The following is a 144179-nucleotide window of genomic DNA, read 5'->3' on the forward strand; positions in this document are numbered from 1 at the left end:
GCAGCAGCTACTCGTAAATTTCTAAATAAAATTAGATCCCAATAAAATTACATTAATTGAATATTTATTTACAGTGTGTGTATATAATGAATGCAGTGTGTGTGTGTTTGTGTAGTGTGTGTATATAATGAATGCAGTGTTTGTGTAGTGTGTGTATATAATGAATGCAGAGCGTGTGTGTTTGTGTAGTGTGTGTATATAATGAATGCAGAATGTGTGTGTTTGTGTGAATGCAGTGTGTGTGTATATAATGAATCCAGTGTGTATATAATGCAGTGTGTGTGTGTATAATGCAGAGAGTGTGTGTGTGTATGTATATAATGCAGAGTGTGTGCATTATATACACACACACACTCATACAAACACACACACTCTGCATTATATACACACACTCATACAACCACACTCTCTGCATTATATACACACACACTCTGTGTAATTATTTTTTTTAGCCCCTCCTCCCTGCTTGTTGCCTGGCCAGGGAGGGGGGCTGTAACATTCCCTGGTGGTCCAGTGCAGTGGTCCAGCCGCTGGTGGTCCAGCCGCTCTGTGCAGCTCCCCTGTCAGCTCCGTGCAGCTCACAGTGTAAGTCTCGCGGTCTGCGTGCCGCGTTGCCACGGTAACCCGTGACAACGCTCTGACGGCCGCGGGTCTCGCAAGACTTACACTGGGAGCTGATCAGAGGAGCTGCACGGAGCTGACAGGGGAGCTGCACGGAGCGGCTGTAAAGTTAAGTAACAGCTCGCTCCGGCCCCCCAACAGGACCGCAATGTAAGTTGCCATAATACAGACAGTAACTCGGGTAGAAGTCGAGGGGGGCTTTTTCAGCACAAAAAATGTGCCCAAAAACTCGGCTTATACTCGAGTATATACGGTATATATATATATATTTTAAAATTCTATATTTTTCATTTTGTAAGTCAAATAAACATTACAGAAAGAAGGGGTTAATGCGCTTTTTGCATGTCAAATAATCATTACAAAAAGAAGAGAGGGTTAATGCACATTTCCTGTGACAGGTAAACATTACAGAATGAGGAGGGGGTAATGCACATTAGTCGTGACACGGGTTTACAAATCCCTACTTAATGTTGATATGTTAAAATCTTATATTTGTTTTGCTTTTCCAAAGTAAGTACACAGATTTGGTGCGTGTGCACCGTTACAAGAGGAGAGAGGTAACGAATGGTCATACAAAGTGGGATGAGTAAACAGAAGATAGTTGCATCAAGGTAGCAATGTTTAGTATATTTTGATGCGGTGGCGTGGATTGTGTTTATTTGAGTTGTCAGTGAGCCCCTTTTGTACGGGGGTTGAGGTTGGATGAATGCGAGCTGCCCTGATACCAGGCAGTGCTGGTCGGTTAAGCCGTATTCGGGTGTTGTACACAGAGTATAGCCATTAATGATAACCGGTTTGGTAGCATAGCGTTCCCCTTATGAGGGTTGCAATGGCCGTGTCCGTTCGCCTGGTACAAGAGGTCGTTGCTTGGTGTGCGGTGTAGGGGTATGGTATCTGGTCTTGAATATCTTATTGTGCGTATTTCTTCATGCTGGGGTTGTGCGCAAGTGCACGGCTGGTGGTACTGTGGGTAGTGTATTAATCTGCTATCCTGGTAGTGTGTTGGATGAGGTTCCTTCTGGAAGTGCTCTGTAGGGCTTTGTGGCACGTTGTCACCATGTTCCCAGATGCTTGCGTCTGTCCTATTTATTGATTAGGTAGTGTGCATTCAACCACGGGTAGAGAAGGTCTTGGCAGAGGTCTACCAGTGTTGGAGAGGAGGGGGTGTATGGGAGAGTTGTCTGTTTTGAGGTTGTGACCTGAGGGTGTAGTGTCAAATGTATTTATATTTTCGAAGTCACATTGTGACACTCTACATATGCACCTTATCTGTACAGGGATACTTTTTCTCATGTGCTCATTTATATATGCTATTTACACATATATATTATTAATATAATTATGGCACAAGTAATATTTTATTGAATAGATACTATAATATAGGGGTGTTATTTATGTATATACATTGTGAGTATTTAATCTTCTTCATATATATATATATATATATATATATATATATATATATATACATTTTTATATATATATATTTTTCTTCATTTGTCCAGTTGAGTGCTTGAAGTTTTCATTTAATACTCATGTCTGAGCATAGAGGAAGATGGTAGGGGGCTTTTTCCTGCACAAGCGGAAATGGGTTCCACTAATCTTCAGGCATTGCAAGCAGATCTTGAAGCAAGGAATCTAAGTAGCACATCCTTGGGAACCCTAGGTGGCCCCTTGTCAGTATTTGGGATGCATTACCCCAACTGCAAGCTTAAAGGGACTCTCCAGGGAGGACATTTTACTCACCTCGTTCCAGCGCCGGGAGCCTCGTGAAGCCGCGCCCCCTATTTCGTCAAAATGACGAAATAGGCGGGCGCAAGCAGGGAGCAATCAGACGCTTCCATTTGGAAGCGTCATTGCTCCCTTGTGCGCATGCGCGGCTTCGCCACACATGCGCACATACTTCAGAGTGAAGTAGCGCGGTGTGCGCGGCCGCAAGCTGAGCTGAGTGACAGCTCAGCTCGCGGTCTTTGCCCGGCCCATTCCTCCGCTGACAGGCTGGAGAGACAAGGCGCGCACACAGTGCCTTCTCTCTCCTGAACACGTCAGACTTATTTTAATACGTCTGACGTGTACAGGGCCTTTTTAGGGCCCTGCGTGATAGGAAGTCCCTCTAGTGGCCGTCTGAGTGACGGCCACTGGAGGTATTCCTATCAATCAATGTAAACACTGTATTTTCTCTGAAAATACAGTGTTTACATTAGATTGCCTGCAGGGAGCTATAGATCATACCTGAACAACTACATTAAGCTGTAGTTGTTCAGGTGACTATAGTGTCCCTTTAAGGCATGTTGGCACCAGCATAGCTCCAAGTGGCATATATAGAGGTATTTCCTCTGTCACATACATTTCAGGTACCAATTATATATGCCAATTAGCATCTCCTCATATAATTAATCTATGCAGAATGTTCAGCGCCACCATGCAGAGCATGGAGACGCTGAACGCCTCAGAATTAGGACTAGGAAGCAGCTCTAGTGGCAATCTGAGTGACTGCCTTTTGAGGTTACTAGGCAGTATCTGAAAAGGTAGTGCTTACCTTAAAATACCTACAGGGACAGGAAGTAGACACCAGAACAACTAAACTAAACTGTAGTGGTTCTGGTGACTATAGCATCCCTTTAAACAAGCATTTAAATGTCTTATTAGAAAAATTATAACATTAAAATGAATTAAAAAGTGATTCAGCTGCTTAAACTTACACCTTACATAATTAATCATCCCCACACAGCGAGTTAGGAAGTGTACATCTCGCACTGCAGTGAATTGTAACATGTTACCGCTGTTATTCTGTCTCCGAATGCCGTGTGATCCCTGACTGCTCCCAGCGTGAAAGCAAAACTGTCAGCAAAGTTCAAGTCTGAGGCCAGCATTGCACTTCATACAATTCACATTGAAAGCCAGCCCATGGGCGGCCTCTGAGCTGTCCTCCATTGGCTAGCAGGGGGACTTGCAGTGACGCCGGGGAAGGGGGATGGGAAACAGATGACAGTTGTTGTTTTTGTTGTGATTTGTACGTTTCAGAGTTGAGGAGAATTTCTGCTAATCAGTTTAGTTTCTGAAGGCTGAGAGAAGAAGGACCTCAAAGGCGTCTTCACCAAGCGGACAGCGGCCGAACCTGGGGGATTAAAATACAGGTATGCATTCCACAGTTTTTGCATGAATTGCCTCCCCGATCCTTTTATTTATTTGTATGTCACCTCCAATTCAGAATTATTGTCACCTCCAATTCAGAATTAATGTCACCCCCAAATCAGAATTAATGTCACTTCAAATTCAGAAATAATGTCACTTCCAATTCAGAATTAATGCCATCCTCAGATCAGCATCATTCACAGGAGTGACACCCTAATCTGATTTAAAAAAAAATCATACAACAAACTAGTGCTAGATCCGGACATAAGATAAAAAGACAATCTAGTCAGACATAACTCTGCAACATACATGGTAGAATATACATTAACTTCTAGAAAACACTTTTATTTCCCGTCATCCCCAGTTTCATCCAATCCGTGTAGTATAGCCAACTACTACATCCCTCTGGCTGAGGGAAATCCATCGATAAATTACCGTAGTTATGCTCAGTCCAGGGACTCTGGTTTTGGATGTGATGCTGACAGGAAATTCAGTCATTTGGGGCATTCCTACCAAAATGAGGTGTTTTTAATAATTAGACATATTTATGTACATTATTTTAGCTTGTTCATTTAGCTAAGTTGTTTCACCTAGAATCAAAGCATCCCTGACAAAATAAGACAGCTTCTACCAAAGTTAAATCTACAACATTTGAGCACATATATTTCTTATAAAATAAAACACAGGAAATAAAATGAATATAAACTATTATATTGTTATTTGACTATTAAATATTTAGTAATATGATTTTGATTCCGCGCTAAGCAATTATAACCATATCGTTTTTGTTTGTTTTTTGTAAAATCAGAGGGCTAATTGTTCAATTTTGCTAGGTAGACTTTTTGGTGGTGGTGGTGGTGAGGAGAGTCACATTTTTTTCTGAATTATATCACTAGTACCTCTTTAGTTATAATGAAAGACTCCTGCTGGCTTTCAGCCCAGTATGCAGGCAAATAATCTCAACTAAAATAGCTTTTAATTTAATAGAAAGCCTTCTGTTGTATTCCGTACTAGTAGTTCTTTAATCAACTTTATTTATGGTGATTAACAGAACACTCACACCAGATTTTAATTATATGGAAATAAACACAGATGTGCTAATATATCACTAAATCTTTATACATTATTTACATGGTCCTGTGATGGCAAACCTTGACAATGCAGAGGTTTGCAGAATATTCTTAATGATTGAGGCTTTTGCCCCAAAACATCTGAAGTGCCAAAGACAGCCATCACATTTATTTTCTAAACCTACTTGGCTGAGATTATGCGTGAAGCCTTCACGTAGATATATCATAACTGCCAACTCTGCATCAGTCCCCAATATACAGCTTTATCCCCCCCACCCCCCAGAATTCCAGTACAGTGTTCTATGAATAAACCTCCCTAATCTGATTACTATTGTGCCCTACTTGCTTAGCGTACAACCACTCGCTGATATCTGGCTTATAACGATTGTTTACTGGGGTCAAAAAGAGTTCTGTTCATTCAATGTAGAATTAAGGGCAGTACTTCAGCCTGAGGGGAACGTGACAACTAATCTCACGCAATGTTACAGTAATCAAGTTCAATATTTTGCTCTACGCCCTTACCCCAACATAATTTTAAATGTATGGTTTTTAGAAAACACATTACCTACTTAAAACAGCATCGGTGAATAAATGAATAATAAAACGTAACAGATTTAATGTTCCATGGGTGTACAGGTTATGAAGCTTGGAGTGTTCCTATAATGCATTATATAAATAATGCATTCAACTTGTGCAATAAAGAAAACTAAAACTAAAGAATAAAAATGACCCTAAATATCATAAAACTGCAGAAGCAAGTGCTGCAGCTGGCAGACCCCTCTCTGACCTTGAAGTGGCTCCACCAGTCATGAACCACTCATGGGTTTACGGTTTACTTAACCCATAGCCCCTATTCAGTAATATTTTGGAGATATGTTGTTTATACCCTTGCCACAGTTCCACTCATGAAATTGGATAAGTAGAACTGCTCAATAACGCTGACTGAAGCCAGATGCTTTTCTGTCTGTATCTGTGTGTGTCTGGAAGTTACTGTGAGTTTGGCAAGAGGTATATCTAGTAGGTGTTAAAGGGTGGCGTTTGGGTGGGGTAGGATGTGGCTTTCACCCAAATAGTGTTTTGGGCTTAACACTCAGGTATTTTTTGACCTCAGCAATGCCCCTGAAAGGATCCTTATTGGCTACCAAACACAACCCAGTCCAATACATGCATGTGTCCTCATAGATACGCATTGTTTACCTAATGCACATGCAAGTGCCACACATCCAAAATTCCCCATAGGAATTCAGTACATTCCTATGAGCTGCACTGTCATGTTACTAAGTCTGGAAGAAAGCCACTAGTGGTGTGTTTAATGCTGCAATGTTTCTCCAAAATTGCAATGTTTTACATTACAGGGTTAAAATGACAGGACCACTGCACCTAGACCACTTCATTGATATGAAGTGATCTGGGTGACTTAGTGGTCCTTTAACTAGGGATCGACCGATTATCGGTTTTGCCGATATTATAGGCTGATATTCAGATTTTCTGTACATAGCTGTATCGCCCGACAATGAATGGGTGGGCCAGCGCATCCATAAGGCAGGACCATCGGCCACCTTAGGGCGCACTAGCCGGGGGCACAGCGCTCCCTCCTGCCAGTCACTCTGTGTAGCGTGGCCGAGCGGAGCAGTGCGCAAGCGGTACAGGAACTTATGTCCTGTACCTGGCCGGAATGGAAGGAAGTGTTCACTGAGAGAACACTTCCTGTCAGTCCAGCCGAGTACAGGAGACTGAATCTCCTGTATTGTGGTGCACAGTGCTCTGCTCGGCCACGCTACCAGGAGACACACCGGGGAGCGGGGACCAAGGAGGGGAGCGAGAGGGGCACTATAGACAGAGGGGGGGCAAGATGGGATGGGGGGTGGTAAGGATCACTATGGAACAGGCGGTGGGGGTGGTAAGGATTAATATGGAGGAGGGGGGTGTTAAGGAACACTATGGGATAGGGGATGGAAAGGAATACTATGTAGGGGGTGGTAAGGAACACTATAGGGAAGGGGGTGTAAAAAGGAACACTATCAGGAAGGAAGTGGTGGAAAGGAACACTATGTAAGGGGGTGAGAAGGAACACTATGGGGGAGGGAGGGTGGAAAGGAACACTATGTAAGGGGGGGTGGTAAGGAACACTATGGGACAGGGGAGGGGTGGGGAAAAACACTATGGGACAGGGAAGGAGGGGTGAACACTATGGGACAGGGAAGGGGGGGGGGTGAAGAACACTTTCGGATGGGTGGGCAGAAGAACACTGGGGGGGAGAGAGGAACATTAATTGAGGACACTAAGATGCAGGTGAGGGAAGGGAAAAGGAACACTGGGTAAGGGGAAGTACCACTAAAAAAGAAGGGAGAGGAACACTGCATCCACTAAACAAACACACACACTCAATCCACTACCCACACTGCATCCACTACACAAACAAACACATTGCATCCACTACCCACACTGCATCCACTACACAAACACATTCCGTCCACTACCCACACTGCATCCACTACACAAACAAACACATTGTATCCACTACACACACACACACTGCATCCACTATCCACACTGCATCAACTATACAAACAAACACATTGCATCCACTACACAAAACACACATACTGCATTTACTAATCAAATACTCTCACTGCATCCACTACACACACATATAAATATTCTTGAAAACATGAAAAAAATCTGACTGGCATGTATATTTTGTGCATTTACCACTTAATAAAAAAAAAGATTTGCAAAAAAAAAAAAACGTTAAATGTACAGAATATCGGCTATCTTCTAAATGGCAACAATTAATCACTGACATTGCAGGAGTATGATCCATACACCATGTGGCGAACATAACCTAGCTTTTGGAGGGGCCTGCTTGCCAGCCTCCTGCCAAAAGACTATGGGCCAGGTCAGCAACTGTAGAGACCCATATTTTATTCCCCCTGGTTCGGCACTTTCCATAGAACCGCTAGCTCACTGGCGGCCGTTCGCATGGACCAAAACCGCGAATAAACTTCAGGGGGACTTAGCTGCGAATGCCCTTGAACTATTTTCGGCTTGAAAACTTTGCGGTTCTCGGTCGGTCCCCAGCAGAACCGATCTGGGTGATTTTTGGATATGTTGTTCACCCAGATCGGGGCTATCAGGATGTAACTTTTGTGTTTTTTTTTTTAAATATGTTTTAAAGGTATTTTGGGGGTTTTATAAAAATGTGTGTTTTTGTGTCTGGAGATAATTGAGTTAATACAGTACTTGACTCAATTATCTCCCAGGTACAGAAAAAGGGATTGACCTAGTTTGTATAGGAGTGTCCTGGATCTGAGAGCCAATGTGATTGTGTTTTTGTTTCTACTGTGGTTTACTTTCAGGTCCAGGTACTCTCAGGTCCAGCGGGTAGTGCCCCTTGCATGAGGACTGTCATAAAAGGCCAAGTGTGGTCCCATTAACCCCTTAAAGTCAGTTCACTTAACCCTCAATACGCAGCCTCGTCTCATGATTGTAGGGAACAGCTATACCAGCTATACCTGCTTCGGATTGCTATACTGGCTATAATCACTAGCTCTTGTAAGAGCTACACAGCTATACCTGCTAGACTCTTTGGAGTAAGAGAGGTCCACTGGAAGCTGGATCCTGGGCTTAGGTCCAGGGTGGGTGGAGGACAGCGAGACCCCAGCCAAGCTACAGCGGCTAAGGGGCTACAGTGCTTATGGTGTCCGGTGCAGTGCTTATAGTAATCCAGGTTACTAGGAAGCAGCGATTGGCGGAGGCACCCAGTCGGGTTGACAGGCGGTCCGTCACACACCAAAACTACTTAATTAAGCTAAATTGTTTTGGTGTTTAAAGTTTAAGGTATCCCTTCAAGATTTTTCAATCCACTTTTTTAAAAAAATCCTTATTCTTTTCCTGTTTCAAGCATTCTCACTCTGGGTAACAAAAAGAAGATCCAGTGCCGCTACAGATTGCCATAGGCAATGTCATATGGCAAAACAAAAGACACTGTTTAGATCGAAACATTTTGTATTGCACAAAATCAACAGCAGGACTCCACTAACTGCACTTGCACCTCTGCTACTTAGTAACCCAACTGGCCCAAGAGGTGATGTGGCACTCTGCCCCGGAAGCAAAGAAGCTGATAGATTTGGAATTCCTTATGATGAGTGCAGATTTACCTAAGTTCTGTATGTGGGTTCCAAAGGAACACAGAGCACTTTTATGTACTGAATGTCCGGCAAAAATGAACTCACTGTGGGTCTGAAATGCCAACAACAACACATTTTTATTGGCCTCTTCCCCATCCCAATGACTGCATTGTTGAGAAATTGGGCCTTCCTGTCCTTCCTAAAGGCGAGGGATTTTCCGGTCATAGAGAACGTAGTGGTTCAAAGAATTATCTAGTTATGTATGGATGTCTCGGTGGTACCCTTTTGAGAACTCCAGAACCGCTCTTCCCTAACCCCAGCAGATTATTACAGATATATACACATAAGAGACTTTGCTAATCAAAGTGTCTTATTTGTATATATCTGAAATATATAAATCACAAGACTTTGCCAATTCTTTGAAAGACTGTGCTTCGGAGAAACAAACCAAAGAGATCTAATTATTATATGCACGCCTAAATTCAAACTCTTCAGATTGGTGGTGATATGGGAAGCAAATAAGAAAACATCTGTCTGTGTCACATCATAGAAAAGCATGTTCAGCTAGTACAATACTTCTGCTAATCTATTTCATATGAAGAAAGCAGAGGCACATGTGGTGGTTCTATCTAAAGGTAGACACATTCTGGGAGGGTGTTAGGGATCTGTTATTTATTATTATTTTGGGCATTTATATAGCGCCAACATATTCCGCAGCGCTTTACAATATTATAAGAGGGAGATATTTAACAATAAATGAGACAATTCTAAAGTGTTACAGGATGAGTAGGTTGAGGATGACTCTTCTCAAACAAGCTTACAGTCTAGGAGTGGATTATAAAACACAATAGGACAGGGATGGGAGTGAAGCAGAACTGGAGGAGTATAGAGTGCTGCCCTTTAGGAGAGAGCAAGAGACAGGTATGTGAGATTACTCTGGGAGGTCATAAGGTTTCCTGAAGAGATGGGTTTGGAGGCACTTCTTAAACGATTGAGAGTCTGATGGTTGTAAGCAGGCTGTTCCAAACAAAAGGAGCCGCCTGTTACACTTGTTTTTACAAATATTTGGTAGAAGAGCTGACCTGGACCCTTGTGTATTCCAACTTTCCAAGCCACTGGAGACTATGACTACAGCTGAACAAAATTTTTCAAATAACAGCTGCCAGAAGGGCCTTAGCTCAATCTTAAATTCAGAAATACCGCCCATGGATGCAATAATACAAAAAATCAAAGATAACTTTAATGGATAAGCTATCCGTCTAGGTCAAGGATACCTTTTCCACATTTAATAACTGGACCCCATAGGAAAACATACAGGGGCAATAAAGCATGTGCATTCATTTGCGTGCAATCCAAGCATGCAAATATCTGTTTGGGCTCACAAGTACTCAGTTGTACTACACAGTACAGAGTTGAGAAGTGCTCTGGGCAATTGCTGCCTCTTGAGTTTAGCTCCACTGAGCTAACCAAACCAGGAAGTAACAGGACTTGTTGTGTAATTGACAGCTAAGAGAGTGTAACCAGATTAATTTATAAAAGTGTCAATTTCTATTGAATGAAAAAAAGAGGACACACTCTTCACACAAAAAAACACTTTAGCAAGTTTAGGGGTATGAGGTGTACCTTTAATGCTTTGGGAGCAGTTTTAGTTCAGGGCAAAAGTATATACTTGATCTATATGTTTATGTAATTCTTATCTGTCTTTTCTATTTTTCTTCTCATTTGTCGATATATGTGCATCATATATTGTATTATCTGTATGTCATATAAGTTATTGACTATGTGTATTTGCATTTTCTGTTTTCCTTTTCCTGCATCTTTTCCGTTGTAAGATATTTTTTACATGTTTTTTATTTTATTTTTTAAAAAAATGTTATTTACTTGAAGCTTAAAAAAAAAAAAGTTACAATAATACTTACAATTTGTCCAAAAGGTTATTTCCCTTTATTTATTGATCCAGAGAAAAGCAAAAAACCTTGTACATACTTTTAGCAATATGTCGCAAGCAAAAAATTCCTTTCCTATTTTAAAATGAGTGGCTATATTTCTAGTCCCTGGACTTTGTATGTAAAATGAAGAAAATCATGTAACAAACAAATACAAATCCTGACCCCCATGCTAAGGCACTCTGCAACCCGGGTACATTAACCTGTTCCCTGTCCATCACACTTCTTAAATATCCCTAAGCATGTCCTGCTTCTCCCTAAACTGTTTAAACTCTGTGGTTTTTAGACATATTCTGTGTTCTGTGGTTTTGAGCACCATTAGTGCAAACATTTATAGGAAGCAATGCTTTGGAAATGACTTTCCCTAGGAGTGCTAGGTTTAATCTCTGAAACAGTTGTGCTCAAAGGTTTGCATACCCTGGCAGAAAAATGTTGTCATTGATTTAGAAAATATGACTGATCATGCAAATAAATGTATTTTATTGAAGGATAGTGATCATATGAAGCCATTTATTATCACATAGTTGTTTGGCTCCTTTTTAAATCATAATGATAACAGAAATCACCCAAATTGCCCTGATCAAAATGTTATATACCCTTAAATATTTGGCCTTTAACACACAGGTTAAAATGGCAATAACAGGGGGTGTCTGACTTCCGGTGAGAGCGGTCGCATGGCTTAGGAGCTCCGCCAACACCCCGACCTAAAAGCGACTTTATTCACAGCATTCGGCAATAAAACTCACCTTACCTGCATCGGAGAGTGCACAGGTACACTATGCCCTCGTCTAAACAATTAAAGCTCTCTGAAACGGCCAAGCTGAAGAGATCAGAACGCCGCAAAGAAATTCAAGATGGCGACGATGTGCCTAACCCAGGGGTAGTCAACCTTTTTCTACCTACCGCCCACTAATGCATCTTTTTGGTTGAAAAAATTTCCTTACCGCCCACCAGTTTTCGCGCAAATGCGGAATATTTTTAAGAAAGGATGGTGTTTTTAAAAAAAAATAAATGTAAGTACATTTATCTTTTTATTTCTACTTAATGCAGGTTTATAAGGTTTTTAACTTTATAACGTTTAATGAGAAAACAATAAATTAAATTGAAATTACCTTTACCAGTGATTAATGAGATCCTTGAGGTTGATGCTGCGAGACTAAATATTTGATATCTGGTTCGATTTTCGTAAGGAACAAACGAAGGTCTCTTTCAGTGATATTCAGACGACTTCTCTGTTTGCGCATAATCTGATTTCTCATTTGTGCGTCAGCTCATCTCCTCTCCCTCCTCAATTCCCCTCCCCACCTTTTTTTCCCCTTTTTTAACCGTCCTTATAGCAATGCCCAGTAGGAAGGCTGAGCTAGGTAGCCCACTTACTATAGTCCACTATAACAGACAGGCACACATACAAGACACACACACACAAGACACGCGCACACAAGACACGCGCACACAAGACACGCGCACACAAGACACGCACACACAAGACACGCGCACACAGGACACGCGCACACAGGACACGCGCACACAGGACACACACACAGGACACACACACACAGGACACACACACAGGACACACACACAGGACACACACACAAAGACACAGACAGGCACACATACACACAAGACATATACATACAGACAGGCACACATACAAACAGACATGCACACACACATGCAGACACACACATAAGACATGCATAGACACACACATACAATGACACATACATACAAAGACAAGACATACATACAGACACACACACACACATATATATATATATACAGACAGACACATACACACACACAAGACACACATACAGACACACATACGACATACATACAGACACACATACATACACACACAAAGACACAGACAGGCACACATACACACAAGACACATACATACAAACAGACAGGCACACATACAAACAGACACACACAGACATGCACACACACATAGACACACACACATGCAGACACACAAGACACACATACAATGACATATACATACAAAGACAAGACACACATACACATATACACAGACAGACAGACACACACACAAGACATACCTACAAAGACACACACACACACTATATTTAAGTCACCCTCCTGTTTCCTACCTTTAAGGTGCAGGAGGGTGACTTTCCCTGGGGTCCAGTGGTGGCTCAGGTGGATGGGAGTCAGAGTTCCCACTCTGACTCCCTGGTGTTCCTCCCGCGCGGCTCTCAGTTTTAGCTGGGAGGAGTGACCGGGGAATCACTTCCTCCCAGCTCTGATGTCATCACAGGGGGCCCGGTCGCGCTGTTAAAGCGCCCAGCGCTGACCGGGCCCCCTTACAATCCGCATCCATCGGGTGGCCCTGACAGCATGGGTCACCCGATGGACACTTTGGAAGGCGGCCCCGGCGGTTTACCGGGCGGGCCGGAGCCGCAAATGGTCACGGCGGTACCCAGTCGCACGGGTACCGCCGGCTCGCACCCGCCCGCCCGATCAACCTGGAAATCCCTACCGCCCACCTGGAATCCTGAAACGCCCACTAGTGGGCGGTAGGGACCAGGTTGACGAACCATGGCCTAACCTGTCGGACGGCCAGTCTGACTATGAATCACACACTACCAAGTACTCAGAGGCCCCGGTCACGGAGCGCAGCCTTCACAAGATGCTGCAGGAACTCCGAGCGACAATAACAGCCGATTTTCATCGTATAAATGGAGAACTACACAGAGAAATCTCCAACATAGGTGAAAGAACTAATAACCTGGAAAACAAAACGGATGAATTATGTGCGGCCCACAATGACATAGCGGACAAACTCCAGATACTTTCAGAAGAAAACGCAATGCTAAAAATCAAAATGGCGGACATAGAAGACAGATCTAGAAGGCAAAATGTCCGCTTTAGAGGCATACCGGATGATGTATCCCACGATGCGTTGCCAGCTTACATTCTTTCTCTATGCAAGTCTCTAGTCCCGAGCCTGCCCGACTCAGCGTGGGCCTACGACCGCATGCATAGGCTACCACGCCCGGCTCGCTTGTCAAATGAAGTCCCAAAGGACGTTATTGTCAAGTTCCACTACTATGCGCATAAAGAAACGCTACTGCAAGCAGCGAGAAAAATCTCAACTAATCTAATCTAATAAAATCTAATTTACAAATGGGGGTATCCCACGAAACTGGTTATATGGCGACAAGGTCGGAACTATGTGGCGAATGATCCGAAAGAAGGTATGAAATTGATTACATCATGGGGCCTATGGACCGGATCACCCAAGGGACCTGATTCCGTAGAAACCGCATCACCTAAGAGAATCCAAGCAGATTGGCAAATGGCTAAATCTCCAGCCAAGGACCCTTGAACTTTCTAGGTTCGAGGTTTGCCTAAGCGATGTTATTTTGTCAGATTGCACATTATGTTTATGTTTTTGCCCTAATTGATCACTAAATTGGAGAGATAGGCCCCGCATTAATGTACGCCACATGGGCCTATGCCCAAGTCACGTGGTGTTCCCTCAGCGATATTTAGCATTAACTTACGCTCTTTCTTTATATAACGATAAAATAGCCTGCACTTCCTTTACTTAGTGTGCAACATCACCATATCCTGGTGCATCATATTGTACCATCCTCAACTATGTAAATTCTGAAAACTGTATCTCAATGTTATTTTGATGCTTTACCGAACCCCTGACAATTCGCTCACCGAGCATATACTACTTGTGTATACGCAATGTGGTACTCTAACATACCCCATGCACTCCCAGTTTACGTTCATACACGAACGTTGTTTACATCCCACTTGGGTGCTCTCTGAGAGCAGGTTTCATGCAAGTTAAGGTTCTTCAGGTTCTACATATGTGGTTATTGTTGGTATTATGCAAAATTAATATTGCAGACCATAGGTCGGGAGGAGCTTCAAAGCCCCTCGTCGTGTCACTCATGGGTATAATAGTTCCTACCCTGAGAATGACTAAGATTGTTAACCTTACTAAGGGTTATGTATGTAAATACTTTCGTTATTGGTGTGGTTTTTTTTTGTTTTTGCCCTCCCCCTCTTGTTCTTCACCTAGATGGTTCCCAGGAAACCCCATTGCAAGAAAGGCGTGTTTACTGCCGTCCCCCCGTGACCACTCGTTCTGCCAACACGGTCTCAATGACACCGAATGATCCAAATCTCTCATGGCTCAAGGTACTCAGAGCTCGCAATACAACTTTCATCAGGATAGCTCACTCCCTAGCCTTATTAATACTCACCCATTATGGCTCCTAAGTCAATGACAATTCTCTCCATAAATGCCAAAGGCCTCAATAGCCCTTATAAGAGAAAGCAATTACTGCAGGAAATGCATAAATCAAAGGCGGCCATTGTATGTGTGCAAGAAAATCACTTTACAAGTAAAAACCCTCCCCAACTTCGTTCCCCGAACTACCACACAGCTTATTTTGCATACTCGCAATCTAAATCTAAAGGAGTTGCAATAATATTCCACACGGATTGGGTGTTCACATTACGCAAACAATATACTGATAAGGAAGGCAGGCTACTTATACTAGTAGGCGAATTAAATGGAATACTGGTGACAGTAGCCTCCCTTTATGCCCCCAATGAGGCACAAATTTCATTTCTAGGCAAAGCACTCAAAAAAATTGCATCCATTAAACAAGGACACTTAATCATGTTTGGTGACTGTAATTGCACCCTAGACCCCTCTTTGGACATCAAACGCACAAACAACAAGGCCCCCATCAAATCCTCCGCACATAATAGCAAACTACTCTCTCAACTCATTCATAAACACGACCTCTATGATACATGGAGGAATTTATTTCCAAAAGCCCAGGATTACACATACTTCTCGCCCGTCCACTTGACCTATACGCGCATTAACATGTGCTTCATCGATAAATCTACACTTCCTCATCTTTTAGATCAAACCATTGGTCTTAGAACATGGTCAGACCATGCTCCAATACTGATCACACTAGAGGTACCATACCCTCCAAGAGGGAGAGGAAAGTGGCGTTTAAATGAGGCCATTCTGGATGACCCCGCAAATAGCCGACAGATTTCCACAACCCTTGATAACTACTTTTCCCTCAACTCTACCGCAGACACATCAGTGGAAACCCAATGGCTTGCACACAAGGCGGTTGTCAGGGGGGAATTCATTAAATTAGGCTCCATTGCCAAAAAACAAATCATTTCCAGAGACGCCACACTCCGTCAAAACCTCCTCACATTGGAAACTTCCAATAAAAAATCTCCATCTAAATCCACCTCCAAACAAATCGCTAAACTGCAAGGAGAAATTCAAAATCTCCAGGCCCAGATGTACACCAAACGCCTACTCAGAACTCGCCAATCATATTACATTCAGGGCAATAAAGCAGGGAAACTATTAGCCAATCAATTAAAAGTTAAATACTTGCAGACAAAAATCCCGTATATTTTCTCCAAAGACAACACCAGAATTTACAACCCTAACGATATTGTGGACGAATTGTCCCATTATTATGAAGATCTATATAATCTGGCCGCCAACAGATGTACACCAAACGCCTACTCAGAACTCGCCAATCATATTACATTCAGGGCAATAAAGCAGGGAAACTATTAGCCAATCAATTAAAAGTTAAATACTTGCAGACAAAAATCCCGTATATTTTCTCCAAAGACAACACCAGAATTTACAACCCTAACGATATTGTGGACGAATTGTCCCATTATTATGAAGATCTATATAATCTGGCCGCCAACAAGAAGGCAAAATGTCCGCTTTAGAGGCATACCGGATGATGTATCCCACGATGCGTTGCCAGCTTACATTCTTTCTCTATGCAAGTCTCTAGTCCCGAGCCTGCCCGACTCAGCGTGGGCCTACGACCGCATGCATAGGCTACCACGCCCGGCTCGCTTGTCAAATGAAGTCCCAAAGGACGTTATTGTCAAGTTCCACTACTATGCGCATAAAGAAACGCTACTGCAAGCAGCGAGAAAAATCTCAACTAATCTAATCTAATAAAATCTAATTTACAAATGGGGGTATCCCACGAAACTGGTTATATGGCGACAAGGTCGGAACTATGTGGCGAATGATCCGAAAGAAGGTATGAAATTGATTACATCATGGGGCCTATGGACCGGATCACCCAAGGGACCTGATTCCGTAGAAACCGCATCACCTAAGAGAATCCAAGCAGATTGGCAAATGGCTAAATCTCCAGCCAAGGACCCTTGAACTTTCTAGGTTCGAGGTTTGCCTAAGCGATGTTATTTTGTCAGATTGCACATTATGTTTATGTTTTTGCCCTAATTGATCACTAAATTGGAGAGATAGGCCCCGCATTAATGTACGCCACATGGGCCTATGCCCAAGTCACGTGGTGTTCCCTCAGCGATATTTAGCATTAACTTACGCTCTTTCTTTATATAACGATAAAATAGCCTGCACTTCCTTTACTTAGTGTGCAACATCACCATATCCTGGTGCATCATATTGTACCATCCTCAACTATGTAAATTCTGAAAACTGTATCTCAATGTTATTTTGATGCTTTACCGAACCCCTGACAATTCGCTCACCGAGCATATACTACTTGTGTATACGCAATGTGGTACTCTAACATACCCCATGCACTCCCAGTTTACGTTCATACACGAACGTTGTTTACATCCCACTTGGGTGCTCTCTGAGAGCAGGTTTCATGCAAGTTAAGGTTCTTCAGGTTCTACATATGTGGTTATTGTTGGTATTATGCAAAATTAATATTGCAGACCATAGGTCGGGAGGAGCTTCAAAGCCCCTCGTCGTGTCACTCATGGGTATAATAGTTCCTACCCTGAGAATGACTAAGATTGTTAACCTTACTAAGGGTTATGTATGTAAATACTTTCGTTATTGGTGTGGTTTTTTTTTGTTTTTGCCCTCCCCCTCTTGTTCTTCACCTAGATGGTTCCCAGGAAACCCCATTGCAAGAAAGGCGTGTTTACTGCCGTCCCCCCGTGACCACTCGTTCTGCCAACACGGTCTCAATGACACCGAATGATCCAAATCTCTCATGGCTCAAGGTACTCAGAGCTCGCAATACAACTTTCATCAGGATAGCTCACTCCCTAGCCTTATTAATACTCACCCATTATGGCTCCTAAGTCAATGACAATTCTCTCCATAAATGCCAAAGGCCTCAATAGCCCTTATAAGAGAAAGCAATTACTGCAGGAAATGCATAAATCAAAGGCGGCCATTGTATGTGTGCAAGAAAATCACTTTACAAGTAAAAACCCTCCCCAACTTCGTTCCCCGAACTACCACACAGCTTATTTTGCATACTCGCAATCTAAATCTAAAGGAGTTGCAATAATATTCCACACGGATTGGGTGTTCACATTACGCAAACAATATACTGATAAGGAAGGCAGGCTACTTATACTAGTAGGCGAATTAAATGGAATACTGGTGACAGTAGCCTCCCTTTATGCCCCCAATGAGGCACAAATTTCATTTCTAGGCAAAGCACTCAAAAAAATTGCATCCATTAAACAAGGACACTTAATCATGTTTGGTGACTGTAATTGCACCCTAGACCCCTCTTTGGACATCAAACGCACAAACAACAAGGCCCCCATCAAATCCTCCGCACATAATAGCAAACTACTCTCTCAACTCATTCATAAACACGACCTCTATGATACATGGAGGAATTTATTTCCAAAAGCCCAGGATTACACATACTTCTCGCCCGTCCACTTGACCTATACGCGCATTGACATGTGCTTCATCGATAAATCTACACTTCCTCATCTTTTAGATCAAACCATTGGTCTTAGAACATGGTCAGACCATGCTCCAATACTGATCACACTAGAGGTACCATACCCTCCAAGAGGGAGAGGAAAGTGGCGTTTAAATGAGGCCATTCTGGATGACCCCGCAAATAGCCGACAGATTTCCACAACCCTTGATAACTACTTTTCCCTCAACTCTACCGCAGACACATCAGTGGAAACCCAATGGCTTGCACACAAGGCGGTTGTCAGGGGGGAATTCATTAAATTAGGCTCCATTGCCAAAAAACAAATCATTTCCAGAGACGCCACACTCCGTCAAAACCTCCTCACATTGGAAACTTCCAATAAAAAATCTCCATCTAAATCCACCTCCAAACAAATCGCTAAACTGCAAGGAGAAATTCAAAATCTCCAGGCCCAGATGTACACCAAACGCCTACTCAGAACTCGCCAATCATATTACATTCAGGGCAATAAAGCAGGGAAACTATTAGCCAATCAATTAAAAGTTAAATACTTGCAGACAAAAATCCCGTATATTTTCTCCAAAGACAACACCAGAATTTACAACCCTAACGATATTGTGGACGAATTGTCCCATTATTATGAAGATCTATATAATCTGGCCGCCAACAAGAACACGCACATGCCGAACTCTCTAGAGATATCACACTACATATCCCAAATTACGTTGCCACAAACTACAGGACCTCAAAACGATCTCCTGGATGCACCATTCACAGAGGAGGAAGTAGCCCAAGCAATACGCTCCCTACCCAAATATAAAGCCCCAGGACCTGATGGTCTCTCCAACTATTATTATATTAAAATGTCATCATTCCTGACACCGCATATCACCAAACTGTTTAATGAAATTAGATTGATAGGCAAATTTCCCAGCGAAATGCTAGAAGCTTACATCATCACCCTGCCTAAACCTAATAAACCACCAACAATTTGTAGCAACCTACGCCCAATTTCCCTACTTAATGCAGATGTCAAATTATACGCTAAACTAATTGCTAACATACTTAAACCCCTATTACATACTCTAATTTCGGAGGAACAAGCAGGGTTTGTTCCTGGGAGACAAGTAGGCGACAATACCAGATATTGTATGGATCTGATTGATTGGGCCAATAAACAAAACGGAAAGGGCGTCTTAATGGCGCTAGACGCAGAAAAGGCGTTTGACCGCCTAAATTGGGAATACATGACCGCAACACTGTCGGCATTCGGCTTTTCACAAGCCTTTCAGACCAGTGTTCTGGCCCTTTACTCCGCACCATCTGCCAAAGTTTTCAATTCTGGCTTCACATCCAGAAGTTTCCAAATATCAAACGGAACAAGACAGGGGTGTCCCTTGTCTCCGTTGATATTCATCCTGTGTCTAGAGCCCTTGATTAACCCCTTAAGGACGCATGACGTGTGTGACACGTCATGATTCCATTTTATTCCAGAAGTTTGGTCCTTAAGGGGTTAAAACAATAAAACTTGACACGAATTTACCTGGACTTGTTACCCCAACAGGAGAGAAAAAATTGGCTCTCTTTGCGGACGATATTGTGCTTTTCCTTGCTAACCCGACTGAATCCATTCCACAGCTTTTAAGTACTCTATCTACTTATGGCTCCATATCATATTACAAAAATAACGTCGGTAAAACCCAAATACTCCCTATAGGCATCAGCAAACAAGTAACACAGGAGCTGAAAGATAAATACTCCTTTGACTGGAAAACTACGGCTCTTTCTTATCTAGGGATAAAACTAACACACTCTAGGTCTCAGACAATAAAAGAAAACCATATAGCGGTCCTCACCAAGATCACTAAACAAATGAACGCGTGGGATAAACTTTACACATCATGGATAGGCAGAATTAATTCAGTAAAGATGATGATTCTTCCCCATATACTCTATCTGTTCAGAACACTGCCCATCGATTTGCCTACTTCTCTTATTACACGATTTCAAGCGGCAATCAATGACCACATTTGGAAAAGAAAACCACCAAGAGTGGCCTTTCGGACACTCTGGCGCCCACTCCGGCAAGGTGGGCTCAGTGTACCAAACATAGCACAATACTACAGGGCAACATTATTGGCGCAAGGCCTCAACCTCCTATTGGGCACGACGAGACCGGTGTGGGTGAAACTTGAATCCGCATGCGGAAACTTAGCCTCCCTCCCAAATACCTTGTGGGCCTCCGCCTCCCCGTCACATTCCTCCATGCTCCCAACAACTCGCTTTTTCTTAAATTCTTGGCAAAAATGGAGCAAATCACTGTGGTCTACAGAGGAGTCACTGTATCTGGCACCTCTATCAGCCCTCTCCAGTATTTCACCCGATCTCCCGACACACAAGTGGATGACACTAGGCATAACTCATGTTCACAAATTATTCGATAGAAATGGGTTACACTCGTTTCCAATACTACAGACGACATACAATTTACCACCAAGGGATATATTTTTGTATATCCGATTGAAAAACGTACTTCATTCCAACTCAATCAAATATATCAACCCGATGGCATTTAGCCAATTAGGGAGGAAATGTTACAATGCAACAATATCCCGACACTCTTGTAAGTTTCTCTCCCTATGTTACTCAGTGCAAAACGACATCAGCAAACTCGCAAAATTGCCTTATATGCTTAAATGGGAAGAAACGTTGGGTATAGCCCCCACTATAGATGAATGGGAACATACTATTTCATGCACTCAAAAATCATCTAATTGTGCCACGCTTTGGGAAGCATATGCCAAAATGCTGATGAGGTGGTATATGGTCCCGAGCAAACTTCACAAAATTTATTCTGACTCCTCCCCATTGTGCTGGAGATGTAATAAAGTGGAAGGATCTCTGGAACATATATTTTGGTACTGCGATGACATACGTGATTTCTGGCGTGACATACAAAGCTCCATTCACTCACTTTGCAAAATTAAGATCCCACTCACGCCCAAAGGTTACTTGATTCATTTCATTGATGACCTGCAGATTTTACCTGCCAGAGATGCGGTAATTAACATACTCTTAGCTGCCAAAATCAGCATAGCAACCCACTGGAAAAGTCCCACCTGTCCTACGGTAATAGAGGTTCTTCGCAGAACTGACACCACGTACCACCATGAAAAAGAATGGGCAAAGCAAGGCCGAATGGCCAAATTCCTAGCCAATTGGCAGAATTGGGAAACATTTAGGGCAACGGTCTTCTAATAACTGTAATTGTATTAATATTATACTGTTATTGGGGTATACACTGGCCTCCACAACCCGTTCCCCTGCTCCCCCCCTTATGTACCACACTCTTCTGTAATCTCGTCCTTTGTTCCTATTCCCTTTACCTACTTATCCTGGTGCATTAAAAATGTTTTGCAACACTTAAGTGGGAATTAACGCTTACTATGGCCTGTTAATGTTTTTATTGTGTTTAGAGCGCAAATTCGCAAGTTGTACTGCGCCTGATTACACGGCATATTAATACCAAACGCCATGGTACCTTTTTTCGGGCGAGTGAATATAGCCGTTACTGTAAACAGCATCTGGAAAACAGCTGCATACACTCATGCACCTTGTAACATAATAAGATGTTGCCTCCTCGCAGACGTCCAAAGTACAGTATCCATGTAGGACAAAGTAGAGGTAATGCGTAGACACTTAACTTCGCTGGTGCTTACTGCGGCATGTGTCGTTGACCATAACATTTACTTCAGGCATTGTAACACCATGGTTGATCCTACTTACCTTGCACATTTTCTTCTTTCGTTATTGTATTATTTTTCCCCTGTATGTATAATTGTTATTATTTGTAAAATCTAATAAAACATATACATTGAAAAAAAAAATGGCAATAACAGGATAATTTCCCACACTTGTGGCTTTCTAAATGGTGTTTGTTTATAAATAGTCAATGAGTTTGTGAGCTCTCACGTGGATGCACTGAGCAGGCTAGATACTGAGCCATGGGAAGCAGAAAAGAACTGTCAAAAGACCTGTGTAGCAAGGTAATGGAACGATGGCGAGACCCCAGCCAAGCTGCGGCGGCTAAGTGGCTACGGTGAATTTGGTGTCCGGTGCGGTGCTTATAGTATGCATTGATTGGCAGAGGTACCCAGTCGGGGTGCCAGGCAGTCCGTCACAAGCGTGTATATCAGAAGCAGGAACCCAAGAAAAATCAACAGGCCCATAACCCTTCCAATCAACCAAGTACTACAAAGAACCACAAGGAAATCTGGAATCAATTATGGAGGAGACTTTGTACTCTTCCCGTCCAGCAATAATCAAAGGAGGAGGAGGGGCAAAAGGGACAGTATACCTATTGCAGATAAGAGGCTTAAGCAAAGAGACATGACATGATTTAGGTATACGCAAGGAGGCAGGAAGTGCAAGAGAATATGAAACAGGATTGATTTTCCGAATAATATGAAAAGGCCCAATAAACCTGGATGCAAACTTCATACTAGGAACCTTGAGTCTGATATTTTGCGAGGAGAGCCATACCCGATCACCCACCTGATAAACAGCGTTGGCACCACTACGCTTATCAGCATGAAATTTGAAACGAGCTTCAGCTGTTTCAAGATCCGTGTGGACCTTAGTCCAAGTCTCACGTATACATGTGAGATGCTCATCCAGAGCAGGAATAGCAGTGTCGCAGAACACCGTAGGAAGAACAGTAGGATGAGCATCGTTGTTGACAAACAATGGACTATGTCCAGATGAGTCATGAGTAGCATTATTCCTGGCAAATTCGGCACAAGGCAGTAAGTCAGACCAGTTTTCCTGAGTGCTATTAATAAAACATCGCAAAAATAGTTCCAACGACTGGTTGGCCCTCTCAGTCGAACCATTAGTTTGACGATGGTATGAAGATGAAAATGATAATTCATTACCCAACTGTTTGTTACATTCTCTCCAAAATCATGTTACAAATTGGGAACCCCTGTCAGACACAATATTTAGTGGAATACCATGTAATCTGGCAATTTCGCGTATAAATATATGAACCAGCTCTTGGGAAGAAGGTAACTTTTTGAGCGGAACAAAGTGGGCCATTGTAGAAAAGCTATCAACCACCATTAGGATGGTGGTATAACCTTTAGAAATCAGGAGTTCCACAATAAAGTCCATAGACAAATGAGACCATGGGACACTGGGTATAGGAAGTGGTTGTAATAACCCACATGTTAGTTTACGGGGAACCTTAGAAAACGCACAAATAGTACAAGCCTCCACATATTCTCTGATGTCTTTTCTAAGCGAAGCCATCAAAATGATCTGGAGACAGCGCATACAGTTTTATTAATACCCAGAGGTCCAGCTGTCACACTATCGTGGAACACTCTTAGCACCTCCTTTCTTTCTAGCAACGGAATGAACAATATATCTTGAGGTTTATCACAAGGTGCCTGAGACTGAGCCGCCATGATAGCACAAAGAGGAGAAGACAAGCAAAGGACAGTAGAAGCAATGATACACTCAGGTGGAACGATAGGGGAGGTCTCTTGTTCTTGTTCTGACTCTATGTCAAATTGCCTAGATAGGGCGTCAGCCTTAACGTTCTTAGGACCTGGTCTGTACGTGATGATAAAGTTAAAGCGTAACACGAACAATGACCATCTAGCTTGTCTAGAAGATAGCCTTTTAGAATCTCCAATGTAAGCCAAGTTTTTCTGATCAGTTATGATCAGGAGAGGATCCTGGGGAACATTCCAAACGATGTCGCCATTCTTTCAGAGCTAGTATAATGGCCAACAATTCTCTGCTACCAATATCGTAATTACGCTTCGCTGGTGACAACTTTCTAGAAAAGAACCCACAAGGATGCAAAGAGGTATACTGACTCTCCCTCTGAGAAAGAACAGCCCCTACCCCTGTCTCAGAGGCGTCTACCTCTAGTATGAAGGGTTTGCTAGTGTCAGCATGTACCAATATGTCGGCAGAGGCGAAGTTCAAAAGCTTCTCTAGACCATAAAGTACAGTTAACTCCGTTACGTGTCATATTGGTGATGGGAGCTATCACAGTAGAGAAACCTTTGATGAATCTCCTATAGTAATTAGCAAACCCAATAAACCTTTTAATGGCTTTTACCCCATTAGGTAATGGCCAGTGTAGAACAACTTCAAGTTTGTGAGGGTCCATCTGAAAACCAGAGGCCGAAATATTATATCCCAAGAACTGTACCTCCTTCTGGTCAAATATGCATTTCTCAAGTTTGCAAAACTTGCTTCACATGCCCATGATGAGTCTGGAGATCGGGGTAATAAATGAGAATATAATTTATATATATGACGCGGCGGACATCCTAGTCCTCCTTTGGACTGCTTATATTTATAAATTTGGTAGTCACAGAGGGACTCCAAGAGGAGCTGTCCATTAAGCTACAAATAATAAAAGTAAAATATACTCATTAAAGTGCCATGAGAGGATATAGACTAGGGAGGAAAAGGGGGGACGGGAGGAAAACGAGAGAAAAGGCAAAAAAGTATATATAAAAAGTGGAATAACAATTTTGTATATAACATAAAAATAAATTATGTATATGGCATATAAAATAAATATATCTAAAATATGTATTAAGCAATATATATGAAAAAAATTTATTATGCAATATATAGATACAAAATACATAAGAATTTTAAATATATATATATATATATATATATATATATATATATATATATATATATTTAAATATAATTATACATGTCAAAGTCTATGTTTAAACTTTCTGGAGAGAGGGTTCCCAATTTGAAAATCCACTTAATTTCAGTTTTGTTCAATAATTTCAAATCTCTAGAGCTTTTCCACTTTTTGAATACCAATAAAACTAAAATCCCCATTGTGAGCTTGATTAAATGAGCTGAAACCGAGTGAGTTAAAATCGTATTTTTTTATATTTCTTATATGCTCATTTATTCATGTTTTTAACCCCTTAAGGACACATGCCATGTGTGACATGTCATGATTCCCTTTTATTCCAGAAGCTTGGTCCTTAAGGGGTTAATGGTCTTGTGGTTCTGCCCACATACTGGAGCCCACATTGGCATTTTAAAAGGTATATAACATGACTTGTATCACATGTGATAAATTATTTGATCTTAAACTCTTTGTTATTGGTTCTGGAGTCAAATTGATCAATTTTCTAGTACTAGCCTTTGTTACTTGGCATGCTTTGAGAATGTGCCAGTGTTTATTTAAAACATTTTTAAGATCCTGACTTTGTGTATTAAAATTAGAGATAAAACTGATTTGCCCATCTGTTATTGGATTTTTGTCTTTCCCTGTATTTTAATAGTTCTTCTCCTGGTTTTACGTCGATTTCTAAAAACTCTTCTTCTACTTCCTCTTTCCCATATCCTTTCTGATAAAACAGTTTCTTTAATTTTCTTGATTGTTCTACAAATGTACCTTCATCTTTGCATTTCTTCCTCAACCTAGTTAATAGACCTTTGGGAATATTCATTAACCAAGGGGAGAAGTGGCAGCTTCTTTTGTCTATGTCACTATTAATATCCATTTAAAAAAAAAAAAAAAAAAAAAGGCCTTCGTTTTAATAATACCAGTATCAATAAAATTTGGGAGATCTAAAAAAATCACCTCCTGGGTACTTATATCCATAGTTAATTTAATGCCCCAGGAGTTGGAGTTTAAGAAAGTTATAAAAAGATCAAGCGAGGCATGGCTACCTTTCCAAACAAAGAATATATCATCAATATATCTTCTATAGAGGACCAAGTTTGCACTCCAGTCATGTCCAGAGTAAAAAAAATGACTCTTCCCAATATGCTATAAATAGGTTAGCATAACTGGGTGCAAACTTGGTCCCCATAGCTGTGCCTCGCCTCTTTAAATAGAAATGTCCCTCAAACCAAAAAAGAATTGTTATGTAAAAAGAGGGAGATGCCTTTAATAATAAAATCCACCTGTTCTTCCTCAAAATCCTTGGACCTGTCCATAAAAAAATCTAACAGCCTCACAGCGAAGGTGGTGTAGAGATTGCTTACATCACAAGTAACTAGAAAGGAGTTTCCACACCATTTAAACCATCTAAAATCTGTAATAAATTAATGGTATCCTTCAAATAGGATCTAGTTTCAACCACCAATGGATGTAATTAAAAAATCTATATATTGTGACAGGGGGTATAAAAGTGAATCCACCCCTACCACAATGGTTCTGCCTGGAGGGCAGGTAGGATTCTTATATAGCTTAGGTAACATATATATCACTGGTATAATGAAGTGATCGTGGTATAAAATATGCATTCATTTTTATTTAAAATACCTTTTGTTTACACCATTAACTCAAAATATACTGAGGTTTTTCCTTTTTTCTCGTTCTGGATTATTTTTTAATTTACAGTAAGTTTTGTGTCAAATAATTGATTAAAAATCTCATTGATATAAAAAGACTTATCCATAAAAAACACCTATCCGACTTTATCGGCGGGTTTGATTATTATGTTTATGTCCTCCCTATGTTTTTTTAGGGCTTTCTCCATTAGATAGATTGTTCCAAAACGTAGATAAAGGTTCAAATTTTTGATGTCGCTAATGCAAGCTTCTTCAAATGTTTTCATGCTTGCAGTCTTTAAATGATATGGGGAAAAAAATCAGACCTTGGTTTAAGTATTAGTGTTAGTATGTTTAAAACTATCTAGTTCACTACTGTGTCTGTCTCTTTTCTCTACATTTAAAAAAGATTTTTAAAGCCACAATGTTTACATATGGCAATTAAGGTCAATGAATGTTTCAAATTTGTTCAGGCCACAAATAGGAGCAAATTTAAAACCTTTCTCTAAAACTCTATGTTGTTCTGAACTTCCAAATTGTTTTTAGATATATTAATTTTTTTTATAGGTTTGACTTTCTCCATTAGTTTTCCCTCATTCTTGTTTGTCTTCCTCTGTTCCCCATTGACTCTCTTCTTCGTTTTAGGGGTGAGCGTGGAGATCTTGACCACAAATCGTGAGATCTCGGACTCCACAAAAAAACTTCTTCTCTCACTGAACGCAAAGGTTCATATCTATTCCTTAAATGTATAGGCCTCTCAGTGGGTATTCTTTTGATGGAAGGTGGGTTGTTCTCTTCTGATTAGAAAATTTGGGTCCTCTATCTGAACAGAGGTGGAGTGGTATTTCTTTTCCTCTGTTTTTCTCTTCTTTTTCCGTCCATCCCTCCCCATTCCTTCCTTCTCAATTTGTACTGAATCTTTTCTCTTTGTAGCCTGATCTTCTCTCTTTTTTATCATTTTTAAAATTCTCTTTTTTATTTTGTTTTCCTGATATTGCCTCTTTTATAGTCATCTATATCTCTTACATATATTTTATACTTTGTTTTTAGAATGTCTTGTTCTAATTTATCAAGTTTTTTGGAGACTATCAAAGATATATCTTCGAAATCTTTGGTTCACACAAAAGGCTCTAATTTCAGCCTTATACTCTTGATTGCTCCATCTATTTTTCCCAAGGAAACTGTTCTCTGCTCTACAATGATCTTCATCATAGTGACAGAGAAGGAATTAATTTCTGTAAAATATTATGGTTGTTTTGATGTTTGCCGATCTCCTATGCAGCCAGGAGATCGGGCTTACGCATTTCCCTTATGTTTGTTTATCATTGCTTAGCAACGTGACGTCATGACGCACAATGGCGGCCAGACCCCAGGAGGACTCTGTAAAAATAATAATAATAGATTTCTGTAAAATAATATGGTCGTTTTGATGTTTGCCGATCTCCTATGCAGCCAGGAGATCGGCTTAAGCATTTCCTTATGTTTGTTTATCATTGCTTAGCAACGTGACGTCATGATGCACGATGGCGGCCAGGCCCCAGGAGGACTCCAATTCTTCACTTTGGGCAGAGGGGGGGTGACTTTGGACTGCTCCACTGTCTATTTTGTATATAAATGTGTGAGTGTCTTGCAAGGGGGGAGGGACATGATGTATTGACAAAGGGATTACCCCGAAACGTTTGTTATTTGTCCTCCAAATAAATGTCAGTAGCACCTTGTTTTGTGCACACAGCAACTACTTGCGCAGCCTCTATTTTTTTCTATTTGTTGAGTGGCTAAGAAGATTCACCTTGAAGATTGCCAGTGTATACTACCTTTTACTCTATCTGAGAGAGAGACATGCCTGAATTTCCAAACATCCCCCTGTGCTGATTATACTGCACTATATTTATTCTTTTTTCCTAGACATTGTTTGACCTAGTGGTTCCTTAATATTATTATACAGGTTGTATATATTTTTATAATATATTTATAATATATTCAGTTTGGTGATTCCCATACGTATTTTGTTTTCCCATTTGGCTCTTGTTTTCCCATTTGGCTTTTTATCAGTTATGCCGAAAGGGCCTGAAGGGCCAGAGGTGGAAAGGCCTCTTCAACACCAGATTTGAAGCCATCTGCCAGGATTTCTGGCATCACATTAATGGCCGCTCTGCAATATCTACTCATCCATCTGCACAGAAGACCCATGCTGCAGAATTAACTTTCCTCTCTTTTTCTGGAGCTATTTCCAAGCTATGAGCTATTTCCAATACACTCATAGAACCTGAGGGCACTTGGAATTGGAAGGTCTATGGACTTGGGGCCAATGGTACCGCGACCTTTGGCTCTGCAATTTAATATACGACAGGCAACAAGAAACCTATCACATCCAGAATTATCAGGCAATGGAGAGAGGGGACAGCAAGCCTGGTGTGGGGTTGGACTTTCTATTATGGCCTAACTGCAGCATAGGGTGATTAAGCCAGATAATACTGAAGGCATCATCTCCGTTAATATAGCAGAGATCTATGCTTATATTTTTGTCAATCTTTCTTTTATTAAGGCACGTGTGAAGGGTACAGAAAAAAGAAAGGGAAATGCAAGAATTTTCACAGAGTAGAGTTAATATAGCGATAACACCGTTAGTTACATTTCCATGTTATCAATGCCTCATTTTTTATATTATTTTGTAAGTCGCTTAACGTAAACTTATCTTTACCGAACATAAAGCAAGAATGGGTAATATATTAGCAGGTATTCATATATTTGCGTTAGCTTGCAACATTAATACGTATGCACATGTATATCTGCTTGCAGTTAGATTTCTATCGCAGTATCTAGTTAGCTCGGCATGTGTAAATTTTAGCAAGTCGGTACTATTAGTGTGGATTCACTCGGATGCATTGCTTGTTCAGGTTAAGTAGTCGAAAAGGTAATGCAGGTCTATATAAGGTATCAGGCCTGCGTCTGGCATGTGGGTTGCAAGTTGGGTAGTGGTGTCAGTGTTAGATCGTAGGTATAGCTATAGACTGGCTGGTCACGTTGTTCGCACTGTGTCTCTGCTGCTTGTCCGTCATTGTCAGCTACTCGTTGTGGCTCGGTTATGTGGGTACTGGGTGCTCGTGTGTGAGTTAGGCGGCACGGTGCCATAGTGGTCATAGGGACAGATAGGCTGAACTGTGTGAGCTGTGCTGGCGTGGCGTGTCCTGTTATATACAGTCTGGGTCAGTGTCTGGCGCGTAAAGCGTATACATGGTCTGGCCCTCCAGTTGGCTGCGTCAGGCTGTTAGCGGAGGATGTAGCAAATCATACCCCCTGGTGGCTAACGCTAGCGTTGCCCGCGCAAACTACCATCCATGAAACAAAACACAATATTTTAGGTTAAGAATAGTAGTCATCGGGTGAGTCCACGTCAGGCATGTCATGCACAGCCCCAAAACTGGTATGGGTGGGAATCTCATCAGTTCAACACACAGCTGTCCTAGAGGGGCATGGCCCAGGTGGGTGTCGTTAAACCATGCGGACCAACCAGTGGGTATACAGTGCCAGTCCATATTTCCGTGTGTCGTCTCTTCCGACCTGGTTTGCAAGGCTCCTGAGTCCACCGATTCCTCCAGCGGGCGCTGATGGCTCCGGATTCTGTGATCTATACGTTGCCGTGGCTTCTCCACCTCCGAGGGCCGCTTGTCTTCGGCCTGAGGCCTTAGTAGGCATTCATGCCCTTTTGCCATTGATCCCATCTCCAGGATCATGGGCCCAGGGTTCCGCCGGATCCAGAACTTCTCCCTTGGGGTATGGCAGGCTGTAGAGGGATTCCTCCAGGTGAGTGCCCAGCTCAGATGAAGAGTGAGCGGGCCTCTCGGCAGTGGTATGCGCGTGTGTGTTGTTTTATGAGCGCCATGCGCCCGGTGAGTCTCCGGGTTCAGGGACCATTGCCTGGTATTGGTCAATTGTAGCACAATGCCCCGTGTGCTAGGCCAAGGAATGGCTGCACTCCTCACTATGCTCAGTGATGCAGGTCTTGCGCACATGGCCGCCGCCATCTTAGCTGTGGGTCTTGGGTCTGCGCGGCGGCATATCAGCGCCTCCGAGTGTGGCTTTATGGCTTGGACCGGGATCACCCCCCCCCCCCCCCGGTCCAGAGGGGGGGGACAGGATCGGGTCCGCAGGTAGTCCACGTGTGTCGGGCTCCGTCGGGCAGGATAGTGTCGTGGCGGCCGTCCGCTTCACTCACCGCCGGGACAGGTCCTGCCTGTTGCAGCGGGCCCCTTCCTCCGAGGGACTGGAACTCCGTGAGCAAGCCTCACCCCAGCTCAGGTAGCCCGGTTGCTTAGTGGGTTGCAGTTTGGGACAGGTAGTTTCTCTCTAAATCTGGAGTTAAGGTTTATATGTGCCTCTGTTTGCAGGAGCCGAGCTGTCCTGCGACCGTTCAGCTTGGCGACCCGGCCCCGCCCCCCTATGCTTATATTGGATGTCTTATGCTATTTGCATTTTTTTCTCATATCTAATACCCAGTGGTATTAGTGCTAATCATATTGTCAGTTAGCATAGCCTGAATTATCTACTGTCCTTTATTAACTCATTACTGACGTATTCATTATCTTGTTTACTAGCCTGATTTTATTTTCTTAAAAATTGTGCAGATACAGCGAATGTCATGGTAATGTTTTCTCATGCCTGTTATTTTGAATGCTTACTCATGCTGTTTTGACATCGTAAGCTTGACTGTATTTAGGTGCACAGCAAAAAAAAATAAAAATAAAAAAATAAATTAAAAAAAAGAAGGCTTAAAGTAAAACCGTTCCTCTTTTTTGCTTTAGTCTAACTTCGTTGCCCTAACAACAGAGCAGAACTTGAAAAAGTGGAACTTGAAACTGAAATTAATCTTTCTCTTGAAATATATTGAATATAAAGGAATACACTGATTTTGAAAATTAACCATTTTTGCAGTGTTGCAGGGTGCATCATCCTGCTGAAAGAAACCACTGCCATCAGGAAACACGATTGCCATGAAGTGGTGCACATGGTCCGCAACAATCTCTAGGTAGGTGGTATGTGTCAAGGTAACATCCTTGTGAATTCCAGGACCAAAGGTTTCCCTACAGAACATTACCCAGAGCATAACACTGCCTATTCTGTACAATGGCGTCGCTAGGGGGCGGGGCCGTAGGGGCCCATGCCCCACCCTACATTATGTTGTGCCCACCCCAATTCAAACGTGGTACTGACCTATGTAAGAAGAGGCGCATCGCGGCGGCAAGCTCCGCCCCTTGTGATAAACCACACCCCACTTTTAAACTCTACCCCCTGCCCGACGAACCTCAGAGCTCCTTGAAGGCTGGCTCGGCTGGAAGGTGAGCAGACACAGGGGAGAGGGGCTACATAAGGGCACAAGAGGGGTTGGGGGTAAAGAGGGCACAGGATGGGAGGGGGCTACATAAGAGCACAGGAGATGAGGGGATTACATAAGGGCACAGGAGGGATGAGGGGCTAAAGAGAGCACAGGAGGGGATGGGGACTAAAGAGGGCACAGGATGGGGAGCACAAACAGATACACAGAGGTGCTGGGGGAAAGGCACACATATGGGCTGGGGGACACAAAGACACGCAGAGGGGGGACAAAGACACACTCAGAGGGGCTAAGGGTAGACAAAGACACACAGAGGGGTTGGGGGGGCACAGACATACAGATGGGCTGTGGGCACAAAAAGGCACACAGAAGGGCTGGTGGGACATAGAGACTGCCATCCCCCCCACACACATATTCACTGTTACCCCCACACACAAATACACTGTTATTCCCCCCCCCTCACTGTCACCCACACACATACACTGTCAGCCCCCCACATACATTGTCACCCCTTACACACACACTGTCACCCCCTAACCACACATTGTCACTCCTTACTCACAAAATGTTACCTCTACACACACACTGTCTTTCCCCTAAACACACACTGTTACACCCCCACATACAATGTCACCCCCCTACACACACACTGTCACCCCCTACACACACGTTGTCACAGCTTACACACACATTTCACTGCCCCCACACACACATACACTGCCCCCCTACACACACTGCTCCACACACACATACACTGCCCTCCATACACACATTGCCCCACACACACATACACATTCACACACTGCCCCCCATACACACATTGCCCACCCATACACACACTGCACCACTCACATACACACAGCCCCCCATACACACACTGCCCCACACACACATACACTGCCCTCCATACACACATTGCCCCACTCACATACACACAGCCCTCCATACACACATTGCCCCACACACACATACACAGCCCCCCATACACACATTGCCCCCCACACACACACACACACTGCCCCCCATACACGCATTGCCCCACACACCCTACACATTCACACACTACACCCCCAACACACACACTGAACCTTTCACACACACTGCACTCCTCACACATTGCACCACTCACACACACCACTGCTCCTATGCCCTACTGCAGCCCCATATCCCAGTAGACCCCGGGTAAGTTGTCAAACTGTTCTTAAACGGTTTGACTATTTACTCTGGGAGAGGGTCCCGGCACTCCTGGCACCATAGCCACTACACAGAGCTGTAGTGGTTATTGTGCATGGATTATTTCTTTAAATAATCTACAAGTGCCCCTCCCGAGATCAGGCTCTGGATGCGCCACTGTCTCAAATACCTCCACTATTCAAGATGGTGGCTGCCTTTTCTCAATGTGTGTGGGGCCTTGGCCTGTCTCAGCAGCTCCCATGCAGTCACTCGCACAGGCACATAGTGGAGGCCTCTGCTTCCGACCAGGGATGACTTGAGGCAGATGCAGACAACTCCACTTAGCAATTTTCAATCGCTTCTGGGCAGCCTTGGAAGTGCGTATGCCAACAACATTGTGTCTGACCGGAGGAGCAAGCTACAGGGATCGAAGTACCCACGCCGGGTATCACATGTGAAAAAACACTTGTACCTGGGTTGAAAGCTACTAGGGTGTTGGCCCCATTGCAACATCCACACAAGCAGAGAGCTACCTGCTGTAAGCAGCAACTGACCATCAGGTTCTTCTGCACTCCCCTGTACAGGAAGGACTTGGACTCTTGGAGTCTCCAAGTCTGTGGATGCTGGCCTATGCCTCTGCTTGGGGCAGTGGTGATACTTTACCTCAAACGCGTTTTACAGCTGCCTTTCGTGGCACACCTGCTGGGTACAACTGCCTCCCAGAATTAAGAATCAGATGGTGCTTTATGTGGTACAGTAAAGGCCTACTGCTTGGTTTATAGTCTTTTACTCAAAGTAGCCTTCATCTCTCTCTAAACTTTTTCTTTATTTTTGACACATTGTCTTATGCTTTTATTTCCCCTTTCTAAAGGCTTAGAGCGTTTTATTATTAAGATACACAAGATACATTAAGATACACAGTTCCAGTGGAAACAAGCGGACAATTAAACGCTGTAGTTATTCCTGTCATTAGTAACTAGTAAAGACATTAGTAACTAATGTCTTTAGTACATCATAATCCTATGTTATGTTTTATCTTCCATACCTCAGCATATACATACATCCTGACTACTCGTGCTTGTTAATAACTCTCATACTGTCAGTTACCATACTTAGACTTTAGCCTGCTATTTCTTTAATGTTCACTGATATAAGCTTTATCCTGTGCTCTCTTATCTATATATCAAAAGTTGTGCTGATATCTCAATTGCCTCATTGTTCTGATTCTGATATGTGTTTTACTGATCTTGCTTCTGCTGTTGGGGCAATAAAACTGTTTATCTGCACACAACAAAAATAAAGAATGTCGAAAAAATACACATATCATATTACACTGTGCCATGATTTATTGAAGAAAAATAAAGCCAAAATGTAGAAGCCATGTGTGAAAAACTAAGTACACTTTATGATTCAATAGCTTCTAGAACCACCTTTGGCAGCAATAAAGTAATAATTTTCTGTATGACTTTATCAGTTTCTCACATAATTGAAGAGGACTTTTGGAACACTATTCTTTACAACATTGCTTCAATTCTTTGAGGTTTGCTGGCATTAGTTTATACACAGCCCTCTTAAAGTTCCGCCATAGCATTTCAATCGGGTCGAGTTCTGAGCTTTGACTGGGCCATTGCATCACTTTGATTCTTTTCTTTTTCAACCATTCTGTTGTAGATTTGTTGTTGGGTTTAGAGTAATTGTCCAGTTGCATGACCAAATTTGGCCAAGCTTTAGCTGTCGGACAGATGACCTCACATTTGACTCTTGAATACTTTTTTTTATACAGATCCTGTGGCTGCAAAACAAGCTCAAATCATCACTCCTCCAACACCGTGTGTGACTGGTGGTGTGAGTTATTTGTGCTGATATGCTCTGTCAAACGTGGCACTGTGCATTGCAGCCTAACATCTCCAGTTTGGTCTCGTCTGTCCAAAAGACATTGTTCCAGAAGCCTTGTGGTTTCTTCAGATACAACTTTGCAAACCTGGGGGGCGGGGCCGGACCGCCAAGCTGACTGGACGCTACATGCATGGGCTCCAGCTCTAGGCTCATGAAAAGGGATCAAAAAGCCGACACAGACCGCTGCAATGCCGGAACCGTCACTACCACTGCATGGAGAGGGTTACCAGCTTCGGTCCGATACCCTGCAGGAGGCACAACACGCACCAGGTGAGCAGAAACAGCCGCCTTCGGCCTGCACACCACTACAGGCCTGACCTCGTGCGTCCACGGTGTGCAGCCGGACACCGCGGAGACTCACTTTGCGGTGAAAGGAGAAGCCGCATAAACCAAGCATCTGGTTGTGGGATGATACCCTGGCTCGGGGCACGGCCCCGCTCCCCCCCAAGGCCCGTGGGGGTTATCCCGGCATCAAGGTGGCGGCCCGCAAAGCGGTGGGAGATCCCACGCTCGGCATATGCCGCCCGCCTATACTAGCAACGGCTGCAAGAAAAAATAGCCGGCTTGCAGATATGGACACTGCCAGGAATGCACCCTAATAAGGAATAAAGGGACACCATTTGATGGAGCACTACAGCTCATACAGAGCCACAATTTGGAAAGCTGCCAATGAGGATCCTACACATTTTGCAACAGCTATTACTATCCCCCCGGAAACCGGTTGAGAGACTTGAGCACCAACAAAGGCACATACCATGTCGGGATACAGCGGACTCCTTGCAGAGGTGGACCCACAGATGCCCACCCTCGGGTGACCGGTGTGCTGGTAAGGAGCCAGCCAGACCCTTTGAACTTGGTGGTGATTCAATGGACTTTGCCCCTGACTCAGTGAGCCCTGTGGGGCCAGGAGACGCGGGCCCTCCGGCGGACCGGTGGCCGGGGGGGCGCGCACTGGTACCAAGTATGAGACCGGAGCCAGACGAGGCATGGATGGCTGGGGTCCAGGGTTGGATCCGGGGAAGTCGGGGAGGTGCAGGGGACGGATGGCAGGTGGATTCTACGTGGATTCACGCAACCGAGTGACCGCGGCGCCACGGATCTACCCACCAGCGGACCAGAGTCTGCCCAGGGTGGAGGCAAAAGAGGGCTCCCCGTCACGGAGGTGCCCGCGGGCCCCAGATGTGGATGGCCCAACCAAACTCGACAACATCTAGGAATCGTTTAGTCGAAAGCTTAGACATTGAGAACAGCCCTGCTCCCGTATTGTTTTAGACCATATTAGCAATTTTTTGTTTATAAGCATATGTTACCCCGCATGTCAGAGTTTTGATAGACTAGGCGATATTAACGCACTTAACCAAAAGTGTTAGTATACTTACTCCCTCTAGTTGCAACTGTGCAGGGTAGTACAGATTGATGTGCATCGAACCTAGCAACAAGGACATGACGATATGTTTTTGAATAACTACCATATGCTTTACATGTTTCACTACTGCCTATTTACCTGCCTAATTACTGCATTGCATGTTACTATGCCTAAGAAACCACACAGACCAACCAACACAAAGCACTTGCACGATCCAGCAAACACAAAACAACTGCATAAACCAGCTAACACAAGGTAACAACCCAAACAGCCAAAGCAATTACACAACTAACGCAAACCAGCTAACACAAAGCGCTTGCACAAACCAGCTCACACAAAGCACTTGCACAAACCAGCACACACAAAGCACTTGCACAAACCAGCACACACAAAGCAATTGCACAAACCAGCTAACAAGATGCGATTGCATAAACGAGCTAACACAAAACACTTGCACAAACTAGCTCACACAATGCAATTACAGGGTTACTACCAGCCTGCTCTTATACTACTATATGTATGAATGTTGATTCTTAACCATTACGCCTCTTTTATTATTGCATGCCTGCACTGTGACTGTCTAAGCGCTGTTACATGACAAACAACTATTACCCATACGCTTAATAATGCGTTAGATGTATGTACCGTAATAGCACTTGCACAATCTCTGCAATTTATGCTGTAATGCTTGTAAGCATGTCCCTGCAAAGTTTGAATACGCCTCTATGTTTTGATCGGATGCGCCTCTGCGCAGGCGATAATCTGCATTTCTCCCTATATGCTGACAATTAAGCCTCTTCGTAGGCGACTGTTCACCTTCTTGAATGTTACTGCTTAAGCCCCTGCGTAGGCAACCACTTGCCTTCATATGAACCAGTTTGCAATCTGCACTTATATTGTGAAACAATACAAATATTCAAAACAACTTTGCAAACCTAAGCTAGGCAACACTTCCAAACAAACCATACTTGTTCAGTTTTTTTCTAATTGTACTGTCATGAACTTTAACATTTGACATGCTAACTGAGGCATGTAGAGTCTGAGATGTAACTCTTGTTTTTTTTGCAATTTCTCTGAGCATTGCATGATCTGCCCTTGGGGTAAATTTGCTGGGATATCCACTTCTGGGAAGATTGGCAAATGTTTTCTTTCTCACTGTAGAATGATGGACTTTATATTGTTTGGAAATTTCCTTATAACCCTTCCCAGTTTGATGGGAAGCAACACTGATTTCTCTTAAGATCATTGCTGATGTCTTTCATCCTTGGCATTGTGTTAACACACCTAAATGCTCCAGACCAGCAAACTGCTAAAACTTCAGCTTTTATAGAGGTGGTAACACTTACTGATGGTACCAAGGGCATTTGATTAGCAGCACCTGTTTGCTACTTAGCTTCTTAATTCCTATGAAAGCAGTAAAGGTGTACTTAGTTTTTCACACATGGCTTCTCCATTTTGGCTTAATTTTTGTTAAATAAATTGTGACACGGTGTAATTTGTCATATAGTGTTGTTCATCTGAGGTTGTATTTACCTATTTTTTTTAAATTCTTTATTTTTGTTGTGCACGTAAATGATACAGGCAGGCCTGAGGTGCCCCAGAAGCATTTCTCAGGCTTTTCCCTCGCGTAACATGCGGGGTAAATGATTAGCCGGCACAGTTTTTATTTTAAACATGCTTAAGTGGTACAACATCGAAGCTACGATTTGAAATGCAAAAACAGCCTGCAAGCAGGAATAGGTTGTGCGTGTGTTAGGTTCACAGTTGAAGAATATCACAGGTGTTGCCATTTTAAAATGCTAGATACAGTTCTCAGCTAGTGCATATATGTCTAAAAAAATTCTTAACAGATTACTCATTCAGACTAAAAGTAAGGTCGCCTATAGCAGTGCTGGTGGTGTTTAAGGTTATGAGTGGATAATCAACTAGTAGAATAGTTTAAATGCCTCAAGAGCGTAACATGAGGAATGATATTTTATACAATGTTCAAAAAACCAATAAGTAAAATACATAGCTACGTAGCAGTCAAACCAGAAGTAAATAAGTAAATAACCAATTGCCCTGTAATTTTAAAAGTGAGTTACTGAGTGGAGGACTCTTGCAGATTATTATTAGCACAGTACAATGACTATATGCTAGTCCAGATAGAGGTAAGGTACACTAGGCAGGTATGTCTGCGTAAATTCGAACTGCTACCTAAGAAATAATAATATCAAAATAACATCAAAGGAACAATAGTTGTAGGTCACCGTTTATCATATATCATAAAGTAGTTGAACAGTTATTAATCAAGATTAAGTGGCAGGAGCCTGGCTTGGCCTCTGGGCAGTGCGGTAGAGCTACCAAGTGTCAGACTTGTGTGCTTGCCGCAAGGCGAGTGTCTGGGCTTTGGGGTGTTGCTATCGGTAGCCCTGTCCCATGGGGTGGGTGAGGCAGCGGCTAGAGTCCAGCACTGTGCACCTGTAGGCATTCACCTTTCAGCCTATTCCCACCGGTACGGTGTTGTCCCCCAGAGCGGCGCTGTGTGGGTGTCAGGATCGGGACAGGGATCCAACACGCAAAGTACAAACAGGACAGGGTACGTATACCGGACCTTAGAATGGCCGGACTAACGTACGGATAGTAAAGAGAATGGTCAGAAACAAGCCGAGGTTGAGGGAACGAGAGGACAGGTGAGCGAGGAACAAGCCGGGTCAAGGATACCAGAGGGAAACAGAGTAAGTCAAACTAGCCGGGTCGGAACCAAGGGAATAACTGAAATCGCCAGAGCACTGTGTGACTAGACAGGCTAGAACCACGACAGGGCAATGAGTGAATGGGAGAAACAGGTTTAAATACCCTGGTTACAGTGAGTATACCCGCCTCCGACGAGTCCTGAGTGGCTTCCAGTCACTTGAGTGACAGATCGGTCCGGACTGACGTCATGACGTCGGGCAGCGTGCGTGACGTCATAAAATGAGACGGATCCCTCGCGGCCGGCGTGAGATTGTCTAGGAGAGCCGCGAGGGATGGAGGAAGCCGACCTGCTGGAGGAGTAAACTACTAAGTCTCTACCTCTTTCGGAGGTAGAGGCTTCAGGTACCCTGATAGTACCCCCCCTCTCAGATACGCCCACCGGGCGGAAGGAACCGAGACGAGACGGAAAGCGTGAGTGAAACGCCCTGCGAAGACGAGGAGCATGAACATCCTCTTGTGGTACCCAACTTCTCTCCTCAGGACCATATCCCTTCCAGTCGACCAAATATTGTACTCTCCCCCGAGAGATACGAGAATCAATGATGGAGTTAACCTCATACTCCTCCTGACCCTCCACCAGAACAGAGCGAGGAGGGGCGATCGTGGAGGAGAATCTGTTACAAACTAGGGGTTTCAACAATGAAACGTGAAAGGAGTTAGGGATGCGTAAGGCAGCTGGGAGAGCTAGACGATACGCCACTGGGTTAATTCGAGTCAAAATCCTGTAAGGGCCAATATATCGAGGAGCGAATTTCATGGAAGGAACTTTAAGCCGAATATTCCTAGTGCTTAATCATACTCTATCGCCTGGAACGAAAATCGGAGCCGCCCTTCTACGTTTATCGGCGTGTTTCTTAACCAGCATAGAATTGTGTAGAAGAATTTGTCGAGTCTGATCCCACAACTTCCTCAAATTGGCAACATGTACATCAACCGACGGTACACCTTGGGAAGGAGAAACCGAGGGAAGAATAGATGGATGAAAGCCATAGTTCATGAAGAAGGGGCTTGAATGAGTAGAGTCACAAACGAGATTGTTGTGCGCAAACTCCGCCCAAGGAATCAAACCGACCCAATCGTCCTGGTGTTCGGAAACAAAACAACGTAGATATTGCTCAATCTTTTGGTTAGTACGTTCAGCAGCTCCGTTAGACTGGGGATGATAGGCAGAAGAGAAATTTAATTTAATACCTAGTTGAGAACAAAAGGATCTCCAAAAACGGGAAACAAATTGGGACCCTCTGTCAGATACGATTTGGGAAGGTATCCCATGTAAGCGAAAAATCTCCCTCGCGAATATCTCTGCCAACTCTTGGGAGGATGGAAGTTTAGGCAAGGGAATGAAGTGGGCCATCCTGGTGAATCTGTCAACCACGGTGAGGATAACAGTCTGTTTTTTAGAGATAGGTAGATCGACAATAAAGTCCATGGCCAAACAAGACCATGGTTTCTCTGGTACCTCTAAGGGATGCAGGAATCCACTTGGGAGCGTATGAGGTTGTTTGGTCTTAGTACACACTTCACACGCAGCGATGAAATCTTTAGTATCTTTACGTAAAGCAGGCAACCAGAAGTCTTTAGAAATCAAAGCATACGTCTTGCGGATACCAGGATGTCCCGCCATCTTGCTGTTATGGAAACATTGCAACAGCTCCAGTTGAAGAGTAGGAGGAACGAAATGTCGACCCTCAGGAGTCTGTTTAGGTGCTAGATGTTGCAGCTTAATGATCTCGGCCAGTAACGGAGAATGAATCCTGAGATTCGTATTAGCAACAATCTTGCATTTAGGAACTATAGAAGAAAGAATCGGTTCAGATACAGTGAAAGGTTCATATTGTCGAGACAAAGCATCGGCCTTAGAGTTCTTAGAGCCAGGTCTGTAAGTAAGTACATAATTGAAATGAGTCAGGAATAAGGACCAACGAGCTTGCCTAGAGGACAAACGCTTAGCCTCCCCAATATAGGACAAGTTCTTGTGGTCCGTCAAAATAGTAACCGGATGTAAGGTGCCCTCCAATAGATGTCTCCACTCTTTCAAGGCTTTAATGACTGCTAACAATTCCCTGTCTCCGATGTCATACCTGCTCTCAGGCCCAGAAAGTTTCTTGGAAAAAAAACCACAAGGATGTAACGGTTTATCCACCCCCAACCTTTGTGAGAGAACGGCACCTACTCCTGTCTCAGAGGCATCGACCTCAAGTAGGAACGGCAAGGATGTATCAGGATGGACTAATATTGGAGCAGAAGCAAAAAGTTCTTTGAGATTTTTGAAAGCAACGAGAGCTTCAGTAGACCAAGTCTTAGTATCAGCCCCTTGTTTGGTCATATTGGTAATAGGTGCAATAATAGAAGAGTAACCCTTAATGAAGCGCCTATAATAATTGGAGAACCCAATAAACCTCTGGATAGCCTTGAGTCCCTTAGGCAATGGCCAATCTAGAATAGACTGGAGTTTGTCAGGATCCATCTTAAAGCCTTCCCCAGAAATCACGTATCCAAGAAAATCTATCTGGGTCTGGTCAAAGCTGCATTTCTCCAATTTGCAGTATAAGCCGTGTTGTAGAAGTTTGTGTAATACCTTTCTGACTTGTCTATGGTGGGTCTCAATCTCTCTAGAGTGTATAAGAATGTCATCCAGGTATACAATAACACAACCCTGTTGAAATTCCCTAAGAACTTTGTTAATTAGATCCTGGAATACTGCCGGTGCGTTACAAAGGCCAAAAGGCATGACCGTGTACTCATAATGCCCGTAGCGGGTATTAAACGCCGTCTTCCACTCGTGACCTTGTTGAATTCTCACCAAGTTATATGCCCCTCTGAGGTCCAACTTGGTGAAAATCTTAGAACCTTTTAGCCGATCAAAGAGCTCGGTAATCAAGGGGATCGGATAGGCATTCCTAATGGTTATTTTATTCAAACCTCGGTAATCAATACATGGTCTGAGTGAGCCATCCTTCTTTTTAACAAAAAAAAATCCAGCCCCGGCGGGAGAAGAGGATCTCCTAATGAATCCCTTGTCTAAATTCTCCTGAATATACTCCTCTAAAACAGAATTCTCTTTAATGGATAGAGGATATACATTACCCCTGGGGGGCATGGTGCCGGGCAAAAGATTAATTTTACAATCAAAGGTCCTGTGTGGGGGTAGTGTATCAGCGTTCTTCTTATCGAACACTGCTTTCAAGTCTATGTACAGAGGAGGTATCTGTCTCCCTGTAGACTGGGTAGAACTATCTGGTGTGTTAATCATAGCCAATGGAGACACCCTGCGACAACCCTGGCCCCATGAGATTATCTCCCCTAATTCCCAATCGATAATAGGGTTATGTCTCTTTAACCATGGGTAGCCCAGGACTATGGGAACAGAAGGAGATGAAATGAGCATAAGTGATAAGTTCTCCTCGTGTAAGATACCAATAGTTAAGTTAATGGGTATAGTCTCACGAGAGATAACAGGCTCAAGTAAAGGTCTACCATCTATGGCCTCAACGGCCAAGGGTGTATCCCTTAACTGGGATGGGATAGTGTGTTTAGTAGCAAAGACTTGGTCGATAAAATTCTCAGCAGCTCCGGAATCTATCAAGGCCATGGTCTTTAGCATTCCCTTCTCCCACGTTAAAGAAATTGGTAGCAGAAGCCTGTGATCTTTATAATTATGCGTAGAGGACAAAATAGAAACACCCAAGGCCTGTCCTCTAGAGAAACTTAGGTGCGGGCGTTTCCCGAGCGAGTAGGACAATTCAGACGCAAATGACCTCTGGCTCCACAATACATACATAAACCCTCCCTTCTCCTGTACTGCCTCTCCTCTTCAGAGAGGCGAGTATTGCCTATCTGCATAGGTTCAGGATACAGTGAGGTATTGGAATCAGGACTTTGAAATGTAGGGGCTAATTTAAAGGCAGGTCTGAAGTTCCTCTCTCTAGTATTCTGTCTCTCTCTTAAACGCTCATCAATACGAGAAATGAACGAAATTAAGTCCTCTAAATTCTCAGGAAGCTCCCTAGTAGCAACCTCATCAAGGATAATATCTGATAGCCCATTCAAAAATACATCTATATAAGCCTGCTCATTCCACTTGACTTCTGCCGCCAGGGACCTGAACTCTAGTGCATAATCCACAAGTGTTCGGTTCTCCTGTCTCAGGCGCAACAGTAATCTGGCTGCATTAACCTTCCTACCAGGAGGGTCAAAAGTTCTTCTAAATGCAGCTACAAAGGCATTATAATTATATACCAATGGGTTATCATTCTCCCATAGTGGGTTGGCCCATCTCAGAGCTTTCTCAATGAGTAGGGTGATAATAAATCCAACTTTCGCCCTATCTGTGGGATAGGAGCGAGGTTGTAGTTCGAAGTGGATACTAATCTGGTTAAAAAAACCACGACACTTCTCCGGTGAACCACCATAACGTACAGGTGGGGTAATATGGGAAGAGGCACCTACAGTGGCTACCTCTAGACCAGAACTTACAGGAGAGATGGAAGTAGTACGGATCTCCTCAGGTGGGTTATTGGCACGAGATAATAGCGCCTGTAGTGCTAGTGCCATCTGGTCCATTCTGTGTTCCATGGCGTCAAACCTGGAATCAGAGGGACCAACCTGACTGTTTGTACCTGCAGGATCCATTGGCCCTGTCGTAATGTCAGGATCGGGACAGGGATCCAACACGCAAAGTACAAACAGGACAGGGTACGTATACCGGACCTTAGAATGGCCGGACTAACGTACGGAGAGTAAAGAGAATGGTCAGAAACAAGCCGAGGTCGAGGGAACGAGAGGTGAGCGAGGAACAAGCCGGGTCAAGGATACCAGAGGGAAACAGAGTAAGTCAAACTAGCCGGGTCGGAACCAAAGGAATAACTGAAATCGCCAGAGCACTGTGTGACTAGACAGGCTAGAACCACGACAGGGCAATGAGTGAATGGGAGAAACAGGTTTAAATACCCTGGTTACAGTGAGTATACCCGCCTCCGACGAGTCCTGAGTGGCTTCCAGTCACTTGAGTGACAGATCGGTCCGGACTGACGTCATGACGTCGGGCAGCGTGCGTGACGTCATAAAATGAGACAGATCCCTCGCGGCCGGCGTGAGAGTGTCTAGGAGAGCCGCGAGGGATGGAGGAAGCCGACCTGCTGGAGGAGTAAACTACTAAGTCTCTACCTCTTTCGGAGGTAGAGGCTTCAGGTACCCTGACAGTGGGTCTTCCTGCCAAGGTGTGAGTTGGCCATTCGGTGGTAGGTTGAGGCCTATGGGTATACTGTTTAGGCCTGCGGGGTGTCGCGGTACGTTCTCCCGTGTGTTCTCTTGGCTCGTCCCTGCTGTTTGGGAGCGTGGATCCGAGCTGCGTTGGGCTCGAGTGTGCGGGTCAGATGGGTTGCTTGTTTGTGGTATTGGCATGGCGGGCGCTCTCTCATATGCGTGAGGGACAGTGTGTGTACCCGGGTGGCATGGGTCTCTGGGCCCCAGTCCGGCTCCGGCCCTGTTCTGCGGCATTACCTTCTGTGTGCAGGCATGGCGTGCCGCTGCGACTCTGGTGTGTCGCTTGGAATCTTGCTGGTTCTGTGTTTTATGCTTGGGTGGAGTGCTGGGGCTTGGGGCCTGCCCGGCTGTCCTGCACCTCTGTGGATAAGAGCGGGTATGTGGGCCCGGGTCATGTGGCTTTGTTGCTCGTATCGACGGCTTTCGGTGTCTGCGTGACCGGGCGGCCGCCTGGAAAGCCTGGGATGGGAGATCGTAGTAGCGTCGGCGGGTTATAGGTCGAAGCCATGTGGCTACCAGTTGAGCTGCTTGCCGATAGGGTACCCCCTTGCTCCGCAGTGTCATGCAGAGGCTCAGGCACAGCCGGTCTAGGGCTTCCAGGGGGTGGGAGGGCATATCGCCGCCCACGTTCTTTGTCTTTCTCCCTTGCTGGGAGGCCATCTTTAGGTATGCCTCACGTGTCCCGTGTGCTTTCGGATTGTGTAGTCTAAGTAGCTCGTTTGTGGTTATGCTGTTCCTGTGAGGCAGGAGACCGGGATATCCCCCACCGGTCTGGAGGGGGGGGGGGGGCGATAGGAAGTCTGCAGCAGTTTCTGGGGGATCTGGTGCCGTAGAGAGTGGCTATTTCTCCACGCTTCCCACTCCAGCAGGCCTCAGTCAGCGTTTACTTAGTGTACCTCCGACAGGCTCCGGATACCCGATACCGGAGTGAACCCCCGACGTGGGTAGTGCTCCCTGGGAGGGTTTTGAGTTTTGTAGCCGTCGTTTATGCCTTGTTTATTGCTTGCCTAGCCGGAGCTCCGTTCCCCTGCGTCCGTGCAGCTTGGCGGTCAGACTCCGCCCCCCGTATTTACCTAATTTTAAGACCTGCTAAGGAACAGATGATGATGTTATTATGTCCTGATATATAAAAACCATAGAATTCAAATAGGCTATACTCTCTTTTTCCCATGTGTATTTATGTATGTATGTAAATAAATATATATATAAACATAGAATGTGATGGCAGATAAGAACCATTCAACCTATCTAGTCTGCCCAATTTTCTAAATACTCTCATTAGACCCTGGCCCTTTATTATAGCTAGGATAGCCTTATGTCCTCTTCCTTTTTATTCTTTTAAATATAGTCTCCTCCTTTACTGTGTTGATTCCCTTTATGTATTTAAATATTTATATCATATGCCCTCTGTCTCGTCTTTTCTCCAAACTATACATGTTAAGATCCTTTCCTTGTAAGTTGTATCTTGTAATCCATGAACCAGTTTAGTAGCCCTTCTCTGAACTGTCTCCAAAGTATCAATAGCCTTCTGGTGTACAATACTCCTAGTGAGGTCTCACCAGTGTCTTGTACAATGGCATGAGCACTTCCCTCTTTTTACTGCCAATACTTCTCCCTATACAACCAAGCATTCTGCTAGCATTTCCTGCTGCTCTATTACATTGTCTGCCTACCTTTAGGCCTTTGAAATAATTACCCCTAAATCCCTTCCCTCAGATGTTGAGGTTAGTACTGTATCAAATATTTTATACTCTGCCCTTGGGTTTGTACGTCCAAGATGCATTATCTTGCACTTATCCACATTAAATGTCAGTTGCCACAGCTCTGACCATTTTTCTAGTTTACCTAAATCATGTTCCATTTGGTTTATTCTTCCTGGAACATCAACCCTGTTACATATCTTCGTATCATCAGCAAAAAGACATACCTTACCATCAAGACTTCCTGCAATATCACTAATAAAAATATTAAAGAGAATGGGTCCAAGTACAGATCCCTGAGGTACCCCACTGGTGACAAGACCATGCTTAGAATATACTCCACTTACTACAACCCTCTGTTGCCTGTCACTCAGCCACTGCCTAACCCATTTAACAATATTGGAATCCAAACTTAAAGGCTGAAGTTTATTGAGAAGCCTTGTATGTGCGACAGTGTCAAAAGCCTTACTGAAATCTAGGTAAGCAATGTCTACTGCACCACCCTGATCTATTATTTTAGTTACCCAATCAAAAAAATCAATAAGATTAGTTTGGCATTACCTCCCTGAAGTAAACCCATGTTGTCTCTGAGCTTGAGATCCATGTGATTTTAGATGTTCATCAATCCTATCCTTTAACATGGTTCCCATTACTTTCCCCACTACTAAAGTAAGGCTTGCTGGCCTATAGTTGCCCGCCTCCTCCCTACTACATTTTCTGTGAATGAGAACATTTGCTAATTTCCAATCTTCTGGGACAACTCCATTAAACAATGATTGGTTAAATAAATCCGTTAATGGTTTTGCTAGTACACCACTAAGCTCTTTTAATAACTTTGGGTGTATTCCATCAGGCCCCATCGACTTATTTGTCTCTACTGTTGACAGTTGTAATATAACCTATTGCTCTGTAAACTCACATGTAACAAATTAATAATTTGTCCTCTTTCCTAACTAATCTCCCTTTCCTTAATTTTTATCTGTAAATACTAAACACAAATATTCATTGAGGTAGTCAGCTGGGCCTTTATCCTCTTCTACAAACCCTCCTTCTTTTGTTTTTAATCTAACTAATCCTTGTTTTACTTTTATTTTCTCTTATATGTCTCTAAACAATGTTGTGTCCCCCTGTTTTACTGACTGTGCTATTTTCCCTTTTGTGTGTGAGTTGGGAGCTCTAATAACTTGCTTAGCTTCTTTCTGCCTATTCTTATAGATCTGTCTATCTTCCTCACTCAGTTTTTTTTATAATTGCTAAATGCTAACTTTTTGTTTTTTACTATTTTGGCCACTTCTGTGGAGCACCACAGTGTTTTCTTAAATGTTTTGCTCTTACTGACAAGACTAATGCAATTTTCTGTTGCCTTCAGTAGTGCAACTTTTAAATAATCCCAGTACTCTTGAACTCCATTTAAACAGATCCAGTCTGATAATGACTCCTTTACACATACTCTAATTTTAGAAAAGTCTGTTTTTTTTAAAGTCTAAAACTTTTGTTTTTGTGTGGTGTGACTCAGTCACTGTTCTTATATTAAACCACACTGACTGATGATCACTGGATCCTAAACGTTCACCTACAGTAATATCTGATATCAAATGGCCCCCTTATAAGTTGGCTTCTCAACGACTTGTTTTAGAGACAATCCCAGTAGGGAGTTTAGAATATGTGTGCTCCTGGCACCAGCAGCTATTTTGGTTTTCCAGTTCACATCAGGAAGATTAAAGTCTCCCATGACAATAACTTCCCCCTTCATTGTCATTTTAGCTATTTCCTCAATTAGTAGATTATCTAACTCTTCTATTTGTACTTGTGGCCTATAAATCACAACTACACGAGTTACTGTGTGATTACCAAATTCTAACGTATCCCAAACAGACTCTATGTTCAACTCAGTAACTTTTATTGGGCTAGATTTTATGCTATCCTTCACATACAGGGCCACCCCTCCCCCTTTCTTGCCTTTTATGTCTTTTCTATACAAAGAGTACTCTGGTATTGCTATGTTCCAGTCATTTTTGTCATTATACCATGTCTCAGTAACAGCGACTAAATCTACATTATCAGTTGCCATCATTTCCACAAGTTCATGGATCTTCTCTTTGGCAGTTGCAGTAATCCATCTGCCATTCCTGGACTTTCTCTTTGGCACTGACTTTGCAACACCTCAGCCTGAATTTGATCACTTTCCCCTTCATTGTCATTTTAGCTATTTCGTCAGTTAGTAGATGATCTAACTCTTCTATTTGTCCTTGTGGCCTATAAATAACACCTACACGATTTACGGTGTGATTACCAAAGTCTAATGTAACCCAAACTGACTGAAAGTTCAACTCACTAACTTTTATTAGGCTAGATTATGCTATCCTTCACATACAGGGCCATCCTCCTATTCTCTTGCCTTCTCTGTATTTTCTATACAAAGAATGCCCTGGTATTGCTATATGCCAGTAATTTTCTCATTATACTATGTCTCAGTAACAGCCACTAAATCTACATTATCAGTTGCCATCATTGCCACAAGGTGATGGATCTTATTCCCTAAACTCTGAGCATTTGTAGACATGATTTTAAGCTTAGCTGAAAACATTTGTTACCTTTTGAGAAGGATACAAACCATCTTTTATGTACAGTTTATTCCCATTCTAAATAGAGCTACCATGATGAAACCAAATCCTTGCTCCCAACACTATTCACCAAGCCACAAGTTAAAGTCCCTAATATGCATCAGCCTGTCATTCTGAGTGTTATGCACAGGCAGAACTTCAGAGAATGACAGTGTGGAAGAAACCTGTCGTATATCATTGGCAAAAACACAAAAAAAAATCTTTACCTCTGAAACCTTATTGCAAGCCAAGTCATTTGTCCCTAGATGGACAAGTACATCCAATTCCCCTTCCTGCTTTTGTTGCTTAACCATATTAAAGATATGTCCCCTGTCTCTACGAGCAGTAGCTCCAGGAAGACATCTCACAAGGCCACTTTTGTCCAGCCCCATACCTCTTATAATATAATCCCCCAACATCAACTGCTTTCTATCCGACCTCACCTTTTTGTCATTACCTGCAGTCTTGCACAGCTTAGACATAGAGGATGGTGGTTCCACAAACTCAGTGACCGCGCCTGTCTCCATAACACCACTACACTCGGTGCCTAAGCCTGTGTCCACAACACCACTACACTCCGTGCCTGAGCCTGTCTACATAACACCATTACACTCTGAAAGTGCTAAAAATTAATTATGTAGAGCCACAGACTGTGCAATATGCCTTTTGTCCACAACTCTAAGTCTACCAGATCCTACAGTAATCCATCTGCCATTCCTAGGCTTTCTCTTTGGCAGTGGCTTTGCAACAGTCCCAGCCTGAGTTTATTTAACAGATAATTTACAAATCTCAGATTTCACAAATGCAATCTCCTGCCGCAATATAGAGAACTGTAGGTTACCTCAGTGCTGTAGCTTGCAAGGGTACAGGAGGAAGTGTTCCGCATGTGCTAGACCCCAGGTAATTTGTCAAATGGTTTGTGAACAGTTTGACTATTCATGCTGGAAGGGGGCCAGGGCACTTCTGGCACCATAATCTCTACAGTAAGCAATAATGGTTATAATGCCTCTAGTACTCCTTTAAATTAAAAATTAGAATTAAAACTCCTAGAGCAGGAGCGTGGCCTGGGTCTGTCAACGGACGGCAGCATAACTCATTAGCTCTCATTCTTCTCTCCTGGAATCAGCCTATCTCTGCTCATTACTACCTTCATTGGATTGGAGAGGAGACTAGAGGGTATTCAGCACCCACAGAGTAATCCATTCTGCTCTCAAACTGGTCCCAAAGCATGTTTATCTGACAACTCTGCTGAGGTTGTGTAGCATGATGCTGTGATCTAAAGTGGCATTATTTTAACCATTCACATTGTCTAAGCATCCACCGGGGGATGTCACACTCCTTCAAATCAGGAAACATTTGACAGTTTTAAGGGCAACAGGACCGTCTGATGTGACTATCAGTCGTTCACTGATAGTCACACACAATCGCTCAGGCACACACAAGCACTCAGAACCACTCAGACACACAGGCTCCCTCACAGACACACATTGACAGACATACACACACTCACTCAGACACACACTGACAGACATACACACATTCACTGACAGACACACACAGAGACAGACACACTGACATATATACACACACAGACTCAATGACAGACACACACTCAAAGACACACACTGACAGATATACACACAGACTCACTGACATACATACACACACACACTGACAGACACACATATACTGACAGACACACACTCACTGACAGAAGCACTCACTGACAGAAACGCACACACACTCACTGACAGGCACACACACACAATGATTTACACACACACACTCACAGACACACACACACACACAAATTCACTCACAGACACATACTGGCAGACACACATTCACTGACAGACACAGACCCTCACTCACAGACACACACTGATAGATCTACATACACAGACTCACTCACAGACATATACACACACACACTCAGACATACACACATGGACAGTCATACACATACACACACACAGACATTTCCCCCCCAACACTCATAGATTATTGTTACATTTTTTAATTTTAATTAAAATCCACCCAGCCTCCCTTCCTTTGGGATAGCTGGGTGGATTTTTAAACTGTGGCCCAGTGGGGCTCCTGGCCTGGCTGCTGGACAGGAAGGTGGGAGGGCGTCCAGGCAGACGGGTGCGCTTAGCTGTCACCGATGGAGCTGTGATCTCCCTGCTCAGCTCCCTCGCACGCTGCAGAGTGATGCCGGGAACCGGAGTGACGTCATATTCCAGCTCCCGGCATCACTGCGGTGTGCGCGAGGGAGCTGAGCAGGGAGAGCTCACAAATCAGCGCTCCCGCACCGCTCGCCTGGGAAATAACTGTCCGTCGCGAAGGGGCCAAAGGTGACCAGACGTCCAGCTCTTGGGCCCCCTTAAAATGAGGCTAACAAGGCATTAGTCTGGGCATTTGGGGGCAGCGATTTTTGCCTCCCCTGGAAAGTGCCGCCCAAGGCAAATGCCTTGTTTGCCTCGCAGTATATACATCGCTGCACACAAGTGTCACAGTAATTTCGGTTTGTTTGGGTACAAAAGTTGCAGACTGCTGGTGCGGACAGCATACAGTTCAACATATGTGGGTCACTTTTAAACCTTAAACTGAACACTGCCAAGTGTGAGGTTGGCATCCAAGTGTGGAAGGAAATAAATTGCAGGATGTCCCAAATTATTTCTTTCCAGCTATTTATTTATTCCAAATAATTTATTTCCAGCTAAATGTTTTTCTGGTACTCTTTTCTAGCTCCACGATCGGCCAAACATTGTAACGTCCTCATACAATGCGTTTCGCACTGCCCTAAGGATTTCTCAAGTGTGTCAATCAGATGTCCAGGGCTGTTATTACAAATCCATCCTCTTTGTAGAGCACTAAATGTCTAAGCAATTTTACAGAAAAGGGTTACATCAGTTTATCACCTATAAACACTTTTGAAATACTTAAAACAGAAGTTACATTATTAAAGGGACACTATAGTCACCAGAACAACTACAGTTTATTGAATTTGTTCTGGTGAGTAGTATCATTAGCTTCAGACTTTTTGCTGTAAACACTGTCTTTTCAGAGAAAATGCAGTGTTTACATTACAGCCTAGTGATAACTGCACTGGCCACTCCTCAGATGGCTGTTAGAGATCCTTCCTGGATCATGGCTGCCTAAAATGCATCCAAACATTCAGTGTCTCCTCCCTCTGCATGCAGACACTGAACTTTCCTCATAGAGATTCATTGATTCAATTCATCTCTATGAGGAGATGCTGATTGGCCAGGGCTGTGTTTGAATCATGCTGGCTCTGCCACTGATCTGCCTCTTTGTCAGTCTCAGACAATCCTATGGGGAAGCATTGTGATTGGATCAGGCTGCCACTTCTGCTGATGTCAGCAGGCAGTGGGCATGTCAAAAGGAAACAGTGACAAAGCCAGCAGCTTCAGGCTTGAATACAAGTAAGATTTACTATATTTAGGGAGGCATGAGGGGACCAAGGTGGCTAGATGGTGGTTTTAACCCTATAGGGTCAGGAATACATGTTTGTGTTCCTGACCATATAGTGCTCCTTTAAGTATACAAAACAAAATCTTCTATTACTACTACTACTACTTTTTACTTATTACTACTTTTGCACAATATATAAGTTTTCACTTTTTTTTTTTTTTTTTTTTTTTAATTCTTTATTTTTGTTGTGCAAAAGGGGTTACAGCAGTGCTTGTATAGCCACAGTAGCTTTCACAAGCGCGGTTTTTCATCGGGTTGAACATAAACATGGCTTGTAGATAATTTGCACATTTTTATAATAAGACAAGCTAGAGTAAGAATACATATAACTTTGATAACCGTTGCAAGTTTCATGTTATACATTAGAGTAACAAATATGAATAAAGACAAAACTGGTAGAATAGTAGATCTTTGTACGCTTGTTATAGATTAAAGCTAAAAACATTAGCAGTGTGAATACATTAACAGTATTAGTAGGCATATAACCGAGTATCTTGGAATTACATGACCTTCTAGGGTGAGTATGCATGGAGCTTCGAGTATCCTAGATGAGTGCGCCTTTGCTTACATTAAAATATGCTGGTCTCATGTCAAGTAGGAAAAGAAAAAATAATGAAGTAGTCAAGCTTGTTACGTTCGTTATAGATATGCTGGGCTAAACTGCTAATATGCTGAGCTAATATGCTGAGCTAACATGCTAATCCTATTATAACAGCTTTAAACATAATAACACGATGGTGACAGACAATATTATGTTCAATAGGAACGCATAGTGCGAGGTGGGTGTCCGGGTTGTGGGTCGTTGCCAGCGGTGATAATGTCCCTTTAAGTGGGCCCCTTCAGCCTATGCCACCTGGTGAACCGACCTCTCCAGCTTGGGGTTGAGCAGGAACCCTGTGCTTACAGGTAGAGTATTAGTGCACCCTAGTGTGTTCAGAGGCATCAGCAGCCGGGGATGAGTCTTGTCCCTGTAGGTGCTAGTCAGCCTTGTCTTCTCCGGTCCTGGTTGTGGCAAGGAGTTGTTTCTTGCCAGGTGTGTACCCGGTGGACGAGTGGCTCTGCCCTTCAGGTCTGTTCCAATGGGGCTGGCTGTGCGGTTGGCGAATGATGTCGGCAGGGGTTTAGTTTGGCGGTGGAGCCCTAGAGGTTGCGGTCTGTTGGGGCCCCCCTTTGTGATGGGCGGTCTGCAAGAGTCTCTCACCTTTTTCTGTGACGCCTGTGCCCGGCTTTTGCGTGGCAGAGTCATGCTGGATGCACCCGGTCTTCGCTTTATCCACCTGGTCTCCGTGTTTTTTTCCCGCTTTCGCGGTGGTTGTGGTGAGTGGTGGTTGTGCTGACGAGGGTGACCCTTCTGAGTGGTTAGGGGTGTGCGTCGGTTCGTTGCCTGTGAGGCAGGCACCCTTACAGGACGTGGGCACCCAGCCTCTATGCGGTCCCAGAAGCGCTGGCAGATTGCGTCGAACTTGGCCTTGAATGCCGCCGCCCAGTCCTCTTCCCTCTGCTGTTGCAGAGGTACCACTCTGTCGGCGGCCATCTTGGCAAGGCAAGGCCTCGTGGTGCTGTCATGGCGGCGTGGCCCGGGTCTGTGTCCCAGAGGTATGTTTCCTATGCTGGAGGACCGGGATGACCCCCACCGGTCCAGGGGGGGGGACAGGGGCCCTTTCGCAGTGAAGCCCTCAGTCTTGGCGGGGGGAGAGCGGGCGTCTCTCCTGCTCCCGCTTGCTGACTAGGCCTCCGATGGTCGTCGGGCATAAAAGTCTTGTTTCGCCGCTTGAAGGGTAACATCCTGTTCCTCTCGGCATTCCCCATCGTTTGCTGGCTCTATCGGCCCGCTTAAGTCACGCTTGAGTCGGGGAAACCGGTTAAACAGCGGAGTCATGCAGGAGCCCACAAGGATGTCGACCGCTCGGCTCTGCGGTCAGGCCCCGCCCCCCATAAGTTTTCACTTTTAAAACTTTATTCAACACCTTTAACTTGTGTTAACATTTTTTTTTTAATGGGATGCTCTATTTAAAAAACAAATCACATTGCAAAATGGTTGCTCCCATTACATGCATCCTAATCAGTACAGACGGCTGTTGTGCATATGAAGCTCAGAGTATCCCTTTAAATATAACAGAGAAGTAAATACATTATGACTGTTTAAAGTTCTGTAGATATTGTTGACATCTGCTCATCAGCCACCGCTATAACCCAGCTCGGCTATGTGATTCCTATTTTTAAGGAAAGCTCAGAAGTGACAGTTCCACTTTCAGGTTGCTGAAGTAAGTACTTTATGTGTGAAGAGTGTTTCCTCTTTTTCATTTTACAAAAAGTGCAGATTTTAATAGAAATTGACACGTTTATAAATTAACTTTGTTACACTCCATGGCTTTCAAACAGACAACTGGCCCTGTTAATTCCTGGTTTGTTTAGATCATTGGAGCTAAACTCAAGAGGCAGCAATTGCTCAGAGCATCTGTCTTGCAAAGACTTCTCACTGAGCTGCATTGGGAAGTCTTTGAATGGACAGCCACAGAAAGTCTGTGCTGAGGGCTTATAAAGGCTAGAGACAGCAGATCAGCAGCTGTTGCAAGCAGTTTTCAAATATGTGAAAAATGCATGACTAAATGCATGCATGCTTTCAATGAGGGCATATGTACTAAACAATTTTTTTATTTGGCAGTTGGGTGTCACTTATAATAATGTAAAGCTATTTTCATTTATTTATGTATAAGTTGATAGCACCTGTTGATAATTTCTGGAAAGATCTCTTTACTTGTTTTAGAGTCTAGTTTAGAACAGTTGGAAATATTAACACAAATATTTATTCGTAATCTGGAAGTACAGCCTGGGAAATATTGTGGGAAATATTATTTTGTATATTATTGTTACATCACAGCACTACTGACCATTGATTCCTTTACAGTATTGAGATGGCAAGCCCTTCCACGTGGTTCCTTATTCTCTCCATGGTCATTACGTGCCACTGCGTTCCCTTGTGGTATGACCGAAAAGGGGTGCTGGCAGAGGAAGATAGTCTGAGAACTGGAGGCAATATTATTCTTGGACCAAGAGAGCTGGAGGCCAACAGAAATTTAATGAAAATAAAAGCAGTAGAACTTAGTGAAGCAAAACGTACTGAAGCATTCCCTCCCAGCATGCACTTCTTCAAGGCTCGGGACCTCATCCAACAGAGCAAAGTTTTCAAAATCTTACGAGAGATGCCTAAAGGTAAGACATACAAATATTGTTTATAATACTTGAAGTGTGTTGCTAAAAGATCAAGGTGAAAGAAATTCAAGCCAGATTAGCCAGGTTGAACATTTCCCATATTTTGGAGGGTTTAAGTTTTTTTGGCAAAGTTTTATTTTTTATTTTTCCAACCACTTGTTGTTAATGAATATTTGTTAATGAGTTGTTAATGAATATTTGTTAATGAGTTGTTAATGAATATTTTGAGAATTTGAGGATGAGGATTGGAGGAAGGCAGATGTGGTTCCTATATTCAAAAAGGGTTCAAAAGGGTTCCTATATTCAAATAGCTTCTGTGGCTGGGAAAATATTTGAAAGGTTATTAAGGGATAATATTCAGGAATTCCTTGAGAAGAACATGGTTATCAGCAAAAATCAGCATGGTTTTATGAAGCACAGATCGTGTCAAACTAACTTGATTGGGTTCTATGAAGAAGTAAGTAGAAGTATTGATCAGGGTGTTGCAGTGGATGTGATCAATTTGGATTTTGCCAAGGCATTTGATACAGTTCCACACAATAGATTAGTGTTAAAACTCAAGGAAATCGGTCTAGATGAAAATGTTTGTTCTTGGGTAGAACATTGGCTTAAAAATAGAGTATAAAGAGATGTCATTAATGGTAAATTTTCAAGCTGGACAGAGGTGGCAAGTGGTGTCCCTCAGGGTTCTGTTCTAGGACCCCTTCTATTTAACATATTTATAAATAATCTTGAAAAAAGTATTGAAAGCCATGTTTCAGTGTTTGCAGATGACACAAAACTCTGTAAATTAATACAATGTGAGCAAGATATTACTTTGCTGCAGAGGGATTTAGGTAGACTGGGGGAATGGGCACTCAAATGGCAGATGAAATTTAATGTTGAAAAATGCAAAGTTATGCACTTCGGCGTAAAGAATGCACAAGCAACGTATACCCTTAATGGAAGCGAATTAGGGATAACAACACACGAAAAGGATGTGGGAATTGTTATAGACAACAAACTATGCAACAATGTGCAATGTCAATCAGCAGTGGCTAAGGCCAGTAAGGTATTGTCATGCATGAAAAAGGGCATTCATTCTCGGGATGAGAATATTATTTTGCCTCTTTATAAATCACTGGTAAGACCACATATTGAATATGTTGTGCAATTTTGAGCACCTGTTCTAAAGAAGGATATTATGGCACTAAAAAATGTACAGAGGCGGGCTACAAAATTAATAAAAGGAATGGAACATATCGGCTATGAAGAAAGGTTAACAATTTTTTTTTGTAAATATTTTTATTGTTTCTCCTTTCATCGTTCAATCATATAAAAGCTGTCAGACTCGCAGGTCTCCTTAACGAATTATAATGCAAGGTAAGTCATCAGGCCCACAGTGTTGTCGGACTCGCAGGTCCCTTTTGTCGGTTTAGTTATATTTCTGATTGGACAAGTATTCGAGTGTAAGATGGTTGAAAGCACCCCCAATACCTGCGTGCTTAGGTGTGCGTGGGGGGCAGGTGGAGTGAAAGTCTCCAGGGCAGTTGGAGCTTAGTCCGTATGTTGCTGTCTTTAGCAAAAGTGAGAGTTAGCTCCTTCTATCCTTGTCTCCCTTAACCCCTTGTTATGTCAGGGCCCAAGGTTTTTTTTTTACTGTAAGAACAATAAGGATGTGGAATTCTCTGCCTGAAGAAGTAGTTTTATCAGAGTCCATACAGATGTTCAAACAGCTACTAGATGCATACTTGCAAAAACAGAATATTCAAGGATATAATCTTTAAATGTAGGGTAATAACTGCTTGATCCAAGAATAAATCTGACTGCCATTCTGTGGGCAAGAAGGATCTTTTTCCTAGCTTGTTGCATAATTGGAAGTGCTTCAAACTGGGTTTTTTTTTGCCTTTTGGATCAACAGCAAAAAACAAATGTGAGGAAGGCTGAACTTGATGGACGCAAGTCTTTTTTTCAGTTATGCAACTATGTAACTATGTAACAAGAATAGCTTGAATTTTTTAAAATTCATTGTTTTGTTCTCAAAACACAAGGACTTGTTTCTATGCTTGTCTGTAAAAAGCTGCCATTAAGAATACAAAATATTCATATCTAGTAAATGTTGGCATATATAACCCCCTAGGGATGTAGACAATTGTCCAATGTTCTCATTAAGTGCCCCGCTATATATTATATATTATTTGATAAAGGACAGAAATAGCTCCTTTTAATATCCTATAAGAATGAATAAAATGGTAAAAATGGTAAAAAAAAAAATAAAAGGGAAAAAAGAGAGAAAAATGATTCAAAATAGATTTTCATATAAGTCCTGATTGTTAAATGCCTCAAATGTCTTAGATTTCAATGCATTTTTGGTAATTGACGTTAACCCTATACCAATTCCCCAACCCTATACCAACCTTACTTATAACCGTATTTTTACACTAACTCTACACCTAGTCAGACCTCACTCCTAAGCCTAACCCTACACTAGTTAACCGAGTATTAACCCTTACCGTACAGAAATACTAATCCTCCACTAACACACACCCTAACCCAAATATTAACCCTAACTTAGAGGGATTCAATCTGTTGACGTTAGTACTGATATCAGCAGAGGTATTCCCTAGCTTACAGAACAAATCGAATTGTCGTTTTGGAGCAATTGCTTTATATTAGGGATGTGCATGGGCAAACTACTAGGGTTAGGGTAGGATTGGGGTTAGGTTCGGGGTAGGGTTAGGTTAGGGGTAGGGTTAGATTCCTGTCATCATTCCGTTAATTTTCTTACCCTCTCTTGTTTTGCCACTTTTTTAGAAATTCAAAGCACTTTGGCAATTCGGTTCAGCACTTCGGCAATTCGGGACTTAGGCAATTCGACATTCTGAAGCATCCAAATGTTCAAATTGCCTAAATTCGGCCGAATTTAAATTCGGACCCAAACGAATTGCAAATGTCTACTTTATATTGAATTGTTCACCTTTTTTTGGATCATCAGAAGGAACATGTGTGAAAGTTAGAACGTGCATGGACTTGAGTCTATTTTCTATCTAGATTACTCTGTAACTTTGAAAACATCTCACGGACTCTGGAAAATATTTAGTCTTTACTTTTTATATTTATTAAATGCAATTGAATGTAATAAAATATCTTTTTTTTTTTTTTTTTTTAACATGAACATACATTCAACTCTATTATAATTGCTTTCACCTGCAGGGGCTGTTTTACATATACATGACTTTGGAGTCCTGAGTGTGGATTGGCTGGTGAAGAATGCCTCCTACCTTCCTAACTGTTACATCTGCTTTACTGATGCCAGTGGAGTGAGGTTTCGGTTCTCTAAGTCAACTCCTTTGGGACCTTTGCCCCTTGGCTGCTCAGATTGGGTTCTTCTTGAAACCTACAGGAAGAAGGTAGAAGATGTTGTAGAATTTGATAACAGGTGAGTGGCATACAACATGATTTTACGGACACACGGGTACTAATCATGCTTTATCTAGGGCAGCAGTGACTTGTTATATATTTTCCGCTTGGTTCCCCATTTAAAGAGCTCATCACCCTTCTAGTGTTGGGAATATTTGCCTACATCATGTCATATATGGCAAACCTTGCTGCAGAAGTTGTTATAGAGAAACCATATAATGACAGCTGCCTTAGAATGCAATTACACTGTTTACTTTGACTGCACATGCACGTAGATGTGCATTGGCATACCAATAGACCAATTACATAGAAGCAGGTCTAACACTGTTTCTGTGCTTTTTATCAGTTCATTGAGGAGAAGCCCTAATATTGTTGGCTGGTTTGTTTATAATTATAAAACATAATATAAAAACTGCAGAGAGGAATTGGTTCAAAATTAAAATATATATTAAACAATCAGTATGTAATAACTTAATAATAATAAATGATAGGAGCTCAACCCATATGCCATCACTACCATGCCCCTCTGTAGACGATCTGACTCTGGACTCTCTGTCTGTGCATCATTTATGGACACAAAGCAATAACGTAATAACAAGCATCATTCCCGCTTTTGCACAGGATCGTCATTGTTTTTCTTGGTCTTTCACAGACATCAGTTGATTGCACGTAGGGAAGAGCTATAAATTCACAGCCCTCCCATCTCTCTGTGTCCAATTGTGGTTATTTCAGAGGAGTCTCACTATTGCTGCTGAAGTTGCTTTGTTCGATAGTGCTGTTGTCTGTTCTCCTGACCAAGCCTAGCTCTTGACATCATTTGCTTTGTGCTTGACCTTGGTTCTGTTACAACATTCTGTCTCTCTGGTATTCTGACTTTTGCCTGTACCCGTTATTCTGGTTTAACCTCCTTGGAGGAACTATTATCATTAAACACAGCCATTCTAAGTACTGGTGATACAATCCCTGTCTCTCCTGCCCTTTCCTTTGCCTTTTGGATTACGACCTTCTAGTTCTCTATAGTTCTCTAGTTACTCTGAGAATAGAATAGCAAATGTAGAAAAAACACTGTCTGAACAATGTGCAATTCAAATAAGAAAACATTTCTTTCCAGCCAGTATTAAGCTACTGTAGAAATTATACTAGAAACAGAACTAACTACGACTTTCTACTACATATAAAAACAAGTCAAAGAAAACAGTTTTATACACAATAACTTTAGTAAACTGTATGGTTATAGTGCTTAAAGTGTTTCTTTATTCAAGCAGTTCCCTGTATAGAAGCAGTAATTGTTAAACTACTAAAATCAAGAACAAAAAGCTTGGATTTTAGAAACAACCAGCTCTATGTCTTAGTTATATCCAGTGTAAAGAAATGTTCCTCACCGATCTGCATTCACAATTTTCTTTAAAAAGTTCTTTTGGCCATCAAAATCACAAGCAGTGATTTAACACTTACTGACTGTGACAAAATGGCTTTTGTCACTGGGTCTGCATGTGACAAACTGCCCTGCCCCCCTATCTCTTGGACGAGCCGGATTGCTAGCCTCTTACCCTGGGATGCTGGCCCGTTAAGTCATGGGGTCTTAAGGCACTTGGGACAGAGCCCTCTGTCTCTGAATCACATCATTCGCCTTACTTGCTTGGATTGTTCATTTCCCCTGTTACACTCGTATGTGGGTTCGTGCAGTTTAACTTCCATTACAGCTGGTGAACTTAAACTTTACTCGACGTTATTGAGAACTGTGTTCGTGGGATCTGAGCACTATTCGCCTATAATATGCGCTCAGATCCAAGCTATCTGGGAGTTCCCTTGCTGAGAGACCATCATAAAAGGGCAGATTTTGGCCATCAATAAACACATTCGTTTTACCCCTTCATGAAGTCTCGACTCATGTTTGGGGAAGTGGGAGCTATAAATCACTACTTCACTCTTTTCAGCTTGGATTTCAGGAGACGCTACAAGGATCAGCGCTGCACGGATAGCAGGATCCTTTACATTGACCATGGCTTGACAAAGTCCCAAGTTGGTGTCGATATGTTGCCTCTCTTGTTTGAGGACTAAATATGCTTCACTAAGAAATGATTATTATTATTATTTTATTATTTATATAGCGCCAGAAAATTCCGTAGCGCTGTACAATGGGATGACTGCAGAGTGCTAAGAGATTTTTTTTTACTTTGAATTCAGTTGAGACTTTTAAACAGAGGACCTCACACATAAACACCTGACTCTAAAATCAGAGTATTTTAGGAGGAAGTCCGTGACACAACAATTTGGAGTATATACTCAAGCTGTTATGTGCCCCATTTGGTGTATATTTTTTACACAAGACACATTGTTGGAGGATGAACAGATGTAAATTTTAATCTATTCAGTTTGATCACTTTGATCCATATGTACTTGTATTTCAGCCTCATCCACAACTTAACACTACTCACGGATACACCAGAGCTGACATACCCAACACAGGATATAATCTGGCGCCGGTTTGAGGAGGCATTTATATCAGCCTCTGGCCTAATCTGCTATGCTCCTGTGTTCAAGGCGTATACATATGAAGGTCTCCGTGAGCTGTATGACGATAACATCCAATATATAGAGATGAGAGCCATGCTTCCCCCGGTCAGTTTCTGTCTGTAAGAATCTTTATCTTTTATTATTTCTAGTAGTTACAATTATTGACTAACTTGAAAGAATCCCCACAGATCTATGAGCTTGATGGGACTATCCACGACCGTTCCTGGATGCTGACCATTTACAGAGATGTGACTAAGCAGTTTATGGAAGCTCATCCAGACTTCCAAGGTTTGAAAATCATCTTCACTGTCCACAGGTAAAATGTGGCTTTGTCTGCATATATAGTCATAGTTCATACAATAGCTTTGTACTTCTATTACGTGATACAAATATTTTGCCACCACTCATAGAATCACAAATGAAAAATCTGATACTTAACTTCTTATGGGGTGTTTGTTTTTTGCAACCTTCCCAGAGACCTATACCCAGAAAACTATAATTGCACTCACAAGATGTAGACAATATGTAGACTTAGGGATGCCTCCCCTGATGGCTTGGGGGGATTTTTTTTATTGAACTTTATTAGTTTTTTTGCACATTTTATTCAAGTGAGATCCATGAGGAAGTGTTAAGTGCCTTCTTGATAATGTGGGTTTTTGTAGCACTGATAACAATATGGGAGTCTTTACATTTCCAGGCATGAGAATGTATCTCGTGTGAAGGATGCCGTGCTTGTTGCCATCAATCTGATGAAGGAATTCCCCGATATCATGATCGGCTTTGATTTGGTAAGTGTTGACCAATAAAACGCTGGCCAGGAAGAGGAAACTACATGTATATTTACACAAGTCACCTATCTGCCTCATTCGTGCATTAAGACAAAAACAATGTAACACAAATCTATGGTATTCTGGAAGGATTGTCAACTTCAGAGAACTGTGTACTCATGTTATATGTAAAACTAACTGCAGCCAAAATAAAGGCAGCAAGGAAGATCAGGTCTCCATACACTAGTGCTGACTGCAGCATCCCAGGTACCCTTGAATGCTTAAGACAAGCAAGCAGTGAGGAAAAACCAGCCTTGAGGAAAAACTCCTCGATGATTGAAATGTTACCCTGTTCATACTATACTTCGATAAGAATTTCAAATTTTGAGGTCAAATAGTCAAATTGAATACAGTGCTGACAATTTTTTCCACATTGGCAATTTTGACTTAAAATGTGAAATTCACTTTGAATTTCCAACAATTCACAGTTTAGTAAATAACCTTGTTGATATTTAACCATTGACACTATACCTGTTTTGGCCAATGCCAACCAGGCTAATGGGTTCGATTCATGTCTCTCCCAATAGCAGATAATTCATCCTATCTCTGATTTGAAAATTGTTGTATTTTTCCAGGTTGGTCAGGAGGATGCTGGGAATTCTCTGTACCAGTTACGAGATGCTCTCAACCTACCAAGTTTGATGGGAGTCAAACTTCCATACTTCTTCCATGCTGGAGAAACCAGTAAGAAATTGCTAAACGTATTATGATTTTTAAGTATGCAAACATTAGTCTATCACTCAATTGTTATTCTTTTTAGTGCAAAGGGCACTAATAACTTTATATAAATGGCCTTCGTGCAAATATCACTATGAGCCATGCTCACATGTATATGTAAATTTTACAGCAGTAAGGAGTCATGTGAATTACAGATTAACGGTAACGAGAGATGCAGCATATCGCAGAACAAATTTAAAGTGGCGCTGACACTGCCACTGGGGGTTCTTGGCCCCCCTGGCAGGTAAAGGTGCCGATGTACAGCATTGAAATCTATGGAGAGTACAGTATTGGCGTCTATGTAGAATCCCACTGGTGACGGCTGGTGTGATTGTCACTTGTAGATGGGGAGAGCTACGCCCAGTGTCTAGAAGTGTCAGGTGTAGGAAAAATACTAAAACAAAGTAGTTTTAGAAGAGGAGTTCAAATTAGTAACCAAAAATGGATCAATGTGAATAAATTAATGGCAACTGTCTGTTGTAGAATACAGATTTTAGCAATTTTCAGTTCACAGACTTAAATTCAGTTGAATGGTTAAATACATTTTCTGTCTTGTTCTCCTGATGTTCATTATAACTGTAGTATATGAAATAGTGGCTCATGTGTCACTCTTTTTTCTGGCAGGCTGGCAAGGGATTGATGTAGACGAGAATGTATTGGACGCGTTGCTGCTAAACACCTCTAGAATAGGCCACGGGTATGCCCTTGTCAAGCATCCAGCGGCCCGTGAAATGTCCCTTAAAATGAACGTACCTCTGGAGATATGTCCTGTGTCCAATCAGGTAATTCAAACTGGCATCTTCTATAAAAAGCCAGTAATTCCCTTCACTCCTCCGCCATTGTCAGCCGGCAGGGAGCTAATGCGCATTCTTGGACTGTATTTGGGGTTTTAGCTGAAGCCGGATGTTCTAATGCAGAGCGTAAGGACGTCCAACTTCAGTTAGGCAACCAGACGTCACCTAACCACTAGGAAGTGCCTCTAGTGGCTGTCTGGTAGTTAACCCTGCAAGATAATTAACGCAGATTCACAATAAATGCAAAAATCACAATTGCAGGGTTAAAAAGACTGTGACAGTGCACAATCAATGAGCTGAAGTGGTCTGGGTGCCTATAGTGTCCCTTTAATTATCACTGCTGTATGAACCGTGCAGTGACAGTTATCTTTTTATCAGATTCTTGTGATTACTTGAGATACATATTAGAAGAAGCAGTAGGGACTTTACATGTGAATATATATTTTTTGTTTTGTTTTTTCAAGTAGTTTTTTTTTTTTTGGTGCATATTTGAAAAGAGTAGTCATGTCCTTTAAATATATATACTGACCTGAAGTTAAATCTCTCATTACCATCTTTTGTTGAACGCAAGTTCTACCCTGTATTGGGTCAATGAGAGCTTTTCGCAGCAAGTAACAGGCCTGATTTTTAGGTTTCCTTGAATTGAACATTTGTCTTTCAGGTACTGCTCCTGGTGAATGACCTCCGGAATCATCCTGCGGCCACACTGCTTGCTGAAGGACATCCAGTGGTGATCAGCTCCGACGATCCATCTATTTTTGGGGCTCAAGGTGTTTCCTATGACTTTTATGAGGTTTTCATGGGAATTGGGGGCATGAAGGCCGATTTGAGGACCCTAAAACAGTTGGTTATGAATTCTATAATGTAAGTGACAATTTTTGCTTTTAGAAATGATCATGGTGCAGGCAGTATTTGTGTGCAACATTACTGCTTGAAAGACAACCTATACAGATAAATTTGTCATTATGTGCTAGGGTGCAGTTACACATACAGCATACATGACTTCGTTAGCCCAGACCTCTGTTCAAGACTCAATAATGTGAGTTAATTACATCCATCAGCTCGCACTGTGTGCTGGTGACGGATGATAACAGCCTCTTCTCTTGCATGCAGCATTGTGAGTGCACTTGCAATGTGACGCCTGTAGAAAGTTTAGTGCCTTATTACAATATTGTTACCCTTCATTCCGTCTCTATCTCCTTATTTGATGTTTAATTTAATCCCATCTGTCCTTTCCCTCCTCAGCAAAAGGGGGAGGAGTGTTGGCTTTAGGGGCGAGATAATCTGTGACTTAGCTCAACGTGAACACCATGCGCATGCAAGGTGTATAATTTATTGGTTAACAAAATGAAAAAGTATGACACGGTGTAATGACAGTAAAGGCAGGGAAACAATCATGGACAACTTTGTATGGCACTAGATTTAAGGTAAGTTTTAGCATTAATGTAAATGATTTTCTAAAACAATATATAAAAATGCAGGGGTGGGGAGGTTGGTCGGGCTATTAGTGCCAATATTGCTGCAATGTGGTAACAATGTTTTGTTACTCTTTTCCTGTACTGTTTTTTTTTTTTTTTTTTTTAATACTCTTTTGGTATAAAAGTCTAAGTTTAGAATATGCAATGTGCATGCATTTATTATGAACCTGAATTGCAATGAGAACTTGAGTGAGCTATAAATATTGGATGATTAAGTAAACTAGGATGTAGCTGTAGACATTTTGTTTTTATTTGTAGATATTGTGTGCACATTGCTGTATAATTTATTGTTTTATTTTTCATAGTCATAGCGTGTATTCTAATTGCATCCTTAGATTTAGAGGTTCATAACTTATGCACAAATTGCCGTGGTTTGTGGACACAGGAAGTAATATATATTTTTTCTGTGTTTAGTTACAGTGCTTTGTCTCAAGAAGGAAAACAGCGAGCTAAAGATGTCTGGCAGAAGAAATGGGACATGTTTATAGAAGATCTGGCCAAGGATAACTTAGATATGTAAATATTAGAGATATGCCTCAGACTCACTTGGACCCTTATTCAGTGTAATGTGAAGCTAACAGAAGAACATGGTTGAAAAAACCCAAAGAAGATAACTTCACAGGATTTTGAATAAAGGTCATGAAGTGAGAGTTATGTGTGACTGGGAAAGTGTGTGAGTGCATGCGTGAAAGTACAGGATGTGCGAAGAGTGAAAAATGAAGAGAAATTGAGAGCAAGGAGAGAATGAAGGAAAGGAAGAACCAATTCAGATAGCAGAAGGTGTGAACGGTGCATTAAGTGGTCTGTTCATTAAAGTATAGTTGTTTTTTCTTTTGAGATGGTACAATCAGTCATCACTGTGCTCTTTAAATTACTCACAGTTACTCATATGAAGTCCCATATATTGGGTACATGATATAGAATAAGCTCCATTATCCTATGTGATGAGATCCTGTGTTATGAGTTACCTGCTCTGCCTCATCCTGCATTTTTTGGGTGCTTAGTAACCCTACCTCTTATGAACTCACCAATGCTAAGGCAGAAATATCATGAGATGTTGATGGGTCTTGAGGACAGGCTTGAAGAATACTACTTTAGTAAATAGATGCCTGATGTAGGAAAGCAGAGTGTTTGAAAAGCAAAGAGAGAACTTGTGGATTGTGAGAGAAAAAGAAAAATTGCCAAAGAAATAAAAGAGAAGAATGTATAAATTAAGCCAAGCATTGAAAAACAAATGATCTGACAATTTTAAATATTATAAGGGCGACTGAATAACATTATATTTCCCAGGACTGACCTTTAGCCCAGAAAAAAAGGATATGAAAAAAGTTGCTCAGAAAGGCCTGAAATTAAACGAGTAACATGAAGTATGTGGAAGATTTGTGTAGGGATACCTGAGATTATGGGAGCAAGTTTTACAAATATTTAAAGAAACACTCTGGGCACCAACACATCTTCATGGTCCACTATTCATTCTTTATTTTCATCCCTGTTCAAATTAATTTAGTTTTTGCTTAAAAAAATGAAAAAAAGGTGTTGCTGTTTCCTGAAGCCTAACTCTGCTCCTTAAGGAACACTATACCGTTAAGAATATAAAGCTGTATTCCTAACACTGTTGTGTCCCTTTGCCTCTGCAACACCTTCCCTGGAAAAGTGTTTTCTTTGTTTGTTTGTTTTTATTTATGAGATGTGCATGTGGAGAAGAACTACAGCCTCAATAAAAGGGCAAAACTTATCAAATGCACTTAAGATGTGTAGGTGCCTGAAGTATGACTGTCAGCTTTATATTACAACTGTTTTCTATTTAAGAGGCAATGCCATAATTACTACTATTTGTGATAACATGATAAGCCATGTGTGGTTTGTTTTAGAAAGTGCAGAGGGACCAAGTACCCATTTTGAAGTGACAGGAAGAAAGTTACATTGTGGGGAGCAATTTATGAGCCATAGGATGATGTATGCTGGATTATTAATGGTCTGTCTCTCCTTTTAAGAACATGACTTCTGATCTATATATAAAAATTGGTGTCTATATATTTAAAATCTACTGAAAAGCATTTAAAGGGACACTATAGTCACCTGAACAACTTTAGCTTAATGAAGCAGTTTTGGTGTATAGAACATGCCCCTGCAGCCTCACTGCTCAATCCTCTGCCATTTAGGAGTTAAATCCCTTTGTTTATGAACCCTACTCACACCTCCCTGCATGTGACTTGCACAGCCTTCCATAAACACTTCCTGTAAAGAGAGCCCTATTTAGACTTTCTCTATTGCAAGTTCTGTTTAATTAAGATGTTCTTATCCCCTGCTATGTTAATAGCTTGCTAGACCCTGCAAGAGCCTCCTGTATGTGATTAAAGCTCAATTTAGAGATTGAGAGACAATTATTTAAGGTAAATTACATCTGTTTGAACGTGAAACCAGTTTTTTTTTCATGCAGGCTCTGTCAATCATAGTCAGGGGAGGTGTGGATAGGGCTGCATAAACACAAACAACGTGATTTAACTCCTAAATGGCAGTGAAATTGCAGGGGAATGATCTATACACTAAAACTGCTTTATTTAGCTAAAGTAATTTAGGTGACTATAGTGTTCCAAACATTTACAATTAATACTAGGCAGAACTATGGGACATGTGGAGCACAGTTAATATTTCTTTATGCTCTTTGGCAAAATAGAGCTAATGTTGGCCTCTGATTGGGTCCTGTGGATGAGTTGGCACTGAGGGGAGTACAAATATTGAACTTTGGCAATTTAGACATAAATATATAATAAAACAATGTAAACCAATCATTAACAAAATATGATTGGTCAGTGTGCCTAACTGAGTGTGAAGTATGTAGCTGTGTTGCGAGTTGAGTGGGTAGGTGTGTGTGAGAGAAGGTTGTGTTTCTTATCTTCAGCCTCCCCACACTTTACATAATTTTGAAGAAAAAAAAGTCCTTCTGTGTACCTTTGGGAAGGCAGGGAGTACTCATTCCTGGTAGACCAGTGGGGCAGTGATCATGGTTTCAGTCCTTGGTGGTCTGGTGCAGCTGTTATACTTCTTCCTTGTGGTGTAGTAGTAGAGCTTCTGGTCTGCACTTTCAGCCAAAGCTGTATTATCCATAAGGTGACTTTGAGAGGTCCCTCCCTGAACTGGCAGGAAGATCAAAAGTGCTCCCTACTTGGCAATGTGCCAGGAGTGGAAAAAGCAAACCGGTTGTTGACCAATGGCCCAAGGTTCCTGGGATCTCTTCTAAAATTGTGTACATCTATGACCACCTTGGCTTGCCTCATAGACAGGCTGACTCTCTGCTGAGTGCCCTGGCAATTACATTACAAGTACTGTCATAGAGTGGTTGTCTACACATTCTCTGAGAGTGAACTTAAGTCCTCAAAGATTATGCTTAGGTGCAGACCTACAAATCCTACATGAGAATACCTTACCAATCTATTTTACAACATTACTGTCAATGGTAAGCTCGTTTGAGTATGGTCCTCTTCAACCTACCATTCCTGTAAGTTTTCTTGTAATTTTCATATTTATGGTTAAATCCCCCCTCTTATAATATTGTAACGTGCTACGGAATCTGATAGCGCTATATAAATGGCAATAATAAAAATTGTGTCCAGTCTATAATAAAGCTCATGCTAGGCTAAAACTTAAAGGAACCCTATAGTCACCAGAACAACTACAGCTTATTGAATTTCTTCTGGTGAGTAGAATCATTACCTTCAGGCTTTTTGCTGTAAACACTGTCTTTTTAGAGAAAATGCAGTGTTTACATTACAGCCTAGTGATAACTTCACTGGCCACTCCTCAGATGGCTGTTAGAGATCCTTCCTGGGTCATGGCTGCCTAAAATGCATCCAAACATTCAGTGTCTTCTCCTTCTGCATGCAGACACTGAACTTTCCTCATAGAAATTCATTGATTCAATTCATCTCTATGAGGAGATGCTGATTGGCCAGGGCTGTGTTTGAATCATGCTGACTCTGCCCCTGATCTGCCTCTTTGTCAGTCTCAGCCAATCCTATAGGGAAGCACTGTGATTGGATCAGGCCACCGCTTCTGATGATGTCAGCAGACAGCTTGTTTTTTTTAGGCAAACAGCATACAGATCTACAGCTTCTGGCTTGAATACAGTAAGATGTTGCTATATTTATGGAGGCTTGAGGGACCCAGGGGGGCTAGATGGTGGTTTTAACACTATAGGGTCAGGAATACATGTTTGTGTTCCTGGCCCTATAGTGATCCTTTAACTATAATTGTAGGTGTTAAACTTATAAAGAAACTGAAACAACTACCTCAGACCAATAGAGAATGAGTGAGAGAAAGATATGAATCTTCCTACCAATTTGCATTGCCAAAACATAGGAAATCTTGCCTTTGCCCACAAGGAGCCATCCCAGCAATATTATTTATTCTGCTTTTTACTTTGACTCCTTAACCCATACAAAGTTTTTGCCACTGATCTTCCTCTTTCAGAAAGTGTCAATGTAATATAGTTTTAAGTGGTTTGTGTAGTCCCCAAGGCCCAGCTTTGTACACCAGAAATATCTAAACCACAAACTAGAATCAAATTGACTTAGGAATTGTAAAAACACCCATTTATTGCTTTGGAATGTTGCTCAGTATGAGACATTGGTGTAACTTATAACATTTTAAACTTACTCCATACAGCTTTTTCCAATGTTTTTTTTTTTTTTTTATGAAGAACTACTATCAACAGATATAAAATGCTCATCTAGGTTTGATTGTAATTACTTTTTGATGAGTTTGCATTTTTTCTGTGTGCAGGTGACATCTAGAAACTTCACCACAATTTACTCTTCTACTGAATCCTCCTCCTAATTTCCATTTGCAACCAAAATGCATTAAACTTGGCTCAATTATGCTCATATTTAATTCATACATTTTAAACTCAAGTTTAAGTTTTGGGAATCGCCTATAATTACTATTTACAATGTTTGAGGCTTCTGTGTTGCACATGTTGTTGAGTCCAAGTTGTTTAATCTGGGAGTGAGGCATCATGCATCACCCCATGAAAAAAGAACAATTCATTATTAACAATCTCTCTCTATATATATATATTTTTTTATTTTTTTTTTTTTTATTTTTTTTTTTTTAAATAAGTTGGCAACCTTTAGCAATCCATATGTTGTTGACTACATTTCTCATAATGCTCTTACAGCCATAATCGTGGCAAAGCATTAAGGGACTTGTCGTCTACAACATAAGGAGTGATGAAGTTTGCTTACCCCTAAACTAGACCCTGTTTAAATCACCAGATTGAGAAGATGCAGGGGCAGAGATAAGTGCTGGTACAGATTTCAACAGCCCTTGCTTTTACAATATGGGTCAAGTAAACATTTGATTCCTTTAAGGCAGGGTTCTCCAAACTCCCTCCAGACGTACAGAACTACAACTCCAATGATTATCTGACTATCTATTTCATTCAAAGAATCATGGGAGTTGTACTTCAGCAACAACGGGAGGACCAGAGATGTGAGAACACCGCTTTAAATGGGCTCTTTTTAAGTCTCTTTTGTGACAGTGGTCATCCTGCTTCTTAGTTAAAAAACCCATGTGTATTGCTTTAAAGGAACACACACCATGCACCATAACTACTACAGCCCATTGTAGTGGTTATACTGCCTGTGTGAGTAGCCAAGCATTTAAGAACTGTTTTACAACTTACCTGAGATATGTTGGAACATGCCACCTCCTTTGCACCTGAAGGCGTTTGCACTGAGCTAAGCATAGTGGTACAGGAAGGTGCTTAATGGCTGAGAGTGTTCAGCTGATGCTCTCAGAGCACTGGAAGACTTAGCTCAGTGGAGCTAACGGAAGGAGCTCCAGCTCCAGAAGAGGCAGTTGGTGGTACCTGGCAGATCCCAGGTAAGTTGTCCAACTGTTCTTAAACAATTTGACTATTTACAATGTGGAGTACCAGGGCACTGCTGGCACCATAAATACTACAGCAGGATGTAGTGGTGTTTGGAGTTTACATTTAAAGATGGACAAAGTTATATTTTCTGATTAAATGCCCAAAGTAAAGCCTAACCTCAGATAGAACGGCGACTTATCAGAATAATACTTGTTTTAAAGAATTCTAATTTCCAACTACTTTGCTGTTTCTCTGGTGTGCAACAACTAAATGTCTCTAGTGTAGGGCCTATGGGTTGGGATTTCAATCTCCTTAGCACTTTACTTCTACTGTTTCTATTTTATAGGGTGATTTTCCAATAGTCCATAACATTTCTGTATATTAGGTAGATTGTGAGCTCTATGGGGCTGGGATAATAAATGCACTTTTTCAATTACATAAAAATGTGACTCCTGTACACTGTATAATTTAATGGAATTAAAAAAATTATTGTGTTGAACCATCATCCTTAAATTTCATTCACAATATAGATTATTTATACCCTAATCTTTTGTTTGCTTTTTTCTTTCTATATTGAATGTACTTGTTTTTACTGCAAATACTGTATTGTCATTATACATTTTCATTTTGATTATTACAAACTTGATCTGTGAGCTTAGAGTGTTTCTGTTGGCTCGAGTGTCCTGTAGATGTCCTAGTGTCATTTCTCAAATCATTTGTGTATGAACTGGCAACTTGCTTGGCTACTATGGCCAATAAAGGACTGTGCTCATTGACTGAGAACATTCAGCGAATGCTCTCAGCCAATGATTGTATCTCTGAATGGCCCTTCTTAGCTCAGCAACAGACTCTCCTACAAAAGAAGACCAGAAGCAGGGTTTGCAGCCACAGTACAGTAAAACATAGTACTAATTAAATTGTAAAGGGACAATGAAAGCACTATAAACATTTAGCTCAATGAATCAGTTACAGTTTAACTGCACTCCATTTAGCGTTAATCCAATGAGATTCCGTGGTCACCCTTAGCCCAGCCCCCATAAGAGGTAAAGAGGTAATGGTCTCTCCTGTGTAGCCAGGATGCACTCATTTACCTTTTCATCTCCCATATTTCCTCACCTTCAATTGACAAAATATTTAAATCAATACAATGTTGATTGTAGATAAAATATGGGAATAAAACTAAACGTAATAAATATAAAGTCTTCATGGTCAAGTATGGTACAATTTTCAGGTCAAAGGTTTCATTTTCAGAATCCATGGGACATTTTAGGTGTGAGTAACGTGCGCACAAGCCAGCTGCACAGAAAGGGGAAGGGTGAGATTCAGTTTTTCAAGCATCATACAGAGACAGCACATTGATGCATACAACTGAACATGTCCAGATTCAAGGGTCTACAGTTCCCCCCGATGGTATCCAAAGGAAGCTGGATGAAGGTCTGTTGAGCAAAACATCACTACTCAAGACACAGGAAAAATTTAAAATGGGAAACGTACAAAATTGTGAAAATGCACCAAACACAATTGCTTAACCCAAATCTAAGTGTCTCCCTGTCAACACCAAGACAAATTATAGAAATGCATATTTAGAATAGTTTGTACAGCATCTCATGTAATAGGTGCTTACTTCTATTTTAGACCTTCGTTATTTTCCCCTTATATGTGAAAAATAAATAATAATACAAAATATAGTTTAACACAAACTACGGTATGTGAATAATAACTAATGAACATAGAGTTCTCACCTACAAACAGTTAGTCTATACTGGGCTCTCAGTGGTAGCACTTCGGGGTATGTTCAGGGTCACCCAACAGCCTCTCTAGGTGTTTTGATAATGGACAGTCTTCAAATCTGGTGATTGTTTTTTGCCATGAGCCACATTAAATATAATAGTGCAAATAATACCAGTGTAAGAAATTATGGCCCTCTTACAAGGATATTCTTTTAGGGAATGAGTGACACAAGTGTATAATAAAATGTATTGTAAATATTGACTTAGGATACTGTTACAGATTTAAAAAGGATACATTACACATTATATCTAGTTCATAATCAAAAGATACATTGATACATTTAAATGAAGATCTTCCCCTTGCGCCTTCATCTTGGCACCTGCTGCTGCTTGCTGCACTGTCCTCTCTAAAAGAGACAAAGAGAGCGTCCAACCTCCTTGGCTGTTGTCCTTTTAAAGACTCATTCTTGCTGTCAGGGCCGGCCTTAGGGGTGTGCGAGCTGTGCGGACGCACAGGGCGCCATGGAGCAGGGGGCGCCGAGCGGCAGCACAGCAGGCCGGGATTTAAAAAAATAAATATATAGATATATATATATATATATTTTTAAATTTACAGCGGGGGCGGAGCTTACCGTGCGCCGGGGGCGGAGCTAAAAGCGCCGGAAAACTGCTGCAGGGGAAGCAGGAAGGAGTCCCTGCTTCCCCACCAAACAGTCACCAGGAGCTGCACTGCCTCCACAATGAACTCCACAGGTAACTGTGTGATTGTCAGGTGAGTGTGACTCTGCCTGTGTGTATTACTGTCTGTGTGTGTTTGTGTATGACTGTCTGCCTCTGTGTGTCTGTGTGTCTGACTGTCTGCCTGTGTGTATTACTGTCTGTGTGTGCGTGTATGACTGTCTGCCTCTGTGTGTATGACTGTCTGCCTCTGTGTGTGTATCTGTGTGTATTACTGTCTGCCTCTGTGTGTGTCTGTGTGTATTACTGTCTGTGTCTGTGTGTGTATGACTGTGTGTCTGTGTGTATGACTGACTGTCTGCCTGTGTGTGTCTGTGTGTGTGTGACTGTCTGCCTTTGTGTGTGGATGTCTTCCTGTGTGTGTGTATGGCCGTCTGACTCTGTGTGTGTGTGTGTGTCACATACAACCAATACACGCATATCACACACTGTTAATACACCCATTACAAATATCACACATAGCATACATATCACACACAGTCATCACACCTACTATCACATACACAAACAACACAAACATTACAGCATACATGGATGACGGGGGGGGGCGCTGTGAAGATTTTTCGCACAGGGCGTCTAAATGCCTAAGGCCGGCCCTGCTTGCTGTCATAAACTACAACTCCCAGAATCCCTTTTCCCTCCCAAAAGTGGTTTATCCCTCCCCATTTTTCCAGAGAGTTCTGTCTTTACTCAGAATTCCAGCTATACTGTAGCGTTCTGAAAGAAATGACAGTTAGGGTTTGTTTCTGGGTAGATTAGACAGGATGGTTTGGGGAAAACACACACTTCCATGGTTACACCTAGATGTTAATTGCTCAGGTCTTCTGATAACATGCATGGAAAACTGGTTGGCAGGAGAACTGTTAGAGGAATGTAAGCTTTTGTTTTAGCTGGGTGTTGTAAAATGCAATTGAAAGCTTTGATTCTTATCACACTGTTATCAAGTAAATGACCCCAACTTGTGAAACCAGTCACATACACAGAATGTTTTATACAATATTGCAATTTTGCATATCCATTTCTTACACTATATACCCAAATAAATATTTAACAGAAAGTTCATACACCACCAAGTGAAAAAATATACTTATTAAACATGTTTAAACTTCCAAATATGCTTAACAGCGATTCCATAATCAGCAGGAATCTAAAATAAATATTACACATAGCGTAATAAAAAAAACCCATACAAGAGCAATAGATAGTAATAATCAAACTCACAAGGATAGAGCACTGAAGAAGACTTTGATATAGTCGAAACGCGTTTGCTGTGTATTGGGACTCTATTGCTGTGCGGTAGTGTATACGGTTAGAGTGTATTCACGGTTACACACTGCTTTATGCTAGTTCTTTTATAGTTGATTTATTTTTTTTATTTTTTCATTTTTGCTGTGCAGAGATTTACAAACAGTCATGTCATGCCACAACAGCAGATGACAAAGACGTAATAATATGTTACTTACTTGTGTTAAGGCATTTAAAGAGAACATGCACAATTTTTAAAATTATAATGACAGGCTAATAAACATGCTATGAAAACATTTCTAGATATGGATTGTGGTAGAGGCTTATGCAAGAATAAAATACATCCAAACAGTAGGTCATAAGCAGTATAGTTAATGATAATTGGTGTATAGTGCAGAGCCTTGTCTCATTTGGTAAGGTAAGTCAACAAAGTAGCTTTCCCATAAGTACGAGGTAAAGACCATGCAGCCTACAGCGCTTGATTAATGCTAACGATGGAGTTAAGTAAAGATATATAAGTAAAGTTAATACATATGCCAACTCCTCTATATAGGCTCCGGAGAACCTGAGAACTGCGAGAAGAGTGGTCAGAGACATGTTTCACCCAGGGGCCCCCCATGCTGAGGCGTTAATACGTTGATTGGGATCAATTGTTGGCAAACAGGAGGTTAACATGAGAGCCTAGCATGAACTTAAATGGACACTATAGTCACCAGAACAACTACAGCTTATTGAATTTGTTCTGGTGAGTAGAATCATTACCTTCAGGCTTTTTGCTGTAAACACTGTCTTTTCAGAGAAATGCAGTGTTTATATTACAGCCTAGTGATAACTTCACTGGCCACGCCTCAGATGGCTGTTAGAGATCCTTCCTGGGTCATGGCTGCCTAAAATGCATCCAAACATTCAGTATCTCCTCCCTCTGCATGCGGACACTGAACTTTCCTCATACAGATTCATTGATTCAATTCATCTCTATGAGGAGATGCTGATTGGCCAGGGCTGTGTTTGAATCATGCTGTCTCTGCCTCCTTGTCAGTCTCAGCCAATCCTATAGGGAAGCATTGTGATTGGATCAGGCCACCACTTCTGATGATGTCAGCAAACAGCTTTTTTTTTCTGATGCAAACAGCTTCAGGCTTGAATACAGTAAGATCTTTTATATTTATAGAAGCATGAGGGGCCATGCGGGGCTTAGATGGTGGTTTTAACTGTGTTCCTGATCCTATAGTGATCCTTTAAAATACATGAAGTGAAACAAAAACTGAAAGAAAACAGAAACAGAAATAAACATTAGCATTGCTCTCTGTTAGAGGTGTACCACATGGTGCCAGCTTCATTCAGCCTATGCCCTCCAGTGGTCTAGTATAGGCCCGCTTCAGTTTGCCTACTTGAGGATGCCATAGCCACAATAATGGCCATTGTGACCTCCAGGTGGCGTAGCAAGAGAGGTTTGATGGGAGCTCCCAGGCATACGTGGTATGTGGACTCTCACATGGGTCTTGCACTGTGGTAGTCAACCCGATATGCCTCTGACGCTTCCATTTCGTCCGCAGGACCGTAGCTAATAGCACAAAGTGTATTCCGGATGGTAAATCCCGGGAAGGCTGCCATCTTGCCTTTGCGCAGGGGCAAGGTTCAGGTGGTGGGTCAGGTCAACCCAGAAATCCTTGTCCAACTGCGAGGGAACAGCAGCTTGCTCTCCACTGTCGGCTAGGCGGCAGCATCTGCCATTTTAGGTGGGAATTTCTCCAGCAGCCAGGAGTCGAGGGTTATCGGTGGCATTAAGGGCCCCCAAAGGTAAGGACCGTTATAACTCCCCGTGGTCCAAAGGGGAGGGCCAGTAGCATGCGGCACCGAGGATCCGACCTGCAGTAATTGGGCAGGATAGCGGGGCTATCTCACCGCCAGAGTAGGCCTCAGCCTTGTGGACCAAGGATCTCCATCCCAGGGATCAGGAGGCAATTGACAAGCTCAGCCTCGGCACCAGCACAGCCTTGCACCACGCTCCGTAGTTTATAGAAGCCCGAGAGATAAATTTGCTGCTTTAGTGCACTGTATTTACAAAAAACTGCAGGAGTCACCTTTTCATGCGAGCACACCGCATGGCGGTCCGGCCGCCTTTTATCAGGGCCAGACTGTGGATACAAATCAGCCCTGGAAAAAAAAAAATCGATGCCAGCCCCATAAGTCATTGCGCCATATATTGTCGCATGTAATATGTAAGGCTATGTCTTGCCACCCCAGATGATTGAGTAATATATATTGCTTTTTCTTTTTTTTAATTAATATTTATTGAAATTTTTTTTTGATAGATTATAAAAAGACAAACAAATCACACAGCCGAGCAAGATGCCACAGACAAAAAAGGCATTTTAACCCGGAAATAACATACAATACCTTACAAACAACAGCTAAGACATAAAGTATCAATTTACAATATTAAATTCAATAATAGCAGAAAATAAGCATAACCACATCTACACAAAAAGATAAAGATGGGCTATAGCTTACAAACAGGACACATACAATTGGTCTTACATAGGATAAAAAAAAAAAAAAGAAGAATCAAATTACCCATAAATAAAGTTATTTTGATATCTACTAAAGGATCTGAGAGATCATAAGAAGCTATCCTAATCTTGCTTTCATCCCAGCGTGGCAGAAATTGACATGCATATTACCCGAATTCCAGCCCGTTATCAGTCTGTAATATCTACAATGAACTTAGAATACAACTCACAAAGTTATTACTCAAGAGTAAGCCCTTCTCCATCTCAAGTTGGTATAATAGTTGTGCTTTAAGTTGGCCTTTATTTGGGATCTCCATATTTTTCCAAAATCTAGCAATTAGGATTTTAGTTGCCATTAAGCAATGGACCATCATTAATTCTAAAATACCTTGTATTTCTAAGCCAAAAAGATGGAGTAGTGCAAAATCCGCTTTGAACTCAGGACGTATACCTCCAATTCTAAAAATAAGATCAAATATGATATTCCATAGAGGTTTAATTCTGGGACAACTCCACCAAATATGGAGTAAAGTCCCTTCAGGATGGAAGCACCGCCAACAATTTGGGGGGTTAGAGATGGATATTTTAGAAAGTCTTACATGGACCAAATACCATCTAAACAAATTTTTTGTGAAAGTCTCAAGGATATTCAGGTTATGTATATGTTTCCTTGTCAACAGAAGTGCTTTACACCAATTATTATAGGGAATGGAGATACCCAAGTCTTCTTCCCATTTAGTTAAAGCATTAGGTATATCCGGGACCCCCGTGAGTTTTATCAAATCTATCACAAGAGAGAATACCTTCTTTACATCTAAGCCTGAAAAAATCTTCCTGAACAGGTTACCCTTATCAACAGCTAAATAAATAATATGGTCTTTAACCCCTTAAGGACCAAACTTCTTGAATAAAATGGAATTATGACGTGTCAGACATGTCATGTGTCCTTAAGGGGTTAAGAAAACTCTTAAGACGTAGATAATTAAATATTTCTTTAAAGGGTAAATCTAACTCCGTCCTAAGAACTTCAAAACTTTTCAAGTGCTGACCAATATAAAGATCTTTTATCTTATAGTTACAATTTTTATACCAATGCCGTAAATTTATCTCTAACATAAACTGTTCTAAAGAGCGTATAGTAAGATTCTCATAAAGTTTTTTCTTAATTTTCAAGATAGTTTTTAAATATGACCATTCTTTGAGTGTTTGAGATAAGGACAGAGCGGAGAGGACTGAGATGTCATGCAGATCTTTATTCTGGCTTACTTCCCTCCACAAAAGGAGCTCCAGATTATCCAGACCAATTCTGGCTGATTCAATTTTGTACCAGGCTTGATTTCTTGAGTCACTTATTTGTAAATGGGAAGCATGAACCAGCATATTGGCCTGATAAATTTGCATAATCAGGGGGTATCCCAATCCACCCTGTTGGGTCTTCCTAGATAAGGTATACGTATTAATTCTAGGACGTTTCCCTTTCCATATATATGATGTAATACTACTTTGGACCATATTCAGCCAGAATCAGGAGATCGAGAAGGGAAGCATTCTAAAAAGGTAGGCCCATTTGGGGATTATATAAGCGTTGATAGTATTTATCCTTCCCCACCAAGAGATCACATGAACTCTCCATTCTTTCAATAAGGCATTGGTCTCTTTTAGTAATTTCAAAAAATTTATTTCTATAGTCCGCGTTATATCCGCGGGAATAATCAACCCCAAATAATTGATCTCTTTGTTCGTCCATTTGAAATCAAAAACGCTTTTTAAAAGCGCTAGATTATCTTTTTTAATATTGAGAGCCATAGCTAGTGTTTTATTCAAATTTAAACTATAATTAGATATCCTGCTATAGTTGTCAAATTCTTGCATTAGATACGGGAGAGAGCTGAGGGGATCAGTAATAGAAATTAAAATACCGTCCGCGTATAAACACAGCTTCCAAACATCCTCCTGAGCTCCCATACCCTTAATCCGTGAGTTAAGTCTGATATTGTTCGCCAGTGGTTCTATAGACAAGACATAAAGTAAGGGGGAGAGGGAACAGCCCTGCCTTGTCCCATTAGAAATACAGAACCACTTTGAACATAAGTCACGGGCTACTATTCGGGCAGTAGGATTCGAATATAAAGCACATACAGCAGTCAAAAAACACCCTTCAAAGCCAAACTGAAAAAGGGTTCTCTTCATGAACTCCCACTGACCCTGTCGAAAGCTTTCTCAGCATCCACCGACAGGGTCAGGAGAGGAGTTCCTTCCTGTCTGGCCCAATCCAATAGGTCGAGCACCCTGCGAGTATTATTGGAAGAATAGCTTCCCGTTATAAACCCTTTCTGATCATCATGAATTAGAGCTGGTAGAACCTTTTTCAGCCGTTCGGCCAATATTGCAGCATAAAGTTTGGCATCTACATTGACCAAAGAAATAGGGCGATAGTTGGTCACATCAGAGGGCATTTTTCCCTGTTTCAAAATTGGAGTGATATGTGCCCTTAGTAACTCAGTAGATGCCGAGCCTTTGGACGCCATTTCGTTAAAGGTATCAGTTAGAAACGGAATTAATTGTTTTCTAAAAATCTTTAAAAAAAGGTTCGTATAGCCATCCGGGCCCGGAGCTTTATTGTTTACAAGTTTATTAATTGCTGCTTGTACTTCACTCTGAGAAATAATTTTATTCAACATTGCCTTCTGATCGTGGGACAATTCCGGTAACTTAGAGTTTTTTAAGTAGATCTCCATCTTAGCTATGTCAGGAGATGTATTCAAATTATATAAGCTCCCATAAAAAGATCTGAATTTTTCAGCAATTTCGTCTGGCTTGTAAATACAATTATTTTCATCTACCAATTTAGAAATCTTTTGATCAGCCACTCTTTTTTTTTTTTTTACTTATTTGATAGTATAGAATCCACTCTATTGTTCTTATAATAGTATTTAATATTGAGCTTATTAATGTTGCTCTCTATCCTAATCTTAATATGAACATTATTTTTTTCTTGACAGTGCTTAATAGATAGAGCTCTCTGATCGGAATAAGATTGTTTGTTGGCTTTAGAAAGATTGTAAAATTCTATATATAGGTCGGACAAAGTATTATTTAAGTTCTTTTTCTGCTGGCTTGCTAGTTTGATCCAATATCCTCTGATGACTGCTTTGCAAGAACACCAAAGACATTCTTTAGAGATCTCGTCAGATGAATTTTCTTTAATAAATAGATCAATTAAGTTATCTATATGATCGATATTAGCTTTATTTTTTAATAGGTAGTCCGCAAGTCTCCATATCGGAGGAGATCTAGTATTGGTCATCACCAGCTCAGCAGTTATCATATCATGATCAGACCAAGTATTTTCAACAATAGAGATTGAGGAGATCGCCTTGACTAAATCTGAATTACCTAAGATCAGATCTATCCTAGCAGCCGAACTATGGGGAATAGACCTATGCGTATAGTTCTTTTCATTCATTGCTTTTTCTAATATGAAATATTGGTCCGTTCAGAGTAAAACGTTTAATTATACAGTAAGCATACTCACATGCAGACACAGACAATCTCACTGACACACACAAGCTCATTGATACACAGCCTCATAGACAAACAATCTCACTGATATACATAAGCTCATTGACATAAAAACACAAGCTCACTCACTAGCAGACATACACACACACACATGCAAACAAGCTCACTCACTAGCAGGCGCGCACACACACACACACACAGCTTAATGTAGTGGTTCTGGTGTCTGTAGCCTGTCCCTGCAAGCTTTTTAATATAAACACTGACTTTTCAGATAAAAGGCAGTGTTTACATTGCTTCCTAGTGACAGCTCTAGTGACAGACACTCAGACAGTCACTAGAGGTGCTTCCTGTGTCAGTGCTGCACAGTGTGCAGCACCTACATTCAGGGCCTCCATGTTCTGGAGGCGCTGAACGTTCCCCATAGAGATGCATTGATTCAATGCATCTCTATGAGGAGATGCTGATTGGTGTAGCATTTTGAAGCCAATGCTATGGCAAAGCATTGGATTGGCTGAGAACATCAAGCTTGATGATCTCAGTCATAGAGGCAGGGCCAGTCGAGGGGAGACCAGCATGGCGTGGGAAAAAGAAAGGTGAGTAAAAACACTATTTTTAAACACAAACAGACACACATACACCATGACAGACACACACACACACACCCCATGACACACACATATACCATGACAGACACACACCACAACACACACACACCATGACAGACACACACATACCATGACACAGGCACACACACCATGATACAGACACCCACACACACCATGACACAGACAGAAACACCATGACACAGTCACAAACACACACACACAATGACACAGACAGGCACACACACCATGACACAGACACGCACAATGACACAGACAGACAGACACACACACACACACACCATGACACAGACAGACACACACACATACACACACCATGACACAGACACACACACACCATGACACAGCCAGACACACACACACCATGACACAGACACACAAACACACCATGACACAGACACACACACATACACTCACACTGACAGACTGACACACACCATGACACAGGCACACACCATGACAGATACACACACCATGACATAGACAGACACACACACACACAATGACACAGACAGACACACACATACACACATCATGACACATACACACACCATGACACAGACATACACACACATACACTCACACTGACAGACAGACACACACCATGACACAGACACACACCATGACATAGACAGACACACACATAGACTCACACAGACAGACACACACCATGACACAGTCACAAACACACACACACTGACGCAGATAGACACGCACACACTATGACACAGACACACACAGTGACACAGACAGCCACACACACACACCATGACACAGACAGACACACACATACACACACCATGACACAGACACACACACACAACATGACACAGACAGACACACACACCATGACACAGACACACACACATACACTCACACTGACAGACTGACACACACCATGACACAGGCACACACCATGACAGATACACACACAATGACACAGAAAGACAGACACACACCCACACAATGACACACACATACACGCACCATGACACAGACAGACACACACATACACTCACACTGACAGACAGACACACACCATGACACAGACACACACACACCATGACACAGGCAGACACACACATACACTCACACAGACAGACACACACCATGACACAGACAGACACACATACACACACCATGACACAGACACACACACCATGACAGACAAACACACACACCATGACACAGACAGACACACACACATACACTCACCCTGACAGACCTGCCAGGGGGTCGTGCAGGGCAGACAGCTGGCTGTGCTGACGGCCGCAGGGGAAGCTGTGCTGGCGGCCGCAGGGGGAGTTGAGCTATGCTGGCGGCCACAGGGGGAGCTGTGTTGTCTCTGGTCTGCTCCCCAGCGCACAGCTTAATGAGACCGGGGCCGGAATATTACGTCATATTCCGGCCCCGGGCTCTTTAACCCCTTAAGGACCAAACTTCTGGAATAAAAGGGGATCATGACGTGTCACACATGTCATGTGTCCTTAAGGGGTTAAGCTGCGCGCGGGGGAGCAGAGCAGAGACAACACAGCTCAACTCCCCCTGCGGCCACCAGCACAGCTCAACTCACCCTGACGCCGCCAGCACAGCCAGCTGTCTGACCGGCCCCAGGTGCTGACGGCACACCAGGAAATTTCCCGGTATCCCGGTGGGCCAGTCCGGCCCTGGTTGCCACAACTCTGACCATTTTTCTAGTTTACCTAAATCATTTGCCATTTGGCTTATCCCTCCTGAAACATCAATCCTGTTACATATCTTAGTATCATCAGCAAAAAGACATACCTTACCATCAAGACCTTCTGCAATATCACTAATAAAAACATTAAAGAGAATGGGTCCAAGTACAGATCCCTGAGGTACCCCACTGGTGACAAGCCCTTGCTTTGAATATACTCCACTTACTACAACCCTCTGTTGCCTGTCACTTAGCCACTGCCTTACCCATTCAACAATATTGGAATCCAAATTTAAAGATTGGAGTTTATTGATGATCCTTCTACAGATGATACTCGAAAAATGTGAATATCGTGCAAAAGTTAATTTTTTTCAATAATGCTACGTAAAAGGGGAAACTAATATATGAGATAGATGCATTACATGCAAAGCAAGATAGTTCAAGCCGTGATTTGTCATAAGTGCGATGATTATGGCTTACAGCTCATGAAAACCCCAAATCCACAATCTCAGTAAATTAGAATGTTACATGCAATCAATAAAACAAGGAGTGTACATAGAACAATATTGGACCTCTGAAAAGTATAAGCATGCATATGGACTCAGTACTTGGTTTGGGCCCCTTTTGCAGCAATTACTGCCTCAATGCGGCGTGGCATGGAAGCTATCAGCCTATGGCACTGCTGAGGTGTTATGGAAGACCAGGATGCTTCAATAGCGGCCTTCAGCTCTTCTGAATTGTTCGGTCTCATGCCTCTCATCTTTCTCTTGGCAATGCCCCATAGATTCTCTATGGGGTTCAGGTCAGGCGAGTTTGCTGGCCAATCAAGCACAGTAATCCCACGGTCATTGAACCAGGCTTTGGTGCTTTTGGCAGTGTGGGCAGGTGCCAAGTCCTGCTGGAAAATGGACTAGGCCTGTTTTTCTTTAGCCAAGGTAAGACGCTTCTGACGTTGTTTGTTGTTCAGGAGTGGCTTGACAAGAGGAATACGACATCTGAAGCCCATGTCCAGGATCCATCTGTGTGTGGTGGCTCTTGATGCACTGACTCCAGCCTCAGTCCACTCCTTGTGAAAGTCCCCAACACTTTTGAATGGCCTTTTTCTGACAATCCTCTCCAGGCTGCGGTCATCCCTGCTGCTTGTGCACCTTTTTCTTCCACACTTATCCCTTCCACATAACTTTCTATTAATGTACTTTGATACAGCACTTTGGGAACATCCAACTTCCATCGCAATTACCTTTTGAGGCTTTCCCTCCTTATGGTTTTCTGCACAACTGTCAGGTCAGCAGTCTTCCCCATGATTGTGTTTCCTTCTGAACCAGACTGAGAGACCATTTAAAGGCTCAGAAACCCTTTGCAGGTGTTATGACTTACTTAGCTGGTTAGAATAGAACACTGTGAGCCTAGAATATTGCACCTTTTCACAATATTCTAATTTACTGAGATTGTGGATTTGGGGTTTTCATGAGCTGTAAGCCATAATAATGGCACTTATGACAAATCATGGCTTGAACGATCTTGCTTTGCATGTAATGCGTCTATCTCATATATTAGTTTCCCCTTTTACGTTGCATTACTGAATATTACGTTTGCACAATATTCAAATTTTTAGAGTATCACCTGTATGCAGGCCCGGACTGGCCATTGGGCACACCGGGCAAATTCCCGGTGGGCTGCGGTGGCCATGGGCTGAGGCCGGCAGGGAGATCACAGCATCTCCCCTGCCGGTCTTTGCAGCACAGATCTCCCTCACCAGCCCACATGCAATATAACTTGCAGCTCCGCCGGGTTCCTCTCGCGAGATTCGGAGCATTGCCATGGCAACGCTCTGGGTCTCGCGAGAGTGAACTCTAGCCTCACAGGCTAGAGTTCACTCACCACTAGGACCACCAGGGATGGATGGCGGCAGCAGCAGCAGGATCCCCCCTCCCAGGCATAAGGTAAGCAGGGAGGGGGGAAATAATCACCCAAGTCACATCAGCCTCACTTGCTCACAGACACCCTGCACCCCTAACACTCACAGCACCCTCACTCACGCAAACACACACACTGCACCCCTGACACTCACAGCACCCTCACTCACACACTCACACACACTGCACCCCTGACACTCACAGCACATACACACACACACTGCACCCCTAACACTCACCGCACCCTCACTCACACACACACACTGCACCCCTGACACTCACAGCACACACACACACAGCACCCCTGACACTCACAACACACACACACACACACACAAACACACACACACACTGCACCCCTGTCACTCACAGCACCCTCACTCACACACACAAACACACACACACTGCACCCCTGTCACTCACAGCACCCTCACTCACACAAACACACACACTGCACCCCTCACACTCACAGCACACACACACACTGCACCCCTAACACTCACAGCACCCTCACTCACACACACATACTGCACCCCTGACACTCACAGCACACACAATCTGCACTACTGACATTCACAGCACACACACATACTGCAGCCCTAACACTCACAGCACCCTCACTCACACACACACACACAGCACCCCTGATACGCACAGCACACACACACTGCACCCCTGACACTCACAGCACCCTCACTAGCACACACATACACACACTGCACCCCTGACACTCACAGCACCCTCACTCACACACACTGCACCTCTGTCACTCACACCACCCTCACACACACACACACACACACACTGCACCCCTGACACACACAGCTTCCTCACACGCACATAGCACCCTCACGCAAACACAGCACCCACTCACACACAGCACACACACACAGCACTCTTACCCACATAGCTCCCTCACGTGAACACAGCACCCATCATTCACACACACACACACACTACATCCCTCACACACACACACACTGCACCTCTCTTGCACACACACACACACACACACAGCACAATATGCTTTCCTAACATTTTTGTCTCCTGGTATCCCAACTATAGAGACACCAGAGACAAATTTCAAGCAAACACAGTGCAAGCATGTTATTGAATTTGCTTGCGCTGTGCAGAACAAATACAGGGTATTTTTCTCATGCCAGAGCTCTTCAGCAGAGCTCTGTGCATGGTCTACCCTGGAAGAGCATTGAACCAACATGCTCACTTTGTGATGGGGCGTGCTTGTCATTGGTGATGACAAAACACACCCTATCTGACCCCGCACTTTTTTTCGTGGGCCGTTGTAATTAAAAAATGCCCAGGACGAATTTTCTTCCCAGTCCGGCCCTGCCTGTATGTGCAATAGTGTCAAAAGCCTTACTGAAATCTAGGTAAGCAATGTCTACTGCACCATCCTGATCTATTATTTTAGTTACCCAATCAAAAAAAATCAATAAGATTAGTTTGGCATGATCTCCCTCAAGTAAACCCATATTGTCTCTGATCTTGACATCCATGTGTTTTTAGATGTTCAACAATCCTATCATTTAACATGGTTTCCATTACTTTCCCCACTACTGAAGTAAGGCTTACTGGCCTATAGTTGCCCGACTCCTCCCTACTACCTTTCTTGTGAATGGGCACAACATTCGCTAACTTCCAATCGTCTGGGACTACTCCTGTTAACAATGATTGGTTAAAAAAAATCTGTTAATGGTTTTGCTAGTACTCCACTAAGCTCGTTTTTAATAACTTTGGGTGTATTCCATCAGGTTTCATTGACTTATGTCTTTAGTTTTGACAGTTGAAATAGAACCTCTTCCTCTGTAAACTCACATGTAACAAATTACTAATTTGTTCTTTTTCCTAACTGAGGCCCCTTTCCTTCATTTTCATCTGTAAATACTGAACAAAAATATTCATTGAGGCAGTCAGCTAGACCGTTATCCTCTTCTACATACCTTCCTTCTTTTGTTTTTAATCTAACTAATCCTTGTTTTACTTTCCTTTTCTCATTTATGTATCTAAAAAATGTTTTGTCTCCTTTTTTTACTGACTGTGCTATTTTCTCTTATGTGTGTGATTTGGAAGCTCTTATAACTTGCTTAGCCTCTTTCTGCCTAATCTTATAGATCAGGGGTAGGCAACCTATGGCACGTGTGCCATGCACGGCACTTGAGGTGTCTTTGCACGGCACTCAAGGCTGCTAGAGCCAAACATGCTCTGGCCTATCAGGAATCCCAGTGAAACTTCAGATATCTGCTAATACGAAAAGGTGGTGAAGGACAATCCTCAATTTATGCATTGCAGCACGTAGATCACTTCATTCTAGCACTTGTGAATGGGAATCCACCTGGAGTAGAGCAATCTGCAGCTGCTGTTGCAGCTCCTGTCCTTGACCTGTACCTGGCCAGCCAGGTCCCCACTGGACCCCAGGGAAGCCACTCACACTGCTAGTTATACACAGAAGTGCAGAATAAGTCTCTCCTCATACAATTAATACTAACCGCCCACACACAAACGCACAATCCGCACAAACGTAACACCACTAACAATCCACATACATGCACACAGCCCCGCATGCAGTCTCTCACATGCAATACCCAAAACAGCCCCACACATACACACACTACCAAACACAATGTGACATATCCATCCACACACACAATTCCACAAGCAGCACCCATACACAGTCCACATAGGTATCACACACTATCACAAACTACTTATGAACATTTACAATATAATAGCTCATATACACACAAATACAACGATACAAAGCAACTGCATTATAAATAACACAAGCAGAATACAGCAACATACACACCTTAATTTAAAAAAAAAATAGGACCGGCACACTAGGGGACATTACAATCCTATTTTGTCACAGTGCTGCTAAAAGGTTGCCTACCCCTGTTATAGATCATTCTGTCTTCCTCACTCTGTTTTTTTTTTTTATAATTACTAAATGCTAACTTTTTGTTTTTAACTATTTTGGCCACATCTGCAGAGTACCACAGTGGTTTCTTGAATTGTTTGCTTTTACTGACAAGCCTAATGCAATTTTCTGTTGCCTTCAGCAGTGCAACTTTTAAATAATCCTATTTCTCTTGGACTCCATTTAAATTGCTCCAGTCTGATAATGACTCCTTTACACATATTCTAATTTTAGAAAAATCTGTTTTTCTAAAGTCTAAAACGTTTGTTTTTGTGTGGTGTGACTCAGTCACTGTTCTTATATTAAACCACACTGACTGATGATCACTGGATCCTAAACTTTCACCTACAGTAATATCTGATACCAAATCTCCATTTGTTAACACTAAATCTAGTATGGCCTCCTTACGAGTTGGCTCCTCAACGACTTGTTTTAGAGACAATCTTAGTAGGGAGTTAAGAATATGTGTGCTCCTGGCACAAGCAGCTATTATGGTTTTCCAATTTGCATCAGGAAGACTAAAGTCACCCATGATGATAACTTCCCCCTTTATTGTCATTTTAGTTATTTCCTCAATTAGTAAATTATTGAACTGTTCTATTTGTACTTGCGGCCTATAAATCACACCTACACAAGTTACTGTGTGATCTCCAAAGTCTAACGTAACCGAAACTGACTCAATGTTCGCCTCACTAACTTTTATTAGGCTTGATTTTATGCTATTCTTCACATACGGGGCCACCCCTCCCCCTTTCTTGCCTTCACTGTCTTTTCTATATAAAGAGTACCCTGGTATTGCTATGTCCTAGTCATTTTTCTCATTATACCATGTCTCAGTAACAGCGACTAAATCTACATTATCAGTTGCCATCATTGCCACAAGTTCATGGATCTTATTCCCTAAACTGCGAGCATTTGTAGACATGACTCTAAGCTTGTAATTTTTAACACACTTGCTGCAGGCACCTTCTGTCCTTGTTTTGGGGGACAATTGGATTGATGTTTTATCACCCTTTTGCCCCCCCCCCTCCCCTCCTAGTTTAAATACATCCTATCAAAACCTCTGAACTGGTCACTGAGAACATTTGTTACCTTTTGAGAAGGATACAAACCATCTTTTATGTACAGTTTATTCCCATTCTAAATAGAGCTACCATGATGAAACCAAATCCTTGCTCCCAACACTATTCACCAAGCCACAAGTTAAAGTCCCTAATATGCATCAGCCTGTCATTCTGAGTGTTATGCACAGGCAGAACTTCAGAGAATGACAGTGTGGAAGCAACCTGCCGTATATCATTGGCAAAAACACTAAAAACTTCCTTTACCTCTGAAACCTCATTGCAAGCCAAGTCATTTGTCCCTAGATGGATAAGTACATCCAATTCCCCTTCCTGCTTTGCTCACTTAACAATATTACAAATACGTCTCCTGTCTCTGTGAGCAGTAGTTCCAGGAAGACATCACAGAAGACCACCATTGTCCATCTCCACACCTCTTATGATAGAATCCCCAACAACAACTGCCTTCTATTAGGCCTCACCATAGTCTCCAAGCCTGTCTCCACAACACCACTACCCTCAGTGTCTGAGCCTGTCTCCACAACACCACTACCCTCGGTGCCTGAGCCTGTCTCCACAACACCACTACCCTCAGTGCCTGAGTCTGTCTCCACAACACCACTACCCTCAGTGCCTGAGCCTGTCTCTACAACACCACTATCCTCAGTACCTGAGCCTGTCTCCATAACACCATTACACTCTGAAAGTGCAGAAAATGGATTATGTAGAGCAATAGACTATGCAATATGCCTTTTATCCACAACTCTAAGTCTACCAGATCCTACAGTAATCCATCTGCCATTCCTAGTACGTCTCTGCGACAGTGGCTTTGCAGCAGTTCCAGCCTGAGTTTGTTTACCAGATAATTTACAAATCTCAGACTTCAAAAATACAATCTCCTGCTGCAATATAGAGAACTGTCTACAGATTAGACAGCATCCAAATCTCCAGTGGAACGTGAAATAAATGCATAACAACTATTACACTGAACTAAGTCTGCCATTTTAATGAGGTGAATAATTTTAATAAAACAAATCTTATTTTATTTACATTTTTTTTGTCCTCCTGAATACCTCAGATTACCTCCAATTTCTCTCCAGAATATCTCCAATCACACACTTAGAAGCAGCACTTAGATGTAACAACCAAGCTATATTAGTCAAACTAATGACAACAACCCTTATATAACTCCTAAAATCATCACCCACTAGGAATGTTTAACACCTGGGTAGGCCTATGCTTATTTGAAAAACCTAGCTAATCAAATGCCTTACCAATTACCAACAGGAAATCAAACCTTGTGTAATCAGTAACCTTTTCCTATAGACAAATCTTATCTGTAACAGTAAAAAAAAAAAACTCTTAGCAAAATCTTAGACAGTTGAAGGTTCTGTAAACTCTCCAGAATATCTCCAATCACACACTTAGAAGCAGGACTTAGATATAGCACTATATGAGGCGGGACACTGGGCTCAGTGTCTCCCCATTCTACCCTATCCCCTTTATTTCCCTTTTAATACAAGCTTGGAGGGCAGTACTCCATCACACAAGTGTATGACAAAATACTGCTCCTAATTTTAATGGGGAAAAACACAGATCTTATAACAGGATTCTCCACACATCCAAAAGGGGTTGTCTTTACATAATACAGTCATCTCCTGTCAATTGCATATTCAAAGAACTTAAAGCACATTTGGCATTAGCTGGTCAAAAGGTGTTACTTGATTACACAAACACTTCCCAATAGTCACAAAGACAAGGTGTTAACAGGATATCCAGTGCGAAGGGGGGAAACAAGAAATCATGATCAAAGGCCAGCTGTTATAATAGAGCATCCTGACATTACTTAATCAATTGTGTCATTAATCCATTTCACTGACCTTAACCCATCCCAGAACAATCAAGGTTTGGAACTGGCTGGCATGCACGATAGAGTCTACATGACTGATAACGTGAGCTTCCACATTCCATAACCCTATTAGCGCCCCCTACTTAGAAAGCAGAAGAATGGAGGTGGAGGGTACAAACCAGACCACACATATCACAAGTAGGGACCATACTTCCAGGGGAAAGGTGGACACGGTACATACACAGGCTCCGGCCTGGATAGGCATGCTATCAGTACTGATTCTGACTATTGTATTGTTATGCTACTGCCACTGAGACCTGCGAGTCTCATTGCTACATGCTTGTTATTTACCATGACGAAAAAATAAAAAACAACAGTTTTCACCATGCCTTACAACTGTACTATCTTTTTTTTTTTTTAAATTCTTTATTTTTGTTGTGCATGTTTAACAATCGCAAGACATTGATGCCACAACAGCATTTTTAGACAACGTTCACATACAAGAGTGTATACTGTTATGTAGCATTTAGAAGGTACGCACATATTTTTTGTATTGTGATAACAAAATCAAGCTGGGTACATGTTGGTGAGCCTTAATGACTTCTTCTATCGTTTGGTTACATTAGCGTAAGGTAGACTGTGGCAGGCATGGATATAACGATAGCTATACAATCAAAAACAGTGCCCGGTAAATTTTCGTGGTATACAGGCTATGGCTTAAGCATTCATCATATGGCAAAAGCCAGTTGTTGCAGACTAGTCAGCTATTCTGAGAATACATTACATTAACTGTGAATGGAATCCTGTGGGAGTAATTTCCACACTAAGCAGTATCAATAAGGGAGATCAGATATTGGTATCCAAATAGCATTATTCAGGCTTAGTCTAGGGAAGAGGCAAGATTGTTACACTGGCCCTAGCTATCCTCATTGCTATGCTCTTACTATGTTAATCTCAGTAGCAGGGGTTAGCAAGGTGTAAGAGGACATAATACATAATACATGACATTCAAGCTTCGGTGTGTGACTTTTAAGGGCTAAATTAGCAAACCAGGTCGTTGAGGAGAGAGTCCAGACCAGTATCAGTCCCACATGTTAGCTTAGCTGATTCCGTCTGGTATGGTGTTCTGCTTGCCAGTAAAATCGCTGTGTATGGTTCTGTCCCTGTGCTTGTCCCAGTTCACAGAGTGCTGCAGGTTCCATCGGTTTTGCAGTGTCACTGAGTTGCTTGGTGTTAGTTCGTGCCTCGGTTAGCGGTGTCTAGGTGTGTGCGGGCATTGAGGGTAGTCGATGGGCGTTGTGGCTGTGGTGTCGGCTCGGGTCAACAGGTTAGCAGGGTTACCGCCGGTGGGCCTCTTCAATCGGTCCTTGTCAGATCCGACCACAGGGACATAGAGTGGGTGAGTGAGTGGAGCTTCTGAGGGCCCCTCCAGCCAGCGCTACCCTCCACCTCCAGCCCCAGCCCGCCCGCCTCGCAGTCGGAAGGCAGGATTGTTTGGGTGATGCTCAGCTAGGTGGTTCCGTCTGCATACAGGCGAGGCCGCTTCAACCATTGTGGGCCGCAGCGCCGCCATTTTAGCGCCCTAGCTCCTAGCGCATAGCTTAGTAAGGTGGTGTGACCCTCCGCTGGGGACCGGGATAACCCCCCCGGTCCATGGGGGGGGAGGCGAGGCCCTCGAGGCGCATCCCAAGGCTGTCACAGGGTGGCCAGGTTCGCAAGCAGGACGGCGGCCGTCCGTCCCGCTCTCCACCCCCGTAGGCCGCAGGCCCCAAAGTCCCATATCGCTCCCTGGGGGCTCTGGAACTCCCGATCTCAGGGACTGCGGTGGCTCCGGCTTCTGCCTGGGTGCTCATGACTGCCTCCGGTCACTCAGATTTCGGTGATGGAAGAGTTTTGTGCCATTGGGGACCAAAGTAGCCAGGAGCCTCTCCGGCCTGCGACCGGTCAGCATGGCGGTCAGGCCCCGCCCCTCCCAACAACTGTACTATCTTGAGCAATGTTTCTCTTGCAGACGCTGCTTGGGCACTGCTAACCTCGCGCGCCTGCCAACCAGCCCGTCCGGTGACCGGCCGCCCAGCAACACCACTGGACCCCAGGGAATCCGCTCAGCTCTCCCAAAGGTAAGGAGGCTGGGGGATAAAATTAAAAAAAAACACGTGTGTGTGTGTGTTAGTGTTAGTGTGTGTGTGTATTAGAGAGTGTGTGTGTGTTAGAGTGTGTGTGTGTGTTAGTGTTAGAGTGTGTGTGTGTTAGTGTTAGTGTGTGTGTGTTAGTGTGTGTGTGTGTTAGTGTGTGTGTTAGAGTGTGTGTGTGTGTTAGAGTGTGTGTGTGTGTTAGAGTGTGTGTTAGTGTGTGTGTTAGTGTTAGAGTGTGTGTGTATTAGTGTTAGTGTGTGTGTGTGTTTCTGTTAGAGTGTGTGTGTGTTAGTGTTAGAGTGTGTCAGTGAGTGTGTTACTGTGTGTGTCTGTTACTGAGTGTGTTAGTTTGTGTGCGTCTGTTAGTGAGTGTGTGTGTATGTGTCTGTCTGTCTGTCAGTGAGTGTGTATGTATGTCTGTCTGTCAGTAAATGTGTGTATCTGTTAGCTAGTGTGTATGCGTCTGTTCGTGAGAGTGTGTGTGTGTGTCTGCTCGCTAGTGTGTATGCGTCTGTTTGTGAGAGTGTGTGTCTTAAGCACTTACCTTTCTCCAGCTTTTCTTTTTTGCCATGTTTTGTTTTATGATTGTGTCCAGGGCTGGCACTTCCATAAGGTGGCACAGGCCTTAGGGCGCAAGATTTGAGTGACTGGCAGGAGGGAAGCACTTCCTCCTACCAGTCACTCAGTGTAGCCAGTACTGTATTTAGCACTGCTGAATGCCTCCCCCAAACACCCACTTAGGTGTCCCTAGTGTTCCCCCTGTCATGGGGGGGTCCAAGGGCTGGCCTGCTGGCCACCTTCTGGACCCCCTATTGTGCATCTGTATTTGCATCCGAGGCGGCGTTTGCTGATGCCGTGGGAGACGGAATTTGACGTCATTCCGGCTCCCGGCATCAGAGCTCCCTCACCACCACAGATGCAAATACAGCTGCATGCCTCACAGCAGTCCCACTGGACCCCCAGCGACAGACCCACGCCAGCTTTCCAGGTAGGCAGTGTAACGGATCACCTGGCACCCCGACTGGGTACCTCTGTTGGAGGATGCTCCTAGCGCTTCTTGAGGGCTCCAAGCACTCCACCAGAGACCATAACCACCGCAGACCCCTCACGAACCGCCGCAGCTTCCAAAAATAGTTCCACAGAATTAGGCTGTGCGGCTGGTCTATCTTCTCCTCTCGCCTGGAGATAATTGGCTTAAGTGGTTGTGAAAACTGTTACAAAAACCACATAAAAATACATAACTCATATAATACAATATTTAACCTATATGTGTAGCGGTACTTACCCTCTCCAGGGGCCGGCCGGGGTCCTCTCTTCTCGCCGCGCGCGGTCCTGCTCCTGCACGAGCCGCGCGCAGCTCAGCCTACGATATGATCAGTCAGGCGGGCAGTGACCGCGAGAAGCGGTCACGTGTCCCGCCCGACACTAAGAGCGCGCCGCGCGTCTCGGGCGCGCTCTTAAAGGGACAGTGGGAGACTAAATTAGAATCAGTCTCCCATTGGCCCCTGTCAGGCCACATTCCCCATACACTCACGTTTTGGGGGCGTGGATATGACAGGGGCCAATCAAAGTGAACCTTAGGGTATTTATACTCACCTATTTCCCTTGCTCCTTGCCCTATCGTGGTTTCTGTCCAGTTTCCCTTTAGTGCTTGTATCGTTCAGTTGGTATTTTGGTGCTTGACCTTGGCCTTGTTCCTGACTCCGCTCTCTCTTTATCCTTGCTTGCTTATCCGCTGTTTTGTCCTCTGTGTACCAGTCCTCGGCTTGTTCTACGTTACGCTGTCTCTCTGTTCCCTTGACCTCGGCTTGTTCTAGACTCTGTCTTGCTTATTCTCGTCAAGTCCGGCCATTCTAAGGTCCGGTAAGACGACCCCTGGTTTCTTGTCTCCTGACTATCTGTACTATTCCTGCGTGTTGGGGTATATTACCGTGACATTACGATAGGGCCATGGACCCCGCAGGTTTAGGTCAACAGATGGCCACTCATGAGGCTAGATTCGCAGAACAGGATCACCGTATGGATCAAATGGCTCAAGCCATCCAGACACTGTTATCCAGATCAGCTCCGGTACCTGTACCTACGCCTCCTGTAAACCCTATACCGGACACAGCTAATATGCCTAATGCTTCTGCACATCTAACCCCGCCACCTAGGTATGGAGGGGACGCTAAGACATGTAGGGGATTCCTTAATCAAGTGGAATTCCACTTTGAAATGTACCCACGTTCATTTCCCACTGATAGATCTAAGGTGGGTTTTCTTATGCACCAGCTTACGGATAAGGCACTAGAATGGGCAAATCCTATTTGGGAGGCTAATGGGCCTATGGTACACGACTTCAATAGCTTCCTCACAGCGTTCCGTAGAACATTTGACACGACTAAAAGGTCAAAAAATGCCGCCAGGGCATTAATGAGAATAAAGCAAGGATCTAAATCTGTAGCCGATTATGCTATTCAGTTCCGTACCCTTGCCTCACAGGTAGATTGGACTAATAATGGGCTTACTACCGCGTTTATGGAAGGTCTGTCTGAAACTATGTTGGATGAGGTAGCAGCTAAGGACCTCCCTGTACCCCTGGAGGACCTGATTGACTATCTTATCGATATAGATAACAGGATCCGTGACAGGTTATATACCAGGTCCAGAAATAGACATTTTGTTCCCTTTAACTCCCCTAGAGCTGAGACTCCCGAGGGATCTAAGGGTTCTGAGGAGGAACCTATGCAGTTAGGGGTTGCTAAACTTACTGACGCTGAAAAGCTTTATAGGAGAAAGGAGGGACTTTGTCTTTATTGTGGTAGGAGGGGTCATATGAGACAAGACTGTCCCGTGCGTCCGGGAAACTATCGCACCTAAGACCGTATAGAGGACTGGCCTTGGGTGTGACATCACAGTCCTCACATTTGCCTCTTAATAAATTACTTCTTCCTGTTTCCCTGCACCTTGATAGTAACTGCATAGCAGGGAATATACTAGCCCTGGTTGATTCCGGAGCGGCCGAAAACTTTATTGATTCCAGTTTTGTCAAGGAGAATAACATACCCACCAGAGAGAAGGAGACACCCTTGGCCGTTGAGGCCATAGATGGTAGACCATTATGCTCTCCAGTTATCACACATGAAACTGTTCCACTACATATGTCTACAGGGGTGTTACACTCTGAGACCATTCGGTTTCAGATCATTACTTCTCCTTCCTCTCACCTCGTGTTAGGGTATCCTTGGTTACGTACTCATAATCCCACCATTGATTGGGAGTCAGGACAAATAGTTTCTTGGAGTGATTCTTGCCAAGAGTCTTGTATTGTTAAAGTCACCCCTTTGAATTCTACTAATATTCCTCCCGTACCTACGGTCATACCCTCTCAGTACCTGTCTCTTAAATCTGTTTTTGATAAAAGGGAGGCTGAAAGATTGCCACCTCACAGGCCTTATGATTGTGCAATTAATTTATTACCTGGTACGATGCCTCCCAAAGGGAGAATATATCCTTTGTCTCCTCAGGAGAATCTGGTTATGGAGGAATATATTAAGGAATCTCTTGAGAAGGGATTTATAAGAAGATCCTCTTCCCCGGCAGGGGCGGGTTTCTTCTTTGTATCTAAGAAAGATGGCGAATTAAGGCCGTGTATTGACTATAGGGGCCTAAATAAAATCACCGTCAAAAATGCGTACCCCATACCTTTGATCACAGAACTATTTGATAGGCTTAAACAGGCCACAGTTTTTACTAAATTGGACCTTAGGGGTGCTTACAATCTCATACGTATCAAAAAGGATCACGAGTGGAAGACCGCTTTCAATACCAGGAGTGGCCACTACGAGTACACTGTGATGCCCTTTGGTCTTTGTAACGCCCCAGCAGTTTTTCAGGAATTTATTAATGATGTCCTACGTCAATTTATACATACATTCGTTATAGTATACTTGGACGACATATTGATTTATTCTACTGATTTACAGACTCATCACATGCATGTTAAATTAGTGTTGAGAACTCTTCTGGTTAACGGTCTCTATTGCAAACTCGAAAAATGTTCATTTGATCAATCTGAAGTCCAATTCTTGGGTTATATAATCTCGGCCAAGGGTTTTCGTATGGATCCCAAGAAACTGTCTGCCATTATGGAATGGCCTCTACCCCAGGGGTTGAAAGCCATTCAGCGTTTTCTGGGGTTCTCTAATTATTATAGGCGTTTTATTAAAGGGTTTTCTGCCATTGTTGCGCCTATAACCAGAATGACCAAGAAGGATGGTAATACTCATGTCTGGAAACCAGAAGCACTCGAGGCCTTTGAATTCTTGAAGGCTACATTTGCCTCTGCTCCTGTTTTACAGCATCCTGTCCCTTCACTACCCTTTATTCTTGAAGTTGATGCTTCTGAGATAGGGGTAGGTGCTATCTTGTCTCAAAGAGATTCACCTGAAAAGCCGTTACACCCTTGTGGCTTCTTTTCCAGACAGATGTCCAAAGCAGAGAGGAATTATGATGTAGGCAATCGTGAACTCCTTGCTATCATTTTGGCGCTCAAGGAATGGAGACATCTGCTAGAGGGTACTAGGGATCCCATCCTCATTTTAACGGATCACAAAAACCTCTCTTACCTTAGTGAAGCAAAAAGATTGTCTTCTAGGCAGGCCAGGTGGTCTCTGTTTTTGTCTCGTTTTAATTACATAATCACATACAGACCGGGTGATCGTAATACTAAAGCTGACGCTCTGTCCAGACAATTCGAGACTACTGACAAACTCGAGGTCGATGTTACCCCTGTCATTCCGCCTGACAGAATAATAGCGACTACTGTTCTTTCCATTTCGTCTTCTCTCTTACAAGCTATTCAGGCTAAACAGTACTTGGCTCCTGGGGAGAGGCCTGCTGATAAGCTATTCGTTGATATACCGGAGAGACGAGACATCTTGTCATTATATCATGACACTAGAACTGCTGGACACCCTGGTATTTCTAAGACATTTTCAGCAGTTTCTAGATATTTCTGGTGGGCTTCCTTGCGCAAGGACGTCACCGATTACGTTAATGCCTGTAGCACTTGTGCCAGTATGAAGTCCTCCCACAGAGTTCCTTGTGGGTTGTTACATCCGTTGCCCATACCCGAGAGACCGTGGTCCAATATATCCATGGATTTCATTGTTGAATTACCTCCCTCTAATGGTAAAACTGTCATCCTAATGATTGTGGATCGTTTTTCTAAGATGGCTCATTTTGTGTCTCTTGTCAAATTGCCATCATCCAGGGAACTTGCCTCTATCTTTGCCAGGGAGGTGTTTCGGTTGCATGGTATTCCCACTTCGATCGTGTCCGATAGGGGTAGCCAGTTTATCTCCAGATTCTGGAGAACGTTTTGTACGGAGATGGGTATCTCCCTCTCGTTTTCCTCAGCCTACCACCCCCAGTCTAATGGAGCTGCTGAACGTGCCAACCAATCTCTAGAGCAGTATCTTCGTTGTTTCGTGTCCCACCATCAGAACAATTGGGCTGACCTTCTTCCTTGGGCTGAGTTTGCTCGTAATAATGCTGCTCATGAATCCTCCGCTAACAGCCCTTTTTACGTTGTTTATGGCCGGCATCCCGTGGTTCTTCCAGCTGCATTCTCCTTACAGGGCATGCCAGCTCTGGACGAACATTTGGCTAATCTACGTAATACTTGGGAGCAGGTTCAGTGTTCTTTGGTGGCCTCTGCTGCTCGCCAGAAGGTTCAGGCAGACAAGCATCGCAGGGCGGCTCCATCCTATGCTGTGGGAGACCGGGTTTGGCTTTCTACTCGCAATATTCGTCTTCGTGTGCCTTCTATGAAGTTGGCCCCTCGTTTTATTGGTCCTTTTCGTATCTTGCATGTGGTTAATCCTGTCTCGTATGCATTGGATCTTCCAAAAAATTTACGCATTCCTAACGTGTTTCATACCTCCTTGTTAAAACCCCTCCTGTGCAACCGTTATACTCGGCATGTCCCTCCTCCTCCTCCGGTTTCTGTGGAGGGCCATGAGGAGTTTGAAGTGGCGGCTGTAATTGACTCTCGTTTGCTTCGGGGTCGCCTCCAATATCTGGTACATTGGAAGGGCTATGGGTCTGAGGAACGCAGTTGGATTTCCGCTGACGCTGTTCACGCTCCTCGCCTTGTGCGTTCTTTCCACGCTCGTTTTCCTGCCAGGCCTGCTCCTCCCCGCCCGGTGGGCGTGTCTTCAGGGGGGGGTACTGTAGCGGTACTTACCCTCTCCAGGGGCCGGCCGGGGTCCTCTCTTCTCGCCGCGCGCGGTCCTGCTCCTGCACGAGCCGCGCGCGGCTCAGCCTACGATATGATCAGTCAGGCGGGCAGTGACCGCGAGAAGCGGTCACGTGTCCCGCCCGACACTAAGAGCGCGCCGCGCGTCTCGGGCGCGCTCTTAAAGGGACAGTGGGAGACTAAATTAGAATCAGTCTCCCATTGGCCCCTGTCAGGCCACATTCCCCATACACTCACGTTTTGGGGGCGTGGATATGACAGGGGCCAATCAAAGTGAACCTTAGGGTATTTATACTCACCTATTTCCCTTGCTCCTTGCCCTATCGTGGTTTCTGTCCAGTTTCCCTTTAGTGCTTGTATCGTTCAGTTGGTTTTTTGGTGCTTGACCTTGGCCTTGTCCTCTGTGTACCAGTCCTCGGCTTGTTCTACGTTACGCTGTCTCTCTGTTCCCTTGACCTCGGCTTGTTCTAGACTCTGTCTTGCTTATTCTCGTCAAGTCCGGCCATTCTAAGGTCCGGTAAGACGACCCCTGGTTTCTTGTCTCCTGACTATCTGTACTATTCCTGCGTGTTGGGGTATATTACCGTGACAATATGTCCAACATATCCCCAGATAGCTTAGATCTGAGTGCTCAATATGTCCGAACAGCGCTCAGATGTCATGAGTACAGTTGGATCGCCTTGTGGTTAAAGCTGTCTCTTTTGATCGACAGCAAGCATGGCTTTCATGCTCAAAATAGTTCCACAGATTTAGGCTGTGCAGCCGGTCTATGTCCAATGTTAAAAGTGCCCTATAGTACAAGGAAGGGTGGGGTCATAAAATAGCAAGGGCTGATGAGAGATTGAGGAGGGACAAAGCAGCCAGTTTCAACTGGTCTGGCAGTGTCCCTGGGACAACGCCCTGCTGGAGAACAATAGGACAGGAAAAATGGGGAGGGGAAGAGGCACATTTTCCCATGGAAGTCACTTTTTAGCATGCATTTTTGCAGGGCCTATAGTCACAGGGTAGGAGGCTGGCAAGCAAGCCCCTCCAAAAACTCATGGCAAACTCCCTAAAAAAGGTTGGAATATTTTTAATTATAATAATATTAATAATTAGTGAGTGTATGTGTGTGACTGCGAGTGTGTGTCTGTACGTGTGTTTTTGTGAGTGTCTGTCAAATTAGTGAGAGTCTGTTTGTCATTGAGTCTGTGTGTGTCTACCAGTGTGTGTCTGTCAATGAGCGTCTGTCAGTGTTTGTGTGTCTGTCAGTGTGCGTGTGTGTGTCTGTCAATTAATGAGTGTGTGTCTGATCAGTGAGTCTGTGTCTGTCAGTGATGTCTGTGTGTTTGCCATTGAGTGTGTGTGACTGTCAGTGGGTATGCACCACTGAGTGTAGCGTGGGGCAGGCAAAGGACGGGGTAGGAGAGAGGAACACTAAGGGACAGGGAAGGAAGGGGACCACTAAGGGACGGGAGGGGTGAGGAAACACGCAGCAAGGCTTTAGAAGGGGATGTGAAAGAAACACACAGCGGGGCTTTAGAAGGGGATAAATAGACACACAGAGGGGTGGGGGTGACAGATGGGCTGAGGGGGTAATGAGACACACACAAATGAGCTGGGAAGAGTAAAAGACACAAAGGGCTGGGAGAGAAGGAGTCACACAAAGAGGTTCGGAGGAGTAAGACACACAAAATGTAGGAGGATGTAAGAGTCATACAAAGAGGGCAGATAAGAGACACACAAGGGGGGTTGTAAGAGATACACACGGGAGGTTAAGAGGCACACAGGTGATGATGTTATATTTTTGAGGGGGGTGAGGCGGAAAGATGCATATTCGCCCATGTACTCAAAAATCCTTGCACCGGCCCTGATTGTGTCTTTCTTTTATCACCTACTTTTAAATATGAATTTCATAAGAAATAAAATAAATTTGTTTTGCCTGCTCACTCATGTTTTCTTTAGATGGTACATAAAGGGGGCGGGGCCTAGACGCCATACTGGATAGTTGCATATCTCTTGAGTTCCAGCCTAACTCTGCTTTTAAGGTGACTTTGAGGGTGACAAACCCCGAATCCCGACATAGCTGCACAGTACCTCATGGGCAGATTTGGAGCGATTTCTAGATCTCTGATAGGCAGCGGCGGCGCCCGGCAACTCGCGGCCTGTTGAGCTCTCGGCGCGAGCAACGAATTATCTCTCCACACAAAGCGGTCTAGGCTTCCATCTGCGTGGAACATTTGAGCCCCGTACCCCCCCCCCCTTTGAGCCGGAAGGGGTTTTCCCGATCCCCACCAGGCCTGGCCCACTCAGTGTCTTGGACTGACTCCTGTGGGACCGATACCACGTGGCATATTTAAAATGGCCGACGGAGGTAAAGCCATGATGCACGTTATACAAACGCCGTCGCTGAGCTGGAGGGAAGGCTTTTTTCGGGCACATTATGCTGTCAGCGCTACATGTAACTAACTAACAGATACCTGTACTTGTATATGCCCCATGGAGATTTTAGGCCTACTAAATTTTGGGCCTAGCTGAAATCCCATCACTTTCCCCCCTTTGATGCTTCTAATACTGAGTACTCCAGATGCATCTTTTACCATACTTTGCCAATACCACTCAGGTAATTACAAAACAGGAGCGACCATGTGAGCATTCTAGCTGAATCTTATGAATTCTCAGAACTTATCGACCTGATTACAAATTATTTATCTTTGGGCTAGAGGTTCATATCTCCAGATGGCCATTACATGAGCTGCTGTCTTCCTTTCTATAGTGCTCTTAATAACACTACGTATGGACCGAATTATTAATGGAATCAAGCAGGGTAGTAAGAGGCATAAGATAATAATAAATACCACTCCTCTTACCAGTGCCTTTATCCCTCCAAACTGTTCATACCAGCTTCCAAACCAACTACGTGTGTTAATTTAACCATGTGGCTGGTAAGGTCAAACACAGCTTGCCCTTCATCATCTATATGCAGACAGCAATTACTAAGATTAAACTTTCCGCACACACCTCCTTCTACTGCTAATAAATAGTCAAGGGCCAGCCTAATTTGATAAATGGCTGACCTCATACGGGTATTTTGTTTTGCCAGGAGGTTAAGTGTTTCAGCTGTCTCATTGGTTATAATCTCAACCACCGCCTGTAATCTTATGATGCGGTTGAGTATGTATATGGGGGTACGGTAACCATAAGTACCATCTTTAGCCCAGGTAGCAGGTCCATAGTAATTGATAATTTGCTGGGGTGGCCATTCATCATCTTCCCAATTACCTATATTTAATGATTCTCGCTTCTTCCTATGATTTACATCATAAACCTTAACTCCCAAGGTCTCTCCTGTTTGGATTGGAAACAAGAAGAAGGATGGTTTGAGCATACCTAGCACACATGCCCCCACCCAATCTTGTGGTGATTCTTAATATGTCTTCTTACCCCAAATCCAGTATACATTTTCTGGGGCTCTCCAGTTACATGTAGCCGATAGATCAAACCATACCTCTCTTAAATTGGTGTAATTAACAAAAGGATTGGTAGGCTCTGAGACATTTGAAGCTGACCACCAGGTAGTATTATGGCTACTAGCATTATATGCTTTATGCCCTAGACAAGTCAACTCACCTACAGGTGTGTTATACATTGGGCCTGCCCTAGCTAAGCATTCATGTTTTTAATTGCCATTCCGATTTTTCCTGTTTGGTTGCTTGATTACTGGAGTGGGAAGGCATCTGTTGCTCATTTGTCTCAGAACCAGGGTACCATACTTCTCTCGCTTCCCATGGCCATTGGTCTCCCATATTTGTACCTCCACATACAAAGCAGTTAGTTATATTAAGCCTACTTGCAATACTCTCGGCAGATCGATGAATAGGTTCTTAAAAGTGTGGGGAACTTTATTTTCAACACTCATTAAAGGAATGGAATACCTGATGAGTTTGGGCATTCAGGGTCTCGGTTTCAAGGCCTTTATATAGGATGGCTCCTGGGTCTGTCCCTGTACCATATATTTGGAAACCAAACAGATTCCCAAACGTATCAATACATTGCTGTGGATTAGAAATTGTCATGTGTACAGGACACTCCACTGATTTACAATGAGGAGTAGTAGGTAACCTCTGAATTATCAGATCTTGGTCTACTGTTTTTCCCCAGGTCGCCCAACCTACACATGACCAATATGGGCAAAAGTTGAAGTCCTTATTTGGACAATCAGGGTCAGTAGATCTTCTACTAGGGCATAGATATTTATCATTAAACTCATAGGTTCGTTCCCACTTAAGATTACAACATATGTTCCAAGGTTTTCCACTACCAGAAATTGCTTTGCATGCATCAAATAGTAGGATGCCTAAGGAAGAAGTGGTACTTAACAAAGTTTTATTTATCAATGTCCCTTGAGAGTAGGTATTTCGAAGAACCAGCCAGATTATACGGGGTTGGAATTGGGGATCAAAGCACTTGGGTTCACCTGACACTGGCTGACACACACTATAATCAGTGTCTAAGTATCTACATTTAGACACAAATCCTTTACATTCATAATGCGAGTGCCAAATAAGAGTTTGGGATATCTGGTTACCTGGTTTTGTAGTCTTAATACTACTATCACAGCCTTGTATGTCATCACCTTTGCATTCCGTATATATAATAAAAACACAAAAACACACAAAGAAATACATTATAATGGAAGTCTTCATCCACATTTTCAACCGTGCGACGGCCCCTTAGCTTCCAGCTTGTGAGGGCTGCAGGGAATGTTGTTCGTCTGATCCTCTCTTCCCTTCACAGAGGTCCCTTCGAGACACTCTGGCTATGAAACGTTGGTAGGTGGTCAGGCTTTATTATGCCCGTCAAAACACCTACTTGCTACTTTCTGATATCTTTCTCAACCACGGTTTTTGAAAATCGTCTCGTACTTCCGTATGTCACTTTAATCAAACTTCAGGGACTGGGTAGTTAGCTTCAAACTGATCTTACAAGGATTCTCAGGATCTGGGGTAACTTGCCAAGAATCTGCCGCTGGTTTAACCCTAGAATGATAAATCCAAGGAGTCACTTCCGCCACCTTTACAGCTGTTGGGGTAGACAAAAGAACAGTATAAGGACCACTCCATTTAGGGCCCAAGGAAACAGTATTCCATTCTTTATCCATACTTGGTCACCCGGATAATGAAAATGAACAGGTGGATATATATTCACAGGTAACCTAACCATTTCTGTACCTCCTCCATAGTTTTACCCAACTCCACAACCTGCTGCCAAGTAATGCCATCGCTCAACTGACATAAATTCCCTTGTAGATTACTAAGTATGGGTGGTGGACGCCCATAGATGATTTCAAATGGAGACAGTCCCATTCTTCTGCTGGGAGTACTGCGAATACGCAACAATGCTACTGGCAAAAGAACATTCCATTTAAGCTGAGTTTCCTGGCACATTTTAGCTAACTGAGTTAGCTAACTGAGTATTGTTCTGTTCATTCTTTCCACCTTTCCAGAGCTCTGAGGTCTATAAGCCATATGTTGCCACCACTTAATACCAAGTAGTTAGTTGTTGCAGACATTGATGAACAAAAGCTGGACCATTATCAGACCCTATAGAACACGGAAGTCCATATCTAGGTATAGCAAAAAATTTACAACTTCTCCTGCCTTCTCTGTACGGGTTGGACAGGCCTCAACCCATTCAGAGTAAGTACATACCGCTACCTGCAGGTAACTATATCCTCCAGATTTAGGCATAACCGTGTAGTCTACATGTAGGTCTGACATGGGAAGTCCTCCCATATACTGAACTCCAGGAGACTTAACAGGGCCTTGTTTTGCGTTGTACACATCTTCTAACAATAGCTTGGGTAAGATTGGATAATCCTGGTATATAGACGTGTTTGCTGAGAGAGTCTTCCATATTATCCCTTCCAGAATGTGTATGGCTATGAAAGTTCTGAACAATTTCTATGGCCAGAGATGCAGGAATAACTATTCTTCCATCTTCTAACTGATACCAATTATTCTCCAAGTATTTACCAGGTTCAGTTTTCAGCCACTTCAGGGTTTCATCTTCCTGTCTTGATTCTGCAGCTTGTTTGGCAGCACTATCTGCCATATGATTGCCTCGTACTATATCACTGTCACCTTTCAGATGTGCTCTGCAATGTATAATACGGACCTCCTTCGCTTGCAATACTGCCTCCGACAATTGAAGTATTTCAGCTGCATACTTGATTTCTTTCCCCTCTGAATTTAGGAGTCCTCTTTCCTTATATAATGCTCCATGGGCATGAGTTGTTAGGAAGGCATATCTTGAGTCGGTGTAAATATTCACTCTCAGTCCCTCAAATAGCTGCAAAGCCCTTGTTAGCGCGATTAATTTCGCTTTTTCTGCTGATGTTCCTTTTGACAATGGCCGTGCTTCTATCACCTGGTCTGTGGTGGTCACTGCAAAACCTGCATAGCGGATTTCTTTTTTAACAAAACTGCTACCATCCATGTAGTATTGTATATCCGGATTCTGGATTGGGAAATCGTGGAGATCAGGCCTGCTAGAGAATACTTCATCCATTATTTCCAGAAAATAATGTTGAATTTCATTGGCTTGTGGTAAAAGGGTAGCTCGGTTAAGATTGTTAACAGTCTCAAGATGTACTCTCGGATTTTCACATAATATAACTTGATACTTAGTCATTCTGCTGTTGCTGAACCAAAGGTTACCTTTGTAATCCAATAGAGTCTGTACTGCATGAGGAACTCGTACATAGGGTTCTTGGCCCAATGTGAGTTTATCGGCCTCCGCTACCAACAAAGCTGCGGCCACTACTGCTCGTAAACAAGGTGGGAGGCCACTAGCCAGCTGCTTAGACATGTATGCTACAGGTCGTTGCCATGATCCCAAGTATTCTGTCAACACTCCTACAGCCATTTTCCTTTGCTCATGTACATAGAGAAAGAAAGGGCGGATGTGGTCTGGTAGGCCAAGGGCTGGGGCACTCATAAGTGCTTTCTTGATTTTCTCAAATGACTTCTGTTGCTCTGTAGTCCACAGGAAGGGATCATGTTATGTGTCTTTTATAGCCTCATACAGTGGTTTTGCCAGTATCGCATAGTTAGGAATCCATATTCTTCAGAATCCAGCTGCTCCCAAGAATACTCGAACTTGTCTTCTATTATTTGGTACGAGTATGCGGCATACAGCTTCTTTTCTTTCAGGTCCCATTGTTCTTTGACCCTCTGAAAATGGAATCCTAAATACTTGACAGTTGACTGACACAGTTGTGCCTTCTTCCTAGATACCTTGTATCCTGCCTTCCATAGGATGTGGAGAAGTTCATAAGTTGCTTGTTGACACATCTCTTGCGGTGATTGCGGCTATTAAAAGATTATTCACATACTGGAGTAGTACACATTTCCCTGGGATGGATTGAAATCTTGTAAATCTTGACTTAATGCAGATCCAAATAGAGTAGGTGAATTCTTAAACCCTTGTGGTAACCTGGTCCAAGTCATCTGGCATTTTGATCCCGTAACAGCATCCTCCCATTGGAAAGCAAAGATACACTGGCTTTCAGCGGCGACTCGGAGACAAAAGAGGGCATCTTTGAGATCCAAGACTGTATAGTGGGTTGCACCACCAGGAATCAGGGCAAGCAAATTATAGGGGTTGGGTACCACTGGGTGTATGTTAACCACTGCATCATTAACTGCTCTTAAATCTTGTAAAGGACGATACTCATCAGATCCCGGCTTCTGAACAGCTAATATTAGAGTGTTCCAAGGGGAGGTACAGAATTTCAAGATGCCATACTTCACAAACTTATCCAAGTATGTCTGTATGTTTTTCTTGGCCTTCTGTGGTATATGGTACTGACAAAGGTTAACAGGATAAGCCCCAAGCTTTAATTCAAGATGGAATATTATGGGCGAATCCTGGAGGAGTATTTTCTGCCCATACTCCTGGAATATCAAATAGTGATCCATCACTCTTTGGGTTATCATTGCAGAATACAGACGCCATTCTTCTACTTTTAGCACCAGTACGGCTAACATGCCTGGTGATTTATTGAACTGCAGGGACGTTGATCCATTGGGTAGAAATGTTATCTGTGCTTGAAGCTTTGACAAAAGATCTCGTCCAAGAAGTTGAATTGGACACTCCAGCATTTATAGGAACTGATGCTTAACAAAATGGCCCCCTAGTGTGCAAGTACGACTCCTGAGAACTGGTCTAATAGCTCCTTTCCCAGTAGCTTCTATTACAGTAACAGTCTTTCCAGGGGCTACTAATTTGGTCACAACAGAGTGTTCAGCACCCGTATCAATCATGAAGGGACTTTTTTCCCCCCCTATTGTTACTTCGACCATAGGCTCCGCTCGGCCAAGGGGGATTGAGCCCGGTCTGTATCAATAGTCCTCCATGACTGTATCAGCCAGACCCACAAAGCCCCTATCCCTTGGTCTCTGAGTAGGGGGATAGTATCTACCTTTCTTTTTCCCACTTGCTTTCATGCCTGTAATAATTGGTAAGCTTTTGGTAATCTTTTAAATGAACCATATCAGCACTATTTATATTCCAGTTAGGATCTGTATTGGGGAAATGGGCAGTAGCCCAAGCCGCTAGATTTGCTTGGTTTTGGGTACAGGCAGTCTCCTCAAGAGCCTTAATGGCCGCTTGGTTAATACGGGTCCTTTCCTCAGAATTAAATATAGTTAATGGTAACTGTTGACAATCAGCCCAAGTAGGGTTGTGGGTTTGTACGATCGCTGTGACCAAATCAGTCATAGCTTGTGGTTTTTCCATGTCTGAGGGGTTATGGGTTTTCCAATTAAATAAGTTGGTTGTAGTAAAGGGTACATATACAAATAAAGGGTCTCCCAATTGCAACTGGCTATTGCCATTAATGTGTGTTGGCCCAGGAGTAAGTCAGAGAGGCATCTGTAAATGCCGGGGTTGGAGGGTTATACGTGTTAAAATGGGACTGCGGACATTTATAGAGTGATGTGTTTTAACATGTTCCAGTTGGGGAGTTGTCAGAAGGGTAGAAGAAGGTAAGTTAATCATGTTGGTTGGTAATTTTTTTAATGGAATATCTTGGACAAGGCTGGGAGGAGCTTGTCCGGTAACTTAAAAGGGTGCCAATTCAGGATACAAAGAACTAGTGGGGGTAGGTACAGAAATAGGAGGGCTTAAAGCAAGGGGACTGGCATCTGAGATAGGTGTGGGTAGGCGGGGACAATGGAGCAGAGGGAGTGGAAACACCAGCTGCACCGGATCTAGCTCGAAAGGAGAAGTAAGGGGGGGGTCATTTTCAGGGGGAGTGTCCAAAATAGTAGGAGTTAAGGCCTTAGTGGACAGGTGAGTTCTAGCAACCATTAGGCTGCATTGTTCTTTGTGGCACAGCTTGATCCATTTATTCTGTTTTTCAACAATCTGTTTCCAACTATATATATACGGAAACTGATCATAAAGTCCCGGCCTATAAGTTATGACTGTATAGATTTGCTGCAATAGATCTGGATCAAGACTGCAACGTGGAGGCCATTTGGCTTCCAGAACAGGCCATACTCTGTTACACAGAGTAGTCAACCCTTTTGGGGACATTGTTACACCGTAATCACAAACAGCATATCCCTTAGAAACATTCTTTAGCATGCAAGCATGCAAGACATGCAAGTTGATCTTTGAATCAGACGCAACCATGATTTCAACTGAGAGTCTGATTCAAAGCTCCTTTTCAATAACACCACGTGGCACGGTTACCACGTGGTTATACACACGTACATACACACAGGATCCTCACACGTTTCACAATAATAATGACGTTTAACACATACAGAACAAAGTCAAAACCCACCAAAAGCTATACAACTATCTATACAGTTAATCAACGTCTAAACCACCTGATCGCCCAATATTACTACAACCCTGTATCAATAGTCAGTTGTTATTGTGTCAGTGGTTATGGTATCAGTGGATATGGTGCCATTGGTTATGGTATCAGTAGGTATGGTGTCATGCGTAATTAAACACTTATCTACACTTCAAAAGTCCACTAAACAGCATATATATCAAAATTTAGCAAAACATACACATTATAAACCGGAGCTTAGCTAGACAATATTTACACCAGAATCTAGCTAAACAATACACTTCAATGATCTGCTAACCACTATATATCAGTGAAGTGGAAATCAATCAATAAATTAATTTTTTTTGTGTATCTGCCCCTGGCCATATTAAAGAAACAGTGCGTGCACGCTCCCTGAAGTAATTCACACCAGACACAAGTTTCAGGTTAACGAAGAACTTGAGTAATGTTTATTAGAGGGGGTGGCATGCCCCTTATAAAGCAAAATTACATCATAAGCATTGTCAGAGATAACATTTATTTATACATCAATAATTGGTTAGGGGTTAAGTGGTTGATTCATTGCTCGTCCTACTGGGTGTGATGTCACTGGCATCTTGCGGGTCTCCCCCAGATTCCAGCGCCATCTTGTTAGTGAAGGTGTTTTTCGATGACTAAGGGAAACTCCCTGGCCCTAGCGGCCATTTTAAGTAAATCATATAAACCGATAAATGCTGATTGAGATCTATATAAAGTAAATAGACATTTTACTAGTTTTAAAGAAATCAGGATAATATTTCATTTCCACAACAGTCCCCCCTTAAAATGGCTATTTACTAAACAGACAACTACAACTGCCCCTAATATATCCCTAGCTGGCTGCAGCACATCTGTCTTAACAGGCCTCGAACGCTTCACTCCGTGGGTATCCCGCAGTGGCTAACCCACTACTTCTCCCACGAGAGACTTTTGCCCGTAGAGACAGACGCTATCCCTACTCTATCCCTATAGGAAAGCAGTTGTCTGTTTAAATTGGTGAGACTGTAGGGGTGTGTGTGGTGTGTCACATTCTGTATCGTCAATGTCCTGATGTAAAAATGTGGGAGTTACGTTATCAATGGTCTGTCCTACCGTCTTCTGTAGGTATTTCTGTATGCAAGTTAGTATGCAGCATGTCAGGAAAAGGAAAATGACAGTTACCGTGAGGACCGCTATTCCTATCTGGAAAAAAGTATTCTGCCACCCATTCATCCATCCAAACCATCTATCCCATGTTTTAGGGACCCCAGAATTCCTTTGCAATTCGTCGGAGAGGTTGTCTAACTTTTCTATTGCCATAGTCACCTTTCCATTGGGTTCAGTGTTGTCAGGAATAAAGGTACAACAGGTCATAGTGTCGGGGAGTATTTTACATACTCCTCCCTTTTCGGCTAGAATCATGTCTAAAGCCATCCTATTTTGAAATGTCATTTGGGAGGTAGCTTGTAATTGTTCCGCTAAGCCCTGTAGGGCATCTCTGGTGTAATTAACAAACCGCTGTTGATTATAATAAATGTAGTTTATCCAGTTGACATTTTTGTTAGCAGTGATTAGTGGGACTAGAGATTCAAATCCTGCTGCTACCTCATCTCTTGCTTTAAACTCATTAGGCACCCCCCTTGGCACCCCCATGGCATCAATATAAATATGTGGGTCGAAACTTCCACGAAGAGGAACTTCTCTTTTAACTTGGAAATATGCATGTGGAGAGTCCAGTGGGCCTTGGTGATCGTCTGAAATAATATGAATGGGCATTATAGCCTTAGTCAGGGTGCATTCCCCCCGCCATAGGCCTGCTAGTTGGGATCTTAGTTGCATATCACCACACAGCCAGTAAATATCCCCAACTGATTTTACATGGTTTACCAATAATGTCATAGGTGGGTCATGATAGGTAGCACAATAGCCAGATGGGAATTTGCCCATGAACTTACCAGCATTTTTATGCACTACATAACAGGTGTAATTACCTGGGTATACTGTGACTCCATCGGGTGGTCTAACATTTCCCTGGGTAATGAGATACACCCTTTTCCATGATTCACAGGTAGATGAGTTAGTGATTGTCTGTACATAAAGGCTCAGAAAACACAATTCAACCTCAGGAGGTAGGTTAAGGGGTACGGTCCCTAAGTGAGGTCTAGCCCCACCACATACATAACAGTTAGTCTTGTTGTGTGAATTAGCATTATATCTCATCCATTCTAGCCACAAGTTAGTGTCTGAGAACCCAGTTTCTACTGCCATTGCATCTTCAAAAGTGGGATTGGCGATAGCAACCATGTCTTTCAAGGTCTTAATGTGAGGTCAGTGGATTAACAGTCATGTGAGTAGTACCTACCCAGTCGGGTGACATGAGCATGTCTTGTAAATAAAAGGTTCCCAATTGATTATGTGAACAACCTCCCTTCCAATACATACCAATTACATACTCCCCAGCATCCCCTGGACTGGGGTGTTCTATGTTTAAGGTAAGTTTCATAGGGGTCGACCCTGCGGGTTTACACAGTGTCATTATGTATAACAAGGGCTTCCTATTTCTGTCAACCCTGTCAAGGGCACATTGGGGCTTATAGCCCCATGGTCTACCAGTGTTCCATCCGGCTGCCTTCCAGGAGCTACAGTGATGTCCCCAGCGGCCTCCTGTTACACAGATATATGGGTCTTTCTTGTTAGGTATGTCTTGGGTTAGGTATGTATATGGCAGAAGGTTGTGTCTGCGGGAAAGTACAAGAAACAATATCACAATAATCAAAAGTAAAAGTAGCCACTTGTGTGTTTGATGAATTGTACCAAAAAGTGTAAACATGATTGTCTTTAGTGATAGCAACTTGTTGGGCTTTTGTCAGGCCTAGCAGCAGAAATAGGCACAGGAAGCTCATGGTTCAGCGGAGGTAGCTTCCTCTGGATCGGGTACTTTCTTGCAATGTGAAGCATGTATCCAGGAACTCTTCCCGGCCAGCTTTACTGAGGTAGCCGTTGTTAGCAGTACTTGGTACGGGCCATCAAATCTTGGCTCAAGGGTGTGTTTCCTTAGGAATTTCTTGACCATAACCCAGTCACCAGGGAGTAGTTTGTGAGTACCTGTATTTGAATCTGGATCTGGAATAGAAGAAAACACTTGGGCATGGATTTTGGTCAAGGCATTAGAGAGAGCAGTAACATAATCTACCATAGCATCTGACTGGATTTGAAGTTGTTGTGGGAAATAACAACCTAGCCTGGGCGCTGTACCAAACAAAATCTCGTAGGGAGACAGACTGTACTTCCCCCTTGGGGTATACTGTACACTGAACAATGCTAAAGGAAGACTCTCAGGCCAGGGCATGTTAGTTTCTTGGTACATTTTTAGCATTCTAGCCTTCAGTGTGTCATTCATGCGTTCTACCTTACCGCTACTCTGTGGGTGATATGGTGTATGAAAGGCAAGGGTCACCCCCAGTGCTGTCCAGACTTCCCTGGTTAATAATGCAGTGAAGGACGTTCCTTGGTCACTTTCAATTACTTCCGGCACTCCATACCGGCAAACTATTTCCGTAAGAAGGTGCTTTGCTGTAGTTTTTGCTGTAAGGTTGGCAACTGGGAAGGCTTCTGGCCAACCTGAGAACATGTCCACTATGACCAGTGCATACTCATACCGCCCGCTCTTCGGCATTTGGATATGGTCGATTTGAATCCTTTGGAAGGGGTACAGTGGTTTAGCCAGGTGATTAGGAGCAGCCTTGATAACCTTCCCGGGATTACATTTTGCGCAAATTGTGCATGATCTGCAATAGTTCAGGGTAGTGATACCGGGTGCTTCGAAGTATTTATCAATTAAAGAATTCATCAGGTGCTTGGACAGATGGGCTGGTCCATGGGCCCATTGGACAACGGCTGGATACATATTTTTGGGTAAACAGAACTTGAGGTTGATAGTATAGACATCATTTCGGAGGATCACCCCCATGTCTTTCCAACTCTGCCTTTCTTGGGGGGTTGCTGCAGCTTGTTGTTCTCTGAGAAGTCTAAGGTCTGTGGGTAGAGTCTGCATAGTGTAAATGGGAGTCTCTGTAGAGGCCACTCTTCTGTCCACTTTCCATCCTTGTCGTGCTGCTTCTTTAGCAGCCTGGTCTGCCAGATGATTGCCCTAAGCTTCTGTTGAATTCAACCGGCCATGTGCTTTTACTTTCAATATAGCCACCTCCTTAGGCAGTAATAGGGCATCCATTAGTTCCTCAATAGCTGTCCCATGCTTCACCGGGGTGCCAGTGGCTGTGACGAAGCCCCTGGTTTTCCAAATTAGACCAAAGTCATGTGCTACGCCCAGGGCGTATCTTGAATCGGTGTATATATTGACACGTGTACCTTCTGACAGTTTACAGGCCATAGTGAGTGCTGTTAGTTCGGCCTCTTGAGTTGATTTTGATGGTGGGAGTGCAGCAGCCTGTAGTAATTGGCTTTCTGTAGTGACTGCATACCCAGTATGGTATTGTCCAAGTTCATCAGCAAATCGGGAGCCGTCCACAAACAGTGTGCAGTCTGGATTCGGTAAGGTGGTTTCATGCACAGTTGGTAAGTGGGTGGTTTCCATCTTCATCTGTTCAAAGCAATCATGAGGGGCCTCTGGGTCCTATTTCAGTATGATACCGAGGATAACTGACTGTATTGCAATTAATTATCCTTTTATTAACTCCCGTCAACGTGAGTTGGTCTTGGGTTGCAGTGCTCCAAGATTTGGCCAGTGGGCCCAAATCTTCCCATGAGAGTTCTGGAGATTTGGTGAATGAAACGTGAGGAACAGCCACATCCCAGTGGTGATAGAGGTGTGCTGTCTCCATTGGCAAGTGAACCAGTGAGACCCATAATAAATCTGTCAGTGTAATACGTATTTCCACTAAGTGGAATAATTCTTCCTCATAGTGTGGATCAGATCCTGGGGTATCTTTGAACCACAATGTGCAGTGCAATAGGTTCTCAGGTTGTTCATCATGTGGAATTGCGGGTGTAGGTACCTGGAATTCTGTCCGGACATCAGGGTTGATGTCTAACCTGTACCAGTAGTGTGGTACTCCCCCCTTGGGAAGTGGCAGAAGAGTGGCTGGATTCAGGGTATAGCACCGTTGTAGAGTAACGTTATCGGGCAGCAGCAGAGAAGTCTGTAGACGGAGATGGTGTTGTGAGGAAAGATGTTTAGGCTGCACTTGTTGTAAGATAGCTGAAATGTCATGTGGAGCAAGGACAGTCAGAGGATTTGTCTAGTAATGCGCTGGCAGCGAATACGGCACGCAGACAAGAGGGACTACACCTGGCAACGGGGTCAAGCATGCACGAGAAATAACCAATTGGTCTCTGACGAGTCCCGTGAGTTTGAGAAAGGACCCCCGAGGCGTCTTCTCGGAAACAAACAGTTTAAAGGGCAACTGGTAGTTGGGGAGTCCCAGGGCAGGTGAGGAGGAAATTGCCTTCTGGAGAGTTGAAAAACAAACAACCGCCTGTGGTGGAAGAGAGAACGGTTCATTCTTTAGGGCATCATATAATGGTTGCATGGTGAAGCCTCAGGTATCCAGGACCGGAATACGTGATTAGGCCCAGGAAGGCATGTAAAGATTGGTGAGTAGATGGCAGTGGCAAATTCAAAACAGCAAGGATTCTGTTTCTGGTAAGATGACGGGTGCCATGGGAAACACAGTGTCCCAAGAAGACCACTGAGGGCCGGCACCACTGTAATTTTGACTTAGAAGCCTTGCAACCTTTGTCAGCTAGGAAACACAGAAGATCTTCATACTCTCGTTCGGCGGTAGAGAGGTCATCCGCACAAAGGAGCAGGTCATCAACATATTGGAGCAAAACCACGTCAGTATGTGTTTTCTGCCACGGTTCCAAAACAGTGGACATGGCTTTGGCAAACTGAGTGGGGGAGTTCTGTGCCCCTTGTGGCATAACCGTCCATGTGTACTGTTGACGGTCTTGAGTGAAGGCAAATAGATGTTGACAGGATGGATCCAGTGGGACACTGAAGAAGGCATTAGCAAATTCAATTACTGTGAAGAATCTAGCAGTAGCCAGGAACTTGTGACAGTAAGGTGTGTGGATTAGGGACGACAGCTGTGTCTCGGACAGTGACTTCATTGACAGCTTGGAGATGCAGTATAGGTCTGGTTGGCCCGTCCCTGTCTTCTTCTTAACAGGGAACAGGGGAGTATTGCATTGAGACACACATTTTATGAGGGCGCCTTTAGCTAGGAGGCTGTCAACCTGTTTGGAGATGGCAAGTGCTTGTGCATGTTTCAGTGGGTACTGTGGTCTTCGTGGAGGGGCGGCTCCTGGTAAGAGAGTCACCGGTGGAACCCGCAGGCGGCCTATGTCATCAGGCCCTGAGGACCAAAGTTTAGTGGGAATTCTATCCAGAGCGCTGGGGGTATCCGTGACCCTTGGTTCATCTGTAGGGGATGTTAGGTGTGTTAGCAGGGGTAAGGAACAGAGAACAGATGTATATTTGCGTGACAGGGGTGTGAGCAATTGTACCTGACCATCTGCAGTAAAGGTAATGGAAGCTTGTAAGCGGGACAACGTCAGCACCTAAGAGGTTAATGGGGCAAGTGGAGGACACAACAAATCGTGAGAGGATATCAGAGCCCACACGTAGGAGCTTAGTTAAAGGATTGCTGCGGGGAGTACCATCAACACCTACACAGGAAACATCAAGATCTGATAAACAGGATGGGTCTGGCAGGTCTTGCTCTCTAAGAACACTGCGGGCTGCACCTGTGTCAACTAAAAAGGTGGTAGGATGTCCCTCAATGGGGAGGACCACTGTGGCAAGTGCCCCCCCCCCTTTCCCCTGTAGACACTGCCATGTCAGGGGTATTAGACACAGGCATTACCTATTGTAGGCAGTCTAAATGGGCCTGGTCAGGGCCAGTGTAATGTAGTGTAGAAGTTGAAGGTAGACTAATCTGGGAAGTAGGGTGAGCTGCATGAATCTGCCTAGGTGCAGAACGAGCTTCCTGAGGGTCATTACTGCCATACCCATCAGCAGGAGCAGGTGGGGGTGGCGGTGGGGCTTGGGAATACTCAGGAGGAGGAGGAACATATGGGACGGGTGGTGGTGGTGGCAAATATCCAGGGGGAGAGTATCCAAAAACAGCGGCAGCAGGATTAGAGAACTGTCACGACTACTAGTGTGGTCCAGCACGAAACTATGTAAACATATACATATACAAGGAAAGGAAAAATAAAAGGACAGAGCGTAAACCGGACCTTAGAATGGCCGGACTAATACGCTAGAGACAGAGAATGGTCAAAGGGAAAGCCAAGGTCAAGGAAGCCAGAAAATACACAATACCGTAAACACAAGCCAAGTCAGGGAAACCAGAATTGTGTATAAGGCAGGATAGATAGGTGGGAGCAGCATTATGTAGAGATTTGAAAGCAAGAACCAGAATTTTAAATCGAGCTCTATATTTTATAGGAAGCCAATGTAGGGACTGACAGAAGGGTGAGGCATGGGAGGTGCGGGCGGACATGAAGATGAGCCTCACCGCCGCATTCATTATGGACTGTAACGGCGCAAGTTGGGAGCACGTAAGACCACTGAGAAGCGGATTACAGTAGTCAAGGTGAGAAAGGACCAACACCTTAGTCGCATCTGGTGTTAACTAGGGGCGGATGCGCACAATGTTTTTGAGATGGAAATGACAGGATTTGGCGATAGATTGAACATGAGGCTTGAAGGAGAGGTCGGAGTCAAAGAGAACACCTAGGCAGCGAGCCAGCGTGGTGGAGCTGATGGTAGCACCGTTGACTTGGAGGGAGACAGACACAGGAGTAAGAACACTTGAGGGAGGAAAGACCAGAATTTCAGTTTTGATCAAGTTTAGTTTAAGGAAGTGGGCAGCCATCCAGTTAGAAACAGCAGAGAGGCAGTCAGAGACACTAGTCAAGAGCGACGGGGAGAGATCAGGAGAGGACAGGTAGATTTGCGTGTCATCTGCATAGAAATGATATTGGAAGCCAAAGGAGCTAATGAGTTTACCAAGGGAGGCAGTATAGATGGAGAACAGTAGGGGACCAAGGACTGAACCTTGGGGGACACCAACAGAGAGGAGTTGGGGAGAAGAAGCAGAGCCAGAGAAAGAAACACTGAAAGAGCACTGGGAGAGGTAGGAGGAGCACCAGGAGAGAGCAATATCTTGTAGACCGATATTGCGGAGGATGAGAAGAAGCTGTTGATGATCAACAGTGTCAAAAGCCGCAGACAGGTCAAGGAGAATTAGGATAGAGTAGTGACCACGAGATTTTGCAGCGAGTAGATCATTGGATACTTTGGTTACTTTGAGATCTCAACAAATCCAATAATTTCCATTAGGAAAGCATTGGGGAGCTATTGCGCATGTGTGGCTGAAATTGTCAATTTCTGTTTAGCTAAATCATAAGATAAGCAACCTTGTAAATTACAAGGACATCATATACGGTGGTGTACAGACAATCCATGGGGACCTGGTGCGAAACTGATCGATGGGTCCCCCCCCTCCGATCCGTGGCTGCCACCCCCCAACACATACATACATACAGACACACATACATACATACAGACACACACACAGACACACATACAGAGACACATACACACAGACAGACACACACATACATACAGACACATACAGACACAGACACACACCCGGCAGACACATACACACATACAGACAGACAAACAGGCACATACAGACACACAAACACAGACACATACAGAGACACATACACACAGACAGACAGACACACACACACACCCCAACAGACACATACACACATACAGAGACACACACACACAAAAAATGTTTAAGTCACCCTCCTGTTTCCTACCTTTTAGGTGCAGGAGGGTGACTTTCCCTGGGGTCCAGTGGGGGCTCAGGCTGATGGGAGTCAGAGTTCCCACACTGACTCCCTTCTCCTTCCTCCTGCGCGGCTCTCGGATAGCTGGGAGGAGTGACCGGCGCAGTAACTTCCTCCCAGCTCTGTGTGACCGGGGCCCCCCAGAAAACCATACCCCCCTGGAGTGACGGGCGCAGTCACAGCTGCGATCCTTGCGAACGCGGTATGAACGCCAGTGGTCATATACGTAGTTTCTTCTTTGCACATAACCATCTTTTCTCCCCTTTATTCTAAGAAGACCCTATCTCTACACTCTGCTATTCTAAGAAGTCTCTACATAGTAATGTCCCCTAGATATGTTGTGGATCAATGATTTTTTACATGCTTGCACCATGTTGCTTGCATAAGCTGTCCATTATGTTAGTTAATTGTTGTCAATATTTGATTGGTAATTAATTATATTTCCCCTTTATCCCATGTTATTATAAAACATTTGTTCTGTTTAATAAAGAGCGGACATTTTCTAAAACTGACTCCCTTGTATGTCTTCTAAAATTTCCAAGTGCTTGAAGGGCGTGGCTCGAGCTAGATAGAACTGTAAGACCATGGTAGGTTATTGTGACAGGACAATGTTCCAATAGTGTCAAAACACTGTACCAATCTGCATCTCCTCAAAGAGATGCATTGAATCAATGCATCTCTATGAGAAGCATTGAGCACCACCATGCAGAGCGTGAAGATGCTGTACAAAGGTCCTGCAAAGATTGCACGATCTAACCCAGGAAGTCCCTCTAGAGGCTGTATACCAATTAAAAAAGCCTGCACGGCGAAATTGCTTTTACTTTGAGTTTTAGTTTTTATGCTCTGTTTTAATCACGTTTTTATTTGGAAATAAAATTCCTTTACAAGTCCCACTCTACATCTTTATTTCATCAGTTCCTACAGGGAAGTGTCACCCTACAAATTGACACTACACACAAAGTTGGGAGCCAATTATATTAACAGGCTCCTAAAAAGGTGAGCACATTTACTGCCATATTTGATTATCTCTACCTACTGGGATCAAACTATCTGCACCTAGATTGCTGTATCTCTTCTATTTTTCATATATACCTGTGAAATAAAATCGATATAGAAGAAGGTCTGGGAGCCACCTTAAAAGGCTCTAAAAGCTACAAAAAGGCTCTAAAAAATGTGAGTGTGACTATACATAGATTTATTCACTCTCACTGCATATTTATAAATCATATTGCACAATTTTGTATATTTTTCTCTTTTATTACATGTAATTCTACCACATACAATTTGAAGGGTTAAGTAACAATTTGTACAGCGCTGCACTCGCACTTTTGTGTTTAGGTGGTGGGACATATCACCTAAACAACTAGGGTGTTTGTTTTAGAACTGTAAGACCATGGCAGATAATTCTGGTGACAGGACAATGTTCAAACAGAGCCAAAATGCTGTACCAATCTGCATCTCCTCAAAGAAATGCATTGAATCAATGCATCTCTATGGGGAACATTCAGCACCACCATGCAGAGCGTAAAGATGAACAAAGGTCCTGCAAAGGTTGCACAATCTAACCCAGGAAGTCCTTCTATAGGCTGTCTAAATGACAATTGCTAGAGGTGTTAGAAGTGTAATAAGGCAGCAATGTAATGAGACTCTTTAGTGTTAGTAATACACCAAAAAAACTTTAGTTTAAAGAAGCAGTTTTGGTGTATACATCAGTCCCCTGCACTCTCACAGCCTAATTCTCTACCATTTTAGAGTTGAAGAGACACTAAGGGCACCAAAAAAACTTTAGTTTAATGAAGCAGTTTTGGTGTATAACCCATGACCCTGCAGTCTTACTGCTCAATTCTCTGCCATTTAGGAGGTAAATCACTTTGTTTATGCAGCCCTAGAACCACCTCATGTGACTCACTCAGCCTTCCAAAACACTTCCTGCAAAGACAATTCTAATGTTTAAACTATCTTTATTGCATGGTCTGATTACTTTAGAATTTATCTCCTGCTCTGTTAATAGCCTGCTAGACCCTACATAAACCTCCTGTGCGCTATTCAAGTTCAGTCTACAGAGCAGGAGATAAGAACTTATAATGGAAAATTTATATTTTGTGTGGCAAGGGCTGCATGGACAGAAAGAAAAAGGGAAATAACTGTAGACTGAGCAGTGAGACAGCAGGCAGAGCTAATCATAGGGGATGTGGACCACCCAGGTGCTCTGTAGATATGCAGGTTGTACAGCACTATGCTCCGACACACAGATAGACATGCTATCATTAGGCCCTACCCCCTCTGATACATGCACCGATCTGGGTGCAGAGCCTAACGAGAGGGGTGGAGTCTACCTATGGTGACCGAGCCTAGCGCTGTACACCCTGCCTATCTACAGAGCTCATGGGCGGTCAGCACTCCACCAGGATTGACTCTGACTGCAGGAGCATAATCTATACACCCAAACTGCGTCATTAAAGGGTTACTCGAACCACCATGATCACTTCTGCTTTTTTAAGTGGTCATGGTGGTAGGAGTCTGGATGTGCGGTATTTCAGCTTGAAACACTGCACATCCAAAGTTATTTGGAATTATGTGCCAGGGCTATTTACAGTAATTCTTTTTTGGTAGTAATTCTTTTTTGGTTGTTATATTTGACAGTACAATAAACTGCTTTATTATATACTTTGGTGTGCTTCCTTTTGTATTTACACCATTTTAAACTTAACTCATTGATGATAACTATGCCCCTCCCACTCAATAAAACTCCCACAAAATAGCCCCTCCCACCTAAACTATGCAGCACTGACATCACAATCAACCTCACAATTGAAAGTGCTGCTACTGCTCCAGTAAGTCATTGTACTGTATAGCAGGATAAGGAGCAGGTGGCTAACACAGCAGCACTATATTTAATATATCAAATAATTTATAACTATAACCTAAACTTATACCAGCCAAACATAACATGGATATAGTGCAGACTAATAGTGAAGAGACACCTGAGTCCCAGGAGATTAAGGACCAGGAGAAACCTCCCTGCATCCTTTGGACTGGGAGTTTGAAGAAAACACCAATTGTAAGATTTAGAGCAGAAGCCTTAACTAATGATCCACATCTGCACGAGGTGGGGACTAAGTACAAAATGTGCTTTAAGATGGTTGATGCTGGATCTTCCCTTGTTCGCACCATCCTCTCTTCTCATGGATTTCAAGAGGTCCATCCCATCAGCAGAAACTTCAATGTGATGTGGACAGGTCCCCTCAGAAGCACATCTGTTTTGACTAATCTGACCAAGTTCCAGAGAATCAACCACTTTCCTAAATCCTCTGTACTAGGCCAGAAGGATCTCCTGTACAAGAATATTCAGAACCTGCAGCTCAAGCACAGGAACCACAGGTTTGACTTTATACCGCCAAGCTTTGTTCTTCCTGATGAATACAATCAGTTTAGCAGAGTTATTTCCAAAGATCAAGGCCCTTGGATTGTAAAACCGGTGTCATCCTCTCAAGGTCATGGAATACAGCTGATTAATTCACTGTCTCAAATAACCAGAAAAGATAAGCTCCTGGTATCAAGGTACATCCAAAATCCTCTTCTAATTGATGGGTTAAAATTCGACATTCGCCTCTATGTGTTGGTAACTTCCTATGATCCATTAACTATTTATTTATTTAAAGAAGGGATCACCAGGTTTGCCACAAGAAAATATAAATTGACAAAAGAGAACTTGAACAACAGATTCGTTCACTTGACCAACTACAGTGTAAACAAGAAAAGTGCATCTTTTGTGAGCTGTCATAATCCACACGTGGAGGACTATGGCAGCAAATGGAGTATGAGTGCTTTGCTGAATTATTTAAAGAAAAATGGAAAAGACACAGCAACACTCATGTCTAAGATTGAGGATGTTATCATCAAAACTATCTGTTACAAATCGCTATTTGTAACTGGCCCTTTAAATGAAAAATTGCCCTGCTTCCCTGGATTGTGGAGAAGCCTATTTGCCAGCCTCCTTCCTTATGACTATGGCCCTGTGTGAGCGGTGATACCCCAGATGGCTATGCCATGGAGCCTATTCATATAATGAAAGACTATGGGAAAGACTTTAGCTCCATGGCAATTGAACTGTGTGAATAGGATCTGCGCGCTATTCGGTAGTTTTGTGCGCTCAGATCCCAGCTATCTGGGGATATGTGAAATGTCTGTGTGTTATGTGTAAAATGTGACTTTATGTATTTTAAAGTGTTTTATGTTGTTTTGCAACCATGTGGTTAATGGAGTCTGCCTCTAGTCCTGGATAATTGAATTACTTCCCCCCATTGTCTCCAGGATAGAGGGCCCTGTAAAACCATGCTTCCAGAAGGTCAAATGCACATTTGTACTAACTTCTGAACCCCTGGTCATATTCGTATGATTTTTGAGTATGTTGTTCCCCTGAATGGATTGATTGTGAATATGTATTTTTATGCGAATGTGATGTATATTTTGGGAGTTATGAATGTTGTGTAAAAACTGTATTTTTACTGTCTGTGATAATTATGTTAATCCCTTGTGTAGCATAATTATATCACAGACATAGGGGAGGATTTTGTGTGTAATTACTGGGAGTGGTTTTAATGATGTACATGTATGATTGGTTGTTTTGTCCCGCCCTGTGGGTGGTCCTGTATTTTCAAAATGGTAATAAAAACCAGGCTGGGTGTTCCAGCACCTCAGACCTCTTCTGACCCTCTAACTTGCAGCCTCGACTCATGTTTGTAGGGGACAGCTATAATCACTACAGGGATTGCTATGCTCTTCATACTCCCTTAGCTGTTGAGCTCTTGTAAGAGCTCTTGTTCCTGATCCTGCTTCGCCCGACAGAAGGAAGAGGTTCGCCTATTGGAACCTGGAGCCTGGTCGTAGGTCCAGGGCGCAGAGCAGACGGCGAGATACCAGCCCAGCAGCGGTGGTTCGTGGAGTCTGCAGTGCTTATGGTGGCTGCGGTGCTGATGGTCCTTGGGTAAGCGCTAGGAGCATCCTTTCCTATGGTCCAACTTCCAGCCAGCCTGGAGGCAACCGTAACACTATCATTTCAGCAGAAGGCACTATTGCCTTAGCAAGTAAATCAATGCTTGCGCACAGAAAAAATTGCTTCGAAATATATGGGTTTGACATCCTCATTGATGAGAACATGAAGCCTTGGATGCTGGAGGTTAATTTATCTCCATCCCTCACTTGTGATGCACCACTTGATTTGAAAATAAAGGCTAATGTGGTGGCAGACGCTCTCACTATAACTGGTGTGGAGTGTAAGGATCCCTGTGAGAGGCAGATCAAAGGAGGCTGCACAACATCTGAGTCCAGACCTTGCCAGACAAGAAACAGATCACTTGCAGAGAGATTGGAAATCTTTGAAGGGGTCAAGGATGAAGAAGAGAGGAGTGGGGGTTACATACGGATATTCCCCAGGGAAGACACCTGGAAGCGGTATGGTTCCCTCCTGACTAATACATCCTTGAATCAAGCCCTGGCTTCACATCTTTACCCAGAGAAGCCAGTGGTACGAGAAAGCAGCACTTATGAACCTCAGCAGCAAGTACCTGCATATGAGTGCCAGCTGCCTCCCTTGAAACAAACCGTACGTAAATACCAGGAGATGACACGCAAAGTGTCCAGAGTTGCCAGAGAGGTGCGCCAGAAAATTGAAAAACCTGTCCTGGTAGCAGGGAGCGGTAGACCTTCCAATACTACTGAAAAATGCCACCACAGAAGAAGAGAACCCAGCCAGGACTTAAACAAACAACCCGATGATCTGCGGCCTAGGGTGTTATGCTCACACCATGGCTCTGCTGGCAGTGTACAGGTGTCAGAGGATTTACTGAAAGCTAGGTTTGAATCCATGAAACAGCAGGAGGAGGCATTAATAAAAAGACGTTCCATTGAAGTTTCAAATATAGTTGCTGGCTTCTCCAGTATTTACAAACAGGCTTTCGGTGAAACAAAACTCTTATAGTGCAGGATGCAGGATGCAGGTAGCTCTCTATTAACTGAAAAACAGGATGCACACTATCCCAATGTTATGGCTGAGCAGTTTGTAAGACAAATTAATGGAACACTTTAATTCAAGGTACGTACCCATCTCATGTAATTTTTTCAATGGGAAACCAGTAATAGGTTAAGAGTGTCAGATGAATCCGAGTGGATGGGCTCAGTCTGGATCACTTTGGAGTTTAACCGTTTGGCCCTATAACCATTTCATCCGATTGAATTGGTTATAGTGCTTCTAATTCCCTGGTACTCTCTCTTTAGTGACTAAAGAGTCAGTTGACTAGTAAGTGTCAACCCATTGTGACTAGTCAGTGTCAACCCATTTTTGAGTGCCCTGCCACCAACAGATTGCCCCCTACTGGTAGTATGGCATAGGCAGAGCTTACACACCATCAACACCAATTCATGCCAGCAATGGATTCTGTGATAGACTGAAAGCGGTAAGCTGGTACTGTCAGCCACTCACAGCCACACAGTGCTTCTCAAGCTAACTCTTGTTTAGCATTCAGAGGGTTATATGCTAAAATTTTAAATGTACCGTCAAAGCAATCGATCTGAAAGCATCGCTGACTTACAGAAATGTTCCACTTTGGCTATTTTACCTTACATTTGAAATTTACTTTGAATCCTAATTTTAGGGAATAACCCTGTAAAACACGATACATGGTGTAATGCCAAATACAGAGATAGCCCAGGGTTCTCCAGACTCTATAACCACTCCAATGATATGAAGGAGTTGCAGTGCCTCTTTGTCCCAGTCACCCAATACTTCCAGGCACCATAACAACTAAATTTAGATACTTGACTGTCTTATATTTGGCAAGCATGCTAGTCTTCACAAGGTGTATTCCCTTTATATAATCTATAAAATCTTGGACAGGGTTAATTTTAACTTAACTCCTTTACTGTAAGAAGTGAGAGAGGCTCAAATGTAACCCTTACTTTTACCCTAAATGTCCCATTACTTTAGTGAAGGGCAGACTTGGTTCACAGGGTTATTATGCCTAGCATTGTGCCAGCTGTGGTTTAGTTGGCTGGATTTATCGTTACAGGTGCCAGCCCAAACAGGCATAAACACCAATATAATTTGGATCCCCCGATGCCACCCATTGCCTGTGCCGACTGCTGTCCCCTCCATTATGCTGAGCTAGCTCTACATGTTACAGTCTCTGTGCTCTCTCTTCCAATCCCTTACTGGTGCAGGAAGTGACGTCATTTCCTGTCTGGCTTCACACCAGTGCAGTGGACCAGTCGCCTCCTGTATGTGGGAAGTACAATAAGTCATTAGATGGCACCATGTCCCTACATTGGGCTGCCAGGGACGTCCTGCTATTCCAGTAAAGCAGACAAGAGCAGGGAAGACAGAAAACTGACAATTAGATCACATTTTCTGTGTCTATGTGTATAAGGCAAAAGGAGGGAGAAAACCATTAACAGGGATGACAATTTGGGACTTTGGAGGGATTTATTGCTAGGAATGTGAATGACTAAGATAGGGGTACATTCTAAGGAAATCAGAGGTTGTTTTAATTTGGGAGGGCTTAATTGCAGAGTTTGTGGGGATCTACATTGGGGAAAGATGGGGTTGATTGGCAGAAAAGTATATTGCTCTAGTTTGGGAAGCAAGGGGTTAATTTTCTTGGGTCTTACATTGAGTAATAATCATTAATTAGCAATTAATGTTGGATGGGAACATTTGGGAGAATAAATGATTAGCAGTGAGTGTCTTTATACTGTACACAGCAAATTGTAAACCTTATGGTTGCACTAATACTGATTCCTTCTATTAGCAATCTTCTCATCAAAGATTATGCCAAGCAGTGACACAAAAATATATAATCACCTTAAGGTGTGTTATTATAGATGTTATTTGTAGATGTGTGTTGGAATATTCAAAGAAAAATGATTCATAATATCAGCCATTATGTGTTTTTTGAAATCCAAGTGGAATTTACAGAAAGGGTCTGTAGTGAACATGCTGAATATCCTGTTATTGTCCATAAATAAAAGTTCTAAAGTTATACCAGCCAAACATAAGTTCTTTATCTCTGTGAAGTGGTCTGGGTGCGGTGCCCCTGTCCTTTTAACCCTGAAATGAACAACATTGCACTTTTTATTTAGAAACTGCAATGTTTACATTGCTGGATTAAATCCTAAAAGCCACTAGGCTCCCGCCGCACTGACTGAGTAAAACGGGGAAGCCCATAGAAAAGCCTTTAACCCGTTAACGCCGTTACGGCGTTCCATGCCGTCCCCATTATAATGGGCTTTAAAGCCGTTGCGGCGGCATGGAACGCCGTAACGGCTTTGAGCCCCAGGAGGTAAGTTATACTTACCTCCGCCGCGATCCTCTTCTGGAGGGCTGCCTGACAGCCCAGGCAGCCCTCCCACGGCAAATGAGGCCCCCGGGGGCCATGTGATCGCTCTCAAAGAGCGATCACATGGCCCCCTATAGCTGGCTATGGATCTGCCTGCAGGGGGACTGTCTAAAATATCAGACAGTCCCCCTGCTGGTAAGAAAGTATAAAAAAAGAAATTAAACATGTTAAAAAATAAATTGAAAATATTTTTATATATATATAATATGTATATATATTATAAATATAATATATATACATATTATATATATGTAACGTCATACAAAGTGTATTTTAATACTAATATAAGTATATATATTAGCATTAAAATACACTTAGAATGATGTTACATATATATAATATGTATATATATTATATATATAATAGATGTACATATATATATTATATATATATACGTATAATTAAAATAATAAATAAATAAAATAATAAAATAAATAAATAAAATATTGAAACAAAATTTTATATAAATTATATATTCATATGTAATTTCATTCTAACTGTATTTTGTTATTAATATATATATATTGGTAACAAAATACACTTAGAATGACATTCTATATATATCTATCTATATATAAAATACAAATAACCGCATATATATATATATAGATAAATACATATAATTACATAAAAGATTACATTAGTATACACGTAGAATTTAAATACATATATATGTATATATATTAAAATTCTACATGTATATTTAAATAATCTTTTAACATAATTATGTGATTTGATTAATTAAAATTTGATTGACATGCCTGACAACACAGGGAGAAAGTGCAGAGAATTTAATTTGCAAGCACTATATTTGACCCTGTAATACTCCACGACACCATAAAACCTGTACATAGGGGGTACTGTTTTACTCGGGAGACTTCGCTGAACTCAAATATTAGTGTTTCAAACTGGTAAATTGTATTACAACGATGATATTTTAAGTAAAAGTGACGTTTTTTGCATTTTTTACAAACAAACTGCACTTTTATGGACTATATTATTGTTGTAATATGTTTTACTGTTTTAAAACACTAATATTTGTGTTTAGTGAAGTCTCCCGAGAATAACAGTACCCCCCATGTACAGGTTTTATGGTGTTTTGGAAAGTTAGAGAGTCACATATAAGGCTTGCGTTTCATTTTTTTCACATTGAAATTTGCTAGATTGGTTATGTTGCCTTTGAGAGCGTATGGTAGCCCAGGAATGAGAATTACCCCCATGATGGCATACCATTTGCAAAAGTAGACAACCCGAGGTATTGCAAGTGGGGTATGTCCAGTCTTTCTTAGTAGCCACTTAGTCACAAACACTGGCCAAATATTCGTTTTTTGCTTTTTTCACACAAAAAAAAATATGAACGCTAACTTTGGCCAGTGTTTGTGACTAAGTGGCTACTAACAAAGACTAAACATACCCCACTTTCAATACCTTGGCTTGTCTACTTTTTCAAATGGTATGCCATTATGGGGGTAATTCTCATTCCTGGGCTACCACACCGTCTCAAAGGTAACATTACTAATCTGGCAAATTTCAATTTGAAAATGGAACGTTCTATATTTGACCCTGTAACTTTCCAAAACAACATACAACCTGTTAATGGGGGGTACTGTTGTACTCGTGAGACATCGCTGATTACAAATATGTGCATTTTGTTGCAGTAAAACCTAACAGTATTATGACATTTACAGCTAAAATGTGAGGCGGAACTACACATTTTTAAAAAAATAAATAAATTTCTCACAGTTTTTTTTATTTTATTCATAATAAATTGTATTCCATATATGAATAGTTAATGGTAAATTAAAGCCCTGTTTCTCCTGAACAAAATGATATATAATAAGTGTGGGTGCATATAATATGAAAGAGGGGAACTACGGGTGAACAGACATATAGCGCAAATTCCAGTATTTGTTTACGTTTTGTTTTGATCAGAACGTGCACTATTGACTCCGTCCTGAAGGGGTTAATACTCTTCTATGGAGAAGCTTGTATACACGTGCGGGACTATGGGTATTAGCCTAGGTGCTCTACGAGGAGCATTGCATTGGACCATTGTAAAGGGGGACATGTCTCTTGAAAACCGTGACCGTAAGCAGTGAGGTGAGCAGAGCTGAGGGAGCTGCATAGAACAAGGGACACGGTGCTATAGCTCTATGAATACAGGCTTGTATCCCTAATGCTATAGAGTTCCTTAAAAACAACATGGAGCCCATATGATAGGTAGTTTGATAAATGTAAATGTAGTAATTATGCTGGGTGCTGTGTAGGTTTCCCTTGTATAATTGTAAAGACAAATCTAAATGTTCTCTAAAATGTTATTAAACTTTCTCTTTAGATTTCTGCTGATCACATTTTCCGGTCTCACAGTCCTCTATGGAGTTTCTCTCACTTGCGTGACATGTCCCTAGTCAGGGACTGGAGTAGGATAATGTAAAGGAGTGTCATTTAAGCTGGGTGTTCCTTTTTAAAAAATAGGCCCATATGAAAGATATGTTGATAACGTTAAATGTAGTAATTATACTGGATGCTGTAGGTTTCTCATTCAAATCTATATATTCTCTTAAATGTTATTAAACTTTCTGTTTAGGTTTCCGATGATCATATTTTCCTATCTCACAGTCCTCGACGGAGTTTCTCTCATTTGCGTGACACGTAAGTGCTTATATCTGGTCAGGGACCCATGTAGGATATTGTAAAGGAGTGTCATTTATTTTAAGCCATAACTGGGTGATCTATTATATGTATATTTCTTATAAAGCATTCCAGTTTATTCCATCTGGGGTTCAGAACTAGCAAAGCACTACATTAGAATTAGACGAGATTACCATCTATGTTATGGCCAGTTTACAAGAGAAAAAATTGTACTAAATATAAAATATAGTACTCATACTTGAAACCAGGGTTGGCCAAATAGCAGACACTCTTTTCTTGAAGAACTACAGTTCTTAAGATTCTTCAGTTTCTACCACAGGGCTACATCTGGTCTGGATTTCAAATCTACACAGAAAAAAAAGGGAATTGGGGGCACACCCGGAACATGCATTTCTTAGTAGACCTATATAGACCTAGGGAAACTGGTGGTGTAGCGTTAGGAATACAGGTTTGTATCCCTAACGCTATAGTATTCCTTTAAAAATAAATAAATCATGAAGCCAATACAATAGGTAGTTTTATCAATTTAAATGTAGTAATTATGCTGGGTGCTGTGTAGGTTTCCCTTGTATAATTATATAGACAAATTTATATATTCTCTAAAATGTTATTAAACTTTCTCTTTAGATTTCCGCTGAACACATTTTCCTGTCTCACAGTCTTCTACAAAGTTTCTCTAATTTGCATGGCAAGTAAGTGCTTATATCTGGTTAGGGACCGGTGTAGGATATTGTAAAGGAGTGTCTATAACTAGGTGATCTATATATTTCTTATAAAACATTACGGTTTATTCCATCTGGGGTTCAGGACTAGCAAGACACTACATTAGAATTAGATGCAGTGACCATCTATGTCAAGCATGTCAAACTCAAAGGCTAACACGGGCCAAATAAAAAAGGTTTAAGTTTATAAGGGCCGTAAAAAAAAAAAAAACTTCAGTTTCCATAGGTTTATTTAGAAAAGTACAGTATAAAAAAAGTTGCCTAACTGACATGTATGCTGTTACAAAAAAAAAAAAAAAACGATGTTATCTTGTTGATTTTGGAGTCCTATGAGTGTGTTCTTCGCTTTGGCTGAGACCATCAAACTTGATGATCTCAGCCAATCCAATGCTTTCCCATAGGAAATCATTGGGAGCCTATTGTGCACGTGTGGCAAACAGCTGTTCAGCTAATCAGCATCAGCATCTCCATGGGGAGCGTTCATACCCAATCTAATACACTGCCCCCTCCCCCCATTCTAATACACTGCCCACAAATCCAATACATTGCACCCAAATCCAATACATCCCCTCCCCCTGCCCCCATTCTAATACACCGCCCCTAAATCCAATACATTGCCTCCAAATCCAATACACTGGCCCACTCCCTCCACTCTAATACACTGCCCCCTCCACCCAAACTAATACAATACCCCTTAAACTAACACACTGCCCCTCGTTCCTCCACTCTAATTGAATACACTGCCTCCCCTCCCACCACTCTAATACACTGCCTCCCCCTCCCACCACTCTAATACACTCTTCCCACTCCCTCCCTCAATTTAATACACTGCCCCCTCCTTCCACTAAATTAATACACTGTCCCGCTCACTCAAATTAATACATTGATCCCCCTCCCCAATTTAATACAGTGCCCCCCCCACACATAATATTAATACACTGTCCACTCCCTCAAATCAATACTCCCCCCCCCACCCTCCGCTCTCCAAATTTAACATACTACATAGGAAGGACCCCCAAGCACCTCTTCCACTACCTTAAGATGAGCTGCCCGTCCTTCAGTTCCAGCCCTGTTCTTCTCAGGAGTGGCTGACCTGCAGGAGCATGCGAGACAGACAAGAAATATCTTTCCTATCTTGTGGCTGGTTGCAGCTACAGCACAAAGTGGCGCAAGTTTGACATGTTATGTTGACATCTATGTTATGGTCAGTTTACAAGATGATATATTGTAATTAATAGGAAATATATCACTAATACTTCAAACCAGGGTTGGCCACATGGCAGACACTTATTTCTTCTTTTACAGAAGCCCTCAGCAGCTGTCCCTTGGGCCTTTTGTCAAACAGTCCATTCTCTTAATACAAACACTCCTTTCGCGATCACAACCCTTATATGACTTTTTATCAATATGAGCCAAGCACAGGCTAACAGCTCCATTTTCAGTTCACTGATCTTCACAGTATTCAGTGATGCTCAATGGCCAGAGCACCTTACAATCAGCAGCCAGCATACTTAGTCCAGGAGAATGGGTTGGTTGGGGTTTACTGAATGACTCTTTCCTAATAGAATGTCACAATAACTCACTCACTCTTCCTCCCTCTTTTTCTCACTTTTTCTCTGTCTCTTTCTCACCCTCCCTCTCGAGATCTCTTGCCGTGTCCTCTATTTTACTCTACCTGATCTCTTCTAACATTCTGTGCTACTACTTACCATACCACCCCTTATTCACAATATACAGATCAGGAAACAGTCCGGTGTAGGAAATTGTAAATGAGTGTCAGTTAAGGTATAACTGGGTGATCTATTATATGTATAGCCCTTTATTTCTGGACATTCCCACAAGATGTGTAAAAGAGTCCATGGCATTATGACACCTTTAGCAGGAGGACTAGGAGCCCAGAAATATTTGAGCTAGCCACTGAGGGGCTAATTACCACCTCAGTCAGTTTGCAATAGGCTTCCTAATAGATTAAACATTTAGACACTGTATGTGATTTATTAAGCAATTGATGCCATTGATGGTCAGAGAATTATGTTATGATATCTTGCTTCCATGCGGTCATATAGAGTTCATTATACTGTTATGTATTCTGAGAATTTTTTTTTTTTATTTAATTTTTTTTATTTATTGTGGAAAAAGTATGACAATACATATCAAGAATGACATTTCCATTTAGTATAACAATATAAGATAGCAGCACAGTTATATCTATGTAACATTTTAACTAAAAGTATATTCATTGCCACTAAACTAAGCGCTGGGAAAAAAAAGTAAAAAATCTTAATGGTACAAAGCGTGTCTATTTGTGGGGATCAATTTAGTGATTAATGATTAATGTATATTTTCTGGTTTCGTAAATGTAGTCTGAAACGACTTAAACCATAACTGAATGAGGTGACCGCTCCTGCCTCGACTCAATCATCGGAGTTGTAAATTGGGGATTGACGACGAGGAAGGGAGTTCTTATCTACCAAAATGGGAAGGCGCAGCCTGGAGTTGTGGGCGGGGATGATCCGGCCTATATAAACATTAACTTACCTCTATACCGGGCCGACGTCGATTGGTCACTTCCTGTTCCGTTTTCGCCAGAAGAACACCCCACGTGGTTTTCCAGCAGCCACGAAGCTGTCCGGACAATTAAGCAGGCACTCAGACTACCTTCCTCAGCCTCAACGGGTCGGGTCGGCTACCGAACAGGGGTCACACATGCACGAACAGCTATACAGGCATAACGCCCCACTCATACGAAAGCGCTCGAACGCGGTAAAATTATACACTAATTCCTAACACACGGTTATTCTCTTACTAAACTTCGCACAGCTACCTTCACTTTGGTTCAATCTCTAGGCTATGTTACATACCAACAACGCCATCTACCGTCAAAAATTACTAACTACAATTAAGACCTAACCTTAATCACTACATAAGTAATCATGATCAATTGCTTCAACAGAGAAAGTAGAAGTTATTTCTGTAACATGATATGTTTAATTGACGTATTATTATGTTGCTTCACGTTAGTATACATGTTTTCTCGGGTCACACGGAAATCAAATAGTTAATTTTGGCGGGAAAATTCTACACAATCAATCAGCCCGAATCTTCTAATGAATACCCATGTACGTTTGCATATGTCACTTCATGTCCTTTCAGATTTCTGATCTATACTCTGTTGCTTATCAGTCACATTTGACGCTATTTCAGTATACATGGTACGTTAATGAAATTGAGTGATTCCAAATGAGGGGCTGGAAGGGGGTATGGGAGCTACAATACAAGCTAATACCCAAAAGCATGAACCCAGCCCATAAAATGTATTTTAAACGGTTAACCCGGTAAAGAATTCAGGAATGTCTCTATACGATTTCATTCCAGTTAGAACTACTGTCAACTTACAATACCTACCCAGACGGGTATGCTAACAATTATTCACACACGATCTGTTCAACAAGCAAATCCGTAAGTTACCGGTTTCTGACCACAAACGTACAAGAACTACCAATACACTTAAAATCATACGTAACACCCATCTCATAGAAGTCATAAGCACACATAGAAAATAGGTTAACATAAGCACGCCAATATTATAATACAAACTTAAATATTAACCTTCACTTTGATCCCTCAATCTGCTAGTTTCAGAAGTAATACCACCATAATTACTACCCCTCAAGAAGAGGATCTAGATAGCCAGGTATGTACCACCTTTAGCAAATCCAAACGGTTATACAGTAGGGGTATAATACCAACCACAATTTTGGTTACCAACAGGCGATAAATACCACCCAATCAGATACTCTGTAAAGTAATAAAACCCTTTAAAAGAGCACAGGCTATTTCCTTTCGTAACTTCTGTCTATGCATGGTTAACTGGCAGGTAGGGTACCAGAACAGCCCCAAACTCAGGGTCATAATTTAGAATCACTGCTAGACCAATATCCATCCTCACATGGAGGTATTTTCGCAGATCGCCCCAAATCATAGCTAGATATTTGCAATACTCGACAAAGTGGAGTAGTCATTGCGTCACTTTCTCTACCGACAGCCTTCTCAAGCTTTCCAGAGGTCTACACCCTGCCATCGATTTCATGTCTCACCTGTCAGACCAAGGAGAGGACTTCTCACTGCCCAGTACACCAGCTAGACCACCCGCACCAACCACAGCTCCTACTGCAGGCGAAATCCAAGACACGTCAAGTCCCTGTTCCATGAGGTCATGGACCATCCCTAATATCGCCTCAGAACTTAGGCGAAGAGGCATACCATACCCAGCCACCGCCAGGAAGGCGGAATTATATAGACTCATGATGGCCAATGCAGATAATCCACATCCAGGGACCAGCACAGAAGCCAATATAAACGACACCTTAACAGGGCCAATATCTTCTATTTTGGCGTCCATAAACAATTTAAATCAAAGGATGGAGAAGCTGGAAACGTCAACACCAGCCACTGTAACCCCCTCAGATCTCTTACCCACATTAACCACCGAACAAACCGTCACACAGGGTAATGTCCACACCACACCAACAACACTGGATTCAGCTACACATATCATCACACCCACATACATGGTCCCTTCCAACATTAAGAAGGACATTCTGGAGAGGAAGGATGTAAACCTAATGTCTCTACTGATGGCATCCCAACACATAGTCTAAAATAAGACATACAATTACGGCAACCTGTCAGTGGTGCTCAAAGCAAAATTTCGTAGACTAAACAAAAAACTGTCCATATCAGACTTTGTAATAGCATTCAGATTGTACAATGACATAATTTGCTTTAATTTCCCCCAGCGCAGAGAGGAACTAGACCTGTACATGCTCAAATTGGTAGGCCTGGGGAACAAGTACGGTGGCACCACGTTATACGATGATCACTAGTCATTTTCAGCCAAGGCGGCGGCAACATTTACACAGTTCAATATCAGGATAGACTGGAGCCACAAGGATACTGAATTGTTCTGTTGCCACTTTGATGTCACTGGCTTGTGCAATTTGCTCCTCCAACTCTCACGCTACCAATTTGTGCTCCAACGAACTTAGTTTACCTAACACTAGCTACACCACCCCTATCACAAGCATGTTTGAGCAAAGAGGATTGAAAGACAAATTAGGGAGACCGATAGTCTTTTTAGGTAAGGCTCAGATATGCAACAACTTCAAAGATTACAATTTTAGTGCCTGCAGGTTGTTGCATGTCTGCTCCATCTGTTTTAGAGCCCATGCCAAGACTATGTGCCCTAACCGTATCTTTTCCAAAAAATGACTGACGGAGGTACAGGTCGACACACTTTCTTTCTACCTCAACACTCACCCATCACGAGATCTCGTTCAGTTCCTAATCACGTGTTTCATGGAAGGGTTCCACACAGGGTTAATTGCACTACCGATAGGCACCATAGAATGTAACAACTTACAGTCAGCAACAATAGACCCTACAACATTAGACACACTCCTAAGCACAGAAGTGGGGAACGGCTTCATGATCAGGCCATTCCAAACACCACCATTCTCATGTAGGCGAACCAACCCGATAGGCATCGGAACCGGCAAATACAACAATAAAAAACACTTAATCATAGACCTTTCGGCTCCTCATTCTGTTGTCACTCCAAGCCTAAACTCACTCATACCTTCAGAGGAATTTTCCCTGCAGTATGCCACAATAGACAATGCCATACAGGCAATATTGGAGCCGGGGGAGACAGCTTGGCTGGGGAAAACTGACATATCCAACGCCTTCAAACTACTTCCAATACACCCGTCACTGTGGCATCTGCACAGAATAAAATGGAAAGGCCTCTACTATTTTGCCAACCGACTAACTTCCGGGGCAAAGAGTAGCCCAAAGTTATTTGACTTATTCGCAGAAACACTTTGCTGACTATTATTGAACGTCAGTAGCTGTCCAGTCGTAATTCACTACCTAGACGACTTTCTGACCATAGAAAACCGTGAATCCACACCACTAAGCATAACAAAAACAGTAGCACTCTTTTCAACATTAGGAGTACCGGTAGCCACGGACAAAACTTTAGGACCCATCACTAGATTGTCATTTCTCGGCATATGCCTAGACTCAGTATACATGCTGGCAAATCTTTCCGTAGACAAAGTTCAGAGAATCAGGACAGAGGTAGAGTTGTTCCTCAGCAGAGGTACACCTACAATCCTACAATCCCTCAAGACCTACAATCCTACAATACCTACTGTAAGGAAACCAAGTTTAACCAAACCGCGTTCGGTAGTTTCCTCCCGTAAGGTCAGAGTCTAAGGTAGTGCGAGCTTGATTCGATAGTTACAGGAAACGAAATCCATACGAAATAAAACAGCTGCATAAGATAATTCCCTTGTTACAGCATACGAATTCCAAATAACAGTCAGAGTCCAGGTTCAGGATACAAGTAGAACTAACGTTTATTCACACACATGGCTTTTTATGCAGGTCCCCATGCAAGGGGACATCCCACAGGGAGGAGTAACATTTATCCAATCCCGAACAGTAAAAATATAAAACACACCCAATACAAACAGGCAGTTCCCTCCCCTAGTCCTGGAGATAATCAGGTCTGATATAGTAACAACCTAATTATCTCCAGGCTGAAAATTCACTATTTTCCCCAATTTCTGGAACACCCCTTTATACCTGGGGTATCCCCACAAATACTATATCCCCTGATAGCCCCGATCCGGGTGACCAACATATCCAAATTTCACCCGGATCGGTTCAGGGGTTCGCAAAAAGTATGGAAGTCCTTTGTGACCGGTTCACTGTGGGCGGACTGCCCAAAATAGTTCCAGAGGTTTGTGTGGTGTTGCCGGTCACTTCAGAAAAAGGGAAAAAATGCATAAAAGTACCGAATGAATTCCCCTGGCTCCTAGCAGCGATTGTTCCCCTCATTCGTGTGCATATTTGTACCGAATAGCGCTCTCCTAGCTAATCGGTATCACTAGTTCCAGCGTTCGTATGATTGAGACCGGTGTTTGGGAAGTCGAGTGTCCGATTTTAGTTCCAGACACTCGACGACCAAGTCCCGCTGCCTTTGTTTGACGAAAAAAAGATGGCCGCGGTTTTCTCTGCCACGTGGCGTTCGACAGTACGAACGCTGACCGCACACATAGAGGGTGAAAGTGATGCCGGCTTTGAAGTTAAGTGAGCCAGGGGGGGTCTCTGTTCAGCAGTCCCATCTGCCGAATGAAAAATACACAACAAAGCAAGAACTATGCAACAAAATATCGAATAATATAGTCATTTCTTCACACTGCTCCCCTATAAGTCCATAGGTCGGCATACCCGCCTAGACCCTGTCGGGTTGGCTTGGGGATGTCCGAGAAAAGTAGCGGTTTAGGAGTCCAGTTCGGTCTGGCGTGACAGGCCATCCGCATTACCATTTTGTTTTCCGGGCCGGTACTGCATAGTGAAATTATAAGGTTGAAGGGCTAGGCTCCACCGTAATAGCCTGGGATTGTCTCCAGCTACCCGGTTAAGCCATACCAGGGGGTTGTGGTCCGTCATAAGGGTAAATGCCCGCCCATACAAATAGGGCTGTAGCTTCTTGAGTGCCCACATGAGGGCCAAGCATTCTTTTTCTACGGTGGCATAGCTGACTTCTCGGGGTAACAGTTTACGGCTGAGGTATGCCACTGGGTGTTCCATGCCGTCTGTGCCCACTTGGCTTAGCACGGCTCCCAGTCCGAACATGGAGGCATCTGTGTGTACAAGAAATTGTTTAGTGTAGTCGGGTGCTGCCAACACAGGAGCCTCACTCAATGCCGCTTTAAGCTTCTGGAAAGCGTCCGTGCACTCTGGGGTCCAGGAAACCTGTTTGGGGAGGGCCTTTTTGGTAAGGTCGGTGAGGGGTTTGGCCAGGGCGCTGTACTCTGGGACAAACTTTCTATAATAACCGGCCGTCCCTAAGAAAGCTAGTACCTGGGTTTTGGTCCGAGGTTGGGGCCAGTTCGCTATGGCCTCTACCTTAGCTGGCTCTGGACGCTGTCTACCGGAGCCCACCCTGTGGCCGAGATACTGTACCTCGGCCAGACCTACGTGACATTTGTCGGGTTTTAACGTGAGCCCTGCGAGGTGGATTCGTTGGAGTACCCTGGACACATGGCCCAGATGGTCTCCCCATGTGCGGCTGTAGACGGCAATATCGTCTAGATACGCGCATGCGAAGTCCTGAAATCCCTCCAGGAGCCTATCGGCCATCCTCTGGAAGGTAGCCGGGGCATTCTTCATCCCAAAGGGCATAACCTTGAATTGGTATAGCCCGAAAGGGGTGACGAATGCCGACTTGGGGATGGCCGCAGGCTCCAAGGGGATCTGCCAATAACCTTTGCACAGGTCCAGGGTAGTCAAGTAGTTCCCCCCCGCCATACGGTCTAAGAGCTCATCTATTCTGGGCATGGGGTAGGCGTCTGTTATGGTACGATCGTTAAGCCTCCGATAGTCTACACAGAAGCGCGTGGTGCCGTCGCGCTTCGGTACTAGTACTACCGGGGAGGCCCAAGGACTTTGCGAGGGTTCTATTACCCCTAACTGTAACATATCCCTTAACTCGGTGAGCATACTCTCCCGCACTGCTTCCGGGATCCGATATGGTTGTTGCCGCAGTGGCGTCTCTCCCTGGGTTTCCACGCGGTGTACCGCAGCGGAGGTATAGCCTGGGGTGGCTGAAAACATCTCTTGGTATCTCTGCAGCAGTTGCGTGGCCTCACCCTTCTCTAGGGGGTTTAAATTTTGACCCAAGCTTACTTGGTCAATAGTACAGGGAGCGGTGTCTAGTAAGTCGGGGAGGGGTAGTCCCTCACTATCTTCTGTGGCGGGGGCACACACGGCGCCCACATCCTCTGTTCTCTCAAAGTATGGTTTGAGCATATTCACATGGAAGGCTTTGGTCAGCCTTTCATCTGAGCATTTGCTCACGATGTAGGTGGTCTCGCTAACCCGTTCTACTACCTTAAATGGTCCCTGCCATGCGGCTTGTAGCTTATCCTTTTTAACTGGCCTCAAAGCTAACACCTTCTGCCCTAAGTCTAGTACTCTATCTTGGGCTCCCCTATCGTACCATTTCCTCTGGTCCTCCTGGGCCGTCTGTAGGTTCTCCCGAACCGATGCGGTGAGCGCCCGCAGACGGTCCCGGAACTCCAGGACATACTGGACGATAGGGACTCCCCCCTCGTCTGTATTGCCCTCCCAGTGCTCCCGTACGAGCTCCAGTGGGCCCCGAACTTTTCTCCCGTACAGGAGTTCGAAGGGGGAAAACCCAGTGGAGGCCTGGGGCACCTCACGGTAGGCAAACAGAAGGTGGGGGAGGAATTTTTCCCAGTTCTTGTGGGACTCCGTAAAGGTTTTTAGCATCTGTTTTAGAGTGCCATTGAAACGTTCACAGAGCCCGTTAGTCTGGGGATGGTACAGGGCGCTGAACAGGGGTTTCACTCCACAGCTCTGCCACAATTGTTGTGTCAGGGTAGCCGTGAACTGAGTTCCCCGATCGGATAGGATCTCTTGTGGGAAACCTACTCGGGTGAAAATCTGAATAAGGGCTTCGGCCACGGTCTCTGCCTCTATATTGGTGAGGGCGACTGCCTCCGGGTATCTAGTGGCGTAGTCGACCACGGTTAGTATGAACTTTTTGCCCGACTGGCTGGGTCGGCTGAGGGGTCCTATCAAATCTACCGCTACTCGGTGAAAGGGCTGTTCTATAATGGGCAATGGGTGAAGTTTGGCCTTCCGAAGGTCTCCCCTTTTTCCCACCCTTTGGCAGACGTCGCACGTCCTGCAGTAATACTTGAGGTCCTGGGTGACCCTGGGCCAGAAGAAGGTTTGGGTTAACCTGTCTCTTGTCTTTTTAACCCCTAAATGTCCTGCTAGGGGAATGTCATGACTGAGTTTTAACAACTCAGCCCGGAATTTACGGGGTACAATTAACTGTCTTTTGATGACCTGGGTGGCCCCCTGTCCCACCCCCTCGGTCACTCTATACAGCAATCCCTTATACCACTCAAACTTTTCGTGCGGGTTGTTCCCTGGGGCAACGGCCGCTGCCTTCCTATAACCCTCTAATGTGGGGTCGGTACGCTGCTCTTGTTCAAACCCCTGGGGGGTATCCCAGAAAGGAAAGGGAGGATCGGGTAAGGGGGGTATTTCGACTCTTACCTGGTTTTCCTCAGAGTGCAGCGGAGCTTCCAGTCTGGCTTGAGCTCGGGTGGTAACTGGGTATGCCTCGGCAGGGGGGTCTCGGGCCAGTTGGGAGGTCAAGCATCCTACATCATTTCCCAACAAAACCTCGGCGGGTAGTTCTTGCATAATCCCCACCTCCAGCTGTTTGGACCCGGAACCCCAATCAACAAGGATATTAGCGGTGGGCAGTTTGTGGATAGCGCCCCCAGCCACCCTCACAGCGACTGAGCGTCCGGTGCGAGCTTGCGCTCTGATCGTGTGAGGTTGCACCACAGTCAAAGTAGCCCCAGAGTCTCTCAGAGCCCGGGCCCCCACGCCATCTACGGTAATCCATTGGCGGTGGTGGTCCCGGTTGTCACCCCCAGCTTGAACTGGGTTGACCTCGTGTAACACACTCCACTGTTCTTCTTGGTTAGGAGCACCGGTTGTGCCTTCCTGTTGCACACAATGAGCAGCTGCCCTGGGTTGTTGTGGGGGTTGCCTTTCCCAGCTTCCCCGGTTTAAGCGAGGGCACTGATTCTTATAATGCCCTGGTTGCTTGCAATAATGGCACACTGCAGGGGGACGTGGTGTGTTTGCTGGGTTCGGTGAAGGGTTACTCATGGAGGGTCTAGGAGGGGTAGGGGTTGTTGGAGCCTGGTAGTTAGGCTTAAAAGGTGGTCTGCTCACCCCTTGCTCCTTCCTCCTATTATCCTGATACTCATCCGCTAGCCTGGCAGCTTCCTCCACAGTTTTTGGTTTTCTATCTTTAACCCAGTCTTTTATGTCCTCTGCAGAGTGATTAAAAAATTGCTCCAGTAACATAAGTTGCAAAGCATCCTCCAGAGTGGTTGCTTGGCAGCCCTTCATCCAATTGCGGGCCGCCCGTTGTAGCCGAAAAGCCCATTCCGTATGGGAATCTCTCCCAGTCTTCCTCAGCTCTCTAAATTTTTTCCGGTATGCCTCCGGAGTTACAGCATATCTGGCCAACAAAATGTCTTTTACTTTTTCATAATTATGTATGTCCCCCTCAGGTACTGCTCGCAGCGCCTCGGCTGCTCTACCTGACAATTTACTGCTAATGACTGCAGCCCATTTCGTGGAGTCTAATCCCTCCAGCGCACATTGACGTTCAAAGTCTTGCAAGTAACTGTCAATTTCCATCTCATTGTCATTAAACGATTTAAAGGCTGCATAATTTAGCTTCTTTGGTATCTCCCCAGTACTTCCCGGGGAGTGTAGTAAATCTCCTTGTGCCGGCCTGTCCCGGTCCTCTCGCTCTTTTTGCGCTTGTCTGGCCTGTGCCATGACCTGCAAAAGCGCCTCTGCAGTTGGGTTGGGTCCCAATAGACTGACCATCCATCGGATGTCCTTTTGCATCACGGTTTCTTCCTCTTGATCCATCTCTGTATTACTGGTATTATCGCTCTGTATTAATTCCGCAATTAACGTGGCTTTTGTCTTGTTACTTGCCACTCTGCCTCGAGCTTCCAGTAAATCCTTCAGTGTGGTTCTTTTAAGTAGCTGGTACTGCTGAGCCATTCATTCCCTTGCTTGGTTTGTAACGTCCATTCGGGATTCGAATCCCTCCGCTTGCCACCAGTTGTAAGGAAACCAAGTTTAACCAAACCGCGTTCGGTAGTTTCCTCCCGTAAGGTCAGAGTCTAAGGTAGTGCGAGCTTGATTCGATAGTTACAGGAAACGAAATCCATACGAAATAAAACAGCTGCATAAGATAATTCCCTTGTTACAGCATACGAATTCCAAATAACAGTCAGAGTCCAGGTTCAGGATACAAGTAGAACTAACGTTTATTCACACACATGGCTTTTTATGCAGGTCCCCATGCAAGGGGACATCCCACAGGGAGGAGTAACATTTATCCAATCCCGAACAGTAAAAATATAAAACACACCCAATACAAACAGGCAGTTCCCTCCCCTAGTCCTGGAGATAATCAGGTCTGATATAGTAACAACCTAATTATCTCCAGGCTGAAAATTCACTATTTTCCCCAATTTCTGGAACACCCCTTTATACCTGGGGTATCCCCACAAATACTATATCCCCTGATAGCCCCGATCCGGGTGACCAACATATCCAAATTTCACCCGGATCGGTTCAGGGGTTCGCAAAAAGTATGGAAGTCCTTTGTGACCGGTTCACTGTGGGCGGACTGCCCAAAATAGTTCCAGAGGTTCGTGTGGTGTTGCCGGTCACTTCAGAAAAAGGGAAAAAATGCATAAAAGTACCGAATGAATTCCCCTGGCTCCTAGCAGCGATTGTTCCCCTCATTCGTGTGCATATTTGTACCGAATAGCGCTCTCCTAGCTAATCGGTATCACTAGTTCCAGCGTTCGTATGATTGAGACCGGTGTTTGGGAAGTCGAGTGTCCGATTTTAGTTCCAGACACTCGACGACCAAGTCCCGCTGCCTTTGTTTGACGAAAAAAAGATGGCCGCGGTTTTCTCTGCCACGTGGCGTTCGACAGTACGAACGCTGACCGCACACATAGAGGGTGAAAGTGATGCCGGCTTTGAAGTTAAGTGAGCCAGGGGGGGTCTCTGTTCGGCAGTCCCATCTGCCGAATGAAAAATACACAACAAAGCAAGAACTATGCAACAAAATATCGAATAATATAGTCATTTCTTCACACCTACAATCCCTCCTAGGGTCTCTGAACTTTGCCATGAGAATAATCCCTCAGGGACGCGCGTTTATATCCAGACTACTCAGTCTGTTACCTAAACTACCAAGCGACCAAAGCATAGTCACACTGGACGGACAAGCCAGGGCAGATTTGTCTATGTGGAGTCAACTTTTGACTCACTGGAATGGCATTAATATGTTCATACCACCTTTTACAAGGAATTCCCCAGTAATATGGACAGATGCAGCGGCCCACTCAGGTAACGCAGCCATTTTCGGAAACAAATGGTTCAGAAACGCATGGCCAATAGAGACAGTAACTTTACCATCATTTAACAACACTTCTGCCCTTTTCGAGGTTTACCCAAAAGTGGCAGCAGCCCAAGTGTGGGGACACCTTTGGAAAGGACAGGCAGTAAAGTGCTATACAGATAACACAGCAGTATGCGACATAATCAACAAGGGCAGGTCCTCAACGCTGACCATTATGAGGCTAGTCAGAAGACTTGTGTGGTTGGCAGCTACAAAACACTTCTACTTCACTTGCGAACATATCCTGGGCTACCACAACACAGCAGCTGATGCCCTCTCTCGTTCTAACCTATAGGTGTTCTACCAAGTACATCCCACAACCAAGAAAACCCCATACAGACCACCACTATTCCAGGAACTCATCCTGGACTAACTATACTTATGGCACATGGGAGAATGCTGGCACAATCAGCACTCTCAGCAAACACCAGACGCTCGTACAATCGAGCCTTAACCACATTCAAAAGGTTCATTACAGAGTACAAGATCACAAACCCACTGTCATTAGATACTATGGTGGTGTTTACATCTTTTTGCCACCTGCATTTAAAACTAGCACACAGTACGATAAAGCTATATCTTACAGGTATACAATACCCTGTCATAAATACATACCCTTGTCACAGTACTCATGTCTTCAAACCCCATAAAAAACATCCTAAAAGGTATCCTACGATTAGAAGATCACAAACCCACAAAACGACAACCTATAGATGCTAACAAATTCAGAGCATTATCCGACACATTGGACACGTTACCATTCGAAATCGAAACAAACAACACCTTAAAAATCGCTACTTATCTGGCCTTCTACGGGTTCTTACTACCAAAATTCACCGTAGAAAATACCAATAATACCAGCAAAATGCTAAAAATGGCTGACCTAAACAAAATAGGGGACCACCATGTCCTGACACTTCGGCAATCAAAAACGAATCAAACAGGGCCGCCCATCGACATACCCATATACCCC

The 144179-nt window shown here is 43.2% G+C and overlaps 2 protein-coding genes across 4 annotated transcripts; both read left to right on the forward strand.

Annotated features, from left to right (window-relative positions):
- The first annotated feature begins 3606 nt into the window (after window positions 1-3606).
- On the forward strand, window positions 3607-66265 carry ADA2 (adenosine deaminase 2). 3 transcript variants are annotated; one of them, XM_063447651.1, is made up of 11 exons: window positions 3607-3758; window positions 31926-32019; window positions 55468-55772; window positions 58965-59190; window positions 61583-61793; window positions 61877-62004; window positions 62386-62476; window positions 63091-63199; window positions 63857-64014; window positions 64688-64890; window positions 65919-66265. In XM_063447651.1, exons 2-11 carry the CDS (start codon window positions 31985-31987, stop codon window positions 66022-66024), a joined length of 1572 nt encoding a protein of 523 aa, XP_063303721.1. In that variant the 5' UTR covers window positions 3607-3758; window positions 31926-31984; the 3' UTR covers window positions 66025-66265. The 3 variants fall into 3 exon arrangements, with proteins under 3 accessions (XP_063303721.1, XP_063303722.1, XP_063303723.1); XM_063447652.1 differs by lacking the exon at window positions 31926-32019; XM_063447653.1 differs by lacking the exons at window positions 3607-3758; window positions 31926-32019 and adding an exon at window positions 54571-54823.
- A 54995-nt stretch (window positions 66266-121260) lies between these two features.
- Window positions 121261-125109, forward strand: LOC134601685 (tubulin polyglutamylase TTLL5-like). Its single transcript, XM_063446199.1, has 3 exons — window positions 121261-122221; window positions 123350-124270; window positions 124964-125109. Exons 1-3 carry the CDS (start codon window positions 121261-121263, stop codon window positions 125107-125109), a joined length of 2028 nt encoding a protein of 675 aa, XP_063302269.1.
- The last annotated feature ends 19070 nt before the right edge of the window (window positions 125110-144179 follow it).

Source organism: Pelobates fuscus, chromosome 3 (genome assembly GCF_036172605.1).
Source record: "Pelobates fuscus isolate aPelFus1 chromosome 3, aPelFus1.pri, whole genome shotgun sequence".
Classification (NCBI taxonomy): domain Eukaryota; kingdom Metazoa; phylum Chordata; class Amphibia; order Anura; family Pelobatidae; genus Pelobates; species Pelobates fuscus.

Bases quoted from the DNA above. Each gene is read 5' to 3' on its own strand.
- ADA2 (XM_063447651.1), top strand. From the start codon at position 31,985: ATGAAGTGGTGCACATGGTCCGCAACAATCTCTAG. The intron at 64,015-64,687 runs GTAATTCAAACT...TTTGTCTTTCAG, and splicing joins TATGTCCTGTGTCCAATCAG to GTACTGCTCCTGGTGAATGA. The intron at 64,891-65,918 runs GTAAGTGACAAT...TTCTGTGTTTAG, and splicing joins TTGGTTATGAATTCTATAAT to TTACAGTGCTTTGTCTCAAG.
- LOC134601685 (XM_063446199.1), top strand. From the start codon at position 121,261: ATGGATATAGTGCAGACTAATAGTGAAGAGACACCTGAGTCCCAGGAG. The intron at 122,222-123,349 runs GTTACAAATCGC...GCCAGCCTGGAG, and splicing joins TGTTATCATCAAAACTATCT to GCAACCGTAACACTATCATT. The intron at 124,271-124,963 runs GTGAAACAAAAC...TCCTAATTTTAG, and splicing joins TATTTACAAACAGGCTTTCG to GGAATAACCCTGTAAAACAC.